The following is a 128,496-nucleotide window of genomic DNA, read 5'->3' as shown; positions in this document are numbered from 1 at the left end:
CAGTGTAGACAATGTTCTGGCAGAACAGGTCATGAGTACCAGCACTACCTCTGCCATGATCCCTGTTCCCTCCCTGTCCCCAAGCCTGGGTTGGCCAGTGTAGACAATGTTCTGGCAGAACAGGTCATGAGTACCAGCACTACCTCTGCCATGATCAAAAGGGTTCATCAGTTTGGTTTGCCCTCCCTGCAGGGAAACTTGAAGAGCTCCAGAGATGTTAATTACGTGGGCTAATACAAAAGACTATAGTAATCTTGTTCTCATGTCTTGTCTTAACTTCTTTAAAAGACATACAGTTATACAAAGCAATAATTATAACATTGTATTGTTGGACTTATAGATATTCAAATGTAATAAAAATGACAATAATAACAAAAGGGAAGAGGAAATAGAGGTTTATTAAAGCAAAGTTTCTGCCTTTTTCTAAAATTAAATTAGAATTGATCTGAACTAGATTATGATAAATTAAAATGCATATTGTAACCCTTAAATTACAATCCTTAAAAAAGTAACTAACTTTTTGTTTCAGAATTAACAAAGTAGGGGCACCTGGGTGGCTCAGTGGGTTAATCCTCTGCCTTTCGCTCCGGTCATGATCTCAGGGTTCTGGGATCCAGCCCCACATCAGGCTCTCTGCTCAGCAAGGAGCCTGCTTTCCCCTCTCTCTGCCTCCTCTCTGAGTACTTGTGATCTCTGTCTGTCAAATGAATAAATAAATAAAGTCTTTTTAAAAAAAAATTAACAAAGTAATTTAAGGATACATTGAAATATTTGACATAAAAAAGCCAGTCAAGGAGGAACACAGACAACTGAAAAAAAGAATTGACATGTAGAAAACAAAGAGGGAAAATGGCAACTCTAAGTCCAACCAAACCAGCAATTACATTAAATGTGAAAGGTCTAAACACCCCAGTCAAAGTGCAAAGATTATCAGACTAGATAAAAATACACAGTCCAATCATACACTGTCTTTAAGAGAGAGAGAGACCTTAGATTCAAATAGATCTAAGACACAAATAGATTGAAAGTGAGAGGATGGAAAAGATATACCCCTCACACAGAATCATTAGAGAACTGGAGTGGTTTTATTAATATCAAAGTAGATTTAAAGACACATACTACTGGAGATGAACAGGGACATTTCATAATGATAGAAGAGTCAGTACCTGAGAAAGATATAACAATTATAAATATATATGCACTTAACAAGTAGGTCTCAAAATATATGAAGTGAAAATGGATGCCTATCTCAGAGATAACCCAGGCGAAAGAGGCAAGGATAAGGTTGCTGTCTCCCCATCCTCCCAACTCTGGTCTCCTACCTGTCCTGCCAAGTTGCACAGCATTTATATTGACATGTTGTAATCACACATTTACTTGTTTGGCTCACCCAGAGCCCCTTTGCCCTTTTTATGTCCAGTATTGAGCACTCTTTAGCATATGCAGTATATTTTAAAAATTAATCAACAACTGACTGGTATTCCAGGCAGAAGGCAAGAAACAAAAGAGAATATGGCATATTCTAGGAACTCTAAGTTTTTTCAAATGCCTTCAGTAGCATTTCTGAAACTGAATTCCTTGAGCTGTTAACAGAGTTTAGTTCTCAAACTGAACCCACTGTGTTCCTTTGTTGGACATTCTCAGTGTCCATTACCGTGTTGAAATTTGTTTCCATCCTTTCTCAAACTGATTTGACAAGACTTTAATAATATCTTGAGGAAGTACTCCTCAGAACAGCACTGGGGAGATATGAACCTAGAGAGTAGGATAGCTGTGAAGGGTTGTGGGAGATGAGCCCATAGGGGTAGGCAGGAGCCAGGCCATGAGGAGCCTGGGAAGAAATGGTAGGAAATTTGAATTTTATTTTTGCAGACCACATAAAGTCATTGAATGATTTTACTTAGACAAGGGAGTATCATTGTGCAATTTGCATTTCATAAGGATCATCCTGGCAACAGCATAGATGATGTATTGGAGGAAGGCCAGGCTCAAGGCAGAAGAACTGGTTGGGAAAGTGGTGGCAGCAGCCCATGATGAAAGCTTAGACTAAGTCTGTGGTAACAGGAGTGAGGAGGAGGGACTGAGCTAAGAAAACATATTTAGGAAACAGAATTGACAGGTCTTCATGATCAATTTCATCTAAGGGTGAGAGAGAGGGAGGCATCCATGAAACGTTCTAGTTTTCTGACTTAGACTGTTGGTGGGTGGTGGTGACATTCATTTGACAGAGAAAAGATGGGTAGAACTGTGGGGGTAGAGGTTTAGTGTGAGGTACTCAGGAAAGTTCAGTTGGAAATTCAGAGGTGAAGCTCCAGAGAGTTCTGGGGCGGATGTGAAGAGGTGAGAGTCATAGAAATACTGGTTCGGTGGAAGTCACAGGTTTGAATGAGGTGATTCAGAGCGAGTAGGGTGAGAAGAAGTGAGCAGGAGACTGATCCTTGGAAATCAATATGTGAGAGATCAACAGAGGAAGGATTAACTAAGAAGGAAGAAATGGAGCAGTAGAAGGGAAACCAGGGGCACCCTGGTGGCTCAGTTGGTTAAATGCCTGACTGTTGATCTCAGCTCAGGTCTTGATTTCCGGATCTTGGGTTCAAGTCCCATATCGGGCTCCACATTGGGCATGGAGCATATTTAGAAGAGGAAGAGGAAAAGGAAGAAGGAGAAGGAGAAGGGAAACCAAAAAAAGGATATCAGGAAGCCAAGATGGGATAGGGAGAAAATATGATTAGATCAACAGCAAGTTCTAGAAAATCAGAAAAAAATGAAGAATGGTAAGTAGCCACTATCTTTAAGAATGTGAATGGAGGGGCGCCTGGGTGGCTCAGTGGGTTAAGGCCTCTGCCTTCGGCTCAGGTCATGATCCCAGGATCCTGGGATCGAGCCCCGCATCGGGCTGTCCACTCTGCGGAGAGCCTGCTTCCTCCTCTCTCTCTCTCTCTCTCTGCCTACTTCTGATCTCTGTCTGTCAAATAAATAAATAAAATCTTTAAAAAAAAAAAAAAAGAATGTGAAAGGAATTGCTACCCTTGGGGGAAAGTTCTAGTAGAGGGGTGGAGAGGGGCAAAGTTAGTTGAAAGTTAAGGTGAGCCAGACTGTGGTTGGTTGAATGAGAGACAAGTGTGAATAGTGGACACCTATTACTCTTGCAAGTAATTTAGCTTTGAAAGGAGAGCAAGAGAACTACAGGGTAGTAGCTCAAGGGGCTGGGGTCCTCAGAGAAGCTGTTTCCTTAAAGATGGATGGCACTTCAGGAGAGGGGTAGAGCACACTTATGTGCCAGAGAGAAGCCAGAGAGAGAGGGGGAGGGTGTCCTCACAGGGAATTGAGCAACACTACTGAGGAGACAGGAGGAGATGTGATACAGGTGAGGCCCGTGATAACAGGCCCCGCAACGTTTTCTGACTCTAGTAGCTTCCCCATCATTTGACGAATATCCTTAAAACAGAACTGTTAGGATAGATTCAGTAAATTAGACAGAGAACTCTTGTTACATATTTTTGTATTCTCTACCATAGCATGCTAGATGGGGCAGATACGCCTACGATTCTTAAAATTTATTAAATCATTCCTCTGCTCCAGACTCGACAACATTCTATTGCTGACAGGGAATGAAAGTAGAAACCCATTCAAGTCCTTCAGCATCTAGCTAACGTCACGGGCTGCTCCTGTTTCCACTGTGGCTGTCCTCTCCGGTCAGGCTGCTGTGTCGACTTGCCCCCAAATGTGCCTGGCTCATCCCGCTTCCTTTGCCCTGCTCCCACCCTATTGCAATATTATCCCCCGCTGTATGTATAGGGAGACTGAGAATATAATCCCGACCTATCCTAGCCTATAGGACCCTTAGGAATGTGCCATCTGCCCATCTCTCCAATTGGATTTGAAACCACTCTCCCCCACGCCTTCTTTGCTCCTCCAACAGGAAAGAATTTTCCTGTCCCCAGACATTCGCCCTGAGTTTGCTGCCTGAGATGCTCTTTCTTTGGCATTTTTTGTGGCCAGCTCCTTCTCATCCTTCAGGTCTCAGCCTGAATGTCACTTCACCTCATGTGATGAAAGTCGATCTATGCAGAGTACATCTCGCACCCCATTACGAGTGATCATAATACATTTTTTATTTCCTTCAAAGCACTGAGAACTCTCTCTGCTTATTTTGTTGATTGTCCTTCCCTCCTTCCCCCAACAGAATGGAAGCCCCATGAGGGCTCTTCCCAGTCTGTCCTATTCCCTTCTTATCCCCAGTGTCCAGTGTAGTGCTTGACAAGTGGTTTATGAATGTGTTCCATCAATAAATGAACAGCTCCTACACACTCTCAAACCCCAGCTTAAATCCCACCTACTTAATTAATAATAATAATAATAATAGCTGATATATATTGAGTGCTTCCTTTGTGCCAGCACTCACATATGTTATCTTACTTAATGAGCCTCCTCCCCCATTGACCTCCTGTAACCCATACAGTACTTATGAACCAGGACAGACATTCTGTGTTTACTTGAAATTTAGCCTCCTGCTTTGTTATTTGATATATTATATGCATCACTCTTTTTGCTCCAGTGAAGTGAAAATTGTTAGTGCTCCCCCATAGGACTCAGAATGTTCAAGGTATGCTGAGTGACTAAATATATCCCCCCAGGTTATAAGATTCACATAATAAACGTGTTGATAAGGGGGACGCCTGGGTGGCTCATCTGCCTTCAGCTCAGTTCCACATCTGGCTCCTTGCTCAGCCGGGAGCCTGCTTCTCCCTCTGCTTGCTGTTCCCCCTGCCAGTGCTTTCTCTCTCTCTCTCTCTGTCAAATAAAAAAATAAAATCCTTTTAAGAATTTAAAAAATGTTGGGCGCCTGGGTGGCTCAGTGGGTTGAAGCCTCTGCCTTTGGCTCAGATCATGATCACAGGGTCTTGGGATGGAGCCCCACATTGGCTCTCTGCTCAGCAGGGAGCCTGCTTCCTCCCTCTCTCTCTGCCTGCCTCTCTGCCTCCTTGTGATCTCTGTCGAATAAATAAATAAAATCTTTAAAAAAGATTTTCAAATGTTACTAAGTTATGTTTATTCTAAACTTCAGACAGAAAATTGAACCCAATATACAAGGGGTCAAACGCCAATTAACCAGTAAAATGTCAAAATGGTTAAGGCTAGATAGTTTGAGGTTTGAGGTAGGAGATATGCAGTTTGAACTCCTCCATTTCCAGAAGAATTTGCTAAAATCTTAACTTTCTAGAAAAAAAATTGTCCAGCCTGGCAAAAGTGCTTCCAAAACCCAGCATTATCTCACACAAAGAAGCACTGCAGCAGGTTCCTTAAGAAAGTCTCCCAGCACGAAGCCTTGGATTTTGAAATATCTGCTTTGCCGTGTCATGCAGTCCCAAGCTGAAGTGCCCTCCGGTGTGCATGATCTCAGGAATCCCTTTGTACATGCCGTGGATAGGAGAACTTGGCCACTATCCTGATGAAGATGGCGGGAGGAAGACCCTACCAAACTTCTCTAGATTATTCTGCAGTCTGGAAATCCTGTCCCACATCTCACCTTGGGTTTCAGCTGCAACCTGCTAGTTCAAGTTTTGAGCTCAGATCAAAGGAAACATCCCTGTTCCCCAAGGAATCCACCCTTCATTGTAAATATGACTTCAGGGGCAATCTACTCTGCTTACCCAATATGGGGATGGTCCTCCCCAAGGCTCTTAGTAAGCTTGGAGTCCCCAAGGGCTCTTATTGCTAGCTTTCTACCCCTGGGTGAACCACAGGAGTTATTCCTGAAGTCTCGGGCTCTGAGGACGCACAGTAGTGATTTCCTTCTTGGGTTCCACCCTGGAGCAGATGTGTACAATCAGGAAAATGTCACCCGACCTGTCTCTCCTCATCTGATAGGTCAGCCAGAAGCACCAATTCTTCTGGGTGTCCTACTGGATATGCTTTCCTGAAGAGAGCTCCCTTCTATTAAAAAAGGTATCTTATCTTTTTTTTTTTTTTTTAAGATTTTTTATTTATTTATTTGTAAGAGAGAGAGAGAGTGAGAGCGAACACAGGCAGACAGAAGGGCAGGCAGAGTCAGAGGGAGAAGCAGGCTCCCTGCAGAGCAAGGAGCCCGATGTGGGACTCGATCCCAGGACGCTGGGATCATGACCTGAGCCGAAGGCAGCTGCTTAACCAACTGAGCCACCCAGGCGTCCCAAAAAAGGTATCTTCTCTTAATTGTATTTTAAGCTCCACAGAAACAACTGTTCATTGCAATAGAATATGAGCAATGCTGTACTTTGCCAAGGATTCTGTTTTTCACCTTCTTCAGTGGTCAGAGTTATAATTAAATGCCAGCATTCTGATGATACACATTTTCCATCCCAGCTGCTTGAAGTTCCTTCTCTGCTAAATAGTTTAGTAATTATCTCTTTGGCCACTACCTGCCTCCCCCAGGGAACGGCCTGCCAGGACGACCTCTACTCCTCCTTCCATTTTAGAGTCTCTATAAATTAGGAAGAACTCTTTTCATCTTGAGTAATGTCATGATGTAGCTTATTTATTTATTTATGGGAGTGGAATGTGGCTATCTTTTCTCACTTTAACTTAGGACCACTGGGGACAAGGTAGCCATGATTTACCAGAATGTCAGTTTTTCAAAATCTTTATATGCACAACATTACGGAGTATAAATGGAATAAGAGGAAAGAAGACAAAATTTATTGTCATAATCGTGTGGGGCTAGCTTTGGGAGAACCAAGTGTTCACATTCATTCAAGAGCTCACATTTGGATACTGACATTATCTCCAAGCAAGACTGTAGAATCCCAATGTGTGTGTGTGTGTGTGTGTGTGTGTGTTAGCACATCACTCGCCAAATGTAAATAAACATTTAAAATATGCCACAGGGCAATCCTGCTCTTAGTGCTGCGTTTTTTTATTTGTTTATTTAATATATCAGGAACCAACTCCCCGTTACTCCCACATCCACCCCACGCAAGAGCCAGTCCCAGGCTCCTGGGGGGCCTGACTCAGCATCCTGCCACCAGCGGGGGACAGGGTGAAAGGGAGACTTGGAGGATGGGGTTTGGGCAGCAGGAATTGCAGAGTCAGGACCCAGGCCTCAGAGACTTGGGCTCTGTGCTCCAGCGGAAGCCCATGAAGGACGGATGGAGGGACCAGAGGACTGCTCGGGCCCGCAAACGCCGGAGAGCCTGGCCGCCACCTGCCGGCGAGCTGGGGGCGGGGCCTCGCCGGGCGGGGGCGGGGCGGCGGGCGCGACGGGGCGGAGCCGTGGCGAGGCGCGGGCCGCGGGAGGGCAGGCCCCGGCCGGGAGAGGTGGGTCGGTGGCGGGCCCGGAGCGGTTCCCGCTGCGACTCGGGAGGCGCCCTGAGCCCCCGCGCACCAGCGCCGGGCGGGGCCGAGGCGTCCGCGGCCTCGGAGCGCCCGGAAGGGCCGGGCCTGCGCGCTCCTGGGGGCCGGGGGCTGGTGGCGGGAGCGCGGCGGGAGGGGCTTCGAGCGGGTCTGCTAGTCGTTTCCGTTTTCCTCCTTGTCTGAGGCTCATTCCCAGACCGGAAGGTGCCGGGGCCGAGCGACGCACAGTCCCACCCACCCGGACCCCCTTGTGTTTGGCCACGCGGGCCCCCATTCCTCTCCAGATCCCGCCCATCCAAGCGGTTTCAGGGTACGCCTGTATGGAGACAGCTCCCCAAGGTGAAAAGTTAGCCTTTAGCCGTTTTGAAGTTCGTACCTGGGGGGAAGGAGAAACACTCCCGTGGAGCAGAGGAGATGCCAGAGGGAGAGCCATAAGGAACGCACAGGCCCTCACCCGAGGAGTGCTTTTTTGCTCTAGGCCCGTGGCGTGAATTTGCCGGGCCCTGGACCCCTGCTTCTATCCCTCCCGGAGTTCGGCATAGCCGCCTGGAAGCAGCTTCGGGACCATGCTGCTTTCACCCTTTAAAAGCATTGCATCCTGATTTTGTGTGTGTGTGTGTGTGTCTCACATCTAGATCCTCCACTCAGTGACGCAGAGCCTTTCAGGGTTGGCTGCGAGCCAAACCCCAACTTCCCAATGCAGCCCGAATCCAGCCAGTGTGAAGAGGAGACCCCTTCCCTCTTGTGGGGCTTGGATCCAGTGTTTGTAGCCTTTGCAAAACTCTACATCGGGGATATCCTGGACTTAAAGGAGTCCCGCCAGGTACCAGGTATGTGGCTGGTGGGCCTGGAGGATGCCCAGGGCTGCACCTGCACCTCACCCTTCTTTCTCCAAAGCTGCAGGAAGCTGGGGCTTAGTGGCTTTCAGGAGAACCTTCCCTGCTGCAGGCTCTGAAGATGACCTAGCGTGGACTCTTAAATGAATACTTTTCTGTGCAAGTTACAGAATCTAAGTCTTATTTTTATTTTTTAAAATAAATGCGTGGGGAAGTAACCTTTGTACCTTGGAATGTTTGGGGTTTTTTGGGTTTTTTGTTTTGTTGGTTTTGGTCTGGCTTTGAGGTCTTTAATATTTTAACATGCCTGGTTGTTTTTCTCTGGGACAGCTGTTGGTGGAAAGCTTCAGTGGACCAGACATCTCTAGGCCTGTTCCCTGGCCTGGACATGTGACTCACCTGCAAAGCTTAGGTGTCCTCTTTGTAAAAAATGGGGATTAACCAGGCCTGATTTTCTTGTGGGATTTTCTTTTGTTTTCAGCTACTCAGAACCAAGTAATATAAACTCCCTGAGAGGAAATACATTATCTGCCTTATTCATCTACATAATTCCAGTGCTTAGAACTGTGCCTGGCATGTGGTGGGCCCTTAGAAAGTAATTGGAGCAACAAAGTATTATCAATGTAAAGTTAAAGAAATCATTTTTTTTTTAAAGGTGGTTACTAAAGATAAGTTCTTCATGCCTAGAAACATAACAAATATAATTTGGGGTAGATTTAAATAATTCACATAGCTGTGTATGGATCTTCACATGTTTACTGTGCTAGGTGAGAAGTTTGATTCAACTCTTTGCTGTTTTGAGTGAAAAGCAAGCTGTGAGTCAGAAGTAGTCAAGAAGCTCAAGTATGCACGGTTTTAATGAGAGGATGTTTTGTGTGTTTCCAGTTCTAGGTACAAATATATTTGGAGGACCTTATTCTAAAGCCTTTTGTGCAAAATGCCTTGGTTTCCTAATTATTGTTGGAAATGATCTGTTTGGTTTTTTGTGTTTTTTTTTCTTGGAAGGCAGCCGTCCTCCCCCACAGTTGTCCATTTTCCAGAACAGGCTGGTATTCTTCACAGCTCATCTCCGGAAGAAAGTAATTCACACCAAATGCCAGCTTTGCATTTGAAAGAAAGGTCTTATAGAGTGGCTCAAGGAAATGTCTGGGCATGATAGGGGCTTAACTCTTTCTGCCGGCGAAGGACCTCATGATGTATTAACAGCCAACCAAGGAAAACGCATCCTGATGGTCTTTGCTAGGTCACTGGTAATGCTGTTTTAGATGTGATTTTGTTGCCAGGTGGACTGGGGAGACTCCTGACCCCGAGGCCTCCGTCCATCTTTTCCCAGAGATGTTGCCAGAAGCTCTTGGTCCCATTGCAAGAGACAATTCAAAGAGAGACCCAAGGCAAGGGTTGAGCGGTGCAAATCAGAAAGTTTATTAAAGCGAGAGTACACTCTCGACACAGAGGGAGGCAAACCATAAGAGACTCAACTTTAGGAATCAAACTGAGGGTTGCTGGAGGGGAGGTGGAGTGGAGGGATGGGGTAACTGGGTGATGGGCATTAAGGAGGGCATGTGATGTGATGAGCACTGGGTGTTGTATGCAATGAATCATTGAACTCTACTTCTGAAACTAATAATATACTATATGCTAATAAATTGAATTTAAAGAAAATTTAAAATAAAGTGAATGCAGGTGAGCCCAAGGGAGAGCTGCATCCCAGGTTTTGGGCTCCTGTCTTTTGACAGGTGTTAATTAGGAGTTGGAATATTTATTACCTGGGGAGGCATTTTTTTGAGGAGCGGGTCTTTGTGTCTTTTCCCCCTCCCTTGATCCAGGTTCTTGGCTTTCTTTGTCTTGAGCCTGTCTGATTTGATCCAGCTTCTTAAAGCTTTGTTTTTGGAGTGCTGCAGGGACAGGTCTCTGACTTCCCCCATAGCTAGCCATGACTCCCCCTTTTTTGGCCTCCAGGCATCCTGTAAAAGCCTAACTGCTGACTGTAACAGTTTTTAAAATGAAACATCATGCTTGAAGCAGGCACCAACCATAATTGTAAGAGAGTGATCTTCTTGAGATTATACTGTAGGGCTCAAGGGGTGGGAAATTCCCCTAGTCTGGGTTTTTCTTTCTATGTTGTTTTCATTGTTGTTTCTGGTTTGCTTTGAGGATAGGGGTTGTCCATGCCGACCCCTGGGGAAAGGAGCGGGCTAGAGATTGAGTTGTCATTGGCCAGCGATTCAGTCATGCCTGCAAAATAAAACCCGAATAAAAACTCTGGACACCAGGCTCAGGTGAATTTTCCTGATTGGTAATCATGCATTGATTTGTCAGGAGGGTGATCTGTTGTGTGGGTGTGGAAGCTTTGCGCTTGGACTCTTCCAGACCTTGTCCAATGGATCTCTTTAGTTAGTGAGTCCTGGTTTGTACCCTTCATTATAAAACTATAGTCATAAGTCTAGTACCTTCCTGAGTTGTGTCCCATTCTAACAAAACACCAAAGCCGAGAGAGTTGTAGGCCCCCTAAAGTTGTAGCCAGTTAGTCAGAAGTGTGGGTGGTTTGAGAACACCCCGATTCAGGGCTGGTGAGGGAAGAAAGCAATTTTGTGGGAGACTGTGCCCTTGACTTGAAATTTGACCTGACTTTGTATTTGCCATCCATCAGAATTGCCTTGCAAAATGGTTGCAGAATGTCTGCTTCTCTAAATTAATCTGCAAATTTAAACTAATAAAAAATATTATGAAAAAATAGTATCAAGTTTTGGGTGGTGGTGATGGTGGTATTTATAGGGTTGGGGGGTCTTTTTTTTTTTTTTTTTTTTTAAAGATTTTATTCATTTATTTGACAGAGAGAGACAGCAAGAGGGGGGAAACAGGCAGGGGAAGTGGGAGAGGGAGAAGCAGGCTTCCTGCGGATCAGGGAGCCTGATGTGGGGCTCGATTCCAGGACCTTGGGATCGTGACCTGAGCCGAAGGCAGAGGCTTAATGACTGAGCCACCCAAGTGCCCCTTGGGGTCTTTTTTAAAAAAAAGATTTGTGAAAGAGAGAGGGAGAGAGAGGAGGAGTGTTGGGGGAGGGGCAGAGAGCGAGAATCTTCAAGTAGACTCTCCACTGAACATGGAGCCCATGAAGATCTCACCCCCATGAGACCATGACCTGAGCTGAAATCACGGGTTAACTGCTTAACCAACTGAGTCACCCAAGTGCCCCAGTTTTGGGGTCTTTTTTGCTTTATCTTTTTGTTTATAGCATGCAGAAATAGTCTTTATTATTCTAAATATCTGTGTCATAGACTTTAATAATGGGATAAATAATGAATCTGATGTTTAAATCAAAATCTGTTACTTAGGGGCGCCTGGGTGGCTCAGTGGGTTAAAGCCTCTGCCTTCAGCTCGGGTCATGACCCTGGGGTCCTGGGATCGAGCCCCACATTGGGCTCTCTGCTCGGCGGGGAGCCTGCTTCCTCCTCTCTCTCTCTCTTCTTTTTTTTTTTTTTTTTTTTTTAAAGATTTTATTTATTCATTTGACAGATCACAAGTAGGCAGAGAGGCAGGCAGAGAGAGGAAGGGAAGCAGGCTCCCTGCTGAGCAGAGAGCCTGACACAGGGCTCGATCCCAGGACCCTGGGACCATGACCTGAGCCGAAAGCAAAGGCTTTAACTCACCAAGCCACCCAGGCGCCCTTCTCTTCTCTCTTCCTGCCTCTCTGCCTACTTGTGATTTCTGTCAAATAAATGAATAAAATCTTAAAAAAAAAGTTACTTATATTATCTAATCTTAGAGGGTCTGATGAAGTGGGAATAGTGCTTTTGTAAGAATTATATGCAAAATAGTATCTTGGGCACTTGAATATTATTAGACATCAATTAAATAATGACAGACTAAAAAGAGATCAATCAAAAGTACTTTTCAAAGAGAGAAGCCAGGCGAATGTCTTGCTGTGGTGGTGGCAGTTTGGGGATAGGCTGCCATGAAAGCTGACTTAGTCCTCCCTGTGTGACCCGGGTCCCTCAACCCTCCCCACATGACCCTATTCCTTCCTTGGGACCAAATGGTCCAGGAGATCCCCCAGTATGTTTCGGCCTCTGGGGGCTGCATGTGGAACAGAGGCAGCAGGAACAGAAGGACCATGTGGGGAAGGCTTCAGCTTGAACTCCCCCGTCAGCCAGGATCTGTTGTTTGGGTGGTTTTCTGTTGTTTGCTTCCTGAACTTTCTTTCAGTCGACAGAGCCACCATCCAACTTTTTTTTTTTAATTTTTTTTAAGATTTTATTTTTATTTATTTGTCAGAGAGAGAGAGAGAGAGAGAGCGAGCACAGGCAGGCAGAGTGGCAGGCAGAGTGGCAGGCAGAGGCAGAAGGAGAAGCAGGCTTCCTGCCGAGCAAGGAGCCCTCTGTGGAACTCGATCCCAGGACACTGGGATCATGATCTGAGCCAAAGGCAGCCGCTTAACTGACAGCCACCCAGGTGTCTCCATCCAACTATTTTTAAGCTCTTCTGTCGTAGAATAGAATCTTCTCTTGATAGAAGGACGTGGTCCTCTGCACTTCTTGTCCGTCCCTTCAGCTTCTTCTCGTGGGTTGCATTTCTGATACGTGTAGTCATGTTTCTCTACAGGTGGACACGTGCCTTCTCTATTCCCAAGCAGTGTGTTTTCTCCTTGCTTGATTTCCTCTGAATGTTTTGATTCAACCCATGCATTAGTTTCTCCTGAATTTGCTCTCCTTTATTCAGAGATGCTTTAGAGATGTGTTCTATATCAATTGCTTGAGTTTGGAAGGATTTTTTGCATTTTTGAGTGACTCTGTCTGCCCTTCAAGGTGAACCACTGTCAGTGTAGAAGATAAAAGTTTAGGGAGCGCCCTTTTCAGTGCTTTCTTTGAGAGAGAGTCTGTTGTGTCTTCAGGTGAAGACCTGTTCAGATTTTTATCTAGTGGCCTGACACAGTTGGTAACCTTGGAGGGTTGGCCTCCATCGCAGGTGACTTGAGCACCCTCACTGGCTTGTGTCATTAGTCCTGGCTTTTTATCACCTTTTCATACACTTCAACCCAGGCAAAACACCTTTTGGCTAGCTCTGTTTCCCTTCTTAAAGTGTGTCGGCTCTTTACTATAAAACCACCATAGTAGTGCATGGCAGGGTGTCCCAGGGAAACCCAGAGAGTCCTGGGACTATCTTGAATTTCCAGACGTCACCAGAAGAGGACCCTGCAGTTGGGAAGACATTTCAGGGATAGGCAGTGGGCTCTCCAATGGGTCTTGAGGCCTCCATAGTTCTGCTTCCTACTACTAATGTCCTGGGGGCCACAAGTGACCACATGGAACCCTCTCTAATGCCAACAGATGCCTGGCAACCAGGACAGACCAGCCATTGAGATGGGGGTAGGGGAAGACCAGTCAGTTTCTAGAAAATGGTTCTCTCTAACTCTTCTCTGCTCAGTGCACCAGTAGACAGTGTTATTACTTGTCCAGTGCTTTTCGGGAAGCAGAAAGGGCTGGCTGCAGCCAGAAAACAGCATGGAGCTCAGGCCACTTCAACCCCTCCCCCCCGGCCCTATAGCAGACCCAGTAGTGCCATGCCATAGCTCTTCTCTGGACACAAGCGTGTCAGGCCATGGTGCTGGGGAACACTTCAGTAGAGGACTCCGTGTCCACATCCCTAGGGTAGGCCCATAGTCTCCTGATTTACCCTCCTTTCTGCCGCCGGGAAGTCTGAGCTTGCCTGCAGTGGTCCTGCAGGACTCTCCCTCTGAAGTCGCCCATTTCCCTTTGTGTTTGGTCAGTGGAGGCAGGTGGGGGCAAAGGCCCCAAGGGTCTCACGAACCGTAGTAACTAAGGGACCTGGATAACAATCCTAAGAACACAGGAGGAGTCGATCGGAACTGTCCTGCTCTTAAAATTGCATGGATTTTCTGTGGAGCCAGTTTGTCCCCATTCTACCTGTGTTCCTGGAAGAGGGTGACCCTCCTTCGGGGATGACACAGTGACTCCGGCTCCTTCCCCTGTAAGGCCCCGCCATTTCAGCTCATGGCCCACACAGTTACCCCGTGCATGGTCTCTAGCCAACCAAATATTCTTTAGAAGGATGCCCTGCTTGGGAGAGGACCCTTCTTTAGGGTAAATTGCCACCATTTTTTTTTCCCTTCCAACCACATCTGACTCCTAGAATCTCCAGTGGGCTGAGGCTCAGAGCCTTCTTATCCATCCTCTGTGACTCTTCATGAGTGACTTGTCCCCAACCCCTTTATCCACATGGGATACCATCAGCAGAGGCCAGTCTGGGGGTGTTGAAGGGCATCAGGGTTCAGGCCGCAGGTCTGTCCCACCGTCTAACCCCATGGATGTGGAGAACAGAGGCTCTGACCAGGCTTGATGGGGAGGGAGGAGTTGGCCAAAAGTCGGTGCTGATGAATCTTTGTTTACAGGTCAGATCTTCATCGAAAAAGGAAATTGCCACTTAGACAGTTATAGCCCCTTTCTGCAAGTGAAGAATTCAGCCATCATGGGGGAAAAAACAGGCTGGAGAAGATTTTAGTCTGGGCTCAAGAGCGGCAGGAAACGGACGCACGTGCAAGTAGCTTACACCAAAAGGGTCAGGATGTCAGGGGGCTGCAGACAGGAAGCCTGCAGGGGCCAGGATAGCACTGGCACCCAAGATTGGAATCAGGGAGTCCCTGCAGCCAGGAGTCCCTCTGTCTGTGTCCCTTCCTAGGTCTAAAAAGGCATGTAAGGTTTCTCCTCTCAGTTTTCTCCTCTGGTGGGAACCTGCCTGCTGGCATCTGTCCTCTGAGTTTGGAGAATAGTTTTAAAAAAGAGAAGTTTGGAGGGCACCTGGGTGGCTCCGTTGGATTAGCGTCTGACTTGACTTTTGGTTTTGGCTCAAGTTATGATCTCAGGGGTCCTGGGATCAAGTCCCCATCAGGCTTCGCACTCAGCCGGGAGTCTGCTCCAAGATTCTCTCTCTCTGTCCCTTCCCCCACCCCATTCACTTGTGTACATGTATTCTCTTCCTCTCTCTCAAATAATTTTTTTTTTTTTTAAGAGGGAAGTTTTTGAGTTATAATCTGCTGGCTCCAAAGAACAGCATTTTTTTTTTTTTTTAAATTTGGTAACCTAATTTATCTTCTCTTTAAAAAAAAAAAAATCAATGTTAATTCATAGAAATGATGACCGGCTTTCTAGAAAAGTGCTAGTAAAAAAAATCAAGTCTTTCCTGTGATTTCCTCTTTTCTTTTGCAATCCCTCAAAATAGATTTGGTCTCATAACCTAATGACTGTTTTCAGGCCTGTTGTGAGAGGTCCACAAGAAGGCACATTTCATTTTCGCAAACGGAAAGGTTAACCAAATCTAGCTGGGCAATGTTGGTTTTTTCTTTTCTGCATTAGTACAGGCTTCTTTAAAACCAAACTGTCTACTTTGGACCCTTAAGGAAAAGACATCTGAATTTCTTAGGGCTTGCCATTTGTCAAGGACTGATTTCTTTTCTTTTCTTTTTTTTTTTAATTTCAGGTGTATTTTTTTACAAGGGGCACCCAATAAAGCAGGTAGAGATCTTGGGAACTGTAATTGAAAGGAGAGAAAAAGATGCTTTCTACAGTTATGGAGGTAAGAACAATTGTGTCTGGCATGGAGTTTATGTGGAAGGACCTCCCTTAGCTGATCCTTGCCTTTGAAGGAACGGCAGCCTTTCCCAGTGGCTGGGGACGCTTATGGAGCCCACACACTTCTCCTTTCTTAGGAGCCCCTTGGAGCCACCAACGTGGACTGAGAATAAAATGAGGCAAAATGTAGGAATGCAGCTGATGAATACTGTCGAATGACAACTGATAGGGAGTTAGGGGGTAGAAGAATTAAAATATGACCGTGTTGATCAGGGACAGACACCTGATACTGGAGGGCATAGCTGTAAATAGCAATGGATGGTAGCAGATGTTTATATTGATACCTTTAAAAATAAAAAGGCCAGGGGCGCCCGGGTGGCTCAGCCGTTAAGCATCTGCCTTCGGCTCAGGTCATGATCCCAGGGTCCCTGGGATTGAGCCTCACATTGGGCGCTCTGCTCAGTGGGAAGCCTGCTTCTCCCTCTCCACTCCCCCTGCCTCTGTTCCCTCTCTCGCTGTATCTCTGTCAAATAAATAAATAAAATCTTAAAAAAAATAAAATAAAAAGACGAGATTAATGTTAAGGAAGACTCTCCCAAGAAGACAGGGAGGTATGAAAAATAATTGACAAGATTTATATTCAGAACAGGAATTTTAAAAGGCCTTTTGGTACTCAGGGCTGAATATCTATTATCAGAAAATTTCTGTCTCCTCATGATGATACAAACTAAATAAAGGATTTCTGTAGTTTGGACACCAGCAATTAGCGTTGTGGGTCTTGAGTTTTTTCATTGAGTTTAATGTAAGCATTTTAATCTGTTGCCTTGTGCAGCTCTTAGAGTCTCCACAGTTAAGAGGCCAAGCTGGGTATTTCCTGGGAAGCTGAACTTTGGATTCCAAACCTTTGCTTTTAATTAGCGGCGTTGCTTTCTGTTGTGTTGCCCTGGGTTTGTGTCCTTGCTCTACTTGTGGAAACATAAAAGGCAGTTGAACTAGGGGACGAAGAACATCACCCTGGCGGTCTGTGCGCCTTAGATAATGTAGAGTATGGATGCATCTTGTTGTATTTCCTCAACGTGTTCATTTTCCTGAGGATGATTGTCTCGTGCTTATGAAATAACATGTGAGGGAGGTTTCTCGTGCCTTCTTCTCTTCCCCAGCATCTATATTTTTTAAACTCCAAAATAGATCATCTTGTCAGGCATTCCCATACTGGATCTCTTCTCTATTTTACCAGAGGTATTGGTTCTGTTTTTCTCCAGACAGTTTAAGAAGTACTCGCCAGTTTCCTATAACATACTCAGCTGTGGGCAAGTACATTTTCTATAGTATAATCAGGTACTTCCTCTCCAAATCCCACTGATGAAGTAACAATTTCAGGTTACAGAGCACTTTTATATGTGTACTTTTGTGTCATTCTCCTCCTGAGGTTTTGAAATAGAAAGGACAGATGTTCTTTCCATTTTGTTGATGAGGAAAAGAAGGCTCAGTCACTTGCTCAAGATTCCACTGATGGAGGTTTATAGGCCCAATCTGCTTACTGATTCCATTGTGATGTATAGTCTCCATATAACTCAATTTGATTTTTCTCTGTCCCATCACCTCACCAGAAATCAACTTTGTCTGTTTTTTGTTTTTTGGTTTTTTTGTGTGTGTTTTTTTTTGCTGGAGACAGTATATTTCGTTGATGGTACATGACAAAGTAGGGGTTCCCAAACCCACCCCTTCTCAGGGTTCTGATGGACCTCTACTCTCTAGAGGTCAGGAGATTCTCAGTATATTGGGGGATGAGTTGGGGCAAGGACTCCCCAGCAGCTGAGGGCCTTTCTCTTCCTCTTGCTCTCACCAGGGCTGGTGGTCCAGGGGTCCCTTATTCCTTGGAGGCCATGTGAACTTTAAGGCTCTCCCCCTGGTTGCTGTAACCAAATTGATTGGATAAGCTTGACAAAGTGTCATGAGGGCAATGCCAGCCCCATCATTGAAGGTGGGAGAGTGGGTATCACTGTGAAAGTTGTAGGACACAGCTTGGTCCCCAGTGTACCCCAGGATGCCTTTGAAGGGACCTTCTGATGCTTGCTTCACCACCTTCTTGATGTCTTTGTATTTGGCAGCTTGCTCCAGGTGGCAGGTCAGATCCACAACTGACACATTGAGGGTGGGGACACGGAAGGCTGTACCATTGGGCTTTCTGTTCAGCTCAGAGATAGCCTTGTCTACAGCCTTGGCAGCACCAGTAGAAGGAGGGATGATGTCCTGGGCAGCCCTTCAGCTATCACACCTCAGCTTCCCAGAGGGGCTGTCTCTGGTCTTCCTGGTGGCAGTGATGGTATGGACTGTGGTCATGAGTCCCTCCACAATGCCGGAGTTGTCATGGATAGTGCAGGAGGCATTGCTAACAATCTTGAAGGAGTTGTCACACTTCTCATGGGTCACACCCATCCAAACATGGTGGCATCAGCAGAAACTGAGATGATGAACCTCTTGACCCCACACTCCAGCTGAGCCCCAGCCTTTTCCATGGTGGTGAAGGCCCCAGTGGACTCCCCTATGGACTCGGCACCACCTCACCCCGTTTGATGTTGGCAGGATCTCACTTTGGAAGGTGGAGATGGGCTTTCCATTGATGACAAGTTTCCCATTCTCAGCCTCGACTGTGCCGTTGATCTTACAGTGGTGGAATCACGCTGTAGAGCGTAGACCATGTTGTTGAGGTCCACCAAGGGGTCACTGATGGAGACAATGTCTACTTCGCCAGAGTTAAAAGCGGCCCTGGTGACCAGCACCTGATACGGCCAAATCCGTTTACTCTGACCTTCCCCATTGTGTCTCAGGGATGCTGGGGCACTGCACCGGGAGGTGCGGCTGTTTGTTGGGTGGGGAGAGACCTGGACAGAGCCCCTCTGGTCTTTGATTGTTTTTGAGGTCACATGAAAGAGGCTATTCAAGGATCTTCATCCTGGCCCTAAAACCAGGCCAGTTACTGTACCTGTGACCTAAAGGGGCTTCACTTAACCCCTTTCCCATTCTAGAAATATTAAGGAGATAGGTATGACTGTTCCCCAATAAATGTTCTTTTCAGGGTGGAGGCTAGAAGCAATGAGACACATCTGTGGGCAGTGGGAAAACAAAAAGCACCTGAAGGTTGGGGTAATTGAGAACAGAAAGAAGTTTAGTTCTTGTGAGGCCTGTTCAGGGGCGAGCGGCACCCTCCCTGCTGTCCTCAGGGCCAGCTTGGCTCTTGGGCCACCGGCCAGGCAGCCACTCCTCGCTGTCCTGGGTCTTGCTCCACCTGACTCACTATAGTTCTGTCCTGGGGGGTGTTTCCTGTTCCCACTGACTCATTCCATTGCTGAAACAAAAGGCCAGTGGCCCCGGTGGTGCTGCCCAACCGGGGAGGATGTTGTGCAGCTCTGCAAGGATGCTCCCTTTCCGGGGCATTCCAGCAGCCAGACCTCAGGCTGCCGGCTCCCAGCACCTGTTGGGAGACGTTGCAGGCCAGAAAGTCCAAGGGTTTGGTAGCCGTGCCTGGCAGAGCACTTGGCAGCAACTCAAGCTCATACCTAGAATCCTGGGAGACTCTACTGTTAATGTTTTCACATTTTCTAGAACAAACGTTCATGTGCTCATGTTTTTACTTTACATGATAAACCAAGATTTTACACTGGCCAGAGAAGTGGTGTGCCTAGAGGTATCATACAGTCGTTTTTGAACTCAGAATGTCCTCATTGATTTATTTTAAAATGACACTCCTATCATAAAATAAAATTTAAAACTAGAGAAATTTTTACTGAAGTACATAAAAGTCATGGGAAACCCTATAAATAAGATAAAAACAATGTCACTGTTTGGGTGAACGTCCCTCCTAATGTTTTTTACTTGTTCCTAATATTGGGGAAATAGAGATGTGTCCTATTTCCTTGTACTATTATGCATATTTTCTTCTCTTAAAATCTCCGAAATGAGGCTTATAATCAGGATGTACATTTGGTGTGGAGTTCCGTTCCAATGTTCCAGAAAAACCCTGCTATTATCGTTTCACTGTCTTAAAGTCATTTCTGTCAAAATACACTACTTAATGTTTTACATAAATTAGATTATATATAAGATTTCTTTTTTAAAATGAATCATGATATCTTTTAATAGCAGTGAACATAAATCTTCATTATAACTTTTTATATGGTATGCCACTGTAATTTATTTAACAAATTCCATATTTATAAGCATTTAGATTATCTCCAACTAACAATATTATAAACAATGTTGCAACAAACAGCCTTATACAAGATGTGTAAATCTGTGTGTGTATTCTGTTTTTCTCTTCAGGATAAATTTCTGGAAGTAATCACTAAGTCAAAGAGTATATACATTTAAAAAATCAACACGTTTCCAAACTTGCTCTTTAGAAATTTGATATGAATTTATATTCCCATTAACAGCATATGAGGATATCAGTATTTTTAATGTTTGTCATTCTAATGGTTGAGAAATTATTTAAGTTTGTTCTTTTCCTGGTAACTAATGAGTTTAGTGTACTGACACATATGTATTTGGCTGTTTTTATATTTTCCGTAAATTATGTATTCTTTCTCCTTGCCATTTTTAGTCTAGTGGTTCTGATCTTTTCTTTTTCTTTTTTTTTTTAATATTTTATTTATTTATTTGACAGACAGAGATCATAGATAGGCAGAGAGACAGGCATAGAGAGAGAGGGGGAAGCAGGCTCCCTGCTGAGCAGAGAGCCCAATGTGGGGCTTGATCCCAGGACCCTGAGATCATGACCTGAGTGAAGGCAGAGGCTTAACCCACTGAGCCACCCAGGGACCTGGTTCTGATCTTTTCTTATTCATTTGTATGAGCGAGCTATCTATCTATCTATTTATTTGTTTGAAAGGGGGAGCAGAGGGAGAGAGAGAATCTCAAGCAGACTCTGTGCTGAGTGCAGACATGGGGCTTGATCTCACAACCCTGAGATCATGACCTGAGACAAAATCAAGAGGCAGATGCTCAACGGATTGATCCACCCAGGCGCCCCTGTGTGAGCTCTTTATGTATTAAGACCCTCGCCCTGTCATTTGGAAAATTGCTGTAAGGTATTACTTTTTAGTTGGCCTTCTATATCAGACTTTTAAAAATGAGTTCTAATCTTCAAGTCTGGTTAAAGAAGTCTCTTCCAACCAACTGTAAGCCCAAGGTCCAAACATATTTACCCATATTTTCTTCCTATCTATTTTTAAGTTTACCTGTTTTTCATTTAATAAAAATCTATTTAGGATTTATTTTCCTATAAGAAATATTTTTCTTGGCTTCTGCTTCCAGTGCAGGTTTAAACCAGTAATAAAAAAATTTGCCTTATATTCTGTATTACATGTGTATTTACAACAGTCTCACTGATGATTTTTTAAAAAAACCACTGGTCTCTTTTTTTTGAGGTTTTCAGAAATTAGAGAAAACACCTCTCATACCAAACAACTCCAGTTCCTCTGCAGTTATAAATCCATGTACAATGGGAATTCTGTATGTGTGTGTTGCACTAGGGATAAAATAAGCCAAAATTATTTATGTGATTAAAGTATAAATATGTTCCAGTATGAAAACAAAACTTTGGTCTTCTGCAATATACTTGGCTTTCCTTTTGTCCCCTGCAGTATTAAGGACTGGGCAGAAGCTCATTCATAAAGAGAAGTGGGATGCTTTGTCTTGGGAGGCTGTGGAGCTCGTGAAAGGGTGGATGGTGAGAGATGGTTGCCCTCCGAGTCTTTTCACCATGGGCTGTATCAGCGCACTCTTGCTTCAGGGTCGGAGGCCAAGGCCCAGTTTGCATGTTAGCATTCATGGAGATGTCTGTACTTAAGCTCCTGAGGATGGTGAGGACAGGAATCACCGGTACCTCCAAGGCAGGCTGAGTGAAATGTTGACTGCCTTAGGCTCACGTATCACAACGAGCCGTGCAGACGGGCATTTCCTGTCGGTGTACCTGCAGACATTACTTCTGGGAATGGAAGGAGAGTTTCACGAGGGGTTAGCCCAGCCAGGCTATTGAAAGATGCATTTTGGGGTATGGCTGAATGCGATGACGACCCGCTCATTCACTCGCGATGCCCGGATCTCTCTCCTGCCCTTTTGCACTTCTCTTGCAGTGGACGACAGCACTGGAGTTATCAATTGTATCTGCTGGAAAAAGTCGAACAACCACGAGGCTTCATCAGGTACTTTCATTGAACATCCTCCTCTACTTTCCAGCTAACCAATGGTGTTTACTCAAGGGGGCTCATCAGAACAACTGTAGGGCTAAGTTTACATATTTGGCCACTGGTGAATTCTGTGGATCAGCCCGAAGCACTAAACCTGGAGCTCTGGGCCCTCGGCTGACTGATGTCACAGAAGAGCAAGTCGTATTTCTTTCTGCTATCTCCTCTTTGGTGCTCACTTCCTTCTGAGCCTGCCTGCCAGTGTGGGACCAGGTCGCGGGGAGGTGGAGCATTTCCTTTTACTGTGGTCGTTATCACGGAAGTCGAGGTGTTTTAGCCTAGTTGCCAGTTGGCTCAGAATCCCTTTGTTCCACATGTAACCCTTAACCAAAGGTTTTGGAGATTTTTCCTTTTGCATGATGGCCACTAACGTCTGTGCTGCCATGATCCAGATTTTCTGAAATCTCAGGGATACCAGAAATTCTAAGATTGATGAGAAGGTAAATAGGATTCCTTTGAAGTTAACTATTGAGTAACATGAACTAAAAAGAAACTTTATTTATTGTTTTTAAAGATTTTGTTTATTCGAGAAAGAGAGAGAGAGAGCGAGAGAATGAGAGAGAGCACGAGCAGGGAACAGGGGTAGAGAGGCAGAGGGAGAAGCAGACTCCCTGCTGAGCAAGGAGCCTGATGGAGGCTCCATCCCAGGAACTTGGGATCATGACCTGAGCCAAAGGCAGTCACTTAACCAACTAAGCCACCCAGATGCTCTGGAAAGAAACTTTAAAATTGTATATTGAACCCACTAACTATAACTGAAACAGCATTTGGAATTCCTTGAGTATATTTTAATAGGCCCTAGGGAGTTTTTTCAGTTAAGTTCATAATTTAAAAAAAATATATTGGACAATACTGATGATCAGTACACACAGGGCAGTGCCATACACACTGGGGTCATTCATGAAATACTGCCTGCTATACTATCTAACATCTGTAACCATCTCCTTGGGTGATACACGGTGTCTTTCCTCTTTGCCATTACCTGCCAGGATCTCAGCTTCTTACTTTGACTGTCCGGACCAGTGCAATGGCTCTTCACTTAATTTTTGGACGTATTTACATTTAGAACTTGGCCACCATCGCTTCTCGGCCTTTTGGCTAAGATCAAGTGTAGAACTTGGCCACCAGTTTCCTATGACTTCAGTGTTCCATTCCTTATTTGGGAACATCTTAATCATTGGCACTGCTTTGCTTAGGACGCTTTGTAGGTATAAAAAAAAAAAAAAAAAAAAATTAAGGGGTGTGCCCAGGTGGCTCAGAGGGTTAAGCCTCTGCCTTCTTCAGCTCAGGTCATGGTCTCAGGGTCCTGGGATCGAGCCCCGAATTGGGCTCTCTGTTCAGCTTGGAGCCTGCTTCCCCCTCTCTCTCTACCTGCCTCTCTGCCTACTTGTGATCTCTCTCTGTGTGTTAAATAAATAAAAATCTTTAAAAAAAAAATTAAGACAACAGGTTTTATACGGCTGTTTCAGAGCTAAGAAATAAACCTATAAGACAATCAGATTCTTGAATTTTCATATAGCTGTGTCTAGGATATTAAAATCAGTTTGCAGACTTACAGTTTTAGTGTTGTCAAAACCTTCAATCAGAGCATGTTGTTTGAATATATGTGCTTGTTTCAGGCCATGGAGCAGCAGACTTGTTCTCTATAGGGTCAGATAGACAATGTTTTCTGCTTTGTGGGCTCTCTGGTCTGCACCTTGATTACCCAGCGTTGCCATGGGGATACAGAAGCGGCCACACACAGTACATACAGTAAAACTTTATTTACCAAAACAGGTTGTGGGTGGATTTGGCCCAGGGGCTGTAGGTTGCTGATTCCTATTTTAGACATTGTTCTAATTTCCAAAATCGACTCTTTTTTTTTTTTTTTTTTTAAAGAATGACCTTAGGAATACTGTATAACTTATATTTAGTCATTTTTTAGATAAAATGGCTACTGAGAGTGAGATTTTTAAAAGATTTGTAAGTAGATGAATAGATGAACCGTCACGGTGGGCAGCCTTAATTGGAAATTCCTTTGAGAATAAAAAGAGTAAGAGCGCAAGGAGAAAGCCCAAAAAGGATTCTCATCATGTTACATACAAAGTGATATTTTAAAATTATTCCTGACTAGCCCATTCTCTCCTTTTCATCTAATTGCCCTCAATTTAAAAGCTTTCCCCTGGAATGTAGCCAATGAAGACAATTTTTTTTTAAACAAAATTTAGTCTGAGTCAAAATCTTGTTCTAGTCTGTTAAGGTGTATGAGAATAGGCCATTAATTCCTATAAATTAAATTGGACTGGCTTGTGAGACAAATTAAGAAAGCTTGACCCAAAAAAAAAGAAAAAAGAAAGCTTGACCCTTGATACTAGAACTTTGGGGGTGGGGGGGCGCTATCTCCCAGCATGGAATAGGCTACTTAAAATGCAGTCGGTCAGGCTCCAGCCATCTCATTAGGTTCACCAAATTACAGAGCTCAAGCCGTCCTTTCAAGAGTTTGGCTCACCCTTTAAATGAAAGCTGGGCCTCGTTCTCAGACTGGCTGCCTGTCCAGTCATTTCAGCAGTGCTGTAGGAAGCATTTATTATGACGTGTTTTCAGTTCAGCCCAAGTACAAGGTGGCTGGACGGGACAGGAACACAGATGGTATAACGTTTTATAAAGTAGCACTTGGGTGTTTTTTGAAGAAAGCCAGTAAGCTGAGTACCGTTAGTGCCGATAGTGTCTAGATTCCTAGGTGTTGGTTACTGGATACAGAGTGCCCCATACTCCCTGGTTGCTCTTTCCCCGGATAAGGTAGATGCGGTACAAGAAAAGTAGTGCCTTTGCACTTTACAAAGCCGCAGTCATCTAAGTTGTGTTAGATTAGAAAGACAGTGCGATCAATAGGCTAATAGAACCTTTGGTCATTCATTATAGGAACACTAAGTGTATGACAGACCAGCAATGAATCAAGAGCAGGAAATACAGGAGCATTTAACAAATGTTGTTGGCTCAGGTAGATAAAAATATTTTTTAAAAGAGGTGACCGTGATCTGTATCTTCCAGCTTACATGACATAACCCAAAGAAGATGGAGTTGTGTATTTATCACAGCAAATATGGGGTATACATGTTAAACTCTGATAAGTCCTTAGCTGTTAAAGCACCAAAAACTATCATCAGTGACCATAGGATAGACTAAACATTTTTTTCAAACTTTTATGTAGTAAAATGAAATAAAAAAGCATAGAAAAGCAGTGGAATGTGGGGGGGGGGGTGGATGTAATGAGCAGAACTGAGAAAGCTTCCCTAAAATTTTTCAGAAGTTAACATGAAGTATTCAAAATACGCGAAGGATACATAGAATAGTAAGATGATTTCTTACACGTAAAGAAATACAGAGAACGAATCATCTTATATAAAAACATAGAGCCTGTCTGGCAGTTTAAAAGCAAAAATAAAACATCATGGAATCATTATATATTTTTTAAGGTACTAAACATCCAAGCCAGTGTAGGAGCTACAAGTGTGTGTGCATCGCTGGCCACACCTTGTAAAAAGAGAACGGTTGGAATGTTTCTTTCTGGCAAACCTTCTGACAATATGTAATGAACTGTGAACCTGTTTTTAACTTCTCTGGCTGGTAATTCCCAACAAGAATTACACGCAAGAAAAACACGCAATTTTGTCTAGAGGGCTTCGTTACTTGTTTTTTTACAAATAGCTGACATTTATAGACCATTTCCTGTGGCTCTGACATTGTGCCAAACCCATGATGTAAGGGTTAACTTAGATCATATGCAACAGTTCTGTGTGCAAGGTGGACTGTGTTGTTACCCACAACTCGTAGTTGAGGCAACCCTGGTGCAGTGAGGTTAACAGCCTGCCCGCGGTCTCAGAGCTAGTAGGAGGTGAGTGGAGATTTCAACCCGGTCTGTCTAACTCCATTATCCAAGTGCTGACCTCTAAGTCCCATCGGGTGCCGGTGATTAAAGCCAGAATAAAAAATTACAGGGGTGCCTGGGTGGCTCATTGGGTTAAGTCTCTGCCTTCAGCTCAGGTCACAATCTCAGGGTCCTGGGATTGAGCCCCACATCGGGCTCTCTGCTCAGGAGGAGCCTGCTTCTCCACCCCCCGACCACTCATGATATTTCTCTCTCTGTCAAATAAATAAAATTTCAAAAATATTACAGAAAGAGGGGAGAATGGGACATTTAATATGACTAGCTCATCGAACTGTGGCTTGTTAACATGCCAGTGCTCTATGATTTTTTAAAGTGCTTGAGTTGTATAGATTCTGTAGATACACGTGTGTATCTGAACTTGGCCCAGGCAGAAAATCAGAATGTCAAATTGTTTACACACCCCAGCTGTATCGGGAAAACGCAAGAATGCTCACAGGGCAGGCAGCAGAGAATAAAGAATAATAAGCAGGAAGGGACTGGAGTCAGGAACCGCCTGGATTCAAACTGCAGTTTGTGGCTGGCTAGCTGTTTTACTTTGTGCAAGTTGCTTGACTTCTCTGTGACTCAGTGTCCTCCTCTATAGAATGAGGCCAAGAATGAATGGGTGTAGCGGTGAGGTTTAGGTGTGCTAATCCACTATAAAGTCCTTAGAGCAGTGCCTATAGTACCCAAGTATTCATGGCTGTGCTTACTATTTAATACAATTAGAAATTAAACTTAAGTAATAGAAATGACTTAGAATTGAATGTGCATTGGGTTATTTTCACCATGAAGTTGCTTAAACTTAACGGTTTTAAGTGGTGTGAGAATGTGTGTGTGAGAGAGAGAGATCACCGCAGTGACCCAACAAAGATGAGAGGCAAGAGATTAGGGTATTGGGTACCAAAGTGGGAAATCAGCCTGAGGCACATTCACCTTCCCCATAAACAGGACTGCATACGGAGACCTGGGCCCCCTTTTTTCCTATGCCAGATTGGTCTTCATGCAAAGACACTTGAAAGGGTTGCTGAGAGCTATTCCTACCAAACCCAGCTGAATCCTACAGAATTCAGCTCAGGACCACATAGAGCCCTTTGAGGTCACTGGCAATGCAGTAGCAGGGAAGAGCATGTTGGAGCCCTGCCAGAACTGCCTTACTTGGATTATCAGGCCTCTTAGACTCCGTTCCCATTATCCTCCTTTCGAATAGTTACAGCTTGGGCCTTGTGTTCAGCAGAGGATTTCAGAAGGGTGTGCAAGTTTCTTACAGTAGAGCAGCTTATCAGAAGGAGAATGACCCAACACTGTCTCACACCTGTGGCGCAGTGATCGTGTTATGCTTCTGTCTCTTCTGGTCCTAGCAACTACAGCTACGGCAACGCTAGGGGCGCTGAACTTAACCTCACAGCTTAAGAAGCTGCAAGACACCATTGAGCAGAAGACAAAGATCGAAATTGGGGACATTGTCCAGATCAGAGGTTATGTCCACACATACAGAGAAGAGCGAGAGATTCGTGTCACTACTTACTGTAAGCACAAGTTACCTCTGCCAAACTGGTTGATATTCTGGGTGTGTGTCCAGTAAACTCTGGGTTTGCTAAAAGTCAAATGGTGGAAAAGTTCAGATTTTTTTTTTAAAAAAGTAACTCTCTACTGGAGGAAATTTTATTTCCTAACAGGCTTTCTTTAGAAAAGCAGCATTTCTTAACTTTATTTTGAAGAGCAGTGACTAGAAATTGGGGAAGAAAACCAATGATGTATTATATATACCCAGCAAATTTATTTGGGCCACGTCAGAGTTAATGTACTTTGAAGTTTGAAGTGGCAGTCCATGTAGGGTACAGTGTTCCTATTCTTTAAAATGATAGAGATTTCTTGAACACTGCTGAGTCCATTAACTTTGAAGGAAAAGAGCTTATCGGAAATACGATAGTCCCACATCCTCTGAGTGATATGTTTTGCAGGGCTCTGGCTGACTTGGGTTGGAAATCCCACGGATGACCCCTGTTATTTGCCATCGTAGCAGATGGGTGAATAAGGGAATGTGCTTTCCCTGGTTCCAGTCTGCTGCTGGACAAGCCTGTGATGCTGAGGGCATTGCATTCCCTCTCAAAGGATGCCTGGGACCCACACTAAATGTGCATCTAGAATGTATGCTCCTTGGGCACCTAGAGGAAGGGTGACCCACTGGGTGCCTAGCAGCAGTTTGGACGTGGGAAAGAGCTGATCTCATTGTATTTCTATGGCATGTTTTCCCCCACGGCTTGTTAGATAAAGTGGATGATCCCGTGTGCAACATTCAAATCTTGAGAATGCTGGAGCTGCCCCGTATCTACAGGAAGGTTTACGACCAGCCTTTCCGCAGCCCAGCCCTAGAGCAAGAAAGGTAAGCTGTGGCCTCTCCCTGCTGAAGATGTGATGATGGCAGTAAGGCCAAACAGTGGGTGCCCAGATGCTGGGGTGGGCCGGGGTTCAAATCCTGAAGGGTCCACACTCACGGAGGGGCTCCGGGCAAGTCCACTTACTCCCCATATGCCTTCATTTTCTTACCTGCAAAGTGAAGATAGTAATAGTACAGATATTCTAAGGTTCTTGTGAGGAAAATGTGTGTGTAATAGGGAGTCCCTGAAGGAGTGCAGGGAGCAAAGAAAATGTATTTGAGGAAATAATGGATAAAGTTTTTCCAGGTTTGCTGAAACTATATAAATGCACAGATCCAGGAAGCTCAATGAGCCCCCAAGGCAAGAAACCAAAAGAAAACTGCCCTGGAACCTCAAAATCAAAATACTACTCTATGACACATTCTAACAAAAAACTGTATAAAATGATACCCGTCATTCCCAACCCGGACTGATTTTACTTTCTTGTGTGTGGAGGGGGGGAATGGGAGAACTAAGAATATGTGTATACTTGTTAGTGCCTGCATCAGAGAACTCTGAGAGCTGCCAGAAAACCAGTAATAGCTTCTTCCTACGGGTAGAACTGAAAAAAGTTTAGAAAGGAGACTTCACTGTGTACCCTTTAATTTTTTTTCTAAGAATTTATTTTGAGAAAGAGTGCATGGAGCTGGGGGTGGATGGGGAGGGGCTGAGGGCGTGGGAGAGGAGGAGAGAACTTTAAGCAGACTCTGCACTGAGCACAGAGCCTGACGCAGGGCTCTGTTTCAGGACCACCAGATCATGACCCGAGCCAAAAGCAGGAATCGGCCACTTAGCCTACTGAACCACCCAGGCACCGCGTCCTCCATCGCTGCTTTAATTTTTTTAAACATACATATATTACATATTCAAAAAATGTATGTTAAAAAAAACCCAAACTCTAGATCTGGGGAAAGTAAGAGTGGAAGTTCCCCATTTTCCTGCCCCAGTACCATTTCCCAGAGGTTGCCACCATGCGTAGGTTGAGGTGTATCCTTTTAGACATTTTTCTTCTGTGCATCTACAAGCATGAATATTCACACATATATTTTATGGGTTGTCATCTGCTTTTTAATACAAATGGGAACATACTTTATATACTGTTCTGCAGCTTGACTTTTTTTTTCAGAATTTCTCATGAATATTTTAGTTCCTAGAGTCCTGCCTCATCCTTTTAAACAACTGCACAGTACTCACTGTACGACTGCCCTTTATGTCAGAAACAAGCGTTATTGTTGAACAGACTGATTACCAGTAATGAATTTGAATCAGTGGTCAGAACACTCCCAAAACACAAAAGTCTAGGACCAGATGGCTTCACAGGTGAATTCTATCAAACATTTAAAAAAAGAGTTAATACTTATTCTCCTTGAACTATTGCAGAAAATAGAAGGGAAAGGAAAGTTTCCAAATACATTCTGTGCCGCAAGCATTACCCTGACACTGAAACCAGACATGCTATACAAATAGAAAACTACAGGCCCATATCCCTGCTGCACATGGAAAATCCTCAACAAAATACCAGCAAACTGCATTAACAATGCATTAAAAGGATCATTCGCCATGATCACGTGGGATTTATTCTGGGAATGCATGGATTGTTTAATATCCACAAATCAATCAACATGAGACACCACATTAATAAAACAAAGCGTGAGAGTCACATGATCATTTCAGTAGATGCAGAAAAGGCATTTGATAAAACCCAACAGTCATTCATGGTAAAAACTCTCAACTGAGGAGGCTTAGAGTGTACATAGTATAGTGAAGGCCATATATGAAAACCCCACAACTAACATCGTATGCACTGGTGGAAAACAGCGTCTCCTCTCAGATCAGGAACAAGACAAAGAAACCCACTCTTGCCCCTTTCATTCATCATCGTACTAGAAAGCCTAGCCATAGCAGTCAGGCAAGAAAAAGAAATAAAAGGCATCCAAATTGGTAAGGAAAGAGTTAAACTGTCGATACGTGCAGATGACATGATACTAAATATAGACAAGTCCTAAAGACGCCACCAAAACAAATCATTAAAACTACAAATGAGTACTGTATGGTGACTAACAACATAATAATAATAAAAAAAAGGAAACTACAAATGAATTCAGTAGAGTTGTAGGATATAGAGTTAATACACAGAAATTGGTTACATTCCTATGCACTAATAACAAAGCAGAAGGAAAAATTAAGAAAACAATTCCATTTACAGTTGCACCAAAAAGAATAGAATACCTAGGGAAAAACTTAACCAAGGAGTTAGAAGATCTGCACTCTGAAAACTATAAAACATTGATGAAAAAATTGAAGGTGACAAAAATGGAAAGATATTCCATGCTCATGGACTGGAAGAATTATTATTGTTAAAAGGTCTATACTGCCCAAAGCAATCTATGGATTCAATGCAATGCTTATCAAAATACCAACAGCATTTTTCAAAGAACTAGAACAGATAATCTTAGAATTTCTATTGAACCACAGAAGACCCAAATACCCAAAGCAATCTTGAGAATGAAGAACAAAGCTTAAGGTATCACAATCCCAGATTTCAAGATACACTACACAGCCACAGTAATCAAAACAAGTATGGTACTAGCACAAAACTAGACACATAGGTCAGTGGAACAGAATAGAGAGCCCAGAAATGAATCCACATTTATGTGCTCAATCTCTGACAAAGGAGGCAAAAATATACAATGGGGGAAAAATTGGTTTTAAAAAAATTAAAAATAGAAATGCCATATGATCCAGTAATTCTACTACTGGGTATTTACCCAAAGAAAACAAAACACCCCCATGTTTATTGCAGCCTTATAAACAGAGGTCAAGTTATGGAAACAAGCTAAGCATCCATCAAAGGGGAGGAGTGTGTGGGGTGGGGGATGGACAAAATGGGTGAAGGAAAGTAGATACGGGTTTCTAGGTATAGAATGAATATGTCATAGGGATAAAAGATACAGCACAGGGAATACAGTCAGCAGGACTGTAATAGCTCTGTACAGTGACAGATGGTATCGCGCTTGTGAACGTAGCGTAGTATAGACTTGTCAGTTGCTGTGTTGTACACCTTAATTTAAAAGTGGGTGTCAGCTGTACTTCAGGCAATCGAACAAACATCAATATAGTGTCACATGTCCCAGCTGAATTTCTGTTTTAAAAAGAAGCAAAGGTGATAGTTTTCTGCAGGGCTTTTCAAAACTTTCCCCCAGCAGTGATCCAGGTGCCTTGGACCTTGCCAATCTCACGTGTTTGCTGAGTGAAAGAGCCAAAGAATTCCTTGTGGAGAACAAAGTGCAAACCTTTTACCAGCAGGAATTGGAAATTGTGGAGTCTCTGCTGTCCCTTGCCAATCAGCCTGTGATTCACAGCGCGGGCCCTGAGCAGGTAGGTGCAGCACGCATGCCCATGTGAGAACTCAGGTCCCCTGTCCAGTATGTGCAGCTCAAGGGTGTGGGCAAACATGACTGTGGCGTGGACACTCAGAGTGTAGACCCAGGGCATAGAAGTTCTTGTGCTAGTCCATGTTTCTCTTCTGGAAAGGTCACTGACCACTAAGAATTTGAAATGAGAATGCACCTGCCCTTTTGCCCTCCTCACTTAATCTCAGTAAACTTAATCTTTGGGTAGAGGGAAAAGTAGTTTAAGGTTCATACTGTTCCTTAGTATTTATGAGATGGGTGTTTAATCTCAGAAGCAGGAGATAAATGAGAAGAGGCAATTTTCTTTCCAAGATTATTTATTCAGCAGGATGATTTTTTTTTAAAGATTTTATTTATTTATTTAACACATAGAATAAGCACAAACAGGAGGAGAGGAAGAGGGAGAAGGAGAAGCAGGCTCCCTGCTGAGCCCGGAGCCTGATGCAGGGCTCGATCCCAGGTCCCTGGGATCATGACCTGAGCTGAAGGCAGTTGCTCAACCCACTGAGCCTCCCAGGAGCCCCCAGCAAGATGATTCTTGAACCAAAGTTTTTAATAACTTGCTCTCTCTTCATCAAAATAAGGTTATCTTATTAGGATTTATATAAAGACCAAGTTGTATTTAATCTGGTTTATAAGTAAAAATTTCTAGAAACAATCAAGTAATTTCTTACTCCTCTGGAAAAGAGCTATCCCTTTGCCCCCCTCATGTTACAGGTGAACTTACGTTGTTGGTGTTAATTCACTTCTAATTAAGAGTTATTTGAAACTTTGGTTTTAGGCTTTCCCTTTCATTGCGATTCTCAGGTTTTTTTGTTGTTGTGACACCATTTATTTTTATTTACTTTTTTCCACCAGGGAATGATCTCTGCTGAAATGTCACCTTCTTGCCCTCCCCCTATTTGCTGTGATAGCCACCTGCTTCCACACTGTGTTATCACCCTGTTTTCATATCTCAGGTTATCACTGGTATTTATGTTTGTTTGTCTCTTCCTCTTCCAGAATTTAAATTTTACAAGAGCAGAGGTCTTCCTTAACTTGTCTTCACTCTCTAGAACCATGGCCCAGAACAGGGCTGCCATAAACTAAGTTCTTGATTATTTGTTGGTTGAGGGAATGAATAGTTTTTAAAAATTTAAATAGTCCCTGAAGGTATCTAGTTAAAGTTTCCTTCCCATCCTCCCTCTTACCCCTTCCCCCAGAGATAAGCACCATTACTAGCCTCATGAATATCCTTTCAGAGAGAGTCTGTGTGTTTATAAACTAGGAGTGGTTATATCCCCCGCCCCTTCTTTTTTACACAATTGGTAGCAAGCTAAACTCTAATCTGTACCTAGCTTTTCACTGAAAGGCTTGTCTTAGCCTTTCCTAGCCATTCATACAGATTTGCCACTATAATGATCTCTTGTTACATGTACCATAATTTATTTAACTACTCTCTCCATTTCTGGACTGTTTAGAAGTTTTCCGGTCTTTTGTCACTGCCAACAGAGCTGCCGTGAACACCTTGTTAGGTAACATAAGTTATTCCTCATGATTCTGGTGCAACAGATACTGGGTCCTCATCCTGACCTCCTAGGCCACGGGGCCACGGCTGCTGCTTCTCAGTTTCGTTCACGAACCTAATTATCTTCTCTTGGCCGTAGACTGTGGGCCCGGTACCCGCGATGTCATTCACAGAGACCGGGATAGCGTGTCAGGGACACCCCGGTGGGGAGGGCTTGGACTGGCTGCTGCCTTCTGCGACACCGCCGCTCGCTCCTTTGCGGCCAGGGCCCTCCAGCTGGCCACCATCCACAAGATTAGCCTTCCTCTCATGTAGTCGTTCAGAGGCAGCTTACTGCCAAGTTAGCCCCCTAGCACTTCTGACCGCTCTGTCGGTGTGTTTGGAAAGAAACCGAAGCTTAGCAAAGACCGCATTCTTCCTGTGAACCCGCTTTTCTGTCGGGGCCAAGGATTCTCTCAAGACTTCTCCATTCAAAATAACCGTAGGGAACTTCTGGTGTGATAACTTTCTGAAAATGGTTAGAGCAGAAACTTACATCTGCTCCGTCATGTATGTTTAAAGAGATATGAATGTGGGACTTTGTTTTGTCTTTGGAAACTCTTTTCCATCAATTATGAATTACTCCCTCACATGACTCTGGCCGGGGAGGTCAGCGTCATTAAGTTGAATTCTGCTTAATAGAGCCTAGGAGACAAAGGATGCTTTACAATGATGGTGAAACCCTAGATCCTTTGGCACTTTCTGTTGTCATACAGATGAAAGCTTCACAAAAAATCGTTGTGATCGTGTTATACGGTTTAGAGGCCAAGGGAGAGAGGGCTTGAATGTCCCCCGCCCCCTTTTCTTTTTCCGTAGTGGCCCTTCTCGGCAAATCCAGAAACTTGATAAGCAGACCTTGCAAAACCATTGTTTCTTTGACAGCTGGATAAATGTGGAGTGTGTTTGAGAATGAAGACTATATATATATTTCAGAGATCCACCCAGTTCCTGACCTGCGGCTCGGAGAGGCCCACTCAGACTTAGCATGACCTGCCAGTCACACTTTCTGTCTCTGCGCAGTTTCGGTTTCCTGAATCGGATGAGCCTTGTCTTTAGAAAAAGACAAGAAGGACACAAATCCCAGGCCAGGCCAAACCACTGGCTAGCAGAGATGATTGGAGGCCTTGCCCCCTGAGACTGTGGCGTTAGAACCACTAGGGAGCTGTGTTCTGAGGTCAGCCGAGGCAAATGTTTTTGGAAAGGAAGTTTCACACACTGTTTATATCCACAGATCCTCTTCTGTTGGGTCCTTGTTCACAGCTGAAACTGCTTCAGATCTCACAGACCTAGCACACTTACTGCTGCCTGAGCCTACAGAAATCTGGGAGGAGGAACTGAGCTTTTGTGTGGTCTGGGGATAACCAGGAGTCCTTTCTAATGATGGCAGTAATCATGCAACAGTCATTTTTAGTCTCCAATATATTTCTATCTTGGTAAGAGCCATAATAAACTCGACCCTTAGGATCGTGATATTAAATGGACTAAAAAGATGAATTCCTTAGAATTACAAAGATTAAGTAGCCGTAACTGTTTCATGGGGGAGTCTATTTTGGGTTGATTGTGCTTCCCCTAATAAATACAGCTTTCCTTGAAGCCCCCAGAGTACAAGGCTGTGTGTGACTGAGAATTGCTGGGTGAGTTGTTTATTCTAAACAAACTCACAGAGATTTTCTGCCCCGGGGGAGTCATCACATAGTTCTTGGCCTTATTCTGCCTTCAGAGATCAGATGTTGTCCTAACTGGGAATGTTTGTCAACTTTCAGGCCTTTAATGTTCTAGTAACCAGGTACCCCAGCTTGTTGACTATTTATTAATTGAGAATGTTAGACTATCCTCTGCAGGCCAGGGGAGCTTGTTTCTGAAACATCACTAGGATCCATTAGATTAAAACAATACCTCTTTGGGGGCATCTGGGTGGTTCAGTCGGTTAAGCAGCTACCTTTGGCTCAGGTCATGATCCCAGGATCTAGTCCCACATCGGGCTCCCTACTCAGTGGGAAGCCCGCTTTCCCTCTCTCACTCCCCGTGCTTGTGTTCCTACTCTCACTATCTCTCACTGTCAAATAAATAAATAAAATCTTAAAACAAACAAACAAACAGTGCCCCTTTGGAAAGTCTTCTTCAAAGAGGGCTTCTTTAGAGATGTGGTTATCAATGCTTGAAGCCATTTGGGAGTTTCTTTCCTTTCCCTGTCACTTGCTGGAAATGTCATTGGCAAATGACAAGTTCTCTCTTTCAGCATCTGTGGGTACTGCCCCAGATAGCTTTCGTTAGCATTCTTTTTTTTTAAGATTTTATTTATTTATGAGAGAGAGAGAAAACAAGTGGGAGGAGGGGCAGAGGGAGAAGCAGACTCCCCACAGAGCAGGGAGCCGGATGGGGGACTCGATCCCAGGACCCTGAGATCATGACCTGAGCCTAAGGTAGACACTTAACCCACTGAGCCACCCAGGCGTCCCTTCATCAGCCTTCTTCATTAGAGGTAGGACCTTGCCTTCAAATGCTTTTTGGGAAGCTTTACTTTGTTCCTTCGGTGCTCGCATCTTCTAAGCATCTCAGCGAATTTCTGTCACATTAAAAATGGGTCTGTAGGGGCGCCTGGGTGGCTCAGTGGGTTAAAGCCTCTGCCTTCGGCTCGGGTCATGATCCCAGGGTCCTGGGATCGAGCCCCACGTAGGGCTCTCTGCTCAGCGGGGAGCCTGCTTCCCTTCCTCTCTCTGCCTGCCTCTCTGTCTACTTGTAATCTCTGTCTGTCAAATAAATAAATAAAATCTTTTAAAAAAAAAATGGGTCTGTACCTTGAACAACAGTCGTTCACCACTTTGTTTCAGGAATGGACTGAAAACCCCCAATGGAATAGTTAAAAGAATACCGCCTCTATAATGGGGGTATTCAGCTACCATTCATTACACAGACTAATAAGACTATGAGTTACTCACTGTGTGCCAGGGAGGAGGTGGCCAAGTTGAAACAAAGCCCCCAGCTCGGTGAGCGTACAGTTTTGTGAACCATGGCTGGACACACCTGAAGGCCTGGCTTCCTCGGGAGCAAGAAATAGGGTGAAGTGGTAGCTCTGAGTAAACCTGTGTCCTAGAGAAATGCTGATAACGAGGAGACAGAAAACTGAGAGCCGCAGAGGTTCTTTCCATGCGGCCTGGCACCCCCTGCCTTCAGCCCCATGAATGTGCCTGGGACAGACAGGTCTCCCAATGGCTGCCTCCGTTTATTTATTTACTTATTTATTTTTTATTGAGTTATGTTAGTCACCATACAGTACGTCATTAGTTTCTGACGTAGTGTTCCATGATTCATTGTTTACGTACAACACCTGTGCTCCATGCAATCCATGCCCTCCTTAATACCCATCACTGGGCTCACCCATCCCCCCACTCCCCCCCTTCTGAAACCCTCAGTTTGTTTCCCAGAGTCCATAGTCTCTCATGGTTCTTCTCCCCTATCTGATTCCACCCCTTCATTCCCCCTTCCTTCTCCTGTGTTCTCCATGCTCTTCCTTATGTTCCACAAATAAGTGAAACCATGGCGATTCCGTAATGTGGCAGGATAAAAATCAATGCACAGAAATCAGTTGCTTTTTTATACACTAGCAATGAAACTGTAGGAAGAGAAATTAGAGAATCGATTCCATTTATAAGAGCACCAAAAACCGTAAGATACCTTGGAATAATCCTAATCAAAGGGGGAAAGGATCTATACTTTAGGAACTGCCTCCATTTAAAATAAAGAGACTACTTCAAATATCGTACATCCGAGAATCCCCAACTTATTTCATTTTTTAAAAATTTTTTTTAAGATTGTATTTATTTATTTGACAGAGAGATCACAAGTAGACAGAGAGGCAGTCAGAGAAAGAGGAGGAAGCAGGCTCCCCGCTGAGCAGAGAGCCCGATGCGGGGCTCGATCCCAGGACCCTGAGATCATGACCCGAGCCGAAGGCAGAGGCTTAACCCACTGAGCCACCCAGGCGCCCCCCCAACTTATTTCAATGTGTGTAAAATTCTCTGATGTCCTTAGGAAGAGATTATATATAGCCATAATTTTTTTTTTTTTTTTTTTTAAAGATTTTATTTATTTATTTGACAGAGAGAAATCACAAGTAGATGGAGAGGCAGGCAGAGAGAGAGAGGGAAGCAGGCCTCTCCGCTGAGCAGAGAGCCCGACGCGGGACTCGATCCGAGGACTCTGAGATCATGACCTGAGCCGAAGACAGCGGCCCAACCCACTGAGCCACCCAGGCGCCCCTATATAGCCATAATTTTAATGAAAAAACCAAGCTACTATATATGTAGTGTTTTGACTCTGAATAATAAAAAGATTATCTGTTTGTTTAGGAATCAATTCAGCCAAAACCAACATGGAAATAGAAGTAATTTTAAATGTTCAAGACATAGAAAGTGCATACTCCAGTTCAAAGATTATGTCCTTTTATCCTCTTGATTTTCCATTTCATAGGGTCAAATCGAACAAAAGGACAACTACGGTATGGAACAGTTATCAAGCACGATCTGACCCAAGCAAACTTCCCAGTCCTGTTTAAATACCATCCTGCCAGGCCACACACCTGGATGGTTTTGACTCAGCAGATCAGAAGCCTGTTGGGTGAATTCAGAAACCAGTTGGTCCAGGGAGTTACTCTTAGATGCTATAAGACAGGACTTAACTTCTTTTCTTCTTTTTCTTTTTCCTCTTCTTACAGGGGGATGCTAAGAATGACAGCACATCCAAGGCAATTCATAGCATATTTAAGAATGCAATACAGCTGCTGCAGGAGAAAGGATTTGTTTTCCAGAAAGATGATGGTTTTGATAAGCTATACTATGTAAGAGACCTACAACTTTATTATTTTCCTTCATAGCTTTTTTTTTTTTTTTTTACTTTTTTTAAAAAAGATTTTATTTATTTATTTGACAGAGAGAGAGAGATCACAACTAGGCAGAGAGGCAGGCCGGGGGGTGAGGGCAGTAGGCTCCTCGCTGAGCAGAGAGCCTGATGCGGGGCTCGATCCCAGGACCCTGGGATCATGACCCGAGCCGAAGGCAGAGGCTTAACCCACTGAGCCACCCAGGCGCCCCATTTTCCTTCATAGCTTTGATCACAACTATATTCATTTGTTAGGAATACCTGTTTACTGTTTTTAAAAATCATTAAGGAGGTTCATAAAATAAGGAGTGAAAGTCAGCCCTTCTCTTTCCCCAAGGTGCCATTTCTTTTTAAAGATTTTATTTATGTATTTTAGAGAGCACAAGGGGAGAGAGGGGGAGGGAGAAAGAATCTGAAGGAGACTTCGCATTGGGCACAGAGCCCAACGTGGTGCTTGATCCCATGCCCGGGAGATCACCACCTGAGCCGAAACCAAAAGTCAGATGCTTAACCCCCTGAGCCACCCAGGGGCCTCCCCCTGCCCCCCACCAGCTACCATTTTTAACAGCATGTCCTTCTAGACACTTACCTGTACGTTTACAAAATGTATACATACAGATGCTAATGTGGCTTTTTTGTTTTCTCCCCAAAATGTGATGATCCGGCAAATTGGGACTTCTCGACCTTAACACTGGGCCAGATGGTGCCTGACTGTGAGTGGCTTTCCTTTACATCGTAGGATGTCCTAACAGCATCCCTGGCCTTCATTCACTAAACAGTAGTAGCAGCCCCCCGCTTGTGACAACCAAAATTTGTCTCAGGACATCGCCAAGTATCCCCTGAGACAGTTGAGAACCACTGCTCTCAGTAAGGCCTGGAAGTTTTGGGGGGTGGGTTACCAGAATAGCACATCACTGGCGTCCTTTCGTGTCAGTACTTACTAATCTTCCTCAGTCCATTTGACGTCACATGGCACTCTTTCTTATGGGTTCTTGCCCCACACTTGTAACCACTTCTTTCTGGTGAACATCAATGCTGATTCTGGGTTTTGCTCACACAGATAGTGTTGCTGTGGCGATCTTTGTGAATTCACATAAGCGTTACTGTAAGACTGGCTCTTAAAAGAGGAATTGCCAGAGCAGAGGGCATGTACCTTTAATCCTCTGGTCAACACAGTCTGACTGACCTCCCAAAAGGCCATACTCATGGACATTCCCACCAGACGTACAAGTGCTTGCTTGCTTCATACTTCCGGAGTTGAAGGTTCACCTCTTGCTACCTACCTTTGATTATCGGAGGAGCCATGCTTTCAGTGAAAATGGGCTTCCTCCTGACCGCTGATGTTAGTGGTGGAGATGTGGCTTCAGTCACGAGTGATTCTCTTAGAGGCAGATAAAAATTCTGAGGAAACTGAGAAGTCTCACTATTTACAGACATGATTCTTGAGGGGAAGCTTTTTTTAATAGGACATTTTCTTAATGTTGATTTACTGTAGTGATTCCCCATTTTAGAGAGCTTTTTTTTTAAAAATTAAGATATGTTTTAAATACTATTTGAGTAACTTTTAAGTTTGGGGTTTTTAACCCAAGGGATGCCTGGGTGGCTTAGTCAGTTAAGCATCTACCTTCAGCTCAGGTCATGATCCCAGGGTCCTGGGACCAAGTCGTGAGCAAGTCGTCAGGCTCCTTGCTCAGCGATAGCCTGCTTCTCCCTCTGTCTGCCTCTCCCCTCTGCTTGTGTGCGCTCTCTCTCTCTGACGAATAAGTAAATAAAATATGTTTTTAATATTTTATTTATTTATTTGACAGTCAGAGATCACAAGTAGGCAGAGAAGCAGGCAGAGAGAGAGGAAGGGAAGTAGGCTCCCTGCTGAGCAGAGAGCCCCCTGACTTTGGACTCAATCCCAGGACCCTGAGACCATGACCTGAGCCAAAGGCAGAGGCTTCAACCCATTGGGCCACCCAGGCACCCCAATAAAATATTTTTTAAAAAGAAACTCCTACACCCAGCATGGAACTTGAACTCCCAACCCTGAGATCAAGAGTCACGTGCTTCACCAGCTGAACCAGCCGAGCTCTCCAGTTTTGTGTTTGGGTTTTGTTTTGTTTTATTTTTTAAGTACTACACCCAGGGTGGGGCTTGAACTCACTACCCTGAGATCAAAGGTGCATTCTCTACTCACCGAGCAAGCCAGGCACCCCAGGTAACTTTTGAAAAGGGTATTCTGATCTGTGTACAGGTGAGTGCAGACCACCACCTCCTATGTGGAAAGGCTTGGTGAGGTTGGAGAAAGCCCATGCTGGGCAGCTCCCCTTCACGTGCCCCTCCTACCCCTCCCATTCCCCCTGGGAGGCTCAGGGTTGGCCCCCTGTGTCCATGGAGTAGAGAGCGGCTCTTCCTGGGCAGCAGGCCAGGGCTGAGGTGTGGCAGGGTTAGGCACTTCCTCCTGTGAATCAGTGTGAGCTGGAATGGGGTGATGGAGCAATAAGAGCTCTTTTCCTCTGCAGAAACATCCCACCCCCCTTCTCTCCTCCCCTTCCACGTCCTGCCCTGGGCTGTAGGTTTCTGTTTTCTGGAGGGCCTTGCCCAGGGGAAGTAGTTATCACAGTGCTGTGGATACTTGTGTTTTTGTAGCACTTTCCTGCTTTTCGCAGCTCTCACCACCTCCTCCCCCCTTACTTAAGATAATCTTCACAATAACCTTGGGAGTCAAGATCCTCATTCGTTCTGGTCTTTGTCCCACAATTACAGATACATGTGTTTGTTTGCATGCTGGTTTGGTTTTGTTTTTCCCTTCCTTCCTCTTTTCCTTCCTTCTTTTTCTCTCTCTTTCTCTTTTTGTTTTTAGATTTACTATGGAACATGAAGGTGAAACCCATCTGGTTACTTGGCTTCCTTCTTACCGGCCAGTTGAGAAAGGAGCTTTGCTATGTTTGCCTTTGAGACAGAAAGTGTTTCCATGGATGAGCTAGATGTACTCCCTTGCTAGCTTTTCCAGACAGTTTTTGTTTTATTTGTTTTTCTTTGGGGTTGGGAGAAAGAAGAAAACTCACGAGACATGAGACAGGTTTCAGGGCCCAGAGGAAGGAGTCCTGGGTAGAGATCAAGACTTTGACCACTTGTGCCTCCCTTTGAATATAAAGACGAGCAAGAGAAACTTCATGAATGTGTCACAAATATTTGAGAAAAAAAATTGCTCCTTAAAAGTACAGAATTTCAGTTTTTCTTGACATGGCCCTGGTAAACCACCTTCCTAGGGAGCATGCCTCTGGGCCAGCTACAAAGCAGTGAGCTGCATAGTGACAGAGCTGCTTTGACAATAGGCCAAGTGTCAAAAACCCTCTTGTCGGTGTAGGGATGGTGATGACTGTGAAATCTTTAGAAACCATCCTAAATACTAGTCTGGGAGTCTGGATGATGCAACCGCTTCATTACTTAAAAATGCCCTCTCTTGCAGGAGGGAGTCAAGATGGCGGAAGAAGTAGCAGGCTGAGACTGCTTCAGCTAGCCAGAGATCAGCTAGATAGCTTATCTAAAGATTGCAAACACCTGAAAATCCATCGGCAGATCGAAGAGAAGAAGAACAGCAATTCTGGAAACAGAAAAATGCCCTCTCTCCTGTTTTTCCCATTTAGGTAACCAGAGAAGACAAAGAACTGCACAGAAAGATCCACCATATCATTCAAGAAGACTGCCAGAAACCAAATCGTAAGTAGTGGGATATACATGTATGTGGTGCCCAGGTGCCCTGGAGGGGAATGTTCCTCCCAGAGAGCACTGGATGGAGAGTCAGGAGACCTGGGGCTTTCCCCAGTACTGACTTGGAAATATGACTGGTCGAGACAGCTGCCCCTCTGAGCTCAATCTCTTCTTCTGTACAGTAGCATTAGATTCTCACAGTTGTTCTGACCTTAGCGTCACATACGACTGGACCCTGGAGCTTCTTACCATGCAGTGCTAAGGTCCCAGCACTGGGGACATTGATTGATTAGGGGAGGGGACAGGAGCTGGCCAGCTGAGTGTCTCAGGTGGTTGCAGTACAGTGAGCTAAGCCTCCAGCTGAGACTTCTTGACCTTCTGGTTCTCATGTACTCTGATTTGGCTTATTTCTTATTCTACTCTTGCCCCTTGTGTTTGAACACAGACAAGACCATTTCCTCTGTTCTGACATCAAGCCTTTCAGTGTTAGGAGAAATGGTTCTAAACATTACAGGTGATGATTAGTATAATTCAGTCATCTTGGAACCTGATAATTTGCAGAAGAAATAGTTTAAAGTACAGTTGGTTTTAGTGGAGTTAGGTCAACCCCTAGTGGTTAGAAACTCAAACTGTAGATTACCTGACAATTACATTACTATTTTCATACAGGTTAGAAAGAGAAGAAAGCACTAGTCCTGTCTTTAAATCCTGTGTAAACTAATCAGACTTCAAGGTGACTTTTCAAAGTCTGTCTTTTACAAACATATGCTGATAATGAATGTTGGCATTTGTCAACAAATGAGGCTAAAAGAGAAGGGGAAGGACTTGTTAAGGACTGCAGGTCTCCTCAGGCTGCCTGCTTGCTTTCTCTCCAGAGAAATGCACCCCCAGCCCTTTCAATCCCTCCAGCCCTGGGGCCTGGCCCTGCTCCAGGCTGACTCAGCGGGTGGAGCTGGACCAGGTCTCCAGCCCTGGTGTTTATGGTATGCAACCCTACTTAGCCTTTAAGAACCGATGAGGTCAGATCCCAGAATGGTGTGACAACAGATCTTAAAATAAACTGAAAGCACTCTATTATTTTAATGCAAAGTTTCTGGCTTTTGTTCACATCATTCAGAACAAGGACGAGTATCCTTGAGTTAGGGGAGAACCTGTCTATCCATAATTTAGGGAGCTTTAAAGAGGAGTGAAATGTCAAGTTCTTTGACCAAGAGGAGACAAGAGGCGGCTCCCCAAATAGCCTCCCTGCCCTCATCCTCCTTGTCAGCCACCTGACCAGACCCTTACTTTGATCTGCACTGGGAACAGGATAGGTTGAAATAATCCCAGTGCCTGGTGAAGCGAATGAGAAGAATTCACACTGCATTTCTCAGGAGAGTCAGACTACCTGGTGGTCTGAGAGACTGCAAAAGTGACGGGTTTTCCATGCCCCCCCAAACCCCCAGACCCACCCCAGTCCTGAAGAGTGTGTGTATGTGTCCAGGTGGCCCCCTGTGCCCCTCAGTCTGTATGTGGGAGCCTCTGACAGCTCTAAGCCAGGTCCCAGAATAAGGAAACTCCCAGGAACTGAACTCTGAAGCATGAGTAACTGAGAATGCCAGGAATAATACCTCGTAGGAACTGTCTTGGCATCTGTTGTGACCACTCCTTGTCCTAGAAAATATCTGTAATCCAAAAAAATATATGTGTATATATATATTCTTTTTTTTTCTGAGTGATCAGGTATGGACATAGTAAAAAGACAGTGCAAAGTGCACACAGAAAATCAGAATCCCTCCCAACCCCAAGCCTCAGGCTCTGTGTTCCCATGTCCAAAGGCAGTGGGTGTTACTAGTTTCCTGCATATTGTTCTAGAGGTGGTACATACACTGACAAACGTATTTATGTCGTTTCTTTTCAAAAGCCCCATAAGTAAAGGTTAGTATATGATGCACAGTGTTCCATACCTGGTATCTCAAATCTAACACTGGCTTCTAGGAATCATTCAGCAACAGCACATCCAACACTGCCTGAGTCTTCTCAATACCACACAGGATTCCACTGTACGTACAGACAGATCTTCAGTCTCTTCATCATTCCTGCTGGGCTCTTAGTGTGTTTCTGACCTTTGTACGAAATACAGGATTGAGTTTTTCCTTATCAGGATGATCGGTAGAATGTAAACTCTCCAGTCATTTAGGAGTATTTCTTTTCTTTTTTGCTTTTAAGGTTTTATTTATTTATTTGAGAGCCAGACACTGAGTGAGAGAACACAAGCTCGGGGAGAGGCAGAGGGAGAGGGAGAAGCAGGCTCCCTGCTGAGCAAGGAGCCTGATGTAGGGCTCGATCCCAGGCCCCGGGATCATGACCTGAGTGGAAGGTAGCCGCTTAACCGACTGAGCCACCCAGGCACCCCTAACAGTTTTACTCCTTTCTTACCAATTTCAGTGCCTTTTATTTCATTTCCTTTTTGATTGCTGTGACTAGGACTTCCAGTACTATGTTGACAAAAGTTTGCCTCGTTGTCTTTATTTGTAAAATGAGGATAATAATAGTACCCACATGATAGGTTGTTATGAGGTTTAAATACGTTGGTGGAGTAGGAAGTACTAGCAACCTGTCTCTCCACTTAGACAGTTGCATCTGCCTAATATAACTATATTGGAACTCTAGAGTCTACTGAGGGCTTGCCACTTCCAGGGGAAGGCTTGAGAGTAAATTTGGGTAATTTCAGTCAGTTTCGGCTCTTAGTAGCAGGTTTCATTTCCTCACCACCACCACCCCCACCCCGCCCACCCGCCGACAACATGGCAGGCACCTGTGCACATGTTCTTGGAGTAGCTTACACAGAGTTTGCAGCAACCTATGTAGCCAAAAAGGAACACATCCTCCAAATATCAGGATCTGTGCTCTGTTTGTCTATTGCTTCTTTTTTTAAAAAAAGTATTTTATTTATTTGAGAGAGAAAGCAAGAACAGAGAGAACACAAGAAGGGGGAACAGCAGAGGGAGAAAGAGAAGCAGACTCCCTCCTGAGCAGGGAGCTGCAAGCAGTATTTGATCCCAGGACCCTGGAATCATGGCCTGAGCCAAAGGCGATGCTTCACTGACTGAGCCCCCCAGGCGCCACAGCCCATTGCTACTTCTCCGAGTTGCAGACAGAGAAGTGGCTGGCCACTGTCACACCTCCTCCCATTTTTGCCAGCCCCTCCCCCAAAAGCTTAAGTGACTTCCAATGGATTTAAATGAGTGATGCCCTTCCCTCCCCCTTTCACTTTTCTTTATTCTCCTTTTGGGAGAGACCAAGGTATTAAAGACCAAGGTATTAAAAATCAATTGCATATATGGGAAAAATCAAAAAATGATTGCATGCCCAAAAGACATAGCCCGAGAAAAAAACTTGAGAAGACCTTAAGTTTATGCCTCAGGCTGATCCTTGGCACAGACCCAGCCTATAATTTAAAAAACAAAACAAAACAAAAAAAACCCAGAAAATCCTGGGGGAAGGGGAAAAATCTGCTCTCCAAAGTTATCACATTATTAAATTCAAATGTCCAGTATCCAACTAAAAATCACAAGGTACACAAAAAAGTAGGAAAGTATGGCCCATTCAAAAGAAAAAAATAATCAACAGAAACCATTCCTGAGAAAGCCTTGATGGCAGATCTACTAGACACAGAATTTAAAACAACTGTCTTAAAAATTCTGAAAGAATTGAAGAGAGACGTGGAGAGATATGGAGAAGGTCAAGAAGATAGTGGATGAACAAAATGGAAATACAAATAAGGAAATTGAAATTGAACCTCAGAAGAAACCAGAAAGAAATTCTGGAGCTGAAAAGTGTAATAACTGAAATGAAAATTTCACTCTAGAGATTCAAAGGCAGAAGAAAAAAAATCAACAAACTTTACATTGAAGAAAAGTAAACAGAGCTTAAGGGACCTGTGGGACACCGTCCACTGGGCCAACATATGTATTATGGGAATCCTAGAAGGAGAAGAGAGAATATTTGAAGAGCTGGTGGCTAAAAACTTCTTTAATTTGATGAAAAACAATTTGATGAAAGACATGAATACAAACATCTAAGATCCCCTGTGAGCTGTCAAGTAAGATAAACTTAGACCCATACCACAACACGTCACAATCAGATATTTGAAAGGCAAAGACAGAGAATCTTGAAAGCAGCAAGAGAGAAGCAATTTGTCACATACAAAGGCCCATCAATAAGATTAGCATATTTCTTATCAGAAACTTTGGAGGCCAAAGGCTGTGGCCGATACATTCCAAGTGGTAAAAGGAAAAAGTGCCAAAAACCTGTCAATGAAGAGTCCCATATTTAGCAAAACTCTTCATCAAAAGTGAGGAAGAGGGCGCCTGGGTGGCTCAGTTGGTTAAGCCTCTGCCTTCGGCTCAGGTCATAATCTCAGTGTCCTGGGATCGAGTCCTGCATCGGGCTCTCTGCTCAGCTGGGAGCCTGCTTCTTCCTCTCTCTCTGCCTGCCTTTCTGCCTATTTGTGATCTCTCTCTGTCAAATAAATAAAATCTTTTTAAACAAAAAGTGAGGGAGAAATTAAGACATTCCAAGATAAAGCTGAGGGAGTTTGTTACCAGTAGACCTGACCTATAAGAAATGTTCAAGGGCATCTGACATAGTGAAATGAAAAGACACTGGGCAGTCACTCAAAGCCATGTGAAGAAATACATGTCTCAGTAATGGTAAAAATGTGGACAATTATAAAAGCTAATATTATAGCAATGGTTTGTAACTTCACGTTTTGATTTCTGTACAATTTAAGAGGCCAATACATTGTTAAAGATAATTCTTAATCTACTGACATTATTGTAACTCTGGTTTTTATTTATTTATTTATTAAGGTTTTATTTATTCCTTTGACAGAAATCACAAGTAGGCAAAGAGGAAGGCAGAGAGAGGGGGAAGCAGGCTTCCTGCTGAGCTGAGAGCCCAATGTGGGGCTTGATCCCAGGACCTGGGATCATGACCTGAGCTGAAGGCAGAGGCTTTAACCCGCTGAGCCACCCAGGTGCCCCGTAACTCTGGTTTTTATTCCACATTTTGTTTTCTATATAATTTAAGAGACTAATGAATTTAAAAGAATACCTAGTTTATGTTCTTAGATGACAGAATGCATAAAGATGTAATTTTGTGATATCAACAATCAAAAGATGTGGGGATAGTGCTGAAAAGGAGCAGGGTTTTTTGCTGTTGAAGTTAAATTGGAATACATTCAAATTAGGAATGTGAGTAAAATCCCCATGGTAACCACAAAGAAAGTAGCTATAGAATATGCACAAAAGGAAATAAGGAATTTAAACACTTCACTACCAAAAAAAAAAAAAAAAAATCGGCTGAACACAAAAGAATTCAGTAATTTAGGAAATGAAGGACAAAAAGTTATAAGGCATATGGAAAACAAATAACAAAATGACAAAAGTAAGTCCTTCCCCCGCCAACAGTAATTAGTTAAAACCTAAATGGATTTAACTCTCCACTCAAAAGACAGATTGGCAAAATGGATTTAAAAAAAACACGATCCAACTATATGCTGTCTATAGAAGGTTCATCTTAGATCCAAAGACACAAATGGATTCAAAGTCAAAGGATGGAAAAAGATAACTCTGTGCAAACAAAAGTAACCAACAGAGAGCAGGAGTGGCTATACTAATATCAGACAAAACCAACTTTAAAACCAAAAAGTTTACAAGAGCAAAGAAAGGCATTATATATTATTAAAAGGTTCAGTACAGCAAGAAGATATAGCAATTATAAACATTTATGTACCTAATGACAGACCATCAAAATAGATGGAGCAAAAATGGACAAAATTGAAAGGAGAAATAAATAGTTCTGCGATCAGAATTGGGGACATCAGTCCTCTACTCTCAGTAATGGGTAGAACAAGCAGACAGAAGATAAGTAAGGAAATAGAGAACTTGAACACCACAAGAAAGATCTGATAGACCTACACAGAACACTCTCTAACAACAGAATACACATTCTTGTTGAGTGTACATAGGGCATTTTCCAGGATAGACCATATGTTGGGCCTCTAATTAAGTCTCCGTCAATGGTAAAAATATACCGTACAAAGTATCTTCTTGACCATAATCAGATGAAGTTAGATCAGTAACAAAGCAGGAAAACTTAACAAATTTGTGGAAATTAAACAACAATTGTAACTAGTAGATCAAAGAAGAAATCACAAAGGAAATTGGAAAATAGCTAGAGATGAATGAAAATGAGAATACAACATACCAAAACTTAGGAGATGTAGCACTAAAGGGAATGTTACAGCTATAAACACATTACAAAACAAGAGGGATCTCAGATCAAAACCTAACTTCTAACAATTTAAGGATCCAGAAGAGAACAAATTAAACCCAAAGGCTAGCAAAAGGAAGGCAATAATAATGATTAGAACAAAGATAAATGAGATAGAGAATAGGAAATAATAGAGAAAATGAAACCAGAAGGTGGTTCTTTGAAGAAAAATGAACAAAATTGCCAAACCTTTAGCTAGAGGGACTAAGAAGAAGGAGAAGAGACTCAAATCACTAAAGTCAGAAATGAAAAAGAGGACATTAGTACAGGTTCTACAGAAGTAAAAAAAGACTGCGAAAGAGGACTGTGAACAATTGCGTGTTAGCAAACTGTATCACCAGATGGTAGGGATGGATTCCTAGAAACACAGAATACACCAAGACTAAATCACATAGAAAAAGGAAATTTGGGCACCTGGGTGGCTTAGTGGGGCCTCTGCCTGTAGTTCAGGTCATGATCCCAGAGTCCTGGGATCGAGGCCTGCATCGGGCTCTCTGCTCAGAAGGGAGCCTGCTTCCCCCTCTCTCTCTGCCTGCCGCTGCCTACTTGTGATCTCTCTCTCTCAAATAAATAAATAAACTTTAAAAAAAATTTTAAAAGAAAAAGGAAATTTGAGTAGAGGTATACCTAGTAAGGAGATTGAATCAGTAAGTAAAAATCTACCAACAGAGAAAAGCTCTGGACCTGACGGCTTCACTGGTGAATTCTACCAAACATTTAAAAACTAAAACCAGTCCTTCTCCCATGTGACTGCAAGGTCACTTTGTGAGAATCCTTCCCAGACAGCAGCATGGCCTTTCTGAAGAGATAGTTGAAGGCCTTTGGGGCATTGCTGCTTAGGGGCCCACATACATCTGTAGGTCCTCTTGAGCCCTGAGCTTGGGCACGCAGGCCCTACAAAGACAGCTTAAAAGCCGAATGGTGGTGAGGGCCCTAGTGCTCCGTCTGCCATGTGTGGGCCCAGTTTGGCTGGAGCCCCTTTATACCATCCAGCATCACCCTTCTTAGGAAGAGCTGAAGCTGCTTTAGAGCCCGGACTAGGTTATGGGTGTCATCTTAGGTTATGGAGAGGATGGCAGAATCATAGTCATTCCCATGTAAGAGACACCTGCCACTAGGCTCCTTTAATCCCTATAGCCACGGGTGAAGGAGGCGATTTTCTCCCCATCTTATAGTTGAGGAAACAGACCCAGAGACACGAACCACTCTGCCTGTTGGAGCCAGTACTTGAACGTGGGCCTGTTGGCCTCACGAGTCCACTGTCCCTCTGTCACTTGCTCCTTGCTCAGCACTACACACACAGTAGGTGTTCAGGAAGTCTTTACTGAATGACTGTTGGAGGGACAGCCTGGAAACCAGTGAAGGTGACAAGTTTTTCAACAGTAAACTGGCAGGGAGAATGAGAGGACAGGGCCACTAGAGGTCAGAATTTAACAAGTCTTTGTTAGCTCTGGAGCACTGCTTGAGATGGTGTCTAACCCTGAGAGCTGGAAGGACCCCAGAGGTGCCCACACCCCCTTCACAGTCCCTCCACCTCTTCATTGGTGAGAAAACTGGGCTTCAGAGATGCTGCCGCACACCAGTGCCACCTCCCAAACCATGCTTTGCCCAACACCACGATACCTCTTTAATCACCTTCCTGGGGCCTCAAGCGTTTCGTTCTCTGAAAACAACATTTGGTGACTGTGTGGAACAGTAGGGGTGCCAGATGCTGGGGAGACAGAGAGAGGCCAAACCTGGCCCTGCATAGGGCTTGAAGCGAATCTGGGAGGCTGTTTTCTGTAATGAGGTTTGACTTTGACTCAGAGTTACAGATGCATTTTACATCATGATCTGTTATATGTGTATATATATGTATAGACACACACACATATATACATATTTATGCATATATAAAGTTTCATAAAGTAATACTTGTGCTATAATGTAATGCGTTTTGTAATTTTCTTTTCCCGTCTTTCTTAATCTGTTGGTAAGGAAACAATTGCTGATCACAACCCATTACGTTGATCTCATGACCCTCTCTAATGGTCACATCTTCACTGTGCATTCCACTACTGTGAATCATTGATTTGAACTAGGATAAAGGCTGCTAACCCTGAACTTTTCTCATTGTGTACCAGATGGTCTTAGGTGTTTTTGGCTGGAGGATAAGAGATTACTAGAACACAGCCATCAGAGACAGGAATTCTTGGAAGCCTAGGCAGAGAAGTGGTGGGAGTCCCTTCTTCTCCAGGCTGTTACCTGAGCCAGGACTTATGGGAAAGGATATGGAGTCTGCTATAACCAGCTCTGCTGTCCGTCTCAAGAGGGGTCCCACCTGGAAATCTATGGGTTCGGCACTGAATAGCACTTATATCTGTAATTGCCCTAGAGAAAAAAGATTATCAAGCACTAAAAATCCATTCAGTTATGGATAGTCCGTGAGCCAGGAGCAATCCTTGAAGGTTGAAGGCCTGAGTTTCCAAGCAGTGGGTCCACGTCATGTGGCGAAAGAAGGGGCCTAAGAACAGGGCTTTTGTTTCATTCCTTCTGGTGACCTAAACCAGTGCCTCTCTGACTCTGCTGTGTATCAGAATCACCCGTGGATCTTGGGGAAGTGCAGGTTCTGACCCGGGAGCTGTGGAGACTTGTCCCGAGAGGGGGAGGCTGCTGAGGGAGCTGAGGGTCTGACAGGCGTGCCAGGCTGAGCCCGTTGCCTCTCTCCAGCAGATGCAGAGAAGGGCTGCCACTTTCAGCACATCTTGGCCTGTGCCCGCCTGAGTGTCAGCCCGGACCTGAGCGAAGGCGTGCTGCAGCAGGTGCTGGAGCTCCTGGAGGACCAGAGCGACATCATCAGCACCATGGAGCACTACTACACAGCGTTCTGAGGGGATGCCGGCCCATGGGCTGGGCGGGGCCGGGCCAAGGAAGAGGGGGAGCGGGTGGTGGTCACTCCTGGCCTTGGACTGTAAATGTCACGCAGAGGCTTAGAGGTCTGGTGGCGAGGATCTCGTAATAAACTGTGAAATATGGTCACTTAAGAAATGGAATTTGGCGTGAATTCTGTAGGCTGCCATGTCGCTGCTGTATCTGTGGGATAAAGTAACTCATCTCAGTCATAACCTAGAAGAAAACCCTCCCCTTGACCTTCTCCCCGGACCGGCTGTTGCCCCTTAGAGCAGAAGGGAGGAGACAGTGTTGGCGGCTGAGTTGGTGTGTGTGTGGCTCCAGGCTCTGTCACGGTAAAGGGACGTCATGTGGTAAAATGAAGTGAAGAGTACCTAGCCAGATCACACAGACCCAGAATGTTTCCAAACTTCAGAGCCTCTGCTCTTGTAGGCCTCTGTCAGAGGTTGGGAACCGAGTGTAGGGAACCGCTTCATGGGGGAGTCCACTCATCTATGATTTCCAAGGGTCGAGTACCAGAGGTGGGTCCCAAGTCCTGGGATGAATGTTGTTCACAGACCCACCCAGAGATGGGAATAAATGGCCCCATGGCATGGCCCTGTGTTGGTCGTTTTCCTTAGGAATTAAGAGGTTTCTCAGTACATTTCCCTATACTTGAGGACCTACGTGACTAAATGTGTTGTCCTTTAATGCCCTGAAGTCGTTGGAGGCTCTCAGCCAGTTGCCTGGCTGCTAGGCATTATTTTCAAGGTTCCCGCTGAATGTGCAGGTCGCTCTGACACCACCCAGACAAAGACTCTGTATCTGCCCGGACAGGTGATAGAGTCCTGCTGTTCCTAGCAACGGCAGGGGAAAGGGAAAAAAAAAAAAAAAATCCGAGGTCTGTGGTAGACTTGTTCTAACAGCTAAATGACAAATCCAGCCAGCAAAAATAAAGTGTGGGGAAAGATTTGGAGTTAATTACAGTCATTTCAAAAAAGCACATCTGCCTTTGCCTGCTACATTTGCTCTTGACGTCATAAGCTCTTAGTGGCTCTGCCGGAGAGCTTGCAGGCCTCGAGTTCTGCTCTCTGTGGAAATGGAGTGGTTTTTATACTTAGAAGTTGGCGGCCATTTCATATGTCCGGCGGAGGGCTAGTACCAACAGATTGCTTCCTGTCGCCGACTTCTCTGACTTGATCCAAACATCTGCCCTGTTTCTAACAGCCGTTTACCCAGATGGTTGCCCTGTGTCCTCCATGCATTTGGAAGTTTCCCCCGTGGCATGGAGTCTCCTGGAATAACACCCCAGCTGCCTTCCTTGATAGCAGCAGATGTTCCTTTTGAATACATCTAGCCTAGGAAGGAGTCTCAAATCAGCAACCTGACTTCCAGTGTTTATCCTAAAGAGACGATCACGCAGGTGGGAAAGGATGAATACACAAGATTCGCATTGCTGTGTGATCTAGAGTTCTTCATTGGGAAAAAATAGTTGCTCATGAGGAAAAATGAATTATGATACATGCACACAGTAAAATACTATGCAGCTATTAACTGATGAAACAGACAGATACTATTGCTATATGAACACTCTTCCCAAGAAAGCAGTCACAGACTTGCTTCTATAGTATACCGTTGATCTGAAACAACTTGTATGTGTCTATCTGTAGAGAGTGTGTTTCTGTGTGTATATTGGCATAAATGTGTCCCGTGTATACGCATACACACAGATGTTCAGTCCCACCTCCTAGAAATACTTTCTGCACTCGGCTTTCCGCACACTCTGGGTGCTCTCTTTCTTTCTCCATCTCCTTTTCCTGGTCTTCCATGTCCCTGAGGGCTTGGGGTTCAGTCTTAGACCTCATTCCTGTGCAGCTGGCTCCCTTGGAGAGCTTCACCAGTCGTGTGGCTCAGAAGATACATATGCTGACAGACTCACCACATTTTATCCAGTTAGGACCTCTTCTGAGCTGCAGACTCCTGCCTCCGGCTTCCTACTGACATCTCCACTTCAGCGTCTGAAAGACCCCACACACGTCCCCGCAGCCAGGCGCCTAGTCACCCCTGACCCAAGACTTGCTCCTTCTGAAGTTTTTCCTGATTCGGAAGAAGGCAGCCCCATCTTTCCAGTTGTGCAGACCAAACGTTCCACATCCCACCTGTCCACCAGTCACCTTGGCTCCACCTTCTAGATATTTCTAGACTCTAACCGCCTCTCACTGCTGCTCTGCTACCCGCTGGATATTGAGGTTGCCTCCTGACTGAACTTCTGCCCCGACCCCTCTTCAGTTCATTGTCCACAGAGCAGCCAGAGCGGTCTGTTCAACTGAAGCCAGATTCTGCTGTCCTGTGCTCCCACTCCCCTGTGACTGTCTGTCGCACTCCTGGTAGGACCGCAGGGCATCCCAGTACCAACAAGGTGCTGCTCTGCCAGGCCTCCTCTGTGCACTACGCCCCACGCACCCACCCTGCTTAGCTTCCTGGGCCTTGCCATGCCTCGCACACCACCAGCATTTCTGCCTTGGGGCCTTTGTGCTTGTTTCCCCTGCCTGGAATGTTCCTCACCCAGTTAGCCATGTGATGGCCTTCCCTCTCCCCTCCTTTGGGTCTTTCCTTGAGTGTCACCCTCTCTCTAAGGCCTGCCCTGATCCCTCTTTTGCTAAGTAGAGCCAAACCCTTCTCCTTTTTTCCCAGGACTCTTTAGTACTTACTTTTCTCCACAGTACTTGCCACCATATATTTCACACATTCCCTATATTTCTTCCTTGCTTGGTTTATGATCTATGTCCCCAACAGAAGAAATGTTCCTTGACGGCAGGACTTTCCCTGTCCTGTTTCCTGCCATGTCGACTGCATCTAGCGCAGTGCCTGGCATATCTTTCCAGCCATACCACTCCTGGGTACGTGTCTGGCTTGTAGGTGTCTTCCTTTCTTTCCTGGGGGGGCTTTCTCCAATGTCTTGGCAGGCTGTTCAGGCTGGAAGTGCTCAGAATTCAACCCACTGGGAGCGGCCTCATCCTGTGGGATCCGGGATATAAGTACCCCAGCTCCTTTGCCCTTCAGATGAGATCTCTGAGGCAAGTGTTCTCCACCATTTCCCAGAGTTTCTCTGTGGGATTAATCTCCTTCCATGCACCGTAGCAGCTGACTTGATAGCCACCGTTAACTGGCTGCCTTTCCCTCCCTGTCCTCCCCACTCCCCATTAGTATATGCCACACCTCCCACATGAACCGCTTCCTTTCCAGTCCTTGTCTCCTGGTCAGCTTCTGGCTGGTCACAAATAACCCCATGTTTACAAGTATATTTGGGAAATGCTGGATGAATATTGTACGCATCAAGCAGAGATTACTAGAAAAACCAAAGTGACCCACTTTTGCTTTTAAGCTACACATCTCCATTTTATTTTTACAATTAGCAAGTGTCATTTCTACAAAAGTAATAAAGCTCTTTCTCACTCCCCATTCCACACTCACACAACCTGAATGATGTGAGCGAACCAAAAATAAGATGGGCCTTCTATCCCGTAGCAGCATGAGAACTCGGAGAGCATGAGGGGAACCCTTGGAAAATTCTCTGGGGGTAACTACAGTTGGGTCACTGCTCAGGCACTGAAGAGCCACCAAAGACTTCGCTGAAGAAGAGGGAAACTGAGCCAACACCATGGTTCTCAGCGTGCACATTTCAGAAGGCATGAACACTGCATCTAGTTTATGGAAGAAGGAAGACAAATGGTGCTACTGTCTGGTCAGGGGTTTGTTTGAAGCTCTGTGATTTTCTCCATCTGGTAAGCCACCAGTGCTTCTCGTCCCTGAAAGACACTTCTTTCTAATTATTTTCCCCTCTGATACTGTGCCAGGGCACTGGCCGAGAGAAAGCCAAGTGGAAAGAAGTCTATTCAGTGATGAGGAACTCAAGATGTGGTGCCAACGATTGAAAACCAAGCAAACTTGTAATTTTCCGTCGGGGAAAAGTATCCACACTTTCTTATTAGTGTGGTTTCTCCTCTGTTAGCAGCCTCTATAGGATCTCCCCAAAGAAGCAGCTCATTGTTTCCTTACTAGATGAATGTGAAGCATACTGGCAGACTCCAAATTCGGGGAGCAGCAGGTGGTGAGGGGAGAATGGGACCGTCCCCAATGGAAATGGGGCCCAGGGATGAAGAACCTTGCAGTAGAGCTCATATTTGCATGCCATCTACTCCAAAGGCAAGCCCGAGCTTCCCCTCAAGTGAGTTTTTATGTAGTGCAGAAGTTATTTTTAAATATGGCCTATTTTTTACTGAATTTTTATCATGTAAACCCAAACAGGTGAGTCACAGCACAGCACAGGGCTGTGTTTGCAAGAATTCTAAATCAGACCCCAAATTCCTGAAGAGACTGAAGGCTTTCCGTGTATGCCCAATTAAAGTACTAGGTTTTCATCTTGGAACATAAAGAGAGGAATTTTGAAGACCGCATAATAGTTTTTTTAGATAGTAAAGTGGCATGTCATTAACTCAGACCGATTTGGTGAAAGGTTTATGTAAATTAGTGAAAATCTGGAAAGAGTGCTATTTTATTACTTTACGTCTATGCAGTGTTCCATATGACATCTGAAATAGTATGGGGTAACAGATTGGCCGCTCTTAGAAAACATGTTTAATGAATAAGAATTATTTTAATTATGTATCATTTAATTATTATGTTTTATGCTGTTCAAATTTTTTTTTTTTAAAGATTTTATTTATTTATTTGTCAGAGAGAGAGCGAGCGAGAGCGAGCACAGGCAGACAGAGTGGCAGGCAGAGTCAGAGGGAGAAGCAGGTTCCCTGCGGAGCAAGGAGCCCGATGTGGGACTCGATCCCAGGACGCTGGGATCATGACCTGAGCCGAAGGCAGCTGCTTAACCAACTGAGCCACCCAGGCGTCCCTATGCTGTTCAAATATTAATAGGTGATTTTAAAGTTCTTGAACTTCAGAGATTTGAGAACATGTCCACACAAAAAATTCTCTGTCAGTGTTCACAACACTATCATTCCTAATAACCAAAAAGGGAAAACAGCCCAAATGTCCATGAAGTGATGAATGGATAAACAAATGTGTGTCTCTGTGATAGAAAATTGTTCAACCACACAAAGGAATGGAGTCCTGAAATATATTCCACGGATGAACCTTGAAAACATAGTAAGTGAAAGAGGCCAGATACTAGAGGCCACATAGTGTATGATTCTGTTTATAAGGAGTGTCTAGAATAGGCAAATCCACAGCGGAAAAAAAAAAAAAAGATAGTACTTGTCAGGATGTGGGGGAAGGAGAGGGTTGGATAGTGCAGGGCTTGCTTTTGGGGTGATGGAAATGTTCTGGAGTTAGATAGTGGTGATATTTGCACAACTGCAAATATACTCCAAAGCCTTGAATTGTGGGCTGGGTTGGGATTCCTCACAGCATGGTGACTGAGTTCCAAGGGCAGGCATCCCAAGAGAGAGGACCACCCTCTCAGAAGCTGTATGGCCAGTCTTTGCATCGCCCCAGAAGATGCACAATGCCGCTTCCATGGTATCCTTATTGCCAGAGCAGCCAAAGCCGACCCAGTTTCCAGAGGAGTGAACAAACCACCTCCTGATGGGGAGTAACAAGATCCCCGAAGGGTATGTAGAACCAGGAATATTGCCCTGGCCATTTTTGGAGAGCACAATGTCTCACAGACACATTTCAACTTTTATACACATGTAGCCTCATTCTTTTTATTTTTATTTTTATTTTAAGATTTTATTTATTGGGGCGCCTGGGTGGCTCAGTGGGTTAAGCCGCTGCCTTCGGCTCAGGTCATGATCTCAGAGTCCTGGGATCGAGTCCCGCATCGGGCTCTCTGCTCAGCAGGGAGCCTGCTTCCTCCTCTCTCTCTGCCTGCCTCTCTGCCTACTTGTGATCTCTCTCTCTGTGTCAAATAAATAAATAAAATCTTTTTTGACACAGAGAGAGAGATCACAAGTAGGCAGAGAGGCAGGTGGTGGCAGGGGGAAGCAGGCTCCCTGCTGAGCAGAGAGCCTGATGAGGGGCTCCATCCCAGGACCTTGGGATCATGACCCAAGCCGAAGGCAGAGGCTTTAACCCACTGAGCCACCCAGGTGCCCCTAGCCTCATTCTTTAAAAAACAAAAACAAAAACCCCTTTTTTGGGGGGGTATCAAGAAGTACGAATAGGGGGAAATGGTCTACCACTTCCCAGGTACTCTCTATTTTCTTTTTTAGATTATATGTATATTCTTAGAAAAAAAACAAAAACAAAACAAAACAACAACAAAAAAACATGTTAACATTTTGCCTATCCTTCCAGAAAAAATATATCAGCATTTTATATGTATCCTGGTTTTTAAAATTTATTTCTGTATATTAGAGGTTTCTTTCTACTTAAGCATACAAGGTTGCCACATCCTTTAATTTATTTTTCAGTTGTTAAAAAAAAAAAAATCATGGGGTGCCTGTGTGGCTCTGTGGGTTAAAGCCTCTGCCTTTGGCTCAGGTCATAATCTCAGGCTCCTGGGAGCCTGCTTCCCCTTCCCTCTCTGCCTGCCTCTCTGCCTACTTGATCTCTGTATGTCAAATAAGTAAATGAAATCTTTAAAAAAAAAATCAGTTGCATTTCTGTATACTAACAAGCTGTTCTAAAATGCCGTTAAGAAAACAAGCTCATTTAAAATAGCATCAGAAACAATCAGATACTTAGGAATAAATTTAAACAGGAAGGTAAAAGATCTGTACACTGAAAGGAATAAGGACACAGATCAAAGAAATTCAACTGGGCACAAAGAAACGCAAAGATATTCCATGTTCAGGGATTAGAAGCATTAGTACTGTTAAAATGTCTATACCGCCCAAAGCATTCTATAGATTCAGAGCCATCTGTATCAAAATTCCAATGGCCTCTTTCACAGATACGGAAAAACCAATCATAACATGTGTATAAGACCACAAAAGACCCCAGAGAGCCAAAGCAATCTTGAAAAAGAACAAAGTCACAGGCATCACATTTCCTGATTTTAACCTGCAGTTGGCCCTTGAACAACATAGAGGTTAGGGGTGCTGATGCCCTGTGCTGTTTATAAAATTCAGGTATAATTGGACTTTCCAAAAATATAATTAGTAATAGCCTACTACTGACTAGAAGCTTTACCAATACAATAACATAAACAGTCAGTTAACACATATATTGTATGTTATATGTATTGTATATAGTTTTTTTTAAAGATTTTTTTTTTAAAGATTTTATTTATTTATTTGACAGAGAGAGATCACAGTAGGAGAGAGGAAGGGAAGAGATCACAGAGAGAGGAAGGGAAGCAGGCCCCCTGCTGAGCAGAGAGCCCGATGCAGGACTCGATCCCAGGACCCTGAGATCATGACCTGAGCCGAAGGCAGCGGCTTAACCCACTGAGCCACCCAGGCGCCCCTTTTTTAAAGATTTTTAAAAATTTATTCAACAAAGATCACAAGTAGGCAGAGAGGCAGGCAGAGAAAGAGAGAGAGAGAGGGAAGCAGGCTCCCTGCTGAGCAGAGAGCCCTACACGGGGCTCAATCCCAGGATCATGGGATCATGACCTGAGCTGAAGGCAGAGGCTTAACCCACTGAGCCACCCAGGCGCCCCTATATATGGTACCCTAAACAAGATAGTAAGCTAGAGAAAAAATGTTATTAAAAATCACAAGGATTGGGGTGCCTGGGTGGCTCAGTGGGTTGGGCCGCTGCCTTCAGCTCAGGTCATGATTTCAGGGTCCTGGGATTGAGCCCCATGTAGGGGCTCTCCCTCTCTCTGCCTGCCTCTCTGTCTACTGTGATCTCTCTCTGTCAAATAAATAAATAAAATCTTAAAAAAAAAAAAATCACAAGGATGAGAACACATATTGATAGTACTGTATTTACCGAAAAAAAATTGTGTGTTTAAGTGGACCTATATAGTTCAGACCCTTGCTGTTCAAGGGCCAACTGTGTATTACAAAGTTATAGTCATCAAAACAGTGTTTGACCACACCCCCCCCCTTTTTTTTTAAGATTTTAGTTATTTTTGAGAAAGAGGAAGCACGTGAACAGGGAGAGGTGCAGAGGGAAAGAGAGAACCTCAGGCAGACTCCCTGCTGAGCGCAGAGCTCAAAGCCCAGCTCTATCTCATGACCCTGAGCTGAAATCAAGCGTAGTGTGCCTCACCAACTAAGTCACACAGGCACCTCGACCACATCCTTTTAAATGGTCACAAAATCCACTTGTGTGTGGCTGTCCCTTAATGTATTTAACCATATTCCTATTGAGAAACATTTAACTGGTTTCCGGTTTGTGTCTATTGCCAGCAGTGCTGCAGGAAACATCCTTGTACATTTTGCCTTCCTCGCCGTGCATTTGCAAGTATGTTTGTTGGTAAATTTTTAGCAGTGCAACTGCCAGGAAAAAGGGCATGAGCATTTAAGAATTCAAACAGAGGGGCGGCTGGGTGGCTCAGTGGGTTAAAGCCTCTGCCTTCAGCTCAGGTCATGTTCCCAGAGTCCTAGAATCAAGCCCCATGTCCTCTGTGGGGAGCCTGCTTCCTCCTCTCTCTCTGCCTGCCTCTCTGCCTACTTGTGATCTCTGTCTGTCAAATAAATAAATAAAATCTTTAAAAAAAAAAAAGAATTCAAACAGACATTGACACATTACTCACGGAAAACACTGATCCATTTATACTCGTATCAATGATTGATGAGTCTCCTGTTTGCCTCCAAGCTCATCTATAATTTGTACGATCTGTGGTTTTAATCCCCAACCATCTGAGAGGTAAAAAGGATTTCCGGGTTTCGTTTGCATTTGCATTTTTTTGCATACGAGTGGTGTTGAGGATTTGTCATTATAGGCAACCTCTGATGTAGTTTTGCCCTAGAAAGTAGCCATGGATTCCAGAAGAGTCTAAGAATGGTCCTGGTCCTGTGTTCTGCGGTGGTATCAGCTACAGAACAAGCCCAGAGGCCTGCTGCCGAACTTCCAACTAGTGCACAGCTGGAAAAAACATCCAGAAGAACTCAAACCTCAAGGTTCCCATTTTGCTACTTCAAGGGCTTGGGTCCCATGCCTGCCCAAATCTAACATATACTAATACATGACGGCAACAATCTTTTTGAAACCAATCCCCATATTATTGATGCAGACCTCTCACAGACCAGAGGTTCACGGACACTGTCCTCAGCTAGATGAATTTGAAAACTAAGATCATTATTAAGAAAGTGCTAATTAAGTAGAGAAGATAGTGTTAGGAATAGTAAGGGTTTTAATTTACGGGCTTCGAGATGATTAATTGGGGCACTGGGCAGCAACACTTTTGATAATAATCTTCTGGCCCAGGAATTGCTTCCTTAGGGAGAAGGGTTTTTATGTTGTTGTTCTGAGGACAATTAGCAAATGGGAGAAAAAAGCGGGTGAGGACAGAGTACCCTTCCATGTTTTCTGCTCTACTTCAGAGCTAAAGAATGGCGGCACTGAGTGCTGAATTTTGTCATGGACAGAAATCCGTGAATGATCAGTTTATTCTCATGCAAATTAGGTGGCAGGGTAATACATTGAGCTCTTAGCACACTGGTTTGCTTTTCATGTATTTTACTTCTTTCTGAGCAGGAAGCCAGCCTTGCCTCAGGGAGGTTGGGTTGGGGGCCAAATGCAGAAGTTGTTTGTGCAGACAACCTGGCTTATGTTTTCTGGAAGCCTGGAGCCTGGGAGGGATTGGAGATCAGTGGACTCCAAGCTTGCAGACCGGAATGTATTCCATACGGTGCCCGAGGCAGGTAGGCAGGATGGCAAGACTTCTACGGAGAGGCTTTGTGGTGTCTCTCCGAGGCTTAGAGCCTTGGCCTAGGATTCCCAGCGTTTGCCAAGATTCCCAAGCTTGGAACAGAAGCCGTGCAAGCTGCCTTCTCTGCAGAGACAGTCTGGGGATATCAGCAGAAGACTTGGTCTCAGGAGAAGAGTGGACTCGTCTCCATTTTCCAGGTCTGTGTAACCTGGAATGTCATGCATCCCCATGGCGAAAGAGTGCCTGTCCTACCTGCTCCCACCACTATTATTTTCCTGCCTGCCCGGGGTGGTAAGGTCTCCAAGCTCAAGGTAACCTGAAATGAAGAAAGGGGTATGACAAGTGTCACTTCCGTGAGTTTTGGCAATAAGATTCATATAGCACTGCACTTAGAATATATTCAAGGTGAATCCAACAACAAATTCATGCTCCCACCCACTTACATTCCAGAATGGCCTCTTGAGTGGGAGAGAAAAGAAGACACCACAGTACAGTTCCAGGGGAATTGCTCACGACCCTTCCGCAGAAGCATGCCATCTATAAAAACTACTGGTCCTGTGTCACCGTAGAAGCATGCTGTCTATAAAAACACTGGTCCTGTGTCACCGCACAATTAGAAATCACCTTCTCTGCAGATGGGGGAGAGAAACTGTGATAAGTTTGTTGCATCTCCTCAGCAGGGTTCACCTTATCATGAACAGGAAATCTGACCTTGTCCTGCAGTCGGCATGTACGCCAGTTCCCTGGGGATGACCTGGCCCACAGGCAAGGGAGCAAACAAGATCTAACGTAGGAGAAGGGCCCCAAACCACGGGAGCCATGAGTCTTCTCCCAACATGAAGAAGCTTGAAAAGGCCTTACTCACTCCAGCGGCCCACCCTGCCCCGCCCAGCGCCCCAGGACGAGTCAGCAAACTGCCTGGGCCTGTGGTTTCTGTCCCGTCCTGGCTTGCCTTGACCCGGTGGAGGGCAAAAAATGGAATCACCACTCCTGCAAATGACAGCTGGCTTGGGAATGCTGGTGTCAGCACGAGCAGAAACCCCATCAGGGCAAGCCTGAGAGCGGGGCGTGGTCTGCTCTCTTGTCCATTTGTTGTAGGCTCAGGTAACTAGGGAAAATGGGAGGTGGACAGTTGTGAACCTCCAGCCAGCTGAGTTCTGGTCGTTTCCCAAGGGCTAGAGACTTACCTAAACTTAACTGCTATCTTGTTTCCTCAAAGGGTGCCCACATCACAGTTCTTCGGGAGGTCTGTGATAGTCCTAGCAACAGGCACAGAGTGGTGCTTAATAAATGTGTAAATGGATGGGCACTTATTGAGTGCCAGCTGTATGCAAGGCATCATGCCAGGTATAGAGGGGGATGCCAAGACAAAGCTCCACCCCTGTCTTTCGGGAACTTTCGATCAAGTGGGTCACAAGCACATGCCTACATGATTTATAACCCATGGATGCCAATGTGTCTTGCTTGACCCTCAGAGTTCTTAAATCTCCCATCAACATAAAAAAAAAAAAAATTGGCTACCATCTGTATAGAAAAAAAGGTGTATGTGTGTCTGTGTGTGAACATGTATGTGTATATTTGTGTGTGTGTCCAAAAGGCTTCAGAAGCAACTGTTAAAAGAGGTGGCCTCCTTGGTTAGGGAACCGGGGCCAGGAGTGGGTAGACTTATTGCAATGTTTTATAATTTTTTTTTTAACATGAAAATGTAATAACTCTAAAACTAAACAAAATGGAAGGGGGAATTCACATAAAAATCCAGATTTCTGGCTTTTCTTAACAACTCAGAATTCTGGCAATACTGGGAACATTTAGTCTGAAAACAGTGTGTGGGTGGGGGGGAGGGGCAGCATTAAAGGGTTTTAAGCTGAGAGCTGGCATCAGATTTACATTGTGGCAGCTGAGAGGAGGAGCATCGCATGAGGGCAAGCTCAAGGGCAGGTAGACCAGAGAGCCCTGGGCGCAGCAGGAAGTGGGAAGGGTAGGGAGGGCCTCAGCTGCGACAGTGGTGGGTGGACAGATTCAGAGACATTAATGACATAGATGGGTAAACGATTTAGGGGGGAAGGAGAGTGGAAATGGTCAGGGTAACTCCCAGGTTCTGCCAGACCATAGTACCTTGGCACAGGGGCTTTAGACCAATGGGAGGGAAAGACAGCCCAGCAGCTCTGTGAGCCTTCTGAACTGGACAGAGCGGAAATGCTGGAAGAATGTTATCTCCTGAGATGAATGGAGAGGCCCGCCTAGGAAATGCATTCTCAGGGGGTCATTAGCTCTTCTCCTCCATTCCAGGCACCCATGGTGTCTGTGATTGTCTCAGTGGTTTACAGCCTCTCTGGAGAATGCAGCATGGGATAACTGGAATTTCAGACAATCTTAATGCTCGTGGCTTAAAAGGCAAGAAGCACCAACTGAGAAGTCGTTGAAATCCTACTCCTTCAGGGAATGGATTTTCTTGGCCCTGGGTGCATCCTTTAACAGCTTTATTAGTCACCATGAAAGCCCTTTTTGGGTCACAACGCTGCCAGCAGGGTGCTGTTCCTGGGAGAAATATAATTACCTTGAGCAACAAGCCCCAAACAGCAACCCAGCAAGTCAACAAGCCAGGCTGCCTGGCAACGCCACTATCCGCAGGGAGGGGCGGGTGCTCCGGCCCCGTGGTTCAGGCAGCAGTAAATGAACCAGCCTGGAGCTGCCACCATCTTCTTGTCCTTGGAGTTTTGATTTAGCAGTTTGGGGTCTTTCAGAAAGTGTACAAACAGGTCGGTTTCTTGAAGGCAGGAAAGGAGCGTTATGGCCCCTGCTTCTGCGAACGGCGCATCCCCGACAGTGTTTGGTCCCAATTGCTACTTGAATCAGAATTGGAAAATACTTCTTAATGCTGTGACCTGAGCTTTAATCCATGATGTAACAAAGATATTTGAAGTACAATCACACAGTTAAGTACGTAATAATAGCTAGTGATTATTGAAAGTCATCAACCCATCACTCAGCAAAGGTCAATCTTCACATAAACCCCCGTAGGGAGATCCCGTTATTGTTGCCATGTTACGAGTGAGGAAATGGAGGTCAAGGCTCACTTGCCTCAGAGGACACAGCAAGGAAGTGGCAGAGCCAGGTTCCCACCCAGTGAGGTTCACCACTGGGCTGTATTGCTTTCAAGATTTGAGAAGCCTATTCTGTGGGGACTCTCACTGGGAACACAACACCGTGTCTTGACTTTGATGTATCAAGTGTGTTTTCACTCCGTCTGGGGCTCCACTGAGACTGTCATTTCTCGTGATGAAGTCCCAGTGGGGGCCGGGCTGAGCAGGTGGGAGGAGGTCACGTCCCACACGTGGCACGGGGGATGCAGGCATTTACTGACACATGCAGGACAATGGGGTCGGGCCTGCGAACATTCTTAGCTAAACAGCAATACATCCCCAGAGTGAGGCCAAAAGAATGATTTAGAAACCTCCAGAGGGTTTGATTTGGCCCATACGGTATTGGTATTCTCAGGGGTTATTGCTTTTTAATAGGCAAAACCTTTAATTATGAAATATTTCAAACATACAGAACAAAATAAGACAGAAAATCCGGACACCACAGAGATAGCAGTTCATAATTTCCCATATGTGCTTCAGTTCTGTCTCTTTAAAGAAACATGATGTTAGAGATACAGGTAGAAACCATCCCCACTCCTCCCCTGCCTCCACCCCCACACGTGACCTTGAGGTTGATATCCATCATTCCCATGCAGGTTTGTTATTGTGGCATAAATTACAAGGGGCAAATTGTACAAATCTTAATCATACAGCTTGATAAATTTTTATCTATGTATATTCCCAAAACAAGATATAGATCAAGAACATGTGCAGAACCTCAGGGGGCTCACTTGCCTCACATTTCAAAAATAAATTGATGGAGTTCCCAACATTTAGAAATTTAAAAATTTAGAGATTTAATGTAAAAACCCAAAATGTCTAGATTCTCTTGAAACTTTGGAAAATATGACCATACTAAGCTCATATTCTGGCCCAGAGAGAGAGTGACCGCTTGCCCACATTAGACAGGGCGCGAGGTCCCCAGTTTATCTACTGTTATTATCCAGTCCATCTTATTTACTTATATAATCTAACCTCATCCCATGAAAGGTGCCTCATATTTATAATATCTCAAAAGTAATGCAAATCAAAAAAGGCTAAGAACAATTGCCTTAGCCATCTTAAGGAAGATGTTTGAGGAAAAAAAAAAAAAAGTTTGAGGAAAAAAACGCTCTTCTTCCCTGCTCGCTCAGTGATTTGGGAAGCTGCTGACATTGCCATCAAACAAAAGGGGACCAGATTCTCTAGGTGTTTGCTACTCAGTGTGGTTCTTGGACGGGCAGTATCAGGATCACCCAGGAGCTTGTTAGCAATGCAAACCCTGGGATGCCTGGGTGGCTCAGTGGGTTGGGCAACTGCCTTCGGCTCAGGTCATGATCCCAGTGTCCTGGGATCAAGTCCCATATTGGGCTTCTTGCTCGGCTCCTTACATATATTTTACACAATATGTGTAAAAATGGTTCTCTGCCTCTGCCTGCTGCTCTGTTTGCCTATATTCTCTCTCTCTCTCTCTCTAACAAATAAATAAATAAAATCTTAAAGAAAAAAAAAGAAAGAAATGCAAACCCTCAGTTCCCTTCCCAGACCTCCCATATTAGTCAGCTGGGGCTCCTATGACCAAGTTCCACAGACTGGTAGCTTAAACAACAGAAATTTATTTCCTTATAGTTCTGGGGGCTTCAAGTCCAAGGTCAAGGTGTATGCAGGGTTGGTTTCCTCTAGAGCCTCTCTACAGGGCTTGTCAATGACCATCTTCTCCCTATGTCTTCACATGGTCTTCCCTCTGAGTCTGTCTATATTCCCCTCTTCTTACCTCAATAACCTAATTTAACCTTAATTACCTCTTTAAAGACCCTGTCTCCAAATGCAGTCACAGTCTAAGGTGGTAGGGGTTAGGACTTCAACATATGAGTTTTGGGGGAACACTCTTCAGCCCATAACATCCACTAAATCAAGGTTTACATTTTAACAAGATCCACAGGGAACTCGTGTATATGTTCAAGTTGAGGAAGCTGCCAGTGCCTGCTCCACAGTGGACAAAACCCCAGTGGGTGTGTCTGGGGGCATAGGCAGAGGAAAGGAGGAGAAGGCAGGGGTGACTTTTTACATGAACTTCCTGTCCATCCCAAATAGATGCAGTAGGGTGGGAATACTGAGAAACTTAAGGTCAGTTCCTTCTTGAGAGGGAGTCCCTGTTCTCCTGAAGGAGCAATAAGAGCCCGAGAGGTTAACACTTCGGGCCTGATGAACCAAAGCTGATACAGACGTGACCCATGGGAGAGAAGAGCCTCCTCCCGAAGACAGGCCGGAATGCTGGCAATCAGCAGCCAGCTCTTAGCAAAGAGGTCATTTCCATCTGGCTACCATCTGCAGGCTTCCCCTATCAAGGTGTGAGGCATCTCTCTGGGATTTCCTGGAATGGGGACCAAGAAGATACCACATTGCATTCCTCCCCACTTTGTACAAGCTCATTTACTACCTCTGTCCTAGGCTTGATACCATGGTGACAGTTGCCATGGAGACACTCCTGTGCAGGGTGGAAGCACCCTGTCAATCATACGGTTTAAACCAGAGATTTTTCAAGCCGTATTCCATAAAACTATAAGGTGCTTCTAGGGCTGTACAAACATTTTATTCAAATCTCAAAAAGTATTTTAGCTGTGTTTTTTGAATTACAAAGAATTTTAAATTTTTAAAGGACAAATTACAAATTTAACTGTTTTTTAAATTACAAAGATTCTTAGGAGAAAAATGAAACCGTATAATATAGCATAGAATATATGCCAAAAAGTGAATGTCCAAATTCCCGTCGGACAGAGTAGCTTCCTCAAGGCTAATCCTTTCTACAAATAATAATTATGAGTTCTGGACATCTCTCCCTGCCAAAAAAATCCCCCACCAACCTACTTGATAGCACTGGAGAGCATCCAGACAGTAAAGGAAGGGAAATTTCAGGTGAGATCCACATTTGTATAGCTTTTCCCTAAGGCAGTCATTCTCAAACTTTAGTGTATATTATTATCTCTGGAGAGCTTGTTAGACTATAGATTGCTGGGCTCAAGCCCCAGAGCTTCTGATTCACTAGGCCTGGGTGGGGCCCGAAAGTTTGCATTTCTAACCGGTTTGCACATGGTGTTAATGCTGCTTGTCTGAGGACCACACTTGGAGAGCCTCAGTCAGTTTGCACAGGGTAGGGGTCACTGAGGGACTAATGATTCTGAGAAGAAGTTTGCAACAACAGTGACTGAAAATTGAGGAGAAAATTCTGGCAAGGAGAGAGTCACAGAGTGGAAAGCCCTCCAATATGTGTTAAAAATGGTTCTCAAATCCTTGGCTGATCTTTGAAGGGTGCATGTCTAGGTGAGACTCCAAGGATTCTGAGGGGAAAACAACAGCTGATGGGCTGACAGAGACGGAGCAGAGATTTCTGCCATGGCCCATCAGAAGGAAGACAGAATTTAGAGTTGAAAGTCTTACCAGGCTACAGCAGTTTGGCAAATGGCCCAAGCTTTTAGGTGAAACTGTGGAAGGGCCACACTCAGAGTGAAGACAGTCTCTGACTGAGGCAGTCACCCTAGCACTAAGGTTAAAACTGAAACAGACCCACCCCAACCAAACCTAAAAGTAGGTTTTAAGAGACGCAATCCCACCAATAATTTCTCTGCCTATTCAAGAAAGTGTTCATCAGAGGAAGATAACAGAGTCCAGTCTCTAGAACATAGTCACAATGTTCACTCTAAAAAAATTACTAGATAGGGGTGCCTGGGTGGCTCAGTGGGTTAAGCCTCTGCCTTCAGCTCAGGTCGTGATCCCAGGGTCCTAGGATCGAGCCCTGAATTGGACTCCTTGCTCAGCGGGGAGCCTGCTTCCTGCCCCCACCGCTGATTTGTTATCTCTCTCTGTCAAATAAATAAATAAAACATTTTTTAAAAAAATTACTAGATATGTGAAGAAAAAGGAAAAATGTGACCCATAATTAAGACATAAGTCAGTCGATAGAAACAGACTCAAACAACCCAAATGTTAGACTTTGCAGACAAGGACTTTATTCTATTTTAGAATAGAATTCTATTTTTGATTGATTGATTGATTGATTGATTTGGAGAGTAGGGGAAAGGGCAGAGCGAGAGAATCTTCAGAATCCCTGCTGAGTGTAGAGCCTGACACGGGGCTCAGTCCCACGACCCTGAGATCATGACTGACCTGAAACCAAGAGTTGTAGCTTAACTGACTGAACCACTCAGGTGCCCCCAAAACAAGATAAATTCTTAATGACTGTACTTTAATGAGCATAGAACAGACAAGCATGTGTACACATGAATTATGTCTTTCCGTTATTAATCTAAAAATCAGTTCTTAAATTCATAGATCTAAATCCAAAATGGAAATGGCCATTAATGATTTGAAAGCCAGACAAGGACTTTAAAATAACTTTGATAAATATGTTAAAGAGTCTACAGTAAAAGATGCTTATACTGGGTGACGAGATGAGAAATTCAGGAGAAATTTGGAAACTAAGAAAGAATCAAATGGAAATGGTAGGACTGAAAAACACAGTATCCAAAAAGTGATTCTCCTGCTCCAGATTCTCATGCCTAATCCAACTTTCTGGCCCAGAGTTAAACATCTGTAGTAAGGTTCTTTGCTTATAAATGATATAGTCTCGGGATGCCTGGGGGGCTCGGTTGATTAAGCACCTGCCTTCATCTCAGGTCATGATCCCAGGGTCCTGGGATCAAGTTCCACATCGGGCTCTTTGATCTGAGGGAGTCTGCTTCTCCCTCTGTCTGCTGCTCCCCCTGCTTGTGCTCTCTCTCTCTGTCTGACAAATAAATAAATAAAATCTTAAAATAAAAAACCAATAGAGTCACCAACTCTCTTATGCCAATGGGGTGATGTGTAGAGAAGCCCACAGACCAAACTCTGAGGAGGGACAGCGTGGATCTGGTTTAGGATCAACTGTCCTAGGGATACAAATGCCACAAAGATGCTCCCAAAACTAGTCTCTTGCCTCTTTCTGAGAATTCGCTGCAGATCTCTCGCTGTGAGAGGCTTTTCTGTGTGAGAGATGGCCGAGGTCAGCTTTGGGTTCATAACTTCATAGCTCTGAAAGGGAAAATGTTCTCTTCCCTTAGCGCCAGTTAGAAAAATCCCGGGAAGTGTTCTGGTTCTTCCAATGTGGGGTATATTCTGTCCATGGACAATCACAATTGCAATGGTGTGGGGTGTTATTCATGGCTTGGATCAGGTCTCCAGTCTCAACTATTGGCCAGGAAGGCAGCTCTTCTTGGGAGGAGAACAGCTCATCAGAAGGAAAGAGGTAGCCCGGGTGTGGTAAGTGGGAGAACTACTTTGCACAGGACGGCAACTTCATTTTGTGCCTAACACACCCTTATTAGTTGTGTGGGAATCCTTCAGCCTCGTTTAAGGTGCACGGTGTCTAACTATGGGCTCCCCTCAAAGCAGTCCCATGTCAATTATTTGGATGCAAGTCATTTTGGAGGGACATAATCTGGAGAAGCATGGTGAGGGCGTGGGGAAAGTGAGACAGGAAAGGGAGAGAGCCACTGAAGGTATGTTAACGAGCAGGTTAGCACATTGGGCAATCGGTGCTCAGTCCCACTGTGCCCCTCAAGACACTGTGTGGACACACCTCAGGATTGTCCAAGGAATGAGTTGGGGGATTTATTCACCATCTCTAGTTCCTTACTGGGGGTATGTTGCTTGGAGGGGTTATAGCTTCTGGAGAGGACAGCCAGAGAAAGTTCTCAAACAGAGAAACACAGGTGCTTGAGCGGGGAGGCTACCATTGGGTATGGAAAGCCCATAGAAGCTGCAGATCTCTGGAATGAGCTGAAGGGACATGGGCAGGACACTGCCAGTGTCTGATACACATCTGTAAGTCTCTCCATAAACACGATTCTGTTGTACATTACTCTGTAAAAATTAAAATTTCAAACTATGTTTTAACTATGTTAAAAACTCAGGCAACAATATCCACACCGAAAAGTGTTGTAATTCCAAATGGGAACACACTGGTGACCACAGGGCAATGCACTCATTATCATTCCCTCGTCAGTCCTGCAGGAACTAGTTTCCATGTGTTGCTTCTCATCGAGGCACTATTCTACGATAGCCATTAGACACGAGTGCCTGAATAGCTAACGTGTATTCATGCAATATCTTCCTCAACGAGGCTTTAAAAATTACCCTTAAAACTAAAAATGAATTTCATGTGAAATGTGAGAAACAGGATACCTAAGAAGGAAATTTGAGTGTAAGGAGTTTGATCAGGACAAGATAGCAAATATCCCACCTTAGACCGATTTTTCAGAGCATCAGCCTCGCTGACAGTAACCGACGAAAGCAATGCGCTGGAAATGCTTATGCAAAGCCCACTCCCAGGCAAAAGAGAATGATGATATTTCATTGTTTTGGGGAGTCACCTTTTATGGCAATAAAAATTACCTAGGTCCTAAATGTGTTTAGCGTAGTATATTTTGCAAATTAGTTTTATAGACCCTGCCAAGCTGCAATGCCATTTCGAGACTAAACACAGTGGAGCATGAAAACAAGGCTTTCCGTTTCATTCCACGGAAAATGAACAGCTTAATGCTTTTGTAAAAACATATGCAAAGAAGTCTGGTGATGAACACGCACTTCCAGTGCCTCACATAAATAACACACTGCACACGGAGGAGAAGAACCTACTATTAAGGAGAAGCTTAGACAACCTCAAGCCGTTACTAATCAGACCCATCGGGAATGGAGCAACAAGCCCCGGACACTGAACGAGTCTCGGTGAAAGAACAAGAACCTGGGTGCCTGGGTGGCTCAGTGGGTTAAGCCTCTGCCTTGGGCTCAGGTCATGATCCCAGGGTCCTGGGATGGAGCCCTACATCGGGCTCTCTGCTCAGCAGGGAGCCTGCTTCCCCCTCTCTCTTTGCCAGACTCTCTGCCTACTTGTGATCTCTCTCTCTCTCTCTGTCATATAAATAAATAAATAAAACTTAAAAAAAAAAAAAAAAAAAAAGAAAAGAAAGAAAGAACAAGAACCACCGCCCGGCCCCATCATTCCACCCAGAGATAAATTTGTTAATAGTGTGATATACCAATCACACTAAAAAGACAAGTTCCTTAAGGGCAGAGCTCTGGTCTAGCTCGCTCACAGAGTAGGCGCTCAGTCGTTGTTGAATGAATCAATGAACCCTACCTAGTTGCTTAATGCTTGAAGATGAAGGTTATGTACGGTCTTTACAAACCAGCGGGACCAGAGAACAGACGCGCTCCTTTGAGTAAGTAATAATGATGATAATGGTCATGGGGGCTGACAGTGACTGAAGAGTCACCACGTGCCCACACTGCGCTGACCATTTTCCAGGGACTGTTTCATGTTCACTGGACAATGACCCCCCCTGAGTTCAGTTTTATTATCTCCATTTTATAGGCAAGAAACTGAGCCTAGAAAACTCAATGACTCGCTCAAAGCTCAAAGTGAAGTGACGCAAAGCTTAAAAAATTTAAAAGGTTGCACGGAGAATAATGGTAGAGCAGGAATCAGAAGGAGACCTACACCCTTTCTGTGCCACACCCCTCTGCCACGTGCGCAGTTCCGAGCAGCTATTACAAGGAAGATTTAAAAACACACATGTACCCTGAAATACTGGCAAAAATATAATAGAAAAATAATGATTGGGGTGGGAGGAGTGAGGAAGTAGGGGCTTCTATTTGTTTCTGTCCCAGGGTTCAGTGTCACACTGTCACCAGCTAGACCCCAAGAGCTGACTTTTACTGCTCACCTGCTTGGACCCAGCCACCGACCTTAGACCCACATTTTTCCTTAAGCCTCTTTGCTTTCTTAACTCAGGCAAAAGACCTCCAAAGGCAATGCATTCCCAGATGGAAACTGAAACTACCCCTTTGGCAGAGACAAGTTCCTGGTTGAAGAGCTCCAGCAGACCCAGACCAATTGGAACTCAGCCCCCAACTCGCATCTGATCAGGTGGACCCTGAAGTAACCCATGGAGTCCAAGAAACCGATATTTACCTTTACCTCATTGAAATACTAAAATCTCTCCCCCAAGGAGGAGCACTAGCGTTATTTGCATCATATATAATGTATGTACAGGCATGTTTCCTGAAGACCCATGAGCAACCTTATGCCCGCCTTTACATACGATGACAAGGTTCCCTTTCTAAATATTAATCCTAAGCCTAAATAAAAGAGACCCATTCACTCTTGCCCAGGGAGTCATGGCTTTGGAAGTTATTCCCTGTGTTCTCCTTATTTGCTACAAATAAAGTGTCCTTTGTGTGATGACTCCGCCTGGTGTAGTTTCTATCTGTGAGTCACCTGGGAGCAAACTCAGCTTGGTTACAATATAATATACACATTAAGCATTAGCCATTATCAAGAACACAGGATCTTAAAATGCATGGTATATGTCATCTCAATGACCCTTAGGTGCTGTTTTCACACTGAAGACTCAGACTTCCTGGGCTTATTGTAGTAATATGGGCAGTGAGATCTAGAATTTACTTTTTACTTCTCAGCCCAGAGCAAGATGCTGATGTGACCATTTCAGTAAGGAAAGAAATTACTGTCTATCTGGTTAAAGAAAACCTGTTATTAAGCAAATACTTCCTTTATTTAAGTGAATTAAATTTAAATTTCATGGTTCAGCTGGTATTTTTATAAACCTAAGCAGGCTGAAGCTGCATTGCAATATTGGGATTTTGTTTTTTATTGGGAATTTAAGGTATTGAGAACTTTATCTTAAAATAAATTGTTAGCAAAAAAAAAAAAGATAAAGTATTAGCAATAGCATCAAAACTTAAGTCACATCTCTAAATTAAAAAGAAATACTTGAAATTTTGTAAGACACATGACACATTAAGACTCTAAGATATCAGATTTATTATTATTATTATTATTATCATTTTTTTTAGATTTTATTTATTTATTTGACAGACAGAGATCACAAGCAGGCAGAGAGGCAGGCAGAGAGAGAGAGGAGGAAGCAGGCTCTCTGCTGAGCAGAGAGCCCAATGTGGGGCTCGATCCCAGGATCCCGAGATCATGACCTGAGCCAAAGGCAGAGGCTTAGACCACTGAGCCAAACAGGTGCCCCCTTTTTATTATTTTTTTTTAGATTTTATTTGTTTATTTGAAAGAGAGAGAGCAAGCAAGCACCATTGGAGGAAGGCAGAGGGAGAAGCAGACTCCCCACTGAGCAGGGAGCCCAAGGCGGAACTCGATTCTAAGACCCAGGGATCATGACCTGAGCCAAAAGCAGATGCTTGACTGACTGAGCCGCCCAGGCATAAGATATAAGATTTTTTAAATGGCCCCACTGAAAATTTTATAAAATTACAAAGTATATCTGAAAAGTAACTTGTACTAAGCAATGAAGGCAAAATCTAGCAGAGGAACCCTTCCTTGACCTCCTAGAAATGGAATCAATTTAAGAATGTGAGCAGTTGTTAGTTCTTAGTAATGTAACTGAAACAGAAAATTCTTATTCTTCTTGCAAGGTTCTGGAACAGTTTCATTGAAGTGTCAGACGACTGCCAGACAAGTTGCTTAAAGACTGTTACTATCTGCAAGGACTGCCTCTGCATGAATCAAGAACCAGATGCTGGGCAACAAAAACAAAATGTGGAAATAGTATCTTTCTATGCTTATTAAGGTACATTCATTGTCCCTACTGATTGATTTTATATTTTCACTTTAAATAATTTAAAAATTATGACTAGTTCAAACATACTTCACAGTACAGACAGCAATATGAGAAATAAGTTCTCACCACCCAAGTTTAACAAATATGAGCACTTCACCACATTCAATTCTTTCTTAAAAGACATGTATTGGGACATGTGGGTGGCTCAGTGGGTTAAGCCTCTGCCTTCAGCTCAGGTCATGGTCTTAGGGTCCTGGGATTGAGGGGTTTTTGGGCTTTCTGCTCAGCAGGGAGCCTGCTCCCCCCCCCCACCCCTGCCTGCCTCTCTGCCTACTTGTGCCCTCTCTCTCTGTGTCAAATAAATAAAATCTGGGGAAAAAAAGACGTGTATTACTACAGTTACAGAATCTTCTGGTTCCCCTCTCTCACCACTATCCTGAAGTTGGTATGTGTTCTTCCTGTCCATTTTAATATTTTAACTAGAGATGTATTTATCCCTTAACATATGTATATTATGTATAGTGTTTTTTAAATTTTTTTAACATTTACGTAAATGACATATTGTACATATCCTTCTGCAACATGCATTATTTTCACTTACTAGAGTCTTGTGGGGATCTATCCAGGCTGACTTGTTTAGTTTTATTTCATTCATCTTTTTTTTTTTTTTTTAAGATTTTATTTGTTTATTTGACAGACAGAGATCACAGTAGACAGAGAGGCAGGCAGAGAGAGAGAGGGAAGCAGGCTCCCCGCTGAGCAGAAAGCCCGATGCGGGACTCGATTTCAGGCCCCTGAGATCATGACCTGAGCCAAAGGCAGCGGCTCAACCCTCTGAGCCACCCAGGCACCCTATTTCATTCATCTTTAAGAAAACTGAGGTCTGTCTTAGTCAATTCTGGCTAGTATAATAAGAATTTCATAGGACAAGTAGCTTAAATAACAGATACTTAATTCTTATAGTTCTGGAGTCTGGTAAATCTGAGATCAGAAGGCCAACACGGGTGAGTTCTAGTGAGAACTCTCCCCCTGGTTTCTTCACACAGGTGGGAGGTTGGATAGGGGAAGAGAAAGAGAGAAGAAACAAGCTTCCTCGGGTCTCTTTTTATAAGGGCACTAATCCCATCATGAGGACTCCACCCTCCCAACCTAATTACCACCCAAGGTCCCCACCTCCAAATACCACCACACTGGGGGTTAGGGTTTCAATATAAGAACTTTTGGGGAAGAGGGCTAGAGGTGGGTACACAAACATTCAGTCCATGGCAACGTATAATATATTTAACACTGAACGATTTGACTCTAGTGCCTGGCTTAAACTTCCACCCAGATCAAGATGAAGACCATTTCCGGCACCCACCATTCTTTGTGCCAGCTCCCGGTTTATACTTCTTAGAGGCAACTACTAATATGATCTCTAGCACTATAAATTAATTTTGGCGGTTTTGAACTTTATATAAATGAGCTCATACAGTAGGTGCCCACTGAGTCTCTTTTTTTTGCTCAACATTGTGTCTGCAATTGTTCAGCATCTTGTCCATAGCGGTTGTCGATTCTTTGTTACGGGTCTATCGTGTCCTGCTATATGACTAATGCCATTTATTGATTCACTCAGCTGTGGTGCACATCAGAGTGGCTTTCAGTTTTGAGTAATTATGAAAAATGCTGCTTAAATACTTCAGTACATTTTTTCTGGCAGACATATACACTAATTTCTCTTGGATCTATACTCGGAGTAAAATTATAGGGTCATAATAGCAGCAAACAGAGTTGAGTAGTTGCAACAGATCGTATGGCCCCTAAAAGTAAAAAAATATTCACTACTGTTTAGTTAATGAAAACTTGTCCTGTGTCAGACATTGTTCTCAGCACGGGGATGGGTCATGATGAGAAAAGAGACCAACAACCCTGTGCTAATAGGGCTGGCATTCTCATGTTTTAATAATATCATGACTTCATAATCAGATATCATCTACATGGTTTCTTGGCTCTCTGTTGGTGAGTTTTCTGTTTTGTTTCTAAAAATCTGAACAGTGGCAATTCATCATGTCTTAAGCAGGGTAGACACATGGCTAAGTTTTGGCCTGAAAGGGTGGGATTTTCCAAGGATCTGCTGGCACAGAAGGTCCAGTTCCTGCCACAGTAAACGGCATCCTCCAAGTGGAAATTACAGATCCCTCCTCATGAGCACCTCCCATCTCCTGGAATATTCTTGCAATGGGCCCAGACAGGATGCTTTGCATTTGTAGCCTGGGCCTGGCCAGCAGACAGCCTTGTAAGTCAGCAGTGGTCACCCCCAGCTGCAAGGTCGATGTGCAGTAATCCATGGCCTAGAGCTATTTCCTTGGAAGGAATGATTGGTTTTATGTAAGTTCAAACTTTTGATACGCCTCCTAAGAAGTTAACTATTCAGAAAACTTCTTCCTTTCCCAAAAATTAAAAAAAAAGGAGAGAAAACTTCAAAAAATAGGAAACATCTGACCTCCATGAAAGTTTAAAAAAAAGATATTTTAAATTTTATATTAAAAGATATATTAAATATATTTACATTAAAAGATATTTTAAGACTTCGAAGTTATAGCCATGTAAGTTACTTCTACTCATAGGAAGTGTGTGAGTGACATTATCCAAGTATGGAAAAGCACGAAATAAAAGATGATTCAGAAAACATTGTTTTCAATCCATGTAATAACACCTTACTTTGAATGTAGAGAAAGAAGTGCATGTGTAATAGAAAATTTATTTCTCCCAGCCCTCATTAAATAAATGCTGAACAAATATTTTAAAAATAGAGATTGGAAGGGGTCCCAAAGTCTTGATTTTTCTTTGTCTAACTCATCGTTTCCTCCACCTAGACTGTGAACTCCACAAAGGTGGACATTATTGTTTTCACTAAATTCCCATTTGTTGAGGCACCTCAGTGGCTCAGTCAGATGAATGTCGGCCTTCAGCTCAGGTCATGATCCTGGGATGGAGTCCCATGTCAGGCTCCTTCTTCAGCCTGCTTTTCCCTCTCCCTCTGCTGTTCCCTGGCTTCTGCTCTCTGACTCTCTCTCTCTGTCCAATGGATGGATAAAATCTTAAAAAAAAAAATTCCCATTTGTGGAGTAAATACATGAGCATGATGTTCACTCAGCACAATTCCTGGCACAGCACACAGTAGGAGCTTACTAAATAATTGCTGAGAGGGGCACCTAGATGGCTCAGTTTGCTAAGTGACTGACTCTTGATTTCAGCTCAGGTCATGAGCTTAGCGCGGAGATCGAGGCCCACGTTGGGTTCCGCAGTCTGCTTAAGATTCTCTCTCCCTTTGCTCCTCTCCCCACTTACATGCTCTCTCTTCAAATAAATAAAATCTTTTAAAAATTACTGTAGGGGCACCGCGGTGGTTCAGTCAGTTTAGCATCTGTCTTCAGCTAAGGTCATGATCCCAGAGTCCTGGGATCCAGCCCTGTGTTGGGCTTCCTGCTCAGAAGGGAGTCTGCTTCTCCCTCTCCCTCTGCCCCTCCCCCCCTCATACTTGTGCTCTTTCTTTCTTTCAAATAAATAAAATCTTTAAAAAAAAATTGATGGTGATGATAATGATGACAGGTAAAGGGGACTTTTGATATTGACTAGGTCAGTGCCCATGAATTACAGACTAAAAAAAAAAGTTAGAAAACCAGATACCACCACCATCCCCCTAGTTGTACAGTCCAAGAACCTACAACTGACCTTAGCACCTCTGTTTTCCTCATCCCTGACCAACATCACCAAACAGAGGCCATTCTACCTCCAACAGTTTCCCTCACTTCACCCCAACATCATCATCCTACTCCAAGCTATTGTCCTCTGTTGTACCACACTGCAGAATTTCTAGCTGTCCCCCTCATCCACTGGGCCCTTGACCAGGGGACCATAGTGATCCTTTCAAAATGCATGTTAAAAAAAAATATTATGACAGAAGGACATGTGCACTATAGAATTTTAAAATTTTTAAATAAGTAAATAAGTTAATTTTTAAAAAGATTTTATTTATTTATTTGACAGGCAGAGAGGCAGAGAGAGAGGGGGAAGCAGGCTCCCCGCTGAGCAGAGAGCCTGATGTGGGGCTTGATCCCAGGACCCTGGGATCATGACCTGAGCTGAAGGCAGAGGCTTAACCCACTGAGCCACCCAGACGCCCCGGTAAATAAGTTAATTTTTAAAATTTAAGATTTTACAGTCCCACCCCCAGGGATGATGACCATTCATACTTTAGTCCGTTTGCCTCGCCTTGATAACATTTGTCACAATTTTAATTCTACGCTTATCTGTATGATTTTTTAAACAATGTAGATCTTCCATAAAGGTGCTAAAATTCTCTGACCATAAGAACTTAGGTCTGGTTTGCCCCACATGTAGCCCCAGTTCCTGGCAGAGTGGGTAACCTGTTGATAACTTAGATATTCCCTGAGTGAATAAATAAACAAATGAAATCCTTGAAAAAGTGAACAATTCAGTAGGTGTGTTCTGGGGTGTGTGGGTCCCTCACAGCAGCCTTTTTGTTTTGAGGGTGGGTTGGCTCTCGAGAGAGATGTTTATAATCCATGACTGCACCCCACGATAATTGACTGGCTCAGGGTGGACACATGACTGAAGCTAGGTCAATGTGATTGCATTTCCTGGGAACTGGGGACTAAAGAAGCAGCCAGTGGGTCTCAGGTGTGTTTGGAATTGGGGGACTGGGTACGGGGTACTTTTGCTAGGTGGGTGATGAAGCAGAGAAAAACAGTCTGCAGACAGAGAAAAATAAAACAGAGCACATGGTGCTAAGCAGAGATAAGGGATGGGGAAAATGAGCATGTTCTCAAAGATTTGCTACTTCTTGATTCCACTGAGACGCCCAATGTCTGTAGGTAAGGAGACACCACTGTATATGGGAAATAAAGCCCCTTCTTTTTTTTTAGCTGGCCTAGCTCAATTTTTAGTACTTGTAAACCGGTCTTAACTAAGGTATGCACTATTCATATAGTAAGCAGTAAGAGTCATCAAAGTGATCATAGTAACCTGCCTAAGGCAACACCTTGTTGGCAGTTCGAATCCCAGCCAGAGTCACCTACATGGGAAAACCAGGAAAGCTTCCTCTGCCTGCTCTAGCCTATGGGGATAAGCAATGAATCAATGAGGAGTTTATCTTCTGCTTGGGACAGAGCAGGCAGCAGGGAAGCTAGAGTCAGACCCGACTTTCAGAGTCTGGAATCTTTCACCTGAAATAGACCTATGGGTTCAAACAGGATGAAATGATTTCTTCATTAGTAATTTCTATGACATTTTTGAATACAGAACTGAAAAAAGGAAAAAAAAACAAAAGAGGGTCATACCAAAACCAGACTCATTTTTGGTTATTTGTGGCTTCAGGCTATTTAAAGAAACTGCCTTTGAATTCCCCAAGGGATTTTTTTTTTTTTTTTTTAAATTTCCTGTTCTTTTTGCCATCCAGTGGCCAACTTAGGGTTTGCTGGCTTCTGGAAAATCCAGGGGATTTTGAAAAAGAAAATCTTTGGTGGCTTATGGTTAAATGGAACTATGCAGACTGATCTTTTATATAAGATGTTGCTGGTAACCCCCTACCAGGCAGGAGTACACCCGAAGGCCTCTTCAGTAGCTGAGATAGATGTATGAAGTTGTCCACACTCCCATCCTGAGGGTCTTAAAACACAATGCACTGGTTTGGGGACCAGACGTCTGGAGTTACAGAATGATACTTTTTTCTCTCGGCAACCCTAATTGTGTCCTTGTCCTCCTCGGCCATGCAAGTCATCAGATTTCCCTTTGGTATTCCAGGGACTTGGTCATTTAATAAGTCTAGAACTTGCAGGTGATTCTATCAAAAAATTCTGCTACCTAAGAACCATTGCGGGTCAAGGCTAAGACAGGAGGCTGAGACTGTCAATGACACCAGGAAAAGAAGCCTGTAGAGATTGTGTTGATATTCTTACTGTGCTGGGAGGCAGACAGAGGTGGTTTTTCCCAACTGACGGTTTGGCAAGCAGGAGGGGCCTGTTATTATGGCTCGCTTCTTGAAGAGTGGTGCTGAATAGGGAAGTTCCAGCACCTCGTCTCGATCCCATTCTGTGGCAACCAAAGAGAGGCGAAGTCTGGCCAGCAATTTACCTTTTTCTGGAGAAAATGGAAATTGGCCTCACTGTCTATTCCAAATTAAGGAGGGACTGACTATCCTTAACACACTCCCCAAACACAAGATGACTATGGCTGATCTGAAAGAGAGAGAGGGACAGAAAAAGAAGGATGAAAAGAAAGAGAGAGAGAGAAGCATGAACACCCTGGATGCTCATAGTCTATCAACTGGCAGGTCATGCATGCCTGGCCTGAGGTCAGCTGAGGGCCGCAAAGGAGAGATACCTTGGGGCCAGCTGCTGGAGTTAAAGGTGCTAAAACCACTTTGACCAGGAGGGGGCCCCAAATCTCACTCAAATGTACACATCTCCAGGCAAGAGTACACCTACACCTCAAATTACATAGTAGTTTTCCACAGTCCTATGGCATGGAAGGGACCAGAAAGATCATCAGAGACCCAGAGAAGGAAAGTGACATCAGTGTCACAAGGCTGGATTACGGTTGAGCAGAACTAGAAACCAGGTGGGTTAAGTTCTGCCTCAGATCTCAGAAGTTGAAAAAGACAACCGTTTCTTGAGTACCTGGAACGTATAGACCCTTGTGTTGGATGTGGGGGGGGGGGGGGGCGGGGGGCCCGCTGCTATGGTGGTGGCGGGGAGGGAGGGGATGGTGCCAGAGTCCGTGTCCACAGCCTCCCAGACCCTCCCAGGCTTCTGACCGGTTTGGAAGGCACCATCCAAGCACCCCGAAGTTACAGAGCAATAAGAGAAGTCGATACAGTTGCCGTGGAGCGGCTCAGAGCAATGTATGATAAGCAGCCAAAGGAGTGGTTAGCAATTGCCATAAACGTTCTGAAAAGGAGAGAGAGTGGTGCTGTGCCTTTGTTTAGCATGTAACTGTTTTCAGTGCTTTCCTGTGTTTGGTTTCTTCGGGGCAGTCCTGAAGACTTCATGGAAGAGGAAGCAGGGTGGTCTCTGTGTCTGGGGAACTGATAGGATTTCCGGAGAGACGCACAGGGTCCCTGCCCTTGAGAGACGTCCTGCCTTGATGGGCGCGCGGGGGGGGGGGCACATAGTCATGTAATGCTTGTGTGAATGGAGGATTGGAATGAGGGACTCGGGGTTCAAGGGGGAGCAACGTTCTGGGTCTGCAGGTGTTAGTCAGTGCACTGTGTGTGCTCTGAAACTCTTCTTACCCGTGAATAGGCTCCTAAGCATGGGACGGGCTGGGGAGAGAAAGACAGCTGACCAGGGACTGCCTGGCTCTGTAGCATCAGATGACTTGCTTAGCTTCTCTCTGCCTCAGCTTGCTCCTCTCTAAAATCAGGGGAATAGAAAACTTCTCGGATGCCTTCCAGCTGGAAGTTCCTTTATTCTAAGCATCTTAACAAAGATCTGTTTTTGACAAACCAGATTCTCAGATACCCATCAGGCTGAAGCTTCCTTTTGAGTCCTCTTTCCCTTATTTATCCTAAACTTTTGTTTGGCACGTTTATGATTATATTGTATCATTTGAACACACACAAGGTCCTTGGACTGACATCATCCCCCATTCATAGATGGAAGGGGCAAAATGGGGGTTTACCTACTCTTCTCCAGCACCAGATCCTGGAGCAGATGCTTTCGACACAGAGCGGCCACTGTACCTGCTCTGTGCCAGGTCTCCTGGGGTATTGAACAGGGGAGACAGAGTTCCCTCTCCAGGGGCTTTTGGCCAGTCTCAGTCATTGCTAGGGTGTGCCGGGCACTCACGAAAACTGTGCTAAACAGAAATAAGTGCCTAAAGCACTCTCGGGAACGAGATCTGTGTGAGGTTCAAATGACCCTAGCAAGAAGGAAGAGCTGTACCATTTTACACTCACAGCCTCTTGAACAAAGGGCTCTAGGATGGAAGAGATCTGCGCTCCTCTGACCTGCCTCCGCTGCCCCGGTCGAAATTACTTCTGTCCAACTAACTATGCCCAGAGACTTCGGCACCATGGGGCTGGGGTGGGTGTTGCCATTCTGTGGCTCTCTTTAATTGAGGTAATTCAGGAGCACAGGGGGAAGCTGGGCGTACTCAAGTTGTATGTCAAGACCCTGAATTTAAGGGAGTCCTCGTGGGTCCCCTCCGTCTTTGGGAGTTTTGTACTATTGCTCAATAAACCTTACTATCACTCAGTCAACTTTGCTTTGCTGCCCACCAAAAGAAAAAAAAAAAAAAACCTGAATTTAAGAGATGTCAGGTTGTCTGGGGTCTCTTAGGCTGGGAAAAGACCAACCCCTTGTCAGCCAGCACAAAGTCACTAGAGCAGTGGAGGAGGATGGAGGTTTCAGTCCGGTCGCCTTGTGCTAAGAGTCATGTTCAGTGTGGATCCTAGTCTAGAAGAAAGAAGGTGGGTAGGAAGCCACTGGTGCCTCTTAGGTGAGCCCACTACTCTGACTCAAAAGGGGACCCAGGACAAGCCAACCCTCCTGCTGGTCTTTCCCTCCAACAGCTGAACACCAGCTCTCCTCACCAGGGGCTTCTCAGGCTTACGTAGCACTTCCAGAATGCCTTGAGGTCCACAAAAGAAGAGTGGCTGGGTGCCATTGTGAATCCTTTTACAGTGGCTTTTCCACAGGCTTTTTTGATTCATCGTCAGAGGCCCTCCCAGATTCCCAGGTCCCAGCCCTCCCCTTGAGGGGAGCTCAGTGCTGAGGGCCTATCCCAGGCATACCATCCCTGAGCATCATTGCCAGATCACCTTCTCCCGGGTGCCTGCTCTAGCACTCACCAGGGTTTCCAACATCTCTGATAGAGATGCCCTGTGCCCAATGTCAAGATCACTCACTGCCTGGATGTCCCACAATCATTCTTCTCTCGATTTCCTTCTCCTGTGCCTTGCCCCCTTCCTTCACCCTTGCAGTGGTGGACACTGTCCTCCTCATCCTCTGCCGGTCTCCAGCTGGTTTGGGCTTCAGGTTACACATGTTACTTCTCCTCACTTCATTTTTTCTTCTCCCCCTGATCATTCGTTCAACAGATTCTCATACAGTAACTACTACCATGTACAAGGTACTGTGCTTGGCTATCAGAAGAGTGCCAAGGGTTATAAGATGACTGATAGCTTGTCCCTGGTCGTGAGGTGCTTTCAGAGGAAATGAAGTCTGTTAGGGACGAACACAACTGAATCCTGGAAGAGTTCAGAGGAGACAGGGTATTCCAAGGTGTTCCAAACTCTGCCCATGCTCCACGGCCCAGCATAGGGGCAGCCTCCTCCAGGAAGCTCCCCTTGACTGCTCTAAGCCTTTGTTTCCTGGAGTCCTAATGCACATTTTATTAGATATGACTTAACAATATCTCTGTTTCTCAACTGGACTCCCTACTCTTGGAGAGAAGGGATAAGCATTTGTCAGTTGGATTCAGTTTTCAGTTCCACAAACATTAATAGCCTTCTCTCACTCTCTTCTGTCTTAACATCTTATAAACTAGCACAGATGAGTTCTTTAGTTGACACATTATTTATTTTTGAAATGTCAAAATCGATACCAGCTAATTATGAAAAACAAAGAACTCAAAACTATGCCCCCAGGAGTAACTACTGCACAGAGTTTGGAGTATATGCAGGAAGAAATCTTAAAAGACCATTTAATTCAACATCCACAGTTGACAAATGAGAACCTTAAGGTGACTTTAATATTTGCGGGATTAAGTTAAGTGATTTGCTCGAGGTTAAATATTTAGACAATGGTGTTCTAGCATCTTTTATCAAGAAGGATGGAGGAATAGTGGGGTACTCTGTACCAAGCAAATGTGTGAATAATCTTAGAAGGGTACATGGGTTCTGACAGTACAGAGAAGAAACTTAATACAATAAGGTCATAAAACTCTTTGTCCGCATTTCAGATGTTTCACATTGGCCCACGGTCACAAAGCTTTATTGTGTTTATGAAACAATAGAATTAATTATGAAAATACTACCTCTTTAAATATTTGAAATTAGAATGAAAAAGGATAGATGTAATAGATGAGGAGGGTGCATAAATTCAATTAAATAGTAATTGTGCTTCAAGTCCTGGGATGGATAAGTGGCCACAAGTCAGTTTTCCAGACCAGAGAGAGAAGTGGTGAGAAATCCAGAGCCTGGGGCCAGTGATGAACAGGGGCGCAGAGTGGAGGGCCAGCCTAGTGGATTTTCCCTCCTCGCCAGCCTGGGGAGGGTCCCAGTGGAGCCCGGGTTTAAGGCAGTGGTGTTATGCAGTATCTTGTAACCTCGCTGGTAGATGATGTCACAGGTTAGTTACACGGGCCCAGATCGATGGACGACTCAGGCAGTGGATCAATCACATTTCCGCGGAGAATTCACCCTTTGTGACCCGCAGGGGGCCAGGTGGTTTATCACAAGAGGCTCTGGTTTGAAGGATTTAATGCCGGCCCTTTCCCCATCCCCGTCTCCTCCTCGGGGAGCCTGGGCAGGCACAGCGGGGTAATAAACTACTTTTCATTACAAGGGTCTGGGGATATGAGTGGGAAGGGGACGTAAAGGTGGGGACAAAAAGGCACAAATCCGCTCCACGACGGAAAGCCAGGACGGGGGCGCGCTGGGTTCACTTCCCCCCGCCCCTCCTCCCTCCGAAGCCACCTCGAGTTTCTGCGCCGGGAGAAGTAACCCAGTGCGGTGCCAGGCCGCGGGCTGCGCTCTGGGCGGGGTGGGGGCGCGTCGGCGCGCCCTGGCCTCGCCGGCCGGGCTGCAGCCCCCTCCCCGCCGCCCCGAGCCCCTCCCCCGGGCCTGGAGCCCCTCCCCGCGCTCTTCCCCTCTCTCCCCTCCCCTCCCTTCCCTTCCCTGCCGGCCCGGCCCTGCCTCCGCCTCCTGCGCCCACAGCCTCAGCCAGCGCCGAGCCCCCCGGAGCCGGAGCGCGGCGAAGGGGCGCCGTCAGCCCCTCCCCAGAGCGCTGACAGCAGGCTCCGGGGCCCCCGCCCAGTCCCGTAGCCGGCGGGACACACCCCCGCCCCTCCTCCGCTCCGCCAGTTCCCGCCGGACCCACCGGGCGGCGGACGGCAGAGAGAGCGGGCCGGCGAGGCGGAGAGCGGCGGCGGCGGCGGCGGCGGCGGCGGCGGCGGCGCGGGAGGGAAGGGGCGCGCGGCAGGCCCACGGGGAGCCGCCCGGAGCGCACGGAGCCCGCGTGCCCTCCCGGACCGTCCCCGCCCCGGGGCCGTACCTGTGGGCGCCGGGAGCCCGGGCAGCGGCGCGCCGGGCCGGAGTGGCGGGTGGCTCCGGGACCCGGGAAGCGGGAGAACAAGCGGGAGCCCGACCGGGATGAGAAGGTGACGCCGCCGGAGGGCGCCACTCGCTTTGTGGGGGGAAGATGCTGGCCTACTGCGTGCAAGATGCCACGGTGGTGGACGTGGAGAAGCGGAGGAACCCCTCCAAACACTACGTGAGTACTGTCCCTACCGACCCCTGCGGGGGGTTGACCAGAGACCCCCGGGAGGACCCCCCCCCCCGGGGGGGGCCCTCGCCCCACCCGCTAAGCCCCGGAGCTGAGTGCCCACAGGGCAGCCCTCGGCTGTGGAGTTTTCTTCGCGAGGTTGTGATCTGCAGGGAAGCCTTCTCTGTCCTTTCTCCACTCCCCCTGCCCCCCCCCACCCCGTTTTCTTTTTTTGGCATTGGAATTGGCAAGTGGCTGCCCTTGTCTGTTACAACGGTGAAGTCATCTGTCCGCCTGAGCTTTGATGGATGGTGGGGGAGCTTTCGTCAAACCCTTGCTCCGTTGGGAAAGAGCATCTCCCTGGCCCTCCCGGGGGGCTTGGGTAGCTCACGCTTACCCGGACCGTGATGCTTTCAGAGGTTCGCCCCGGGGGAAGGAAGCCTGGCGCTGTCCTCCCCCGTTTGCCCCGGGCTCTGCCTCCCTAAGGCCTGGGTCCGGGGGGGCCGAGGGAAGCCGCTCCGCCCCCTGCCCCACCTCCACCTCAGCCCCGAGCTTGGGTTTCCTTCTTAAAGTCATTGTGTCCGTCGGTGTGAGGAGAATTGTGGCTTTTCCTTTTATCCTTCTCTGGACGTGACCCTTAACCGGGTTCATTTCCTCTTAAGTGATGCTCCGTCTCCAGACACGAGGAGGCAAATGTTTGCTGTGGTCTCCAAGGAACGGCCCGCTGTCCCTCCCCCTTCCTTCCCCACAATTAATGAGAAGGGGCTAAGGTTGATTGAGCTGAGCTCCGGGGTCTGTGTGACGGGTCCGCCTTTCATCTCAGCCGGTCCTGTCTTCCCATCCTTCGCACCTTAGGAAGTAAACATGGTGTCCTTGACGGCGGAGGATGCCTGTCTGAACCGCTGTGTACTTGAGGCAGAAGGGACAGCCAGGCACCCAAAGCAGAAGGACTTAGTGTATTTGCAAATGAGGCACTTAAGGAAGTATTTAGAATGCTCAAAGCATTAATTTAAACAAAACAGGTTGTAGTTTGCTGCCCTAGACTGCGCATTGATCTCTGAGAAATGCCTTTCATTTCCCTGTTGGAAGAGGACTGGGGTTGGTGCCAATGTCAGCCTCAGGCTACTCTTTCTGTCTTTATCACCAATAGGTCTGAACTTGGGGTTTGTTTTTTGTCTTGTTTTATTTGTTTGGTTTTGGACTGGAGTAAACGGGCCTGGGCTCAGCTTGGAGAGGAGTTAAACTAAGGAGGCTGGTTTCTGACCAGACAGAGAGGTAGGTGCCCATGGGAGAGTTGTTCCTTTTGTGTTGTCTGGCTCAGCAAGCAAGCATCTTCATTTCAAGAAAGCTACCATTTCAAGAAAGCTCCTTTTTGGAGGTCTTGGGGCACTGTGTGGTCACCCTGCTCCAGATACAGAGGTCCATTTGCACAACCTAGCACTTAGTATCAAGTCGGCCTTCCTAACCTTTTTTCTCAAATGTCACAGGCTAAGGTTTAGGGGTTGTCTTTTCTAGTCCTCAGTTAAGCCCGGCCCTACTTTCAACAGATGGCACTCTCTGCTCTGAGACCCAGGCAGGTGCTTTCTCCCTGCTCTTGATTTTAGGCAAAACTTCAGATCTTAGCTCTGACCAATGATGTCCAAGATTACAAGGTAGGGCAGGCTGGCAACAAGCCAGAAATGTTGCTAAAGCAACTGGGGACCCACCACAGATAGTACTGAAAGGTGGTTAGCTCTGGGGCTCTGAGGCGGAGGGTCTTGTTCAAAGTCTAGGTCAGCCACTAACTAGCTTTGTGACTTTGGGCAGGTCTTTTAACCTCTGGGGGATTCCGGGTTCCTCATTCTTAAAGTGAGGATGCTAACAGTACCTATTTCATAGAGCTGTCTGGAGAATTAAATGAGATCATCCATGAAAAGCACTTAGCACAGTTCTTGGCATGTAACAAGCACTCGCTAAATGGTAGCTCTTTATTGGTGGGATTCTGAGTAAGAAAGCACTTTTGAAAAGCAGCTATTAATGGTCTGGCAAAAAGAAAGAAAGATTTCGGGTTTTAAGACTGATAATAACTTGTTCTATGTGAAAAACACAAAAGAAGTCCTCTCTCATTCTCTTGAAATGATCATTTCCTCCCTTTCTGTGGACAGTGTTTCCCAGGACATCTCTGCTTCCCATGTAAGAATCGACATTATGTTTGGGGCAGGGAGTGACGTCACTGAACACTCGGAGCCATACAGAGCTCCAAACCAAGGTCGTGGCAAAGAAATAAAGGCGAGAGTGTGATCTGTTGTGGAACATGGCGCTGGTGGGACTCTTCGGGCTCAACCCCCTCATTTCACAGATGGGGAAGCTGAAAACCAGAAGGGTTTGTAAAGTCACTTGCAACACAGCCCTTCACAGCACCTGGGTTTACCTGGCATTTTGCCCATGGTGTGGATTTTGTTCATCAAAGTACCCTTAAGTCTGGTTGGAATTGACTAGGTGATCTGGTGAATATCTCATGATCGTCAGAGGTTCCTACCTATTCGGGGCATCAGTGGGGCATAATATAAGGACAGGGGGCCCCCTAATAGAAAGGGTCAGCAGGGCTCATAGAGGCAGGAGGAGCAGGCTGCGGGAGCCTGTGCCTCTCTTGGCCCTTGCACAGTGGACACCACACACCAGAAGGTTCTGGGTAAGGTACTTTGGCATGGGTGTCTGGCAGGATACCTGCGCCCAAGTTACAGATGTTCTGGAAGCCCTCTGCGCCGGAGAAAGCATGCCCCCTTCCCCCCTCTCCTCCACTGAGGGTGAACTCTCCGTCTGTGGTTTGGCAAATTGCAAAGCAGAGAGGTTTTATGGGATGTGCACGTTAGCTGGGGCTGGCTGATGAGAGGCCTGGGGCCCAGGCAGGAGGGGCTCTGCTGGCTCCAGAACACTGGGAAGACACGGCAGAGTTTTTCTCAGGACATCCAGCAAAGGGCGTGTTTGTCTCCAGGACAAGGAGGAGCTGCCTGAGCACTGAAGGTCTGTTTATGAAAGGGCAAGTGGCTTCTATCATTCAGATGGTGCTGTCAGCCCTGGCTTCCTTCTTCTGTGCCAAGCCCCTGCTTGGTTGGGGTTTGGGGAAAGTGGGCACCTGCTGCTTAGGCCAGGCTGCCTGGCATGGAGTTGGGTTTCTCTCTTAGCTTTTTCGAGTGGCCCCACACCCCCACCCCGGGGAGACCTTAGGCAAAGTGGTTTTGGCCTCAGGCTACTTATCTTTCAAATGGTCCTGGCTTGCTGGGTGCATGTCTTCCATGAGGCTGCTTGTGCAGGTTTACCATAATTCTTTGCATTCACGTGCATGGGTAGGCGTATGTCAAGTCCTCTGGTGGTGGAGAGAACCTCATTCCTCTAGAACAAACAGATGATTTGTTTGGATTTGGGAAGCATTGTGCTTTTACAGTGGTTTCCTTTCCTGATTGTTTATTTCAGACAAGTATCAGTCATGAATGTTCTGGATCCTTTACAGGACTCTTTGGGGAGTACAAATAATAGCCAGTGTTAGTAGCTAACCTTGGTGGTGCCCCCCGTTTAACGTGTGTGATTTTATGTGATTCCTGTAGTTCATCGAATGTACCCTTAAGGCACCCTAACCTGGAGTACGTTCTTGGTGGACAGATGGGGGAATTTGGAGAGGCTGGAGATTGCCCAGGGTCTCCCAGTTAGGACAAAGCAGATCTTCTCAGGTAGAGTTAAACTCAGGTTAGCTTGCATCGCAAGGGGGAAATGAACCTAAAATGGGGTCCTTCCATCAACGGAATCAGGGTGGGGAGACCAAGCTCAGGCTTGCCTGTCTGCGCGAGAGCAGGACAGGGTGTCAGGGAGGACCGTCTCTCTGTATGGGATGTTGAGCTCACACAACAGAGGTGAGTTTGTGAAGGCAACAGAAGGCGAGCTCCGTGAAGCTGGGAGTACAGAGCAGGTTCAGGCTGATAGCTGGTCCCTGCCGATGCAGGAGGTGATGAATTAAGGATCAACACTGTGGAAATAATACATTCTCCTGTGTGTTTTAAATCATCACACATTTGGTCTTGGTCCTGGGAGAACATTTTTAGGAATTGGCTCCAGACCAATTCATTTCTCTGCCCTTCAGTTTTTCTCTAAGCCCTTAGAGTGTGGATCCAAGCATTACAGGGGGGAAGGACATGAAGCTGCAGAAGGGGCCTTGACTGGGCCAGTTCCGTTCCCAAACAAGTGTTGTGCAGCAGATCAGGGTTCAAATTCTGCCTCTGACTCTTCCTGGCTGTACCACCCTGGGGCCAGCCACTCTGGGCCTCAGTTTCCTCACTTGTAACCTTACAGGACTTTTGGAAAATTGATTTGAGATAATTTGGGGTAAAGCGTTCTACTAGTACCTGGGCCCTATCATGCATACTCTGCGTTTCCACCTGGTGTCCCTTCTGTCTGGCGAGATCACTAAAATGCTAGAGTTCACTTAGGACCCAGTAGGTGAAGTTGAGAGAGTAGGAAAGAGTGAGGCAAAAAGGAAGGACCAGCTGCTCAGAGTGGATTGGGAAATTGGGCGACATGCCCCATGAAAACACCCAACACACAAGAGCAACAGATGAACAAGGAACAGCTGTTCAGACCTGGAGGGCTTCCTGGAGCCGGTCTAGTGGTGGCTGCCTGATAAGCTGGGCAGAAGAAGGGAAGGGACATGGGTTGAGGGAGAGGAGTAAAGAGGTGGTCCAGTGAGGGCAAGGTCACAATAGGATGCTAGCCCCAAGGTCAGTGCCACATGTGAGTTAGCGCTCCTGCCTGCTCTCTTTCTCTGTCTCTCCCTCAGACACACACACACACACACGCTCGCACACAAGAAGAGTTTCTTCTCCTTCCAAGAAGGCAAGTGATCCAGGGGTGATTCACAGGTCTGACAAAGCTTCCTGCTCATGGAACAGCCGACCACATCCTACTAGCCGTTGGAACAGGGAGCATGACCAGCCATGTATCACGACCCTTTAGGGAGCTGAGTGAGGGTTTGGGCGGGGGACAGATCGGGGTTGCAATCACCGTGTGTGGTGGCAGGCAGAGGGGAGGTGAAGGGAAGGGAAAAATAAACCTATTTGATGTCATAGGAGACGGATTCCAGTTCCAGAAATATAAGCGCCAGCTGCTGCATTTTCCAAAGAGATATTCCGGGGCCAACATGAGTTAATGGCCAGTGGAGGCCGTGAATTAGAGGAGTGTTAGAACTTTGGGATTGCACATCAGTCCCCTGGAAATTGCCTTCTAATTTCCTCGGCCTGAGTCACTGGCCAGACCAGTTTTTGGCCAGAAAAAAATTCAAAGAGGCAATTCTGTTCCCTTTTGCCTCTTAATTAAACAAAATCAAACAAATAATAGAGTTATACATGCAGTAGTCACACTTACTCCTCTTGAGTTCTGAGAATCCAGGAAAGGGATAATGGTTCAGGACAGGGATCCAGGGAACAGGAAGGCCAAGGGGTGTGTGTGGGAAATGAGGTGGAGCTCTGGCTTTGGAAAGAGGCTCTGAGCCAGGGCCAGAGGTGTTCTCTGCCATGGCCATTGCCAAAAATAATGGAAGCGTCCCATTAGGGTGATCAGCATTTCGGGAGGTGATTCCCAGAGCTGATGTGACTCCTCCCCGGGGCCAGGCTGCTGCTGCCTGTCGCGGGGTCAGTCACAGGAAAGCAGGGGAGTGGGGAGGTCGAGGGCCTGGACATGCGCACAGGAGGGCGGGAAGGCAAAGCGCAGGAAGGCCCCTTTCATGCCCCTGAGTAACCACTAGGCAAGGCACCGCTTTGTCAAGTGCTGAGCAGAGTCTAGCGAAGGTATCAGGGTGCACAGTGAAGAGAGAAGGGGAAGAATCAGTATGTGAGCACGTCCTACGTGCCCAGCAGCGTAGAGGGTTACCTTTCAGACGGCCTTCTGTTTGAGCTGCACAGCCACCGTGTGAGGTACGGAGATGTTTTCATCCCCATTTGGCAGATGCTGAAACTGAGGCACAGAGTAGTTTCCGTGAATCTCAGAGTAATTGGCAAGGCTGATTCTTACCCTGGTCTCTGCCACGGAAGTCTGTGAGCTTGTGGCTCTCTTCTCCCATCAGGGCTGGGTCCGAGAGAGAGAGAGAGAGAGAGAGAGAGAGAGAGGTGGGGGGGATGAAAATAACAGCCCGCGGGTAGTTCCTTCTGCGCGGTGACATGCACATCAGGAAAGCTGTGTTGTGGGAGAGCACGTGGCCTCTGCCGTCCCTGGGCTGGAAGCCTGTCTCCACCACTGGCTGGCTACCATGGGGCCCAGCCCAAGCTACCCCTTTTTCCTCCAACAAAAACTGTGGGGAAACCGGGACCGAGCTCATAGGGTTGTGGCGAGGATTGAGTGAGTTAAGGAAGTGAAGAGCTTAGTGAGTTAATGAAGTAATGTGTGGGTGAAGCACAACACAGGTATTTGCTCTAATAATAATGGAGTCCTAAAGCTTTTCAGGAGCGCAAGTGCTCTTTGTGAACTGGCGTTTGCAGCGAAGACGAGCTGGGAAAGGCAGACTCGCAAGGAGGTTTGAGGACTAATTAGGATTTGGCCGGGAAGGAGTCGGATTTCGGTGGGAAAAGAGGGGAAGGAAGGGCATTCCAAGAAAGGGAGAAACAACGGTGCGGAGGTGGACCATCAAGGAGACTGTGGGCAAAGCCCATGTCAGGGAGGAGGGTGGGGAGGAAGGGCGGGCCTGCTTCTTAGAGCTTCAGATAAGTGGAGGGGATTCAGTTCATCATGTAGACACCTCTACCCAGTAATCCTTGGGAGAATCCTCCTCTGTTCCTATGGGGTCCGTGTGGTGGGCCCCAGGGCTGGGGTGGTTCTTGCAGCCGTGGCTGGGACAGAGGTAAGAATAGGAGCCCTGGGCGCCTGGGTGGCTCAGCGGGTTAAGCCGCTACCTTCGGCTCAGGTCATGATCTCAGGGTCCTGGGATCGAGTCCCGCATCGGGTTCTCTGCTCAGCAGGGAGCCTGCTTCCCTCTCTCTCTCTCTCTCTGCCTGCCTCTCCATCTACTTGTGATTTCTCTCTGTCAAATAAATAAATAAAATCTTTAAAAAAAAAAAAAAAAAGAACAGGAGCCCTTTTAGCTCTGCACTGGGACTCTAGTGGGCAGGCCAGAGCCCAGCCCTCTCTGTTTATAGCTCTTACTCGGAGGGGTCAGGCTGCCTCAAAAAAGTTGATTGCCCCCCAGACGTATGGGGAGGGGAAGGGTAGAGGAGGAGGAGGAGACAAGGGAACAGCGTGGAGCACGGGGGCGGGTGGCTTTGGGTGTCATCCTTTGGGGGCCCTGGCCAGCAGGCCTGGTGCAGTCCCTGTGTGCCACGTAGGCTAATTTCCATCCACATTCCCCAGCATGGCCACGGAAGCACCCCAGGAACAAGAGAGAGGAAACCCCTAACCTTTTTGTTTTTAAATAACTTTCAGCTTATTCTTTTCTTTTTATTGATTCTCTTTTCAGTTAAACTCTACCCCTAATGTGGGGCTCAAACTCACAACGCTGAGATCAAGAATCTCTCGCTCCGCTGACTAAGCCAGCCAGCTGCCCCAGGAAACCCTTATCTTTGTAGGGCCTGGGGGCTAGTCCTAAAAAGCTTCCTGGGAGCCTAGGTTGTCACCCTAAACATTCACACTAGTGTTGCTTCCGGCTTCAATATCTCTCTGAACTGGTTTTAGTTTTAAATACGATGCTTCAAACCACCTCTTCATTTAAACCCCTTATTAAAACCCAGATATTCCAGTAAGCCTGATTCTGTAAGGGGTATGTAATAATAAATGTAACAACTAACTTTTCTGAATGGTTTCTACGTGCTAAGAGTTTTACATGGAAATTCTCAAAAGAGCCCCTCAAAGCGTGTTGTTACTGCTGGCATCCATGTTGTACTGGCCAGGACGCTGAGGCCTGAAGAGCTTCAATAAACTGTAACACCAGGTTGCTAATAAGCTGTATATGGGAAGGAACCCGCTGGCTCCAAAGCTGCCCTGTCCCCACAGCCCTCACAGCCCCTTAGTCACCTGTTATACATGGGAAGACCAGGCGCCAAGGAGATCCCACCTGAGGCCTGGCTGGTTGACTTCTCCAGATGTGAGAACTTCCACACGTCACCTCTTTCTTCTAGATCTCTGGTGGCCCATGTAGAAAAGGGGAGATGGCTTCCTTTTCTGGCCCACCTTGCAGGGGTGGGGGTGGGGGAGTGTGAAAGCTGCTTGGGGAAGGGTTTGGTCCAGAAAAAAAAATAAAAAGCTTTGGGAAAGGTTCTAAGATAGCCTCAATCAGTCTTCTTTCTCACATGGGGCTAGGGGTACTTTACAAAGGGGAGCTGTTTCTGACCTCAGGACATTTTCCAACAAGGTTTCCCGGCCATGCTGCCTCCCCTGAGAAGCTTTGTAGCAGCGTGGACAAGGTTGACCTCAGGCCCTCCTTGAAGATATCTTTTAGAAAACCGCCTCTGGGAAACACTTTGGTTCTTTCCATGCCTGCCATTTTTGTGAACGGGAAGAGACAGAACTATTTCCAGTCACATCTCCCCCTGCTGTTACCTGAGGGGAGGAAGTGACATCAGGCGCTGAGTTAGCAAAGGGGAAACAGCTGGGCGTTCTGCCCCTCCACTTGGCTCTTTCTCTGGCCCTTTGCTGTCATTTCCCTTTGGCTGGTGAGGAAGCCACCCTCCCCAAGCCTGGGCGGAGGGACATGGTGGGGTGGGGACAGAGTCCCTTCCTCTGTGTGTGTCAGTGCAGCATACATTACGGAGTGGGGGGCCCTCCAGTCTGTCTCTGGGATCCCTGGAGCCTGGTGGAAATTGGTTGCTCTTAACTTTGGGGAGAGAGGGGTGGGGTCTAGTGAACTTGCAGGGGTACCGGATGGGGTATGGGGTCGAGTAGGTGTGGGCCAGTGGGTACTTTTGCCTATCCCTAGTGGTTCGTGGTGGAGAGCCCTCACTGTTCCTGTTTTCTGGGAACATTCTCACTTGGTAATAAAGGAGACCTCGGTGTCTCATCCGTGGACATCATCAGCCTACAGCTACCACACACTGAATTCCTGTTTTACGCCGGGGCCTGCTTCACGGGCGTCACCATACTTTACACACTTGGTTCCTCTCCAGGGCTGCCCCAGGGGTCGCGGGGGCTTCTGCCGCCCGAACGTGTTGTCCTCCTGTGCAAAAGCGTTCTTTGTTGAGAAAGCCTGCCTTGCTGCTTTTGCCTACCTAAGGGTGCTGAGCGTGAAGGGATTGTCCCTGGTGTTTGAAGTGGCTGCTTTGTAAAGTCTTTCATGGTAGGCCCCATTCCGACCCAGCTTTATTCTGTTTCCTGATGGCCCAGACCCAAAGGGCTATTTTAAGGGCCTTGCCTGTGTGGGAGAATTTCTCTTTGTAACAACAGAGAAGGCGGCCTCACTGGCCTGGCACGGTGCTGGCAACGGGACTCCCAGAGAGTGAAACTCTTTCCTGAATCCTGTCTCCTGGGCTGGAATCGATTCATGGAGCTCTCAGCACGGTGCCTGGCACCTGGAAGGGACACAGTCCCTTGGCAGGGAGGACAGGGGTTCCAGAGGTGACCGGCCAGGGATTTCTACAGCCCTGAGTCCTGGCGGACTGGCAAACATCCTTCTGTGAGAGTTAAGGTCTATCATAGAACAATGTCTGAACTTTGGTTCAAGCCAGGGTTAATCATTTACTTTAGTCATCACTCATTGGCCCCCAGAGAAGGGCAGTCTCGTTTCCCCATGGTTTCTGGACACGGTGGATCCCAGGCAGGGGAAGTAGGGAAGTTGAGTCAGAGAGTGTGTGAGTGGAACCCTTTCTAGGTGCAGGTGCTGGGCTAGGGCTTCTAGCCCATTGTGTCCGTAATCCACACCCAGCATGAGCCCTGGCCCTGTTTTGTAGACAAGAATAGCAAGGCTCAGAGAGGTGTTGCTCTTGCCTTCTCTCACACAGCAGTCAGTGGTAAGAGCCAGGGTTTGAATCCAGTTCTCTGCAGCAACAAAGCCTCTGATGGGGGCCCCAGAGCTGCACCCTACCCCCTGCCCAGAGATTTGATGGATTGCCTCCAGTGGCTGGGTAGCTAGTTGGGAATTCTGTTTTTATTCCTGCCCCCAGCTGGAAGCATCCATATGTGTCAAAGACCTTGGTCTTCCTCTGCTTTCTCTGTGCCTGTTTACTTTGCCGTCCTCTGCATGCACCCAGGGGGGTCATGGCCACGATCTGTGGCTCTGCCAGGGTATGGAATTCCTGGCCCTGGGCCTTAAGAAAGGCAGTGGACCCACAGCAGTATGCACAGTGTGCGTTCCCTTGGGAGGCCGAGGACGTGTGGCTTCATACATGGCTTCGTCTCCTGAGGACTTCAAGGCTGGGGGGCTAGGGAGCACATCACATGCATCCCCAGATAAAACGGAAAGGATCAGGAATAAACTCTTGGGTCCTCCGCCTTCTCTAGCTTCCACACCCAGCCCCGCCATCAACACATGATATGGTTGGAGCTGGTGGTTGGGATAAGATAACAAACCTCTTGCTGCTGAGATTGAACCCCTGGCAAGGTCTGGCTTCTATTTTGGGACTCAGTTTTTTTATTTCCCTTGAACTCCTGTCCAGAGCCACTTTTGAAGGCCTGGCCCTTCAGATGCTCCAGCTGATGGGGGCTCTACATCCTGTCCTTGGGGATGATGGCTTTGTGGCCACGGCGCTGTGGTTGGAAGTAGGGGGGAGTTTAACCCTGGGTACTTGCAGTCTGCCGCCTGCTCAGGCTGGAGTAGGCCCTGGCAGCCAGAGAGAGCCCCAGGTGCCAGCAGTGGGAATTTGAGAGCCGGAGCCTGGGGGCAGGGCAGCCATGGGCTCCAGCCCAGAAGCCTCGTACTAGCTTTTCTTACGTCGCCAACTTTCTGCACCTCCACGGGCCTCAGTTTTCTGTAAAATGGAACTAACAGTACTACCTAGCCCATACGATTATTCCTCTGTGCGGTGCCTGTAAACTACCAGTAAACGACAGTTATTGTTACCGTGATTTGCATGGTCTTCCTTCATGGTTTTACTCCGTTTCTGCCACCTTCCGGAAGCTTCCCTCACGTGTCCTCTTACAGTATTTCCTGCCTGTGAATTTTTATGATGTTTGTCATTTTTACTACTCACGTAACACTCACCAAGAATGGCCTCGGTTGGCCACCTCGTGGCAGGCCTCTGTCTGGGGTGCCTGATTGATCAAAAAGCTCCTCGAGGGATGGAGCTTGATGTGAGCCTCAGAAATCCAGTCAGCATTTCAGTGCTGACTGCGTCCCAGTTGCTGGGAGCACAGCAGGGCAGAAAAAAAATCCCTGCCCTTGGGGAGCTTCCATTCTTTCTTTTTTTAAAAAGATTTTATTTATTCATCTGACAGAGAGAGATCACAAGCAGGCAGAGTGGCAGACAGAGAGAGAGGAGGAAGCAGGCTCCCCGCGGAGCAGAGAGCCCGATGTGGGGCTCGATCCCAGGACCCTGAGATCATGTCCTGAGGTGAAGGCAGAGGCTTTAACCCACTGAGCCACCCAGGGGCCCCGGGAGCTTCCATTCTGATAGGGGAAGGGAAATGATAAATAAACCTCTTTTAGGTCAACTGTGGAGTGTGTTAGCTGGAGGATAAACATTGTCCAGAAAGCCAAGCGGGGTGAGGGGGCAGGAGATGGTGGCGGTGGGAGTTGATGTGCTGGTTCGCTGAGGGAGGCTGGGCCATCCCCATGGTGCAGTGACTTTTGAGTAAGGTCGGAAGGAGATGAGGGAGTGAGGCAAGCAGGTATTCAGGGGGAAAGTTGTTGAAGGAGATAAAACAGCCAGTGCTAAAGCCCTGAGGTGGGGCTCTACCTGCCCTTCCCAGAGAACAGACCGGCACCACCAAGTGGAAACAGTGAGGGGAGAGCCCTGGGCAGTGAGGTCGGACAGGTAGAGGCCCATCGGGGCCTGTATTCCTCCTGGCAACGAGCACAGCGCTTGCTTGGGACTTGCTGAAGATTTCCGCTGGCCAAGAAACCACAGAGAGGCCAGTCGGGGGACTCTGTTCGGGGTTTTCCTCTCTGGGGAAGCTCAGCAGTGTCATGGACGGGAACTCCAAGAACCCAAAGGCCGTTCGCATGTTAGGGCGTTTCACTGGCCTTGAGTTTGTACCTGCTGTGCACAAGGCACCGTGCTGAAGGTGGTTCCCCCAGCTAGGAGCCAGGGCGGGGTGGGGTTGGGGCGTGGAGGGTCGGGGGTGGGAGGTGGGGTGGGGGGGTTGCTCCTGCTAAGGCAGCGGGCCCTGCATCCTTTCATCTTTAACACCTCCTCCCCAAGCTGGCAGAAGGTCTGGATCCCAGTAGGTCTTTGATCAATGGGACAAATCCACGGACAGAGGCTTCATTCTGTTAAAGCCCTTTCTTCCTACCCGACTCCTATTTTTTTTTTTTAAAGAACCACAGCTTTTAACTTACAACTGTAGAAATTTCTTGTCTGGAATTCAAGATATATCTATTCCCTTTTTTTTTTTTTTAAAGATTTTATTTATTTATTTGACAGACAGATCACAAGGAGGCAGAGAGGCAGGCAGAGAGAGAGGAGGAAGCAGGCTTCCTGCTGAGCAGAGAGCCCCATGCGGAGCTGGATCCCAGAACCCTGAGATCATGACCAGAGCTGAAGGTAGAGGCTTAACCCACTGAGCCACCCAGGCGCCCCTATCTATTCCTATCGACCTAATATTGTAAATGATGTTAAAATTCTCAGGCTAGTCCTCCAAAACCTTTCTCGTCCGTGGAGTAGATGGAATCACAGCACCTAGAACCAGAGGTCTCTGGTTCACCTGGATATGGGCTAGCCTGGACACCTAACCTCTGTGTGTACTCTCCGCGAAGACCGTCTTCCGGGCTCACAGGTCACAGGCTGACTGGGAACGACGATGATGACGATGATGATGGCCTCTCTGTGTGCCAACTACTTTTTTTTTTTTTTTTAAAGATTTTATTATTTTTTTATTTTGTGTTGAGGGTGTGAGCATGGGACAGAAAGGCAGAGGGAGATGGAGAGAATCTACAGCAGACTCCCTGCTGAGTGTAGAACCTGATGCCGGGCTCCCTCCCAGGACGCCGGGATCATGACCTGAGCTGAAACCAAGAGTGGGACGCTTCACCGACTGAGAGCCCCCAGGCACCCCATGGGCCAGCCATTCTCGTAGGCACTTTACTCATTTAATTCTTACAGAAAACCCAAGGAGAAAAGAATTACCGTGTTTCTCACGTTACTAGTAAGAACCTGCAGACCAAAGATCAGAGGTTAAGGAAGAGGCAGAGCAGGGCTCCAGGGTCCTTCGAGAAACCTCTTCCCTCCTGGCTTTTCAGGGAATCCTGCCAGCTAGCCTTGCCACAACCCAGGTTGGCCATCTGGAAAAGACCTTACTGCAAGACCTTTGTCATTGGGTGTCCTCTACACGGCAAGAATGGAGTTAACCAGTGTCAGAATCAGGGAACCAAAGCAATGGGTGGCCAGCAGGAGTGGCCCCTCTTTGTTCCCAAGACAGGACAAACCATTTGTCCCTGGAACCCGACACTGTAGGGGGTGGGTTTGCTGTGTGGCTGTTATCTTCCTGGGCCATTTACAAGTCCAGCACATGGGGCTGGGGAGGGAGGGGTTGTGGGGAGCACTGTGTGTGTTGGTGGAGGCCAGATTAGAGTGTCTGGCAAGACGTTTCTGACACCTAGACCATTCCACTTTCTGCAAAGCCCAGCAGGTGGCTGGGCTGTTGCTTTAGCTAGGACGGGACACCCTCCCCACCCTGTCCTGTTGAGTGTATCATTGGAATGAAGTGGATCCTAACCAGTCTGTTCCTTCCTCCCGGGCCCCAAAATAAACAGCAGCTGTTGGCTACATCACCTCTGTCGGCTGCCAGTCTGTCAGCCGCGCCTGGCTTCCACTTGGCCCTGCCCCTTCTGGATATAATGGCATGGGGCGTTGGGGGCCCCTTGGTTTTGCCCTGCAGAGCTTGCCTTGCTAGTCAGCTGGTGTGCCCTGGCATGCCCTCTTCCCGGCCATCGCTGGCCTGTTGGCCACCCGCTGGCCCTGTCCCTTCCTGCCCTGCAGTGAGGCAGGGCCTTCCGGTGGCCACAGACTCAAGCTTTAGTGTGACGTCAGTGCGGCTCCTGGCTCTGCCACTCAGCAGGTGACCTTGGGTAACTCCGCTCCTCGGTTCCCTTCTCTGTAACACAGGTGGTGGTCATCATCGCGGCAGAGGGGAACGACCAGTGCTATGGAGGCAGCTGCAGGGGCAGTCACCCAAGCCAGACTGACTGATTCGAATCCTGCCCTTGCCACTCAGGAGCTTTGTGACCTTGGGGAGAGGTGCTGAAGCTCTTCCTACCGGTTTTCTCATCTGTACAACAGGGATGATAAAAGCGTCCCTCAGGGTAGTGGTGAGGAGTAAGTGGGTTAATACAGGTAAAGCCTTCAAAGGGGTGCCAGGCACAGAGTAAGAGCTTGGTGAGAGGAGCAACATGAGCTCTTGCTGGCAGATAAGGCAGGACATTCCCTAGAAGAATCGATCGTGTGTGCAGGTCCAAGAGCTGTCAGAGCAACTCTCCTTCTAACCTGACTTCTCTGCGGCTGGGCCGAGTGGCTTAGCTTTGTCTGCAGCCCACATTGCCACTTGCACTTGAGGGGCCACGCTGGGGATAGAGCTGGTTATGAAGCAGGATGGGTGCATGAAAACGGAGAGCTGGGATTTCTATTCTACTTGGCAATGGTTCTGCCGATGTAATGTAAGAAATGGAAAGAAGGCCGCGTCTGTGGCCAAGGACTGCCTCCAGCTGCGGGCAGATCCCCCCCTTCAGGCTGGGGTTGACTTGTTGTCTCTGTTCATGCGTGAGCCCCGAGATGTTCTTGCATGTGATCTCCACAACCTCCCCACGGACCAGCTTGCTTTGGCTTCCCTGGCTCCCTGCTCTGGGAAACTCTTGTTATCTTTGGCTTTCTCTTGAATGTATCCTCCCGTTTGGAAAGATTATACTAGGAACCCCCATTGGAGCATCTAGACTGGAAAGTCATCATTCTTAAAAAAAAAAAAAAAAAAAGCACTTGATCCCAACTGTGTTGGGCTACAGTGCCGGGTGCTACTGTGGGTGCACCAGCCCACTAGTAAAGAGACTCACGCTCAGGATGGAGCATTTGCCCTGTCTCCTCAGGAGCCCGGTCCTTTAAGAGAAAAGTCCTGTCTGGGTGTGGTGTCCTGTCTTCTCCATGCTGCCCTTGTCAGTTCTTGTCCAGGGAGAGAGGTAACTGCAGTGTCATTCCCAACATCTGGGGATGTCACCTCCTAACAGGCAGCGAAGAGAATAAGTCCGCACCATTGAGAGGAAAGTAGCAAAGTAGTTTAGAGCAGCAGCTTCAGAACCAGATGGCTTAAGTTCAAGTTTTAGCTCTGCCGTTGATTTCTGTGAGGCCTTGAGCCTTGAGCAAGTCGCATAACTTCTCCGCTTCGGTTTCCTGTTCTGTATGATGGGGCTAGTAACTGTGCCTTCCTCCCTGCCGGGGGGGGCGATGACACGAGCCCATGATGGTTAAAGCACTTCTAACCATGCTTTGGAGAGAGTTAGTGCCACCTAAGCCGTCCCTGTCATTATCTGAGCCAACACAGGAGGTGGGACCTGCTTCCCATTAGCCCAGAGCCCCCGGGGCCTGCTGGATCTGTATTTAGAACCCAAGAGAGGCCCGTGGTGTTTGTGACTGAGTCATCGTGGATGGAGCTTGTGGCACGTTCTAGAGAAAGGGGAGTGTACAGCAGACCAGCAGGAGACTGAGTGTCTGCTTCACCCTCCAGCTGAGTCTCCCCAGCCAGCAGCGCCCGTGCCCTCCTTCTCGGGCCACGACTGAGAACCCGAGATGACATAAGGTACCCAGTAGTCACCCCCCACGGTGGCCACTGAAGCAGCTTCAAGGTTTGGCAAGGGGACCGGCAAGGTGGTCGGTCCAGCTGGCTTTTCAGGCTGGGAGCCTTGTATTACACTCTTTTCTGCATCTCTCCCACAGTGAGTGGCCTCTGGGTATCTCTGGCGGTGGCAGGGCTGGCCTTGCGGAGTACCTTCTGCGGGTACCAGCAATGTCATGGCTTGCTGAGCTCGAAAACTTCACATCTGCCTCTGAGGGGCCCTGCAGGAAGCAGTATGGGTCTCCTGTATGTTCCACAGGGGAGAGAAGGCTCAGAGAGGCTCACGGGTTCTGTCAGTATGGAGGACACTGTTGATGCCCCAGCAGGTATCCCCTGGGCTCCCCTGAGTTCACCTGCAGCTGATTCCCGCAGTGTGCAGGACCCTGAAAGCTCCCCACCTCATGTGAGGGCTTTCTTCAGCTTGTGCCACAACAGAAGCTCGCCCTGCCTAAGCAGGTGCACCTGAGGAAGGCCAGGGGAAGGGGTGGGGGCAAGTTTTCCTCCCAGGGGGTTGCCCTCCAGCCGTGGGGGCAGGAGCACCTGCCCGCTCTTCACTGGGAGGATTCTGAGGTGAGTTCCAGCCAGAACATCAGAAGATCCCCAATGGGACTGAGCCTCAGATGCCCACAGCAGTAACCCACCCATTAACACCCTTTATTGGCCTTTATCCTGGGCTGGTCTTGCTTTCCATACTTCCTCCCCTGGGGCTTCTGGAGTCATCTCCCCAACAGGCAGTCTGCACCCACAGCCTTGTCTGCTTCTAGATGAACCCAAACTATGATAGCAAACTTCTCCCGCTATCAAGTTGGGAGCAAGGTCTAGAAGCCTCCGTCTGAGGCTCAGTCCCCCAGGCTATGCTGTCCTTCTGGAGATTTCTGGGGTTCTTGTTATAGAGGAGTCAGAAAAGGTCCTTGTTTGATGTAAGTCTTTTAAGCTAACAAGAGGGCAGTTTCTGGAGTGAGTCAGAGTGGACAGGGCTGAAGACTGCTTATCAATACTACAGCTTCTGGAGGGGCTTCTCAGAGAGGGAGCTCAGTCAGTGCGAACACCATCATGGAGACGGGAATCTGACCTTATATGGACTTGCCCCAGGAGAGAAAGAAACAAACAAGGGACTTAAGGATAAACAGAAATCAAGTGTCTCTGTCCAGACAGGTCAGACTGGGAGAGGCAGTGTAAGGGTCTGGGGAAACAAGGTGGAGGAGGGGGACTGCCAGCCCTTCTGCCACAGGTGCAAGGGGACACATGTGAGCAACACACTCGGGTGTGTCGTCAGATTCCTGTCTGTGTCTGGCTAGTTGTATCTGCCGTAATCTGGCTGGTTGGCAGGGATGTGGACATTATGAACATTAAAGCTGCTTGTGCCAGTGTTTGAAATTATGGCAAGACTGGGTATCCTTATAAGGGAGAAAAGGAGCATGTGTGTGTATTGTGTGTGTGTGTGTGTTTGGGGGTGTGTAGTATATGTGTGTGTGGTGGCAGGTGTTTGTGTATGTGGTGTGTGTGTGTATGTGTTTACCTGTGCATGTTTGGGTATGGTATGTTTTGCATGTAGTATAGGCTGTTGGGTCATTGTCCATCAGGCATATTCCAGGCCATTGCCCACAAGAACCCTGCCTTTCATTCTGGAGAGCTCCTCCCCTAGGCCAGGCTAGAATACTCAGATGGTCTGGAATTGTCTCCTGGATCCTCACATATACTTAGAGTAACTACCTTTCCTCCCTTTTTCCAATGGGTCTTCTGTCAGGCAGGTTCCCGCAGACCTCACCTCTCTCGAAAAAGAATCATCATGTTACTCCCATTTTGTAGGTAAGGACTCCGGGAATTGGAAAGGGTCAGTCACTTACCCAAAGGTGACACAACCGGGAAGTGGCAGAGAAGGGAGTAGACCAGCCTCTTAAGTCCTACCTTCTCCTGCCTCCTTGAACTCAGAAGGGTGAGGCAGGAGGTGGGATTCTGTGGTGGCTCTGGCTCCGTGGGAAGGGCCTTCCTGTCCTCTGGGAAATGTGCTCTGGAAACGTTGCTTCTAGCTTCAATGGAGCCAGTGGAGGAAGAAGCTCCGGGGCAGGACGGCTGGCAGGGGTCCGCCTGAGGCTAGACGTGCTGGAGGACCCAGTTCCAGTGCAGACGTGCTGTGATCTGTGGCGGGGTGAAGATGGAGGAGCGACTTCACAAAAGCCAGGAAGAATCGAGAAGGGGCATGGAGGAAGTGAGAGAAGTCCTTGAGGTCACCCCCCTGGGCCTCACCAAGAGGGTACTGTAGAAGTTGGAGTCCAGTTAGGAAACGGACACCTACACTCAATCCCCCAAGAGCCCACCTCCCTCCTGGTTGTTGGCCAGTGAGGTGACGGGTCCAGATGTGTGGACATGGGGCAATGTCGATCTGTCTGTGTTACCTGCTCCATGGTTGACCTGCTAACGGGGATGGGCAGGGTCTAGATTCCTGGAAGGAAAAGAGGGTGGACATTTCATCAGTGTAAGTTCTTGGCAGACAGGAGCAATGGGTCCGCTGGGATTGCCTGGCTGCTCCAGTCCGTGAGAGCTCACATCAGGACAGAGGGAAATCCCACGGAATCTGGAGTCCCAAATGTACAGCTGTATAGGGCATTTGGGATTTACTCACGGGGCTCAGTACTCTTTGGTTCCCTGAGCTGCTGGAAGAGTGCCCCCAGTACCCAACCAGCTTGATGAGTCCAGCCAGTTCTTCGGGACCAGATAGTTCTGGCCAGGGTCCCTGATAATCTTTTTTTTTTTTTTTTTTTTTAATTTTTAAAGATTTCATTTATTTCGGGGCGCCTGGGTGGCTCAGTGGGTTAAAGCCTTTGCCTTTGGCTCAGGTCATGATCCCAGGGTCCTGGGATCGAGCCCCACATCGGGTTCTCTGCTCAGCAGGGAGCCTGCTTCCTCCTCTCTCTCTCTCTCTCTTTCTGCCTGCCTCTCTGCCTACTTGTGATCTGTCAAATAAATAAGTAAAATCTTAAAAAAAAAAAAAGATTTCATTTATTTTTTTGACAAAGATCACAAGTAGGCAAAGGGGCAGGCGGTGTGGGGGGGGGGGAGCAGACTCCCTGCTGAGCAGAGAGCCTGATGTGGGGCTTGATCTCAGGATCCTGGGATCATGACCTGAGCTGACAGCAGAGGCTTTAACCTACTGAGCCACCCAGGCGCCCTGTCCCTGATAATCTTAAAGAGCCATCTCTGTCCCACCCATGTGTGCCCGACATCAGCCAAGGTGGACCCCGGGAAGCAGGCGGACTCATGCAAGGCAGCCTGAGTGCACGAATTTTCCATAATCATCCTCCGATAACTTCCCAACCCTGGTGCTAGGGATATTGGGTATTACCCAATACAGAGCCAACCCTGGTGGATTTGTTTGGCTCTCTGCTGACTTGGAGTAGGATGTGGTGTAGTGCAGTAGTTACAGGAGACTCAGAGCTCCCTGCAAGCCACGCGACTTCGGGAAAATTATTTAATCTCCCTGAGCCTCAGTTTCCTCACCTGTAATATGGGGGGGGGGGTAATAGAAGTAGCACAAACTCCTAGAGTTCATGGCATAGAAGCAGTATTAATGGTAACATCTCAGGCAGCAGTGGGATCTTGGCATCCTGACTGAGTTCCCTAGATGCTGGTGGCAGACAGCTCACGTTGGTGCTGTTAGACCCTCTCCCTTTTGGGAACAGCTTTACTGGGATTATAATTCTCATACCATACAACTGACCCATTTAAAGTGTATAATTTAGTGGCTTTTAGCATATTCACAGGATCTTGCAACCATCACCGGAGTCAATTTCAGAACATTTTCATTATCCCTAAAAGCAAGAATGCCTTAGCCATCACTTTCAAACCCCCTCCTCCAGTTGGTCCCCAGCCCTTGGAAACCATGACTTTCTTTTCTAACCCTTTGGATTTGCCTGTTCCCTGTGGCCATTAGTGATTGGCTTCTTTCGCTAGCATAATAGTTTCAAGATTCATCCACGATAAGCCCTTTCGATGGCTTGTAGGGTAAGCTTGGTTCATTCCCTGTGGTGGCTGAGAAGCTCCAGGCATAAACCCTTACCGTGGCCTCGGCAGGGTCTGGCCCGTGGTCTTGAATGTGGGTTACACTGGAGCATTTCCTCTCCTTACCCTGTGGCGCGTGTGGATTTTCTCCCATACCTCAGCACCTTGAAGCTGGCTGTGACTGGGTCTCGTAGGAAAATGTTGAACTTGCCTGCGGTTTATTCCCATTACTTCCTCTGTCCTGGTTAGCAACTTGGGGGAAGGGTGGAAACCAAGAAAAGCTTTTACTGATTTGTCCCCCAGGGACTCTCTTTCCGGGAGGAATGGGGAGAGAGGATAAAAGCATCTCTATTTGTTTTTAACGTTGACTAAGTCCCCAGCCCCCTTACCAAGTTCTGGTGAAAGTTGCCCGGTTCCTAGTCAGCCTCTTCTCTTGAGACGCGGGGTCATGGGACTTCTCTCTTGGGGGCAGCTGATGGGGAAGTTGCCAGTTGCTCTGGAGTATTCTGTGTGTGGAGTCAGACCGCATTTGTCTCCTCGAGCCAGAGCTGGTCCACTGTAAAACTGGGGAGTCTGGGAGGGGGCTGTTGAGCGGCAAGTTAACAAAATCCCAGCAGAAACTGTCTTAAACAGTCTGGACATTTATTATCTTCTTTCAGTGAAGTTCAACTTAGATAGGAAGAAATTATAATTTTTAAAAACTACCCTCCATCAGTGAACATTTGGATCGTTTCCAACTTTTTTTTTGCTATTGTAAACAGTGCTGCCCTAAACGTGCATATGTATCTTTGGGAATTTGGGCTACTGTTTTTGTAGGATACTTTATTGAAGAGACGTGGATAGGTAAGAGAATCTGGGGGCTATGTCTGGTAGGTCTGTCCACATTTAATCCATTCTTCTATGCCATCTTTATCTAAATCCATACAATGAGAACTGATATTTACAACGAAGCCTCTTGTGGATTCCCGGTGTTTGTGGAATTAATTCAAGAAACTTGTATTTAGAAATTTTTTTTTTCAATCTATGTTGAGTACCAGGTTGAAGTAATGTTTAAAAGCAAAAGATGTGGGGTGCCTGGGTGGCTCAGTGGGTTAAGCCTCTGCCTTCGGCTCAGGTCATGATCCCAGGGTCCTGGGATTGAGCCCCACATTGGGCTGTCTGCTCAGCAGGGAGCCTGCTTCCCCCACCCCCGCCTGCCTCTCCTCTACTTGTGATCTCTGCCTGTCAAATAAATAAATAAAACCTTTAAAAAAAAAAAAAAAAGGCAAAGGATGCAACACAAGGGGTTTTCTAACCAGAATATTTGATATATTATATACCCTTGAGTGCAGTGTGCAGTTTTGTTCAAGAGATTATCTGATTCCCTGTTGGAAAGCCCGGGATGAAAAGTCTTAACCATACTAAGTGCTGGTTAGACTCTGGGGAAGTGGGAACACTCTTACGCTGCTGGTGGAAGTTGATGTGCTTCAACCACTTTGGAAAATAATTTGGAAATATCTAGGAAATTTGGAAGTGTGCCTGTGCTAGGACCTACTGGTTCTACTTCTAGGTGGATACCCTAGACTCAGGGTCTAGAGAAGCTCTCCCAAATGCACACAGAAAGACAGGTACAAGGATTTTTCTGGCTGTCTCTTTATAAGAATGAAAAGTTGGCCGATCATTCAGGATGGGGTGGGTTGTATTACAGGAGCAAACAGCCCCAAAGTTTTATTTCTTACCTCTACTCCCTGTCCATTGACATGAATAGGGGCCTCTGCTCACTGTCGGCATTCAGTGTCTGAATCTGACAAAGGCTCCCTGGTGTTCCCACAGTCCCTCAGGCAGGGGAAGGGAGTGCAGCAGTGTCTGGCAGTGACAATAAACTACTTCTCCATGGAATATTATTAAGCTGTAAGAGGGAATGAAGTGCTAATTTATACTTCATCGTGGACGAACCTTGAAAACAGTATGCCCATTGAAAGAAGCCAGACCCAAAAGACCACGTTTTGTGGGATTCCACTAATATGAAATGCCTGGAATAGGTAAACCCATAGAAACAGAAAGTGGATCAATAGTTTTTAGGGTTTTTAATGGGTTGCGGAAGGAGGAGTGACTGCTAATGGTTATTCAGTTTCTCTTTGGGGATGATGAAAATGTTCTGCAGTTCGCTAGTGGTAATGGTTGTCCAAGCCTGAATGTACGAAAAATACTCATTACATACTTTAAAATGGTGAACTTAATGGTAAATGAATTTTATACCTCAGTTTTTTTTGGCGGGGGGGGGGAGTTCTTTTTTAATTTAAATTTAATTAATTAGGGGCACCTGCGTGGCTCAGTGGGTTAAGCCTCTGCCTTTGGCTCAGGTCATGCTCTCAGGGTCCTGGGATCGAGCCCCGCATTGGGCTCCCTGCTCAGTAGGGAGCCTGCTTCGGCCTCTCTCTGCCTACTTCTCATCTCTTTCTCTGTAGCCCCCCCCCCCCCAAAAAAAAATCTTTAAAAAAATTTAATTAGTTAACATACACTATATTCTTAGTTTCAGAGGTAGAGTTCAGTGGTTCATCAGTTGTGTATCATACCCAGTGCTCATTCCGTCATGTGCTGTCCTTACTGCCCATCACCTAGTTACCCGATCCCCTTCCGCACCCCTCAGTTTGTTTGCTCTGTTTAAGAGTCTGTCTCCCTCTTTGGTTTCGTCTTGTTTTATTTTTCCCGGGTTTGTTTCTTTGAGTCAGCAGAATCATGCTGTATGTATTGTTCTTTGATGTGCTTGTTGGAGATGTTTGAGCCTAGCACACTCCTTTTATCCATGATCTAGTCCACCAAATTACTGTCACAGTTTGGGTTGCTTCATTGTGCTGTTATAATTATGCCCCGTTTTGTGCACAAATTTGAGCACAGGGGCTGGAATTTTGAGTCCTCGTCGATCTGAGGTGAAGGCTCGTTGACTTGGCGTGTTGACTTGGGAAGCCGTGCTGGTCAACTCGGGCAGGAGGGCGGCTGGACGGTGGATTTGGGACCCATAGGCCGATGGCATCGAGTGTGACAGGGATGTGGCTGGTTTTGCTCCTGATCATGAGTTCATGTAACTTTTGTTTTTCTGGGAAACTCTGTCTCTCCTATTCTGAATGAAAGCCTTGTTGGCAAGAGTATTCTTGGCTGTAGATTTTTTCCTTTTAGCACTTTGAATATATGTACCTCAGTTAAAAAAAAAATACATCTATCTCCAAGCAGCACATTTTACTGGCCAAAGAAGTCACCTGGCCACCACCAGCCCCAAGTTGTTGAGGAAGCCCGATCCCAACACATGCCTGGGAGGGAAAAGAACTGGAATATTCTGTGAACTTTGGCTACCCCTTGGAATAATACAAATGCCCCGGAGAAGAAGATGGATAAATAAGTATGATATACAGTAGTCTTTCCTTAGTGTCTTTCCATAGTGTGGCTTCTTGTGGGTTCAGTTACCCGAGGTTAACCATAGGAGATGAAGGAGATGATCCTCCTTCCGACGTAAGATCAGAAGGTCAATGCGTCCCCTAACACTGTGTCCCCATGAATAACTCATTCAGTGTACCTCCCTTCATCTCCCCACGTAGGCATTTGATCATCTTATATCCTTGCAAGAAGAAGGGTGAGTATAATACAATAAGGTATTTGTGGGGGGCAGGTGGGAAGTGAACACATTTACATAACTTTTACAGGCAGACTTTGGAGATATTGCAGGTTTGGTTCCAGACCACAGCCCATAAAGTGAATATCTCAGTACATTGAGTCAAATGAATCTTGGGGTTTTCCAGTGCATATAGAAGTTACATTTACATTATGCTGTCGTCTAAGTGTGCAATAGCATTACGTCTAAAAAAACAATGTATATGTGTTAATTTAAAATACTTTGTTGGGGGTTCCTGGGTGGCTCAGTGGGTCAAAGCCTCTGCCTTCGGCTCAAGTCATGATCCCAGGGTCCTGGGATCGAACCCCACATTGGGCTCTTTGCTTAGCAGAGAGCCTGCTTCCTCCTCTCTATCTCTCTGCCTACTTGTGATCTCTGTCTGTCAAATAAATAAATAAAATCTTTAAAAAAAAATACTTTGTTGCTGAGGTGGCTGGGTCGCTTGGTCAGTTGAGCATCTGACTCTTGATTTTGGCTCCGGTCAGGATCTCAGGGTCGTGAGATTGAGCCCAGTGTCTGGCTCCATGCTCAGTGGGGAATCTGCTTAGGGTTCTCTCTCCCTCTCCCTCTGCCCCTCCTTACCTACCCTGTACTCTCTCTCCAAAATAAATAAATAAATCTTTAAAAAAAATTTATTGCTAAATAATGCTAACCATCATCTAAGCTTTCAGTGAGTTGCAGTCACCGATCACAGATAATATGACATAACAAATAGTAATTAAGAAGCTTGAAATACTGGGAGAATTACCAAAATGTGACACAGAGTCAAAGAGTGAGCAAATGTTACTGGAAAAAGGTGCTGATGGACTTGCTTGACGTGAGTTTTGCCACAAAACTTTAATTTGTAAGTGATGTAATATTGGCAGTAAAGTGAAACACGTACCATGGGGTATGCCTGTAAAACAGCACGTTATTATAATTGTTACATTTTATTGTTGTTGTTGCTAATCTCTTGCTGTGCCAGACTTATAAATTAAACTTCATCGTGGTTATGTATGACAAGTGCCAGGCATTGTTCTAGGTTTAAGAATATATTCGTACACAAAACTGGCAAAAATCCCTGCCCTAGAGAGTTTATATTATACTGAAATGTCAAAACAATTTTCAAAGTAAAAAAAACCAAAAAACAAAAAACAATGCAGTTGCAAAACTTAAAAAAAGTAAGTTCATGAAATTAAAAATATGAAAAGAAAGCTCAGCACTGGGTGCCTTGGCCTAATTCTGAGTTTGAAAAGGCAGAAAAGGGGGCACCTGGGTGGTTCAGTGGGTTGGGCCTCTGCCTTCGGCTTGGGTCATGATCTCAGGGTCCTGGGATTGAGTCCCACATCAGGCTCTCTGCTCCACGGGGAGCCTGCTTCCTCCTCTCTCTATAAATAAATAAAGTAGGCTGCCTCTCTGCCTACTTGTGATCTCTCTGTCAAATAAATAAATAAAAATCTGTTTAAAAAAAAAAAAAGAAAGAAAAGGCAGAAAAGGCAGGAGCATCTGAACAGGAGCATCTGAGCTGGTTTGATTCTAGCACTGAATTTGGTTGAGTAACTCTTGAAAACAGCAAAGGTGACAAGTAGATACAAATTAGCCCAGAGCCAAATGCTCTGAGTCCCACCTGGGAGTGGAGCTTACCTGGTTGATGCCTTGCTGGAGTTTGTTGTGCGTTAGGAAGAATATAGCCCCGACAGGGTTGGGGTTGCTTCCTTTGGAGTGGAACTCCCTGCTGCTGTGCCCGGCTCTCTTCACACTGCTTCAGCCACCATGCCAGCTCAGGCCTTTGGTCCTGGACCCTAGGAGCTCCCCAGACTTGTAGTTCAACTCCCGGTTGTCCTGGCAGATCCACGCCAGAGCTAACTTCTCTTGGTACTGCTCTGGTTGGATCACTTTCTTGCTCAAAAACCCTCAGTGGCTTCCTATTGCTTGACAAATTAACTGCTGCTAGGAAATTAGGGTTTCAGTGGGATGGAAGGACTGAATAGGGCTGGGGGGAGAAGTGGCATCAAGACTCAGTCCTTGCCTTGCAAAATTACAGTGTAAGAGAGACCCCCCCCCACCCACCATGGGTGGCTAAGTAGGATGAAATGAATGCTGTGTGGGGCTACAAGAGCTGATGTGCGCACGAGTGAGTGTGCATGTGTGTACACACCCACAAGCGTGTGTTTGTCTGTTTCAGTGGGCGGCTTGCTATGTATCTGGCACTGTCGAGTGCTTTCTGAGTATCATTTCATTTATCCTCATAACCGAGTGAAGTAGGTATTAACTCGTCCCTATCTTACCAAAGAAGGAAGGGACTTAGCCAGGGTGCTGGAACCAGGGATTGGTAGGCCTGGAAGTCAGAGCCAGGCAGCCTGGTCTCCAGGGCTTGTGCTCTCCATCCTTGGGTTCCTGAAGGAGAAAGGAAGGAAAGACAGGTTCTCCCTGGGGAGGCAGCGATGGAGCAGGTGACAGGTGATGGGGAGCGGAGAGGAGCCCCAGGGTGGGAACTTGGGACATGGGGAGAGATTGGGGTAGGAGTAAAGCTGGACTGGGGTCCGGGGGCTGGAATGTCGTGCTGGGAGTTCAGACGTCCCCGCGAGCACGTGGAGGCCCCGGAGGTGTTGCGGACATGACCCAGTGTGTGTTTAGAGATGCAGCCCCACATGAGTGTGAAGGATCGATGGGGACTCCAGAGACGGGAGGAACCTGGAAGACCAGTTGGGAGGTGATGGGTGGTGTGGGGCGGCCTCGGCTGACGTGTGGCTCAGTTTCTCAAGGAAGCAAGGAGGGTCAACATTACATTTGAACGGCCCTTACATTGCCCATCCAGTTCAGTGTGGAGGGCACTTTGCCTGGGATTCTGGGCAGCGGGGGGACCCCTGAACTGGCACGAAAGGGAAACTAAAGGCAGGTCAGGAGTGGGTGCGGGCATCCAGACCAGCCCACCTGCGACGGAACGGGGGAGGGTGGGGTGCCACGGCGGCGGCTGGTTGCAAGGCTGCCTCCGTTCGGCTTCAAGAGGAAGATTCCATAACCTGCAGCCTCATTTGGGGGGGATTCACAGTCAGGAGGATGGTCCCAGACGGTGAAGTGAGCCCTGGAGCCATGGGATGCCACTGCAGCTGCAAGTGGAAATTTGGCTTCAGGGCATTTCTCCGGCTGGTTTTCCCCACTTCTCTCCATCGCTCTTCCCTCCTTTGATAATCCTTTTCACTTCCTAAACAAAGCTCTTTTCCCAGGTTCTGCCCAATAACCCATCTTTGGCCTTCCATGTCTTCTCTCTGAACTCTGGTTCCAAGACCTGCTTTTCCACTTACTCGGTGACCACTGGGCAGACTTGTGTCTCTAGCAGGAGCTTCTGTCCCCAGCCAGCCGGACCTTTTCCCTCTCACCTTACTCCACCGCCTGATTCCCGGGTATGTACATGCCTGGCACCACCATTTTTCCAGACCCTAGAGTCAAAATCCAGGAGCCACTTTTGACTTCTCCCCTGACGTTCATTGGTATTGTGTCTTCTATGGATGAGATGTTCCCAGGAAAGCTGGTGACAGAACCCTTCCTTAGGGCTCACCTGCCTCAAGACTGGAGGCTGATTCAGAGAGCTTGGGATGGGGATGCGACCCAAAGTTCACACCTTTTTTCAAAGCTCTCCCGGCACTTCTGATGATGATCCCAGTGCTGGAGCGTGTGCCCAGAGCCATGCATCCATCAGACTTTTTTTTTTTTTAAGATTTTATTTATTTATTTATTTATTTGACAGACAGAGATCACAGGTAGGCAAGAGAGAGAGGAAGGGAAGCAGGTTCCCCACCGAGCAGAGAACCCGATGCGGGGCTCGATCCCAGGACAATGGGATCATGACCCGAGCCAAAGGCAGAGGCCCTAACCCACTGAGCCACCCGGGCGCCCCCATCCATCAGACTTTTGCCGCCACTTTGGACCCCTTTCCCCATCACAACAATTCCAGGGCACGTGGCAGCCTAGATGGGCTTCTGCAGAGCACTGCGGACAGCCTGGACCAGAGTGATCAACTTTGGGTCACCCAGCAACCCTCTCCGTATCTTTGCTCTGTCAGTGTTCACTGCCTCGCCCATGGCCCTCACCTGCTAAAACCCTTTCTGGCTCATCTCAGTGTCTTATAAAGAGCCTTCCAGATCCAACTGAGGCAGACGGGCTTCCTCCACTCCTGGCTTGTAAGAATTATTGACCTATGCATTTGTTTCCTGGACAAGGTCAATTGAACAAGTGTACAAGAGGCACTGTCCCAGATGCTTGGGGTGAGGAGCGGACAGACAGGGGCCTCTCCCTGAGCTCCTGATGCCAAGCTCCTGAAGACAAGGGCTCTGGTGGATGTTGAGTGTAACCCTTCATCAGTATTTGCTGGTCTTGCCCTGTACTGTGTCTTTCCCCACCCCAAAGAGGACATCCTGTGCTGGTTTTTCTGACCTGAGGTGTAGCAAGTTAAATCCATCGTATTTTTCAATTCATTGCATATTATCACTATGGCAAAGCCTTCCTCCTGCTTTAGTTTCATTTCTCTCCTTCACCCCTAGTCCTCACTCCTCTCCTTTTTCCCCAAACACATCCATCCAGCTTGTTGAATATAAACCCACATATCCTGAGAAAACAGGTTGTACTGTTTGCGTTTGTGGTTTGTAATCTATATGAGTCTTGTGCTGTCGATTTTATTTAGAAGTTCCCCTTTTACTCAATACCGTGTTTCTAGGATCCACTTACATTATTGTGTGCACCTGCGTGACTGCTTCTCACTGCTGCATCTCCCACATGGTAGTCACTTGCTTCCCCTCCTAATGGGCACAGAGGTTGCTTCCAACACTCGCCCTGCCGGCATGGCTGCAGCCAACATTCTCGTACACTACAGCCCTGACAAACTGCAGTGACATCCCCAGGATGTATACCCAGCAATCTCTGGGATTGCCAGAGCACAGGGTGGACCCACACAGACTGAATTTAAGTAGATACCACCGTACTGCTTCTAGAATGGCTGGACCATTTATACACCTGCCAGCAATGAGCCAGGGTTCTCTTCTCCCACCCAGCCTCCCCAACACTTGGTATTGTCCAGAAGGCCAACTCGTCTCCCTCTCTCCCTTCCAGAGAGAACCTGTAGGCTGTGGACACCTCTCTTCCAGGACCAGTCCAACCTCAGATGGAAGACCTAGTGAATTTTCATGTTTTCGTATCACTCCTTCCTGGCCGGTCTCCCTTGCCTGGCATGGAAGTTCCTTTTATAATTCCCTACCCAGTTCTCACTAATGGGACCAGAAACCTAAAACCCTCCTTCCTTATCTTAAGAACTCCACTGGCTTTTCTGAACTAAGCCTCCTTTGTTTTTCAACTTAATCTGAAATAAGCCCCTCTTATCTTGTCCCCCCCAGCCCTTTGCTCGGGCCTCCAACCTTCACTGGCCATTCTGGGGTTTTACTCCAGGAACAGCCCCTGAAAGACGTCCCTTCCCCTGCACCTGTGGGTGGGCTTGGGGCTGCAGACCTTCCCCGGATGTTACGCCCATCACGAAAGCCAGCTTTGGGATTTAGCTCTGTTTCAGTTGTGGGTTGGAGCCTTGTTTGCAAACGGAAGTAAGTTGGGCTCCTTTGCTGGGGATAATTACAGGGAAAAACATCCTACCTAATACTGTCAAATTTTGGCTTGATGTGTTCAGTTGACAATGAATCATAACTGTTCACCGACACCTTGTTGCTGGTGTGAACTGGTACTAGAGTCTTAACACCTTGCGTCGTTCCAGCAAGGTATAAACGTGGCTTGAGGTCCTACGCCGGCTACATGTTATGTGTCTGCCTGACTTCTCTAGTTTCACCGTGAGCTCTGGGAGGACAGCAACGAGGGCCTTCCTCTCCCTTCTTCTTGATGGAGCCTGGCCCCTCTCCGCAGCCTCCCCTGCCTTCCTCCCCAGAGCTTTGCGCTTAGCAGGTGCTCAGTAAATACTTGTTGGGTGGTTGACACAGGATTACATCTTAATCCATCATCTTCAAAGGCTAGAACCAGACCTATTTAAAAACAAAACAAAACAAACAGTCCTTCCATATAAAAGTGGCATTACCTTCTTACCCTCACATGTGTTCATTTTACTCTCATTTATTGCTTTTTGGGATGGGGGTTCTTAGGGGAGTGACTCGGAGGGCCTCTTTAACTTAAAAGAGGCATAATGGATTCTGTTCTTTAGAGAACCCTGGATGCCTGTGTGTGTCCCAGAAGTGGGTTGGGAGCGCAACATTCTAGATGGTTCCTCCACTCTCCCCCACCCCCCGCCTGCAGGACTCGCCTTCCATAGCTGTGTGTGGTATCCTACAGATCGTCATTAAATAAACAGTCCCTGGAAAACACAGCATTAAAAAAAAAAAAGTACTGTCTATGTATTGTATCAGGAGAGCTAAATATTATGGAAAAGGCCAAATATTTCCACTGTGTTAAGAAAATAAGAACCCGACCGCATGGAACTTCCCACTCAGTGGGCACAAGATGCGGTGGAGACTTCAAAAGGAGGAAGAATGATCTAGACAGCGTGAGTTGCAACGGGTGAGCGCACACGGGAAAAATGGAGAGCGTGTGTACCCCACATGCAGCTGCAGACATCGTGCCAGCGCCCTTCATCTGGGGAGTCGATCCGTGCACCCCTGTATGGCTCACGGCTCCCCCAGGCAATGGCCCAGCTGGGGTGTGTGCAGGGGGTGAGGTAGGAGGCGGGCCGAGAAGGGCAGGACAGAAACCCTCTTTCTCCCGAGACCCGACAAGAGACTGTTTGTCCTCCGTCTTCAGTGAAGAGGGACACTCGTGGTGGATGGCCCTCTGGGCTCTGGGCAGCGTCGCAACCCGGGGGCACCCCCTCCCCACCCGACACGGGAGAGCTGATGATGAGACTCGTCCTGGCCTCTCCCGCCCAGCTCTCTTCAGCAGGTCAAGCTTTGCCAGGAAGCTGGGAACGCTGCAAGGCCAGGCAGCCCGACTTTAACTGGAAGGAGACCAGGAATGATCTTGCTTTTATTAAAACATGAGGCTGGGTTATCCCAGGGCCCCCCCAGAGAGGGCGAGGCTTCAAAGCTGACCATGTTCCGAGCGGCTGGCCTGCCCACTTTAATGAGCGGGGGGAAGCTCATTTGAGGGGCAGCAGTAAAATCCTCCCCCGACCGGCAACGTGAGAATGTTGTTCTCACACCTGAGAACGTTGTCCGTGAATCATCAGCAAGAATTGCGGGGGTGGAGAATGGCCTCCGGTTCCTTCAGCTCACCGGGGACCTGGCCCTCTCCCTGCCTCGGGTGCTCTCTGTCCTTAGCACCAGCCTCCCCTCGCTGCCGGCTCTGACCACTGACATGAGGGTGCATCGGCCCGGCTGCCTGGCTCTGTTCAAAACGGAGGAACAGCGGACACGGGTGTCTTGTTAGGAAGACAGCCTTCCCTCAGTCCCCAAAGATGTCCCAGGCCCTTGTGCCCTCCTCTGGGCCCTGCCGGGCTCGTGACCACGGTCCCTAGCACTGGTCCAGTTCTGTGCCAGGAGCCATGCAAAACTCTACACACGTAGACCTCCATGGAAAGCTCACACCAGCTTCTACAAGGCAGGATAACTCTTATTATCTGCATTTCACAGACAAGGAAACAGAGGCTCCAGGAGGCACAGGAATATGTGCCCACGGTCACACAGACAACATGGGACAGATCTGGAATTCAAACATACGCCCATTTTTTCAGCAAGCACTGCCCTCTCTCTCCAAGGCCTATGCAGAGGAGTCCGGGCCGCAGCTCTGCCCTCAAAAACGTCACAGTTTACTAGCAAAGAGAACACTTCCCTGGGTGGAAAGAAAATTCTCAGGCCCTGCGGAAAGGGGTACCAGAAAGTCCATGGGGTCCTAGGTGAGGCTGCAGGGAGCGGGTGATGGCCTCACCACGTGCCAGACTCTATGCTACAGGCTTTGGGCAAATAGAAGTCGGGGAGGTCCTGAGGAACTGTAGGCAGGACACCAGGCCTCCCCAGGAGTGAGTGAGTGGCCCAGGCTTTTTCTGCCACCATCCCAAATGCGCTGTTTCCATATTACCGCTGATGACATACAGTGGCTGCTGAGGGCCAAGTGTCCTTGGTCCTAGAGAGGCAACGCCTCCCCCCACCCCGCCCCTCCCCCACCCCGAGCTCCCTGGGTGATTCATTAGATGTGGTCATCCGTAGTGGGTGTGGACCTGTCAGGATGACATATTAACCACAGGATATCCTTGTTTGGAAGGGACCGGATTCATCCTTTGGTCACTTCTGTGCCCTCTGTTTCTCTCTACCTCCTGCAAATATTCCTATTTTGTTGGCGCCCCAGACTCTTCCTAGCAGCATCTTCTAGTTACCTAATGCTGCCCATATAAGCCCCCTGTACCGACTCAGCCAGGCTGGCTCCGCGAAAAGCCTGCCGATGTCCACTTTCTCCTGGGATCTTCTTTCATTCATCCAACAAACATTTATTAAGGACCCACTGTGTGCCAGGCCCCATGTTCGGGGCAGCAGGTTCCTGGGTGGATGAAAACAGTTACATACCAGGAGAGGAGGTGCTTACAGGCTGGCTGGGACAATTGGCATTAGTGAGGGTGACGTGCCGCTATCGTCGGAGATCAGGAACCGACTGGAAAGGGCAAGGATGCTCTGAAGCACGAACAGCTCTGCAGATTTGGAAGGAATGAGAAGGGCGTTCTGGGCAGGAGGAGGAACATTTGGCAAGGGTTCAGTGGTGGGAGGGAGCGTGGTGTTTCGGGGGTCTTCACCACAACCCTGTGTAAGCAGTTCCCCATTGTTATTGTGATACTCATTTTATGGGTAGTTAGGATGAGGCCCGGAGATGCCCCATCTCCTGAACTTAGGGCAGGGCCTGCTTTATCAGTAGATGCTGAACAGAAGTGGGCCTGGGCTCTGATGTGTGTTGGGAGGCACCAGAAGGAAAGTGTGCTCACCAAGGAAAAAGCGGCTGGCATCAGGAGCCAGTTGCACTGAAATCCTGGGCTCTTCTCTGTTTTGCAATGCCAACATGTTCCCAGTAGGTCTGAAAACATCTGATTGCAGGAAGGAGCCGGGGAGCACACTGGGGGCCTGGGATTGGGCTCTGGGCTCGGTCTTTAGAAAGTACATCACCAAGTGGAACCTTCTTTAAGAAGACCTGAGAGGCAGCCTTGCGCGTTAGAAAGAATAGAAGTTGTGGAGTCCAACAGACCAGGCCGTGCATCTGGGTTTCCATCCCTGTGACCTTAGGCCAGTCTTGTGACCGCTCAGACCCCAGGTGCCCTTGCTTGCAAAGTGGGAGTGACAATACCACGGATGTGCCAGAGTGCCTGAGGAGTTCTGTCAAGAGTCCAGCACGGGGGTGCCTCGTGGCTCAGCGGGTTAAGCTGCTGCCTTTGGCTCAGGTCATGATCTCAGGGTTCTGGGATCGAGTCCCACATCGGGCTCTCTGCTCAGCGGGGAGCCTGCTTCCCTCTCTCTCTCTGCCTGCCTCTCTGTCTATTTGTGATCTCTCTCTGTAAAATAAATAAATAAAATTTAAAAAAAAAAAAAAAAGTCCAGTACGGAGTGAGTCCGGAGCAAACGTAGGCCTCTTCATTGGCTAGATTTCCCGAGATTCCAGGTGTACAAAACAGGTCAATTTACGACTTAATTTACAAGAGGATTTCTTGTTTTGTGAAGAAACTTGCTGAAGATTCTTTTGTATGGAGAGCTCCTCTTACCGTTTGAAAAATAAGACAGTTGGTTATAGACAACTGTGATTTCCCCAGGAGCCCTTCACTTCGTACAGAAGTGAACTACGTGTGTCAGCGCTGACCCGAAGGGAAGTCTCTGGGGGTGACCGCAGGGCTCTGTTCTCTGTCTCTGACCGAAAAGGCTTGTGCATGACTTGGGATGATGATATCACCCTGCTCACATTTACAGGGGACCCAAGGAGAAAGGAGAGAGAGTGCTTCAGATCACAAGTCAGCTTCCAAAACTACCTGAAGGGGATTGTATTCGGGGAGGCAGAAATGTGTCGGGTTTTTTGGTCCAAGAGATCAGTGGGCCACGTGCAGGCAGTGAGGTTGGTTTGCTTGGGAGCGGGCGTGCCAGATGTCAGGGTTTGGGCTGCCTGGAAGCTCAGAGGAAGTCCGCAGCGTGAGGGCTACACACACACGCTGGGCACACTTCCACAGCATTCACATATCTTCGGATGCACGCCCGCAAGTTCAGGGTCTAGGAAGTGTAGAGGGAGGGAGGCGGGGAGAGCCTGTTTCCCTTCTGTCCTCTCAGGGTATGTGCACCTTGCAGGGTAGGCTGGGCTCCAGTGGACCCTGTGGGAGAGCGGAGCACAGGGAGGGCAGCCTGGGTGGTGGTAGACCCAGGTCACAGGGATCAACCAGAGGAAGGGGGGGAGGTTAGCCTTGAGCAGAGGAGGTGCTGGGAGAGAGGGGGTGTGAGATGACCTCCGGTAGGAGAGTTTGGTCTGTTCTCCGTGGCCCAGGCGCAGAGCTGGTGGGTCCGGCAGGAATGAGCATGAAGTAGATTCAGGTCAACGTAAGGAGGAACGTCCTAGACGGTCTGATGCCAGAGATTGAACGGAGTGATTGACTCCCTGATAATGTCTCCATCACCGCTGGAGATAGGCAAGCACAGGGCAGGACTCAATGTCCTTTTGGGTCCCTTTCTGGTCCTGAGAGTCTGATTCTCTTGTTCTCTGATTGGCCAATACTGACCCTTTCCAGCTGTGGTTGACGTTCGGGGGACAGTGTTCTTGCTTCCTCAGCTCCTCTGCTGAGACCCCCCACTCATGTCACGGGGAGAGCATCAGGCCTTAGGGTTGAGGACACGGTGGGTGGTGGTCCCTCAGACCAGCAGCCCGTGCTCAGCCTTGCTGAATGCTTGCTTGCCACCCCAGACCTCCTCTAGAGCCTAAGAACTTGTAGGCCCAAGGTCACAGAGCCTGTGGTGACCAAGCTGGACACAAAGCCCAGCCTCTGACCTCAAATCGCCTTCCCCTCCCATCTGACCCAGCCTGTGTGCTGGAAGCTGGAGTTGTGGGCAGCAGGGGCCGAGCTCTGGCCTGCCACAGCATTCCTTGGTTAAACCTCCCCCAGCCCTGGAAGTGCCCAGAGCACAGAGAATGTTAGAAGTGGAGGGAGACACCCACGGCCATATTCCAACTCCTCCCTTTCCCGTGTCTTCCCATTTTAAAGACAAGGAAACTGAGGCCTGAAGGGTGAGAGAAGTTGGCCAAAGCCAGTGACAGAACCAAACTCCATCTTTGCCCTCTCTTCTTCTGAGTCCCACTGGACGTTTTCTCCGTCCTCTGCACATTTCTACAAAGGGAAGAGACCATGTGGTTCTAGAGGGTCCATGGGTGAAAGGTTTCCCCGGAGAGACCCCTATCCGGCACATTCTGCAAGGCGTCAAGCTTTCAAAATAGCCTGGCAAGCCTCTGAGTTTCTTCCTAAGGGGCTGGGGGGTGGCCACCAGTTGAGGCTGAGGACAGCAGGTGGGAGCACTGCCTGGTGGGGACGTCGGGTGTGAGTGCTGACATGTGTTTTCTCATCACTGCAGTAGTGAGTGTGGCCTTGGTGCAATGACTGGCCTGGCGGGGCTGGTCCCACTGAGGCCCGCCCCCCTACCCACTAACCCTCCCTCCCTCAGCTCAGCACCCTCTGCAGGCTGCCTCCTTTTCCCTGGGATCCCCAGGCTCCCTCAGCTTTCCAGGAGTCAGAGAGGCATAATATAAGGCTCAAGGCTATGCTGTAAGCTGGAAAGAACACAGTGGGGGGAATCCAAGCCTACCGCCTCCTGGCTGGGTGACCTTGGGGGAGGCACGTGCCCTCTCAGGCCCTCAGCATCCTCTTCTATTAAATGGAGACACTTCTCATGCCCGGAGCTCCTGTATGTGTGGCTGCCTCCAGCATCGAGCCTGCTTGGCACTTGCTAAGGATGGCTTCTTAGGTGCCATGAACCTTGCAGTACTCTGTGGCTTGGCCCACCAGCACCAGGATCTCAGCCCTTTAAGGGAAGGGTTAAAGCCAGGTGGATAAAGACCAGGGTAAGGAATGGCCCCTTCTTAGACAGAGCCAGCTCTGCCTTAAGAGTATTTATGCAGAAAGGATTCTCTGGCACCTTGTTCTTCCCCCATCTCCCTTGGCCTAACGTTCCAACGGGCGAACCTAGATGCTCTCGCTCTTGGGACAGTTGCAAAGAATTTAATTCCGAGGATATCCTGGAACAACTTGATGGATACTGCCAACAATGTCCCTGAACATACAACTTGACACACTTTTGTGAGTTTATCCCCAGGATAAATTTCTAGCAGGGGAATTGGTGGGTCAAAGAGTTTGCATTTCTCATTTTAATGTATGTTGGCAAAGGGCCCTCCTGAAAGAATTCGCATCCCTCCTACAGCATCGGAGACGTATCTGTTTCCTCATACCTTCCTCGGCCCTGGGACTTAACAATGTGAATGTTTTGCCAATCAGCAAAAGAAAAATAATGTCTTGTAGCTCTGATTTCTTTTTTCCATCGACACATGGGGTTGAGTCTCATTTCATGGATTGGCCATGTGGATTTCTTTTTTGGTAAATGCCTATTTACGTTCTTGGCTCATTTCAGATTTTTCTGTCGGGTGGCTTAATTCATTATTCTGGACTTAGAGGGTTGTTTCTGAGGGTGCTGGAATGGTCTCTAAGGGGGCTTAGAGGCACTTAGATCCCTTTCCCCTGGGGTTGTGAGTTGGAAGGGAGCCTCTTTGCCCCCCACTGAGCTGTCCTGGGTTCACTCTGAGCTTCTTGGGGTTCTCGCTGTTAACAGATGTAACAGAGTGGCTCTCCCCTCCACCCCGATGCTTGGGGAGGGGGGGTGCATCCAGAATAAATAGGTGTAAACATAAAAAAAGAAAGGTAAAATCAAGAATAAAATAATTGTAGATCCACCACTTGCTCTCGGAGCCGGCCCACGGTCATGGTGAAGGTGGGGCTCCCTGCTTGGGCACCGCCCCCCACCAGGAGGAAGCCAGGAACGAAAGGGGTGAACCACCATGCATTGGGTGTTTACTGTAGGCCAGGTGTGGACCAAGCCCTTTGCATGCATTTCCCCTTTAGTCTTCACTCAGACTGGCCAGAGCAGTTTCCTCAGTTTATAAGCAAGGAAGTGGAGACTCTGAGAAATTAGATAAGTTGTGCAAAACCTTAGATCAGGTAAGAGGCAGAGCTAGCATTTCATCCCGGCAGCTGTTGGGCACCACACGCGGGGCTTCCGAGTCTCTTCTCCCCAAACTGGATTCCTCTGTTGATGCTAGAGGCGAGTCCCCACGTAGGGCAGGGAAGATGGAGGCTGCCGTGTCTGGAGGAGCACCCCAACCCCCAGCCCCCCTCTGCAGCCCAGCTGGCATCTTGGAAGACGGGGCTAAGAGGGGCGGGCCCTGATTTGGGGCTCTGGTGTGCAGCCTGGGAGGGCTGGAATCCGCAGCTCACGCCTTTCCCTGCATGGGCCTGGGTGTGAGCGAAGAGGTGGGGAGGGGGCCTATTCCCTAGAGGTGGGCTCTGGCCAAGTGAAACAGGCTGAGGTCAGAGGGAGGGGGCCACTCCCCCTCAGGGAATGCCTGGAGGACGTGACTTTGGGGGGCCCTGGGGGAGAAGGCCGGCTGTGTGTTTCTCGTCTCACCTCCGAGCCTGGGCCAGATGGGGAATCAGTGCGGGAAGCCAGCCAGATGCAGCCTCTGGCAGGCTTCCCCAGGCGCTGTGCGTGGCTCTTCTCCAGCCGGCTTGGCAGGTCCCTCCTCCTCCTCCCTGAGGGGACCCCAGAGCAAATGACGTTCTGGAGTTGGCTGTGGCAGAGAAGGGGGTCTCCTCCAGCCTCCCGGCAGGAAAGGGCAGGGAGAAGGGGGGGTGGGGCCCCAGAAGACGTGACCTGGTACTCCCTTCCCTATGGCTCTGGATTCAGAGCCAAGGCTGGGGGAGGCAGGGGAGGTTTATAAGGTTTGCTCTCAGAGCTGGACCCGGGGAGTGAATGGAGCATAAAACAAAGCCCTGGACTTGTAGTGCTTGGTCCCTCTCCTTTTCCAAAAGTTGCTTACACCTCAGCTGCACAGAATGGCCCTGGGTGTCGGCCATCTGCTAGCGAGCCGCCAAGCACCCCATGCACTGCCAGGAACTGTGTTCCCCCCAGTCCCATCCCTGAGATCCGTTCCAGTCATTCCCCTACATCCTGACTGGGTTCACCCAGGGTCGCCCGGAGATGTCTGGAGATTTCCCACCCGGGCCCTTAGCAGACCCCATGTGTTTCCATACGCTCCTTCTCTCATGACCAGCCTGACCTAACCTTCATGTCTCTCTTCCCCCTGGACCCCCTCCGTTCCTTCCAGGCTGCTTCATCCTCACCTCTCCCTCCTTTGGACCTTAGATCTCCCCCATGCCCCTTCTTCCCTCCCTCTCCAGCCCCACCACTCCAGGATGCCTACTTGAGAAACACTCCAGCCCTGACCTCTGCTGCTCTGCCTTCCTCCCTTCCTTCTCTCTTCTGCCTGCATCATTCCCTCAAGCCCCAGAGCCAAGGACTCTCAGTTCACCTCCTGGTGCTCACTGCCTTGGGCGTCAGGTGCCAGCCACCCTCCTCTTACTCCTGGCTCTCCACCCAGCTCAGGGTATATGTGCCCTCCACCACTGTCCCCTGCCAGACAAAGGTGACCTCACTGTCACCTGGCTTACCTTCTTTTTCTTTATCTTTCACCCTTCCCCTCACCTCCAGCACCACCTCCTCCAGGAAGCTGGCCCAGCTTGGTGCCCCTCCTCTGGGTTCCCCCATGATCACGCGCATCTCTCAATCTAGCTTCCACAGCAAATTATGCACCAGTGCCGCTCTTCCTCACCAGTCTGGGAGCTACCCTGGAGTCAGAACTATCTTTTATTTGACTTGGGGCCACCAGGGTCCCGTGCAGAGCCCAGCGACATGGTAAGCTCTCAATCCTTCTTTACTGGATGGAGCTGAATTTTATCAGACGACAGTGCCAAGTCTTTATTGACGATCTACCAGGTGCCCAGTATCCTTAGATATTGTAGGGAAAATGAGGGAAGTCGAGATAAAATACTTGCTTACAAGGGGTCTATGACTCGGTTGAGGACAGTTCTGGGAATGGGATGGAGGAATGGGTTCACGTGAAATTGGCAATCTGGGTCTTTGGTTCTGAAGGGGTGCTGGAGTGGTGTGTGCCCCTAAGGGTTTGCGGAGAGGGGGAATAGACCCTGGGCTGAGAGGCTAATAGGCCTGGAATGGGGGGCAAGGACTGGTGGGACCAGAAGAAAGGAGGCTGGGCCAGACTCCAGGGTCAGTCAGGATCGTGAACAGAGAAATATGCTTCTAAAGGAGGTGAGCAGACTTCACCTCGTCCAGCAATTACTCTCCTGTGGACGCTTCCAGCATCAGAGCAGGGTTAGCAGATTTGAAATGCAGTTTCTCTATCCTGGAAGCCAAACAGGAGCTGACGGTGTTCCCGGTTTTGCTGCTTGATTGGGAAAGTTTCACTGCACGCCAGGCTCTGCCGGGGCCAGCGAACTCTCCAGGCAAAGAGAGCAGGATGTTTCTGGCATCAGTTTTTTCCACTCATCTGTGAAAGAGGACCTGGTGTCTTCTTACCGGGCTTGGGAAGCTAGGTGCATTCTAAGCCAGGCACACCTACTACGTGCCAGTGTTGGTGATCTGCAACATGAGGGTCAGAGCCCCAGGATTCATCTTCTCTGAGACTGATGGATGGGACCTGACCCTTACCTATACAAGCTGGCTGTGGGCCAGATGAAGGGGGTAGAGAGAGCATGGGGGCTGAGGCAGTCCTGGGAGGCTTCTAGGAGGCGGTGGGTCCTGATTGGGCCTTGAAGGAATTAGACACACTGCAAGGATGGAGAAATGGAGTCCACCTGGCAAGAACCCCTTAACTGAGAGTGACATCTTTTCCTTTCCAATATTTTTAAAAACAGCTTTATTGAGATATAATTCACCTACCATACAATTTACTACTTCAAAGCATACAGTTCAGTGGTTTTTACTATATTCACAGATAACATGTGGTCATCACCACTGTCAATTTTAGAACATTTCATCAGCCCTTTTTGGGGTAACCCCATTAGCAATCACTTTCTGTTTCCCCTAATGCCACCACCCACAGCCTTAGGCAACCACTCATCTATTACCATCTCTCCAGATTTGTCTATTTGGGGCATCTCACATAAATGGGATCTTATGAAATGTGGCCGTTGGTGTCTGCTTCTTTCACTTAGAATAATGTTTTCAAGGTTCATTCCTGTTGTAGCATGTATCAGTACCATGCTACAGTATCAGTATCAGTATCAGTACTTTTTATAACCGAATAATGTTCCATTGTATGGCTGGACACATCATTTAAAAAAAAAAAGATTTATTTATTTCTTATATAGAGAGAGAAAGTGAGAGCGAGCAGGAGGAGGGGTAAAGAGAAAATCTCAAGCAGACTCCCCACCGAGCACAGAGCCTGACTGGGGCTCCATCTCACGACCCCAAGATCATGACCTGAGCTGAAATCAAGAGTCGGATGCTCAGCCGACTAAGCTACCCAGGCCCCCTGTGACACATCATTTTACTTATCTATTCATCAGTTGGTGGACATTAGGTTTTCACTTTTTGGTTATCATACATATTTTACAGTGCCAGGCCACTGTGAACATTTGTGTACAAGTTTTTATGTGGATGTGAGTGTTCATTTCCCCTGGGCAGATACCTTGGAATAGAATAGCTGGGTCGTATGGTGATTCTGTGTGGTGTGTTAGAATTTCTCTACATCCTTGGCAGCACTTACTATTCTGTTTGACTATAGCCATCCTAAGAGGACATGATTTGGTATTTCAGTCTGTGGCTTTGATTTGCATTGTCGTGGTGGCCAGTGATGTTGAGCTTCTCCTTGTGCTTATTGGCCCCTCGTGTATCTTCTTGGAGAAAAGTCCATTCAGATCCTTTGGCCATTTTTAGGTTGGGTTATTTATCTAACTATTGAGTTGTAAGAGTTCTTTATTCTAGGTACAAGTCCCTTATCAGATACATGATTTGCAAATATTTTCTCCTGTTCTCTTAGATTGCCTTTTCACTTTCTTGCTGGTGTCCTTTGAAGCACAAAAGTTTTCAATCTTGAAGTCCAATTTATTTGATTGCTGTTTTTGGTGTCAGAGGTTAGAAACCATTGACTAGTCCAAGGTCATGAAGATTTGTACCTCGATTTTCCTCTAAGACTTTTACAGTTGTATCGCTCACACGGAGGTATTTGATTCATTTTGAGTTAACTTTTGTAGATGATGTGAGGGTGGGTTCCCTTCCAGTTTGGGATTGAGTCAAACTGAGGTCCCACCCACCCACCTCCCCAGTGGGGGAGCCGTACTTTGCTCTCTGCATTTAGGTCTCATCTCAAATAGCCACTCCCGAGAGAGGCCTTCCCTGACCATGTGTCTAATATAGCCAGTTTCTGTCACTGCACTCGGTTCTATTGGACCCTCAGAAATGATCGTATGTGCACCTGACGTTCCCCGTGCAAACTCCATGAGGACAGGCTGTCTGGCTCACTGCCCATCTGTCCAGCATCTACTTCAGAGCCCGGCCCTCAGCTGGTGCTCAGGCTATATTTGTGGAGAGCAGAAAACTGTTTGTTACAGGGGCTGCATTCCTGGTGGATTTTGTGAAAACTTTGTTTTTTCTGGCCTCAGAGAGTTGGAAGTTGGACGGCTCGGTGGGAAGGGATTTTCCAGCAACATCCCAGACAGGAGGTCACTCATCTCCTGCCCTGACTATCCCATTACTTCCCAAGACAGCCCCTACCATCCTTCGGCCCCTCTGGCTGGAAGGTTCCTCCTGACATTAGGCAAAGACCCACTTTCGTATAATTTTCCCTCATTATCCACCACTGTCCTTTGGGTACAACTGCCATTCAATCTCCCATATTTGTAGCCCTTTAAATGTATGAAACCAGCTGTCATGTGTCTCTTAAATGCCTTTTCTGGGTTCAGCACCTCTAATTCTTTCAGCTGTTCCTCCTGGAGCCAAAAAGGGCTGAACTCTGACCCCTCAGTCACTGATGTAGGTTCTGGGGAGGTGAGGATGGTCACAGGCTGCCAAAGAAAGCAAGACACAGCCATAGCTCAGAACAAATGAGCCCGTTGTTTTCTTTTCCCCCATTTGAGCTGGCAAATTCCAAAACTGGAGGCAAAACTTTCAGAAAAATCACCAAGTACAAGCTCTCTTGCTAGCCCTCTTGAAGGCAGAGCTGACTGTTAATAGTACAGTTATGCTATCGTACTGCTTTCTGTTTAATATGTATTTCTCCCGCTAGTTCAGTGCTGTTTTTAGTATGGTTTCACCATAGTGGTTCCCAACCTGTAACAACCAGTAGGGTCACCTGGGGAGCTCTGCCAACTACCCTTGTCCACCCCATCCTTCAAGTTTCTGATTTAAATGGTATGTGGGGCAGGGGTGGGGGATGAGGCCTGGGGAGGCGGAGTTTTTAAAGCCCTCCAGGTGATTGTATGTGTACTCAGGGTTGCAGACCTTGGTTTCAAGGGCTCAACATTGAACTTGAATTCCCCTAAAACTCCCCAAGAATGAGCAAACGTTGGATTTTAGCAGAATAAATATTTAGGAACTCTCAGCAGCTAAGAGGACACAGTTATTTTATAAGATGGAAATTTTGCTTTTAATTATGAAAGCCAAACATGTTCAAAAGAAATAAAATAGAAATGTATAAAGTGTAAAGTGAAATTATTGTTTCTCCTTCGCTTAACCCAAATAACCACTTAACAATTTGCATTTTCCCCCAGACTTTTCAAATGTGCATGCACGTTCACATACACAAACCCCCATACACACACATCTCCCCAAATACATCTAATCATATTGTATATGTACTCTTTCGTAATTTTTTTTCTTTTCTCAGTGTGGTGTGGACATTTTACCAAAATGATGCAGAAAGAGCCACCTTCTCTTTAATAAGTGTGTGAATCATAATTCATTTGACCATTTTTTAAAATCCCCATTCAGTATTCCTTACTTTCTCCTTATTTTTACAAACAGGGCTGCTGTAAACATCTTTATATCCATAAATACAACACATACACACATATGCACACCTACACACACACACACACACACACACACACACACACACACTTGTGTGGATAAATTCTTAGAGGTAAAATTGCTGAGTCAAAGACAATGTAAGTTTGGGATAGAGATTGCCAAAATGCTTTCCAAAACGGTTGTCCAAGCTGTCCCTTGCAACAAAATTCCTGATGACAGCTATTTGCCCCTTGTCAAAATCGAGCTTTGCTGAGCACAGTAGAGAGGAAGGTGTGAGAGTGTCAGATGGCGGGGAGGAAACACTGGGGTCATTTCCCCTGCGTGCTATGTGTGGAGGGGACGGCTGGCCTCTGGCCTTGCCCGGCTGCTCTGTTTCCCAGGAAGAGGAAGCCAGGCTGTGTGTGTTAACCTTTGCCTTGCTCTCTCGGGTGTGATGAGGGAGTGGGGCACGTTCACAGGATGTGTGGGTCCAGGTCAGTCATTGATTGGAGAGTGTGTGGAGTGAGAATCCTCATTTCTAACCTTTTCCTCGACCCACTGGGCTGTGTCCAAGCCCGGCAGAAGCTCAGGAGCATGACCCTCTCTATAGTTCAGGAGAGGATATGTTTAAGGTTTCCAGGACTCTAGCTTCTGAATGTCAGGGTGCATCTAGAGTTTTTCTCGATTTTCATAATAGGGTGAGCCTCCTTCCCCTAGTCTGGGCACACTGCCACACACCCCGGAGTCCTGGGCATTAGCCAAGATGTCTGCTGCCCATTTGCTGCCTCTCCATTGGAGCACCTGCT

At 46.9% G+C, this 128,496-nt stretch overlaps 2 protein-coding genes across 10 annotated transcripts in view; both read left to right on the top strand.

Annotated features, from left to right (window-relative positions):
• Window positions 1–7,233: 7,233 nt before the first annotated feature.
• On the top strand, window positions 7,234–51,219 carry STN1 (STN1 subunit of CST complex). Of its 9 annotated transcripts, none has more exons than XM_059398497.1 (11): window positions 7,234–7,296; window positions 7,968–8,162; window positions 15,663–15,758; window positions 21,892–21,960; window positions 27,271–27,438; window positions 28,181–28,295; window positions 31,533–31,707; window positions 38,003–38,125; window positions 38,867–38,879; window positions 41,802–41,874; window positions 50,893–51,219. In XM_059398497.1, exons 2-11 carry the CDS (start codon window positions 8,030–8,032, stop codon window positions 51,179–51,181), a joined length of 1,254 nt encoding a protein of 417 aa, XP_059254480.1. In that variant the 5' UTR covers window positions 7,234–7,296; window positions 7,968–8,029; the 3' UTR covers window positions 51,182–51,219. The 9 variants fall into 9 exon arrangements, with proteins under 9 accessions (XP_059254480.1, XP_059254481.1, XP_059254478.1 ...); XM_059398498.1 differs by lacking the exon at window positions 7,234–7,296 and adding an exon at window positions 7,422–7,642; XM_059398495.1 differs by lacking the exon at window positions 7,234–7,296 and adding an exon at window positions 7,423–7,671 and having other exon boundaries at window positions 31,536–31,707.
• A 33,566-nt stretch (window positions 51,220–84,785) lies between these two features.
• The window catches only part of SH3PXD2A (SH3 and PX domains 2A), a 231,666-nt gene continuing 187,955 nt past the window's right edge, over window positions 84,786–128,496 (top strand). The window contains 1 exon segment of the mRNA XM_059398493.1: window positions 84,786–85,099. Coding sequence (XP_059254476.1) covers window positions 85,028–85,099 — 72 coding nt within the window. The 5' untranslated portion in view covers window positions 84,786–85,027.

This window comes from Mustela nigripes, chromosome 4 (assembly GCF_022355385.1).
Source record: "Mustela nigripes isolate SB6536 chromosome 4, MUSNIG.SB6536, whole genome shotgun sequence".
Lineage (NCBI taxonomy): Eukaryota > Metazoa > Chordata > Mammalia > Carnivora > Mustelidae > Mustela > Mustela nigripes.
The sequence above is the reverse complement of the archived record's forward strand: the minus strand, read 5'-3'. Positions and strand labels throughout refer to the sequence as shown.

What these genes read in the sequence shown, in the direction of transcription:
- STN1 (XM_059398494.1), top strand. An exon ending in GATTCGTGTCACTACTTACT is followed by an intron (nt 27,439 to 28,180) that starts GTAAGCACAAGT and finishes ACGGCTTGTTAG; the next exon opens with ATAAAGTGGATGATCCCGTG. An exon ending in AGACTGCCAGAAACCAAATC is followed by an intron (nt 41,875 to 50,892) that starts GTAAGTAGTGGG and finishes GCCTCTCTCCAG; the next exon opens with CAGATGCAGAGAAGGGCTGC.